The sequence below is a fragment of the Natator depressus genome, chromosome 1, assembly GCF_965152275.1.
Source record: "Natator depressus isolate rNatDep1 chromosome 1, rNatDep2.hap1, whole genome shotgun sequence".
Classification (NCBI taxonomy): Eukaryota; Metazoa; Chordata; order Testudines; family Cheloniidae; genus Natator; species Natator depressus.
Genome location: NC_134234.1, coordinates 193,502,870 through 193,647,048, shown reverse-complemented (window position 1 = coordinate 193,647,048; position 144,179 = coordinate 193,502,870). Strand labels below are relative to the sequence as shown.

At 42.5% G+C, this 144,179-nt stretch overlaps 1 protein-coding gene across 1 annotated transcript; it reads left to right on the top strand.

The window, feature by feature from the left end:
* The first annotated feature begins 24,172 nt into the window (after positions 1 to 24,172).
* On the top strand, positions 24,173 to 129,446 carry ZPLD1 (zona pellucida like domain containing 1). Its single transcript, XM_074947179.1, has 11 exons — positions 24,173 to 24,279; positions 95,979 to 96,092; positions 109,962 to 110,182; positions 113,917 to 114,098; positions 114,784 to 114,856; positions 118,367 to 118,464; positions 122,010 to 122,090; positions 123,638 to 123,809; positions 124,783 to 124,891; positions 127,872 to 127,901; positions 129,266 to 129,446. The coding sequence occupies exons 1-11, from the start codon at positions 24,213 to 24,215 to the stop codon at positions 129,439 to 129,441; spliced, it is 1,323 nt and encodes a 440-aa protein (XP_074803280.1). The 5' UTR covers positions 24,173 to 24,212; the 3' UTR covers positions 129,442 to 129,446.
* Positions 129,447 to 144,179: the final 14,733 nt, after the last annotated feature.

The window sequence follows — 144,179 nt, the reverse complement described above, 5'->3', positions numbered from 1 at the left end:
GCAATCTGCAGACTGTCAAACTGATGCAGTTGAATCCATGTACCCTAGATGGCAGCAGAACCGTGCTACATTGCTCAGTTGGAAGAGAAGACTGTCACATTACACAACTAGAACTAAAGTTTTGTCAACATTACTGCAGTTTACAGGGTGGTGTTTTTCTCAATGCTTATACAAATCTGCCTGAGACTGCAAACTGCACCTAAATTCTTGGCAACATTTTTAGTTAGTTAGACTGAAGACAAATAATCATCATTTTGGGCATTTAAAACATGACTGTGAATCCCTAATTGGAGTTTGCATGTTTCTGAGCCATTTCAGCACTTATGTATGTGAAAATCTATGTTGCTAATGAAGATACTAGACCAAAATGTACATTTATTTACTTAATCTATTATACAGGAATAGGGTAGCACTTCTGCGTTGTTGCTGGTGCAGCACTACCTTCAGAGCTGGGCGCCTGGCCAACAGCCGCTGCTCTCCATCTGCCCAGCTCTGAAGGCAGTGCAGAAGTGAGGGTGGCAATACCGTGACCCCCACTAAAACGAACTTGCGCCCCCTCCCCCCCTCACAATTCTCTTTTGGATCAGGACTCCCAATTTGAGAAATACTGGTCTCCCCCTGTGTAGTATAGGGTAAAAGCGCACAAAAGACCAGATTTCACGGAGGGAGACCAGATTTCACGGTCCGTGACGTGTTTTTCATGGTCGTGAATTTGGTAGGGCCCTATACATAACTTCCTGAATATATGTAGCTGAATGCAGTAATCTTGCAGGGTCTTCAGAAAAGATGCCAGTATTCCAGTTGTATGTTTAGAGCGGTGTTTCTAATATCACTTTCCACAATCAGCGTGCCAAAGTGAGCAAGAAAGCAGTGTTCTGTGAAACTTGTTTGTTTGGCAGAGGAACGATGAAACACAGATCAGACAACCTGCTTGTGGCAATGTACCCTTCCTAAATCATGGCTGTCCTGGCTGCTAGCATGAAAGTGAACTAAAAGTAAGGAGCTTGTGACCATGAACATAATTGTTAGTGCATAGAACCATTTTTTCTTCCTCCTCACCAACACTTTTGCTGATCGTTGGTGTAGGAGATACTGTGCTCCTATGGGAATGGGCTGAACTTGGATATGAACGTCTGGGCACTGCTGGAGACTCTTAGGCTATGGCTACACTACGAAATTAGGTAGAATTTATAGAAGTTGGTTTTTTAGAAATCGTTTTTATATAGTCGATTGTGTGTGTCCCCACACAAAATGCTCTAAGAGCATTAAGTGCATTAACCCGGTGGAGTGCTTCCACAGTACCGAGGCTAACATCGACTTCCGGAGCATTGCACTGTGGGTAGCCATCCCACAGTTCCTGCAGTCTCCACCGCCCATTGGAATTCTGGGTTGAGATCCCAAAGCCTGATGGGGCAAAAAACATTGTCGCGGGTGGTTCTGGGTACATGTTGTCAGGTCCCACTCTCTCCCTGCCTCTCTCCGTGAAAGCAATGGCAGACAATCGTTTCGTGCCTTTTTTCCTGAGTTACCTGTGCAAACGCCATACCACGGCAAGCATGGAGCCTGCTCAGCTCACTGTCACCGTATGTCTCCTGGGTGCTGGCAGACGCAGTACTGCATTGCTACACAGCAGCAGCAACCCATTGCCTTCTGGCAGCAGACGGTGCAATAGGACTGGTAGCTGTCATTGTCATGTCCGAGGTGCTCCTGGCCGCCTCCATAAGGTCGGTCAGGAGCGCCTGGGCAGACATGGGCACAGGGACTAAATTAGGAGTGACTCAACCAGGTCATTCTCTTTAGTCCTGCAGGCAGTCCTATTGTACCATTTTATGGTGAGCAGGCAGGAGATGAGGATGGCTAGCAGTCCTATTGCACCATCTTCTGCCAAGGAGCCAGGAGATGTGGATGGCTTGCAGTCCTACTGCACTGTCTGCTGCCAGCCAAAGATGTAAAAGATAGATGGAGTGGATCAAAACAAGAAATAGACCAGATTTGTTTTGTATTCATTTTCTCCCTCCTCCCTCCATGAAATCAATGGCCGACAATCGTTTTGGTGAGGTCTGTCAGGGGCACCTTGAAAACTTTAATGGAGATTCAGTCCTGCTTGAAATACCAGAGGGAGGGATAGCTTAGTGGGTTGAGCATTGGCCTGCTAAACCCTGGGTTTTGAGTTCAATCCTTGAGGGGGCCATTCTGTGTGATGGTTGTTTTTGTTTCTCCTTGATGTAAAGCCACCCCCTTTGTTGATTTTAATTCCCTGTAAGCCAACCCTGTAAGCCATGTCATCAGTCACCCCTCCCTCCGTCAGAGCAACGGCAAACAATCGTTCCGCGCCTTTTTTCTGTGCAGACGCCATACCACGGCAAGCATGGAGCCAGCTCAGATCACTTTGGCAATTAGGAGCACATTAAACACCACGCGCATTATCCAGCAGTGTATGCAGCACCAGAATCCGGCAAAGCAAAATCGGGCGAGTAGGTGATGTCAACGCACTGACAAGAGTGTTGAGGACATGGACACAGACTTCTTTCAATGCATGGGCCCTGGCAATGTGGGCATCATGGTACTAATGGGGCTGGTTCATGTGGTGGAATGCAGATTCTGGGCCTGGGAAACAAGCACAGACTGGTGGGACCGCATAGTGTTGCAGGTCTGGGATGATTCCCAGTGGCTGCGAAACTTTCATATGCATAAGGGCACTTTCATGGAACTTTGTGACTTGCTTTCCCCTGCCCGGAGGTGCAAGACTACCAAGATGAGAGCAGCCCTCACAGTTGAGAAGCGAGTGGCAATAGGCCTGTGGAAGCTTGCAACACCAGACAGCTACCGCTCAGTCAGGAATCAATTTGGAGTGGGAAAATCTACTGTGGGGGCTGCTGTGATGCAAGTAGCCAACGCAATCAAAGATCTGCTGATAACAAGGGTAGTGCCCCCGGGAAATGTGCAGGTCATAGTGGATGGCTTTGCTGCAATGGGATTTCCTAACTGTGATGGGGCCATAGACGGAACCCATATCCCTATCTTGGCACCGGAGCACCAAGCCGGTGAGTACATAAACCGCAAGGGGCACTTTTCAATAGTGCTGCAAGCACTGGTGGATCACAAGGGACATTTCACCAACATCAACGTGGGATGGCCGGGAAAGGTACATGACGCTCGCATCTTCAGGAACTCTGGTCTGTTTCAAAAGCTGCAGGAAGGGACTTTATTCGCAGACCAGAAAATAACCGTTGGGGATGTTGAAATGCCTATAGTTATCCTTGGGGACCCAGCCTACCCCTTAATGGCATGTCTCATGAAGCCGTACACAGGCAGCCTGGACAGTAGTCAGAAGCTGTTCAACTACAGGCTGAGCAAGTGCAGAATGGTGGTAGAATGTGCATTTGGACGTTTAAAAGCGTGCTGGTGCAGTTTACTGACTCGGTTAGACCTCAGTGAAACCAATATTCCCACTATTATTACTGCTTGTTGTGCACTCCACAAGATCTGTGAGAGTAAGGGGGAGACGTTTATGTTGGGGCGGGTTGGGAGGTTGAGGCAAATTGCCTGGCTGCTGGTTATGCGCAGCCAGACATCAGGGCAATTAGAAGAGCACAGGAGGGTGCAGTGCGCATCAGAGAAGCTTTGAAAACCAGTTTCATGACTGGCCAGGCTATGGTGTGAAAGTTCTGTTTGTTTCTCCTTGATGAAACCCCCCGCCCCTTGGTTCACTCTACTTCCCTGTAAGCTAACCACCCTCCCCTCCTCCCTTCGATCACCACTTGCAGAGGCAATAAAGTCATTGTTGCTTCACATTCATGCAGTCTTTATTAATTCATCACACAAATAGGGGGATAACTGCCAAGGTAGCCTGGGAGGGGTGGTGGAGGAGGGAAGGACAAGGCCACACAGCACTTTAAAACTTTAAAACTTATTGAATGCCAGCCTTCTGTTGCTTGGGCAATCCTCTGTGGTGGAGTAGTTGGGTGGCCGGAGGCCCCCCCACCGCGTTCTTGGGTATCTGGGTGAGGAGGCTATGGAACTTGGGGAGGAGGGCGGTTGGTTACACAGGGATTGTAGTGGCGGTCTGTGCTCCAGCTGCCTTTCCTGCAGCTCAACCATATGCTGGAACATATTAGTTTGATCCTCCAGCAGCCTCAGCATTGAATCCTGCCTCCTCTCATCATGCTGTCGCCACCTTTCAGCTTCAGCCCGCCACTTACTCTCTTCAGCCCGCCACCTCTCCTCCCAGTCATTTTGTGCTTTCCTGCACTCTGACATTGTCTGCCTCCATGCATTCATCTGTGCTCTGTCAGTATGGGAGGACAGCATGAGCTTAGAGAACATTTAATCGCGAATGAGTTTTTTTTCACCTTCTAATCTTCACTAGCCTCTGGGAAGGACAAGATCCTGTGATCCTTGAAACACATGCAGCTGCTGGAGGAAAAAAAAGAGACAGTGGTATTTAAAAAGACACATTTTATAGAACAATGGGTACACTCTTTCACGGTAAACCTTGCTGTTAACATTACATACACAGCACATGTGCTTTCGTTCCAAGGTCGCATTTTGCCTCCCCCCACCACGGTGGCTAGCCCCTCCCCTCGCCCTCCTCCCCGTGGCTAACAGCGGGGAACATTTCTGTTCAGCCACAGGCAAACAGTCCAGCAGGAATGGCCACCTCTGAATGTCCCCTTAAGAAAAGCACCCTATTTCAACCAAGTGACCATGAATGATATCACTCTCCTGAGGATAACACAGAGAGATAAAGAACGGATGTTGTTTGAACGCCAGCAAACATACACTGCAATGCTTTGTTCTACAGTGATTCCCGAGTACGTGCTACTGGCCTGGAGTGGTAAAGTGTCCTACCATGGTGGACGGAATAAGGCTGCCCTCCCCAGAAAACTTTTGCAAAGGCTTTGGGAGTACATCCAGGAGAGCCGCGAATGCCAGGGCAAATTAATCATTAAACATGCTTGCTTTTAAACCATGTATACTATTTTAAAAGGTACACTCACCAGAGGTCCCTTCTCCGCCTGCTGGGTCCAGGAGGCAGCCTTGGGTGGGTTTGGGGGGTACTGCCTCCAGGTCCAGGGTGAGAAACAGTTCCTGGCTGTCAGGGAAAACCGGTTTCTCTGCTTGCTTGCTGTGAGCTATCTACAACCTCCTCCTCCTCCTCCTCATCATCTTCCTCGTCCCCAAAACCTGCTTCCATGTTGCCTCCATCTCCATTAAAGGAGTCAAACAACATGGCTGAGGTAGTGGTGGCTGAACCCCCTAAAATGGCATGCAGCTCATCATAGAAGCGGCATGTTTTGGGGCTCTGACCCAGAGCGGCCATTTGCCTCTCTGGTTTTCTGGTAGGCTTGCCTCAGCTCCTTCAGTTTCACGCAGCACTGCTTCGGGTCCCTGTTATGGCCTCTGTCCTTCATGCCCTGGGAGATTTTGACAAATGTTTTGGCATTTCGAAAACTGGAAAGTAGTTCTGATAGCACGGATTCCTCTCCCCATACAGCGATCAGATCCCGTACCTCCCGTTCGGTCCATGCTGGAGCTCTTTTGCGATTGTGGGACTCCATCATGGTCACCTCTGCTGATGAGCTCTGCACTCACCTGCAGCTTGCCACACTGGCCAAAGAGGAAATGAAATTCAAAAGTTCGTGGGCCTTTTCCTGTCTACCTGGCCAGTGCGTCTGAGTTGAGAGTGCTGTCCAGAGCGGTCACAATGGAGCACTCTGGAATAGCTCCTGGAGCCCAAGAAAAGGGCTTCATCGTGTGGACAGGTGCAGGGTTAAATCGATTTAATGCTGCTAAATTTGACCTCAACTCCTAGTGTAGACCAGGGCTTAGGTTGGCTCTTTGTGACTGAGACCTGGTCCATACTGGATTTTATTGGTAGATCATATTCTCGTCAATGGTTCTGTGAACTTGATTGGGCAGTGGAGATTGGGCACTGTTACTTCAAACCTATAAGCAAAAATTCAGGCAGAAAGGGCACTGGGAAGGAGATAATGTTAGTAATGTTACTCAAATAATGTTGCTTGCTCAGGGTTAAAAGAAAGTTACTTTCCTTGATCTTTACCATTCTGACATGACAGAATAATTCCTATACTGAGTGTAGGTCATGAGAGAAGGAGCAGAAATATCATGTAGTCCTGCTGTTCTGCTACTCGAACAATCAAGGAGATTAGCATTTTGTTTATAAACTGTCTTTAAATCTTTCCCCCTTTATGTTCTCTTCTACAGAATCACAGTGGAAGATTTATTTTTATTTAATGCACATCCATAGTGGCACGATCCATCTCAGCCTGGCAACCACAAGGAGCTTTATGTGCATTTGTCTGCTGCAGCTTACTAAATCTCTTCCATTCTGAAGAGCTGTGAATACTGCCAGAGGGCAGTGCTCTTGCCAATATTTATTTGCACTGGCTTTCTCATGGCACATTTGCCTTTCGTGCACATTCGTGAGAATAAAAATTCACTCACCGGAGTGCTCAGGGGAAAATGGTCAGATCCTCCCCTGTTGATGTCAATGGAAGTGCTGAAATGGATGTCAATGGAAGTTGAGAGCACCAGAAAAGTGAGTTAGCAGTTTTTGCTCAATGAGATATTTGTTTGCTGTATATTCCCAGCTTGAGTAAAGACTTTAGAATTTGGGCCCATTAGTTGGATGAAAATCCATAAGCAAATTAGTCCTGTGGATGGTGGTGTGTTTCTACACTGTATCGGCATCTATAGTATAATTTGTATTTATGTATCACTTAGGGGTCCATTTACTAAAGAAAATGAAACAAGTGGGCGACATGTAACCACAAGTTAACATTTTAGCTTAAAGGTAGGTGACTGGGAAAATGATTAATGCACAAAATAATCAGTGAAGACTCTGACAATCGAGGTAGACTTCATAAAAGGCTATGGGATGCTCACTGAGTGTGCCTGGTGCAGAGCCAGTCGGCTCCAGCAGCACTGATGTGTAGATGGCACTATCATTTTTACTGTTCTGATGAAGTGCCACTAGGTGGCAGTGCAATCCAAGAAATGTAAGGAGCCTGGCACTGCGGTTTTTCATGACCGGTTGTCTAAGAACTCATCATGGCTATTTCAAAGGTGCTGAACTTCTTGAATGTGACAGGTAGATTTAAGAAAACACACCACATCAATGGGCCTTCATCACTTGAGATGACAGAGCGTTGATGCCAGATAACTGGGTTTCAAGGCATGTCCCCAGATTACCTAGGAACCCTTGAAAGAGTTTCCTAGATAGAGATTAGATCATAAGACAAAAAATCTGTCCGCCGCTGCAGCAGCATCATCTTTGAAAAGACTGCTTTCCAGGGGTAAATTGGAGAAATAAAGTTAAGTAGAGTTGGGAGGCCGTTGCATTTAATCCGTTATCAAAGATCTAATCCATCCCTAGGTCTTCCAGTGGGTGAGAGCTTGCACTTTGGATCCTGATGTCTTCTGTACTCTTAGGATTTTATGCTGCTGCTCTTCTAATCCTTTTATAATGCACCCATCTTTCTTATGTGTTCAGAGTTCTGTGACCAGAACAGTAATTTTGTTACCCACAACACTGAAGAGTCATTGCTATAGAAAAATGTGAAATTTGTCAGTCATTCTGAGACACACTGGTCAGGGTCAAAGTGTGTTGTTACCCTCTGTGCTCTACATACATTATATATATACACACACACACAAAGTACTGTATATACTTAAAACTTCAGGGAAAGTTTAGGCCATCAGACTGTAATCTCCTGAACTGGAATTTGGTCAGAAGGGCAACTACCCAATCTCTTATGATGGGTGTTAAGAGATTCTTTGTGGCTCCTCCAGCAGCCCGTGCTGGTGCATCAGCTCATTACTGACTCAGAGGGAAGAATTCAACCCACTGGATCAAACGGCTTTTCCTGAAGCACGTATCATTGTTTACGTGTTGCGTGCTGACAGTCTGATCGATGCAGTCTAGGACAGATGCTTTTCACATTTTTACCCCATGCTATCTTCTAAGTCCCATTTTCAGTGGGAGTTAGGCACCTAACCGGCTTAGGCACTTTTGAAAGTCCCACTAAGTGCACAGCTACATCTCTGGGTGCCTAAAAACCTTATAGAATCTGGCCCTTAGTTGCTCATGAGGCTAAATCCCTTTTGAAAATGAATCTTAAGTTCCTAAATTACTGAGGGGCTTTTGAAAATTGAACCAGTTGTTGCTGACACAAGGAATTTACCATCTGTATTAATGGTCTCCCATTCAAATACTCACTCTGCCTGAGCCTGCTTAGTTTATGAACTAAGACTGGATCAAGCATAAGGTGCTATGACTCTAGGCCAGCATTTCTCAAATGCGGCCACTGGGGTCGCATGTGGCCACAGGCCTCCTGAATGGTGATTGGGGATAAGGGAAAGCATCAGCCCCTCTCCCTCCCTTCCTCTTGCTCCAGGATGCATCACCCTGCACTGCCTCTGGAGACAGGTGGGGCACACTGCTGAAGAAGCAAGCGGAGTTCTCTACCCATGGGCTGGGGTAGGGGGGGCACAGTGGGGCTCAGGCTTACACCCTGGGATGGTTGGGTAGCTGACTCTGTTAGCAGGACTTAGGGAGCCTGGCTGCGCAGACCAGGGCTCAAGCCATGGGGCTTCGGGCGCCAACACCGGCTCCAGCTGTAACGTTTCAGGTGTTGACCCCCGGCTCTGGCCACATGGCCCCAGCCCACGGGGCTTCAGGCTTCAACCCCAGGCCATGCTGTGGTAGGCTCTGATCCCTGGCTCTGGCTGTGTGTGGCACCAACCCGTGGCCACACGTTCTGACCCCCAGCCCTGGTCATTGACCCCCCCCCCCAGCCCTGGTCGCTGACCCCAGACACTAGCCCTGGACACCAATCTCTAGCCCTGGCTGTGTGGCAGCAGGTGCCAAACCTGGGCACCGGTGAGTGCTTGTCCCAGGCACCAATCCCTGGCAGCGGCCACTGGCTCCTGGCCCCCGCCCCAGCTGTGGATCCCCAGCCCTGATTGCTAACCCCTAGCTCTGGCTGTGCATCAGTGGGCCCCTTGGTGCAGATCCGGCAGGCTCAGACCCCCAGCTGCGTGGTGGCGGGCTCTGACCCCAAGCTGCCGACCCCTAACTCCGGCTGTGCGGCAGCGGCTGTTGGCCCCAGGTGCCGGCCTCCGAGTCCCTGTTGTGGTTGCCAGCCTGGGCTCTGGGGGGTGCTGGCCCCGGGTGCCAATCCCCGGCCCTGGCCATGCAGCAGCAGGTGCTGACCTGGGGTTTAGCAGGTATTGGCCCTGGGCACTGAGCCACAGCCCCGGCTCTGGCTGTGCAGGTCCTGGCCCTGACTTGGGCTGCGCAGCACCTGCCCCGGCTCTGACCCCCAGCCACACAGCTGCTGATCCCCGGCTCCGGCCGCAGGACTCCCCACCCACCCCCATCACTTCTGGTCCCTACTGCCTGCTCTGGCCCTGCATCCACCCCCCCACATTGCCCGGCTGGACCCTGCTGCTTCCTGGCCCTGCATCCAGGCCCCCATCACACCTGGGCCCTGCTGATTTCCCCTCCAACCCCCCCATCCAGGGCTTCATTTTTCCTGGGGCTTGCTGTGAAAAGTTTATATTAACAAACATGCAAATATCACTTATCACAGCATTATTTTTATTACTGAGTCTGCAAAAAAAAAAACCTACATAAATAAAATACAACGATTTATTTATTTTTCCTTAAGTTAATAAAGTATTTTAGGGAAAAGTGACAGTGTGGCCACCAGCAAGAGTTGGTAGCCGCACTCTGAGGCTACCAAAAAAATTGTTTTGCGAACCCCTGCTCTAGGCAAATGGGGTGACACAAGGGGCACTTTAATTCTCTCCCTTTCCTTCCCGGGCCTCTCTCCACAATACTCCCAGTTCCTGAGAGGTGCAGAAGGAAGGACTGAGGTTGTCCTGACCTTTCTGCATGGTTGTACTGTGTTTTGCTTCTGTGGAACTGGATAGATGGCATGAAGTTTACACTGAGATTCTGAAGGGAAATGATGGGTTTGGTTGTGTGATAAACCAGATGCAAACTGCTAAGCTATTACTCACAGCCTGTGAGTTTTTCACCTCTGTCCCTGGTTCTCTGGGAATGAAAGGAAATGTTTTGCTATTTGTATAGCTGGAAATGAATTTAACATGAATAATAATGATCTCATTAAGGTCTGACAAACCTGTTTTTTACCTGGGGTGGTTTGCATTTCCATAGATAAATTGAATATTAGCCTTTGAGTATGTACAAACTTGTAGATAATTATAAATCAGGATTAGTCAGAGGAGGTGAAAAATGAGGGTCAGACACAAGCCACTCAGGGTCAGGCACAATGTCTTTGCTGTCACACAAGCTGGTCAATCAGGTTTCGGATATTTTGGACTCTGAGTCCTTCTTAAACACAGCCAGATTTTAATAAGGCAATGGTAATTTCTGTAACCTATTTTAGCCAGAAGAATATACTCATCACCCTCCTAACTTTCTGAAAACTTGACCAAAGTGTCTAGAAATGGATTTAGGAGCTCATACTTCTGACTTAGTCCTTGGGCTTGGCGGGGGGGGGGGGGGGGGGGAATCTTCCCCTTACTCTAAAATGTACAGGGTGTATGTGTACTTCTAGGGCTGTGTCCACTTGGGATTTACTTGGAGGTAGTTGTAATTTGGTGTATCCCTCCATTTTAACCTTGTGTGCCTCCAGCTATCTTGCCTCCTGGCAGATATTTTATGTGGATGGTGGACAACTGGATTCAACTCAACCCACATAAAGTGGAGATAATATTCATGGACTGAGAAAAATGTTTCAAGGAACATATTAGTAGTGAGGATCCATGCATCCATACTCAGGGAGTAAGACACAGGTTCATGAGAGAGGTCCAGAATTTAGGAGTTGCTTTGGATTGCTCTCTGATCATGGAAGCCTATGTTGTGACAATGATCCTGAATGGCTGTTCTCTCCAACTTCTCTGGAAAGCATTCTCTTCTTTCTCCAGCATGGAGAAAATAAATAAATCGTTGTATTTTATTTATGTAGGTTTTTTTTTTTTGCAGACTCAGTAATAAAAATAATGCTGTGATAAGTGATATTTGCATGTTTGTTAATATAAACTTTTCACAGCAAGCCCCAGGAAAAATGAAGCCCTGGATGGGGGGGTTGGAGGGGAAATCAGCGGGGGCCTGGATGCAGGGCCAGGAAGCAGCAGGGTCCAGCCGGGCAATGTGGGGGGGTGGATGCAGGGCCAGGGCAGGCAGTAGGGACCAGAAGTGATGGGGGTGGGGGTCACTGTTATGCCAATCCAACATGTAGCTACTAGGAGAGGGTTCATGTGTAGACCTGAGTCAACAGAAGCTAGGAACACAGAGTGCTTCCTATGTGATTCTGTGTCCTTCATTTCTACATAGCAAAGTCAGTAGCTCTGTGATTCTGTTTATCCTTGTAAAGCATTCAGATATTATAGTGATGGATGAAGTATAATTACCTAGGTAGAAGCCCCTCTTCCAGTCCAAGACCTCTGCCATTCATATTGCTTTCTGGCATATTGTGAGCTCTACTGTTGATTCATATTTTTCTTAGGAACCTAACAGCTGTATATCGGACTGGTCTTCAACCTTCTTAACAGGTCTGAGTTAGAGTCTAAGTGAAATTACTTTAGTAGGTGGTCGTTTCCCTTTTCAAAACTACCTATAACCATTCATTTAGTAAAACTCCAAAGAGTGGAAACGTCTCTTTTGTCTTAGGGAAGTTAAACAGCACAAGAGATCTGTGTATACCAATAGTACATGTGTTTTGTGCACACACAGCTCTCATTCATATTTCATTTTTAAATGTATTTTATTTATCTTTTATTACAAGCTTGCAACATAGTTATGTCTTGATCTCTCACTATGAAATTCAAACAGACCTAATGAATTTTTTGAGTAAGGGGGAAAAAAAAGGTGCTTTTAATCAGAGAAGTCTATAAATATAACCAGAAAAGGGAAGAAATATTTCAATGGGGAATTATTTGAATACACAAATACTGCCCAGGAGAGCCAGAACTCTTCATTTCCCTGGGTAGTTAAAGTCAAGGGGTTGTGAATTAGAGCCTAGCGTGGCTGGAGTAAGATTTATGTTTTATGTGGTGATCTCATAGACTTTGGCAGGGTTGTTGACGTATCTATTGTATAGCTGAGTGTAATGGAGTGAACCAGGCACAAAGTAAATCTGGGACAGTTACTTTTTAAAAAAGTACAGGAGGGTATGACCAGATATCTTAGGCACTTTAAAAAATTTTTTTTAAATAAACATTAGAGGTTCCAAATCCAATGAAACGCACTCAGTCTGTGATTAAAATAGGGTCCAGGAAGAGAGTACACTAGGTTGTCTGCTGTATGGAAGTTAACAGGCTGTAGTGCACATTCGAAGTGAAGTGGAGTACACAGTAAGAACACTGAGCACTATGTAAGTGCTCTTTCATCAGTAAACCATACAGAATTTTACAAAGATTGGTAAGTGTCCCTGTCTCCATTTTATGGATGGGTTAACTGAGGTGCAAAGTGATAATTTCCTGTCCCATAAAAGAGCCAGGGATAGAACTCAGATCTTGCATCCCAGTCCAGTGCTCTGTCCTAGTGGACTAGGTTATCCTCAAATAACATTTTAAAATGGAATTTATCAGAAGCTGTTTTTCTTTTAACTACATGGAGGAACAAATAGTGGTCTAATTTCTCAGTAAAATATAATGCCAGATGTTAGGGTTCAGCTTCTGTTCAGGGTGCACATGTGGCTTTGAGATACCTTTGCACTTCCTTGATCCTGGGGTGAGAAGGGGTTTTGAATAGGTCCCTTGGAATAATGCAGAACAGCTTGGCTGCTCTGTTGTTCTGGCTGCCTCCAGCCCCAATGGCCCTCTGACAGCCAGACATCACTGGGACATAGGGATGCCCTGGCCAAACCCTTTTCCTCAGCTGCTCCACTTGTGCTGGCTGCAAGGAGGTGGGTGAGCTCCAGTTGGGACCAATTCTGCCCCCTGCCCCAGGAGCTCATGCAAAGGGGGTGGGTGAGATTCCCCCTGCCCCCTCCTCTAGTATCTATGATGCAGTGATGACAGGCTCAATCCAGTACAGTTTGAAGGAGCAGACCCCTGATTTCCTTGAAATGATTTTTTGACAGGAAAAACAATAGATGGCAGGTGTATTCCCTCACTGTGGCACCAGGGAATGTGTTGACGATAGCTGCTGGCAGAGGACAAAAGTGCTCTGCTCATTCCCAAATACAAGCCGGGTGGTTTTTCTGCTTCACGTGGCAGAGTGGAAAGCCTGCCCAAATGAGGGCCAAAGCCCCGTAAGCAGGAGTGAAAGTGCCAGTGCCCAGATCCCAGAAGGCCATTTTCATTCCTGCACCTCTTCTGGGGTTGGTGCAGGGATGGAGGGCATCAGGCTGCTTGCGCCTCTTATGTCATTGTCTGGGTCTCAAGGCACAGGCTAGGGCAGCCCCAGTGATTCTATAATGGAGTCTCCTGCTGCCAGCCCCTGGATGAGGATTGTGGCAGTGGGGGATCGTCAGGGTGCAGATCTGCTCAAGCTCCAACACTTCTTTCTTTGATTTCCTCTGCGGTGCCCCATCCTCAAACACCACCTGTGCCAGGCAGAATGGACCAGGAATGGGGAGGGAGGGAGCTGTGGTAGCAGAGGGATAAATTCCACCCTCTTTCCCCCTCCCTTCCAGTGGGTTTGCAGAAGCCTTTATGGGGAACATATGCTTGGGGACTTGCAGTTTTTGGGAGGACCTGTCCCAGGCCAGGGTGGGCAGAGGGAGGACTGTGAGGGATCGGCAGGGCAGAGTCAAGGGACAATTGCTCTGTATAGGATGCTCCAATGGGTGGATGTCCCATTGGTCAAACCAGTATTTGTTCCCTCTGTGCACCTGCTATCCCACTCACAGTGGGGAGCAGGACACAGGTCTGGCAGGAGAACTAATGGCAACATGGCTCCTACAGAGGTTGTGATTTAGGAGGACAGATCTTATTGCAGATGCTCTAATTGCTTTGCAAATCTGCTGCAACACCAGGCTTCCAAGGCTATATCTCCTTGCTCCTTTTGTGAGGCTCAAAGTCCACTCACCAGAGGGAATCATTCCCCAGAAACCCCATGAATTCATTCTCTTTCCCCTCTGTTGTGAGCATTTCCATGTAAGGGGGGGCACATTTAGTGGAAAATAACTAATTGTGGTTAGTTACTTACATGTTAGAATTTATTAGACGTTACCTGCTGATATTGGCCCTTATGATACAAATGAAATGAAGCCTGGACATAAAAGCAGTAAGGAAAGATATTTGCTTTTCATAGCTTGTCTGGAGTTCACAAGCCTTGTGGTGTTTACAGCTGTGCATGCTTATGAGTTATGAGAGGATGATTATTAGGCACTAAAGGCATTTCATGGCAGTGATATAGCTTTCAATAACTCCAGCACAGCCAAAGTTCCCTGCAAATAAAGAAAAAGTTGAGTCCAATGAATTTACTTTTTATTATTTGAAAATTGCTACTGCAATTGTTATAAATGCTTGGGAAGCAAGAGTAGAACATTATTAGAAACTTGTCCCTTGGGGCATATCTTATACAGTATTGCTAGCAGAATGGGGCGAGAGAAGCACTCGCATGAAAACAGCAAGGTCTGAAAAATACCGTTATAAGTAACATGCTACTAAAACTACAAACAAGTGCCCCTTCAGTGCTCTAGGAAATGAATGGCATTTCACCTAGCCAAGGATTTCTTTAAGCCCCTGCAAAATGTTGTCCTTGCAATGCCTTCTTCCTATAATAGATCACAAAGCATTAGGGAAAAAGTAGCCTACAGCTGCCATTCATATGTTAAATATACGCATGGAAAACTATAACTTTTAGTTAACGTCCAAAATTTCTAAAACACTATGTTGAACGGTGAATAGACATTTCCGGTTTTGATCGATCTCTAATATTTATGCAAATGAGAGAGTCTCTTAGTTTAGGTCCTGATTCAGCAAGATACTTGAGCACATTCCTAGCATTAAGCACATGAATAGTCCCCCTGCAGTCAGCTGTTTTGAAGTCAGTCACTTTATTCATGTGCATAAAGTTAGGGACTTGCATAAGTGCCTTGTTGAATTGGGACTTTAGCAAATAAATCCAACAGAAAATAATTGTTTACAGGAACCTGTTCCTACTGGAGCCAATTTGCAAAACTTCCATTGGAGTCAATGGAAACAGCTTTGGGTTCTGTTCAAAGAACAGGAGGACTTGTGGAACCTTAGAGACTAACAAATTTATTTGAGCATAAGCTTTCGTGAGCTACAGCTCACTTCATCGGATGCATTCAGTGGAAAATACAGTGGGGAGATTTATATACATAGAGAACATGAAACAATAGCTCATGAAAGCTTATGCTCAAATAAATTTGTTAGTCTCTAAGGTGCCACTAGTACTCCTGTTCTTTTTGCGAATACAGACTAACACGGCTGCTACTCTGAAACCTGGGTTCTGTGAAGTTATGCGCTCAATTTTTTGTTCTGAGCTCAGTAGTAAAGAGTTTATTTCATATCAACAGTATAATCCAATTATGAGCAGGTATGACTGGACACTTAAAATCCTAGGAAAATGTACTTTGGTACTTTTGGTGTGTAAGTTCAGGAACCAGCGGAATGGTGACATGATCAAATTGTTTTTAATGAGGGTGATATTGTGTGTCCTGGAATAAGCTACACCAACGATTCTTAACCTTTTCCGTACTGTAACCCCCATATTAAGGGGTGGGGGGAATCTCTCCTTCCTTCCATCTAGCTGTAAAGAAAGGGAAGAGGATGTGACTCCTAGGTTTAGTACAGCAGCATGACTAGAATAAAAACTTTGGACCAAATTCTATTTTCCATTGCACAGCTGTAATAAAAAATGGAGCCAGGTGTAATGGCAGGTAAAATTTTTTGTGGAGTCTCCGGTGAATAAGAAACTGAATTTGGATATGGCAGAGTCAGATGCCTGTTTTCATTTCCCCTGACATTCAGAGACAGACATGTATTCACCTGACTTCATAGAAAACAAATTCCTAGCAAATTCCTTGGTTCTGAGATCAAACAAATTTGTTTCCAGCAGAAGTCTACTGTCATGGCCATCTGAGAATTCTTTTTTGGGGGGGCAGGAGGGGTTGCATGAATGAAGGGGATGCAAGAAAGTTGAGCAGGATAAAATGAATGGATGAAGAAAAAGAGAAAGGGGAAATAGAGGAGAAACCTAAGTTTTTTAATTGTTCCTGAAGGATTCTCAGTATCCTCCTAGATTATTTGGCTGTATCTGGTCTAATAACCTCTTATTCCATTGGCTGCCCAGAAGATTGGCTGCTGTTGAAACCTAACCAGTTGCTGCCCAAGGAATTGTCCAGGCAGGATGCTAAGGAACTGTATGCAGCAAGGTAGGAAGGGTCTTAAACACTTTTTTTTTTTTTGAAGTTGTGTTTCTGTCTGGGAGTGTGAGACCTGATCCTTAGGCTTAAAATGCCAGCCAAAGTCTCCAACGTTGGGCTGGATGTTGCACAAGAAAAGGCTTTCTTGAAAAAAGTGTGGTGTTCTCGTATCCAATCCTGATCGGAAATCCCTTGAATGCCCTTTCCTCTTGGAATTTGGCACTCCCAGTTCTAACGGGACAGAAAAAACCAACTATCCACTTACCTGAATGCTTCAGTACCCCAGAAAAGGTTCTCAAAATGGGGGGGTTTGGTGAGATTGTCTGATCTTATCTTTATATGAACCCGTTTGCCACTCTTCACTTATGAGACATCGCGGCAACTTGAGGATGCCTACAGCATTTGTGTCACAACATAACGATTTGTCCTGTGTGGTGAAATGCAAAGAAGTAGAAGTTTTTACCCACTCCCTATTACTAACAGTGGCACGTATGAGTGTTACAGCAAGGATCTGAAATAGATGTTCAAAATCCCTTTAGCATTTAAAGCAAGGGGATGAATCCCCGTAGCAAACCCCTGCAAATTTCAGCATTCAAGGCTGCTTGGATTAAAATTGCAAATTCTATTTGGATCAACCCGAGTGAGTCAAACATACCTGGATTAGGGGAGAGGAGGTTGGAATTGAAACCTTTTTCTCGTGGCTAATGTATATGGATGATATTCTTAATAGTACAATATTTTTTGCTTCCCACTTCCCAGTCCCCTCGCTCCCTTCATATATTTCCATGCATAACTCTCTAAATACAGCAGCTGTGCCATCTGCCTCAAATATTATTCCAGTTCTCACTGTTTTGGGATAAATTTCATAAAGTCTATTGCACATATACACATTTAATTGAACAAGTGAAGCCTCTCCACTTAAGAAAGCTTTGCGAATGACAAGTCGTGTCCAATTTCCATTCAAATGGTTACTCTGGGGCTTTAAAATATGTGTGAATTCATCTAGCTGAGGCAGATAGTATATCTGAGGCAGATGGCTTGGTTCAGCATAGGAAAAAAATGTAAGTGCCTTTTACTATCAATCGTATTTTTCTGGCAAAGGGCTGACATAATAAAGATGTGAGTATTACTGAGAATGCTCTTTAATAATTATTCTACCTTATGTTTTCCCTTAAGAATATGGTTAACTGACTAGGAAAATCTACTCCAAGATTTTATGTTTAACCATAACAAACAGCTTAGGAACACCCCCTCCAGGAAAAGAATGGAGTGCGCGCTGGAAATCAAACACATTCCTCTAACAAAGAGGATCAGCCATAGGTTTTTGTGATGCTCCATATGGAAGTTTTCATATAGCGTGTGACTGTTCTCAGGGTACCAAGGGCTGTGGCTACGTCTGCACGCCACACCACTGGCGGGGGACATGTGATGTATGGGTAGCTACACGGCGCACTGGAACGCAGGCTTTGTCCACTCTGTGGTGCGTAGCTACACATGTCAGTGAGAGGCTCTTGCAGAGGCGAGTGCTGGGGAAAGGCTCTGGCAGGGGGGAGGCAGTGGGGAAAGGATGAGCCTTTCCCCGCAGCTGGCACTTCTCCCTGCAGTGGGGGAAGGGCTCCAGCAGTGGGGAGCTGCCGGAATCTTTTCGGGGGAAAGACTTCAGCAGCATGACCCTGGACTGCTAAAAATAGCTGTGTAGACTGGGAGGCCTGGCTTGGGCAAGCAGAGAGCCATGTAGGGTATGAGCTTGAGCGCATATCTTCACCCTTCAGGTGTGTCTGTGCTCCGCTCTCCTAAGGTGCGCCTCACTGTCTATACTGCCATTTATACCCATGCTGGGGGTGGGGATGTACTTTACACACCGCCAAAAGGTGCACCTTGAGAGTCGGTTGAAGTAGGTTTGCTTGTGCTTAACTGACATCACCAGCCTGAAAATACTTGCAGGGAATGTAGTGTGCTTGATATGGGCTGCATTGTCACCCGCTGCTCTGAGACTCCCATAGGAGCTTCTCCTGCAGGATGGGCTGAACATAGAGGGGTAAACATTGGTTGCCATTGACTTCAGCTGCACTGCTGGACCTGACCCACAAGTGTGAGTAGTATGGGTGGACAGCCTAGTTCTGTCTAAATAAGGACCCCCTCCACAAACTTAGTCCAAGCTCTGAATGTCCAGATCAGAGATCAAATAGGTGATTGTTTATAATTGGATTCTCAAACTATTGCACAGTAAACTGTAAGCAGGCCTGGAGGCTGTTTGGTAGAGATGGGCCCAAACCTAACCCCCGGATCTGCAGACCTAGGGGTTGAATTGAGGAGGGGGGGATGGTAGTGGTATTCTCCAAAGCCACATGGAGAAGATGCCATTCACCGTAGATTTGTTCAGATCTCATGATCTGCGATAACCCCTCGCTTCTATTTTGTGTGCTTTGAGCAGCAATGGAATAATTTGAAACCTAACAATGATCATTTCAGAGTTAACACCCAATTTAGATGAGTAGGAGCCTCTTACGGATATTTTTCAGGGTCTCCATTGCACTCTGTGCCCCCCAACCCTCTCTTCCATTCATACTCTTGCTTGGGAAGCTGAACAAAATTGTACTACTGTAAACATGAAAGCTTAAAGTAATTTCTCCAGGTGCCTCTTTGCCTTCTGTGGGTAGGGCTCTCCTTTCTCTACAGACTTGCCTTGCCTTGGACCCTCTTTGGATTGGGCTTCACTGACTGTCCCAGTAGACAACAAAAATTCACCAATTATGTTGCAGGGTCCAGTCACCTCCCCTCACTTTTTATTAGCCCTTCCATCTCATTCCCTCTCAGACCTCGTGGACCCAAGCACTTTTGCATGTCCAGCTTTTCTAAATAGTCCTTAACCTGTTCTTTCACCACTGAGGGCTGCTCACCTCCTCCCCCATACTGTGCTGCCCAGGACAGCAGTGTGGGAGCTGAAGTTGTCTGTGAAGACCAAGGCAAAAAAAGCTTTTGAGTACTTCAGCTTTTTCCACATCATCTGTCACTAGGTAGCCTCCCCCATTCATTAAGGGTTCCACACTTTCCCTGACCTTTTTCTTGTTGCTAACATACCTGTACAAACCCTTCTTGCTACCATTCGCATCCCTTGCTAGCTGCAACTCCAGTTGTGTTTTGGCCTTCCTGATTACACCCCTGCAGCTTGAGCAATATTTTTATACTCCTCCCTAGTCATCTGACCAAGTTTCCACTTCTTGTGAGTTTCCTTTTTGAGTTTAAGCTCACCAAAGATTTCACTGTTAAGCTAAGCTGGTCACCTGCCATATTTGCTATTTTTTCTGCATATTGGGATGGTTTGTTCCTGTGCCCTCAATAAGGCTTCTTTAAAATACAGCCAGCTTTCCTGGACTCCTTTCCCCCTCATATTAGCCTCCCAGGGGATTCTGCCTGTCAGTTCCCTCGGGGAGTCAAAGTCTGCTTTTCTGAAGTCCAGGGTCCACATTTTGCTACTCTCCTTGCTTCCTTTTGTGAGGATCCTGAACTCAACCATCTCATTCATTTATTTCTGAACATTTAAATTCAAGTTTCATATGGTGTTGTGTGTGTTTTTAAAAACAGGCTTGGTACCTAGCTGAGACTTCGAATGGCAGTTTTCTTTAGCCTGGGACAAGTTTTACTAGTGAGTTATAAACACCAGCAAAAACAAATTTATAATGGAAACACTGACAGATCCTTAACTATAGTAGTGTTGGCAAGTACCACTATAATATTCATATTCCAGCTCAATAATTCTTATTCTAACCATAATAAGCAGATATCGACTTCTGCTGAGTTCAACATCAAGATTTATTGACCCAGGAGGTAAATATTGGCTAAACAAAAGTCAGGGTCAGTGAGTCCCTTAAGGGACTCTTAATCTTGTGTAGACTGGAAAAAAGTCAATATCAGAATTATTACATACTTCTATTATAAAGATTTCTATTACATGAACACACAAAGGAAAAAAGAACTTTACCAAAAAAAAAAAATAGCAGAGCTATTTTCTCTGAGGCCTATGACAATACTGTAAATCAGACTAGCGCAGCCATACATTGAAAAAATACCACGAAAGGAGCTCTGTATTTACCACAATACACTGCATAGCACCAATTATTAAAAAATGGGGTGGGATACGGGAAGAGGGAACTGAAGTTTATATTGCTGGTCTCACTAAGGACTCAGTCCTGCACGGTGCTGAGCAGTCTGGCCCTGACCCAGCAAAGCATTTGCTTAGCTTTAAAAATATGAATAGTCTAAGTCAACGGGACTACCTCTATTCCTTAAGCAAGCCTGTGTTTGCTTACTTTGCAGGGTCAGAGTACTCAGCCCCTTGCAGGATTGCGTTTAAAATGTGGCTGTGTGAACTGGGTTGTGTAATATTCCCATCAAGACCTTCCTAAACATTCCCCTGAAATTGAACCTTTGCTGAGGTTAACTTTTTTCCTTATCTGTTTTCTGAGGCTTCTGCTCTGCTCCTCCAAGTTGGAAGCATTGGCAATCTTCGAAGCCAGCTTGTTCTTGTCTGTTCCTCCTCTAAGTTTTCTGGACTCAACTGCCTGCACCTGCAGTTTGGCATGCTTATCCAAAAAAGACCCAAACTCCCATCCTCTCAAGGTTCATCATTACTATAGCTGTCTGTTGCTCTTTCCACAATATACATAATATGGAGGAACAATATGGGCACAGTGGGATTCAAATAACATTGTTTACTATATGCAACTTGCAAGGCCTAGCTACATAAGTGCACTGTGTCTCTGGCAGAGATCTGGTGGCTTCTGAGCAGAGGTGAAAGTGGGCCGGTACGGTGTACCGGTAAGAAGTGGCTGCTGGTACGGGCCCATATGCAGCCAACGTTAAAGCGCTGCCACGGCAGTGCTTTAACATTGCTGCCCCTTTTGCCCCCTTCCCCCCACCCGTTGGTGGCCCTGCTGGTATGGACCCTACCGGCAGGGCCGCCCACGGGGGTGTGTGTGTAAAAGGGGCAGCTGCCCTGGAGCCCGGCAATTTAAAACAGCCTGGAGCTCCTGGCTGCTGCAGCAGCCAGAGCCCCATGCCCTTTAAATCGCTGCTGGAGCCCCAGGTGGCACGGGACAGGCAGCATGGAAGGCTGGCTGGCGGAGGCTGACCCCCCCAGCCACGCCCCTTCTGCCTCAGACCCTGCCCCTTCTGGGGGCTGGTAAGTCTTTTATGTTACTTTCACCCCTGCTTCTGAGACAACATGAGGGCTACTGAAAGGGCTCACAAACTATTTAACGTTATAGTACTCCCAAATCCTATATACTATAACTACACTAAGCACAAAATGAAGGGAGTTTTCAAATGTGGATTTTTGATTGAATATAATAGGGTAATTCTAAAGTGGAATAAAAGGTCCAGGAAGAATGAAACGTCAGGCCAAATAAAAATAAACCAAAGAATTGACTAAAAAATGTCAATAGACTGTAGACTCTGGCATAGATCTGAATGCTATATAAAATTGCCCTGTAAGACATCCAGGGTGTAGAAGTGGCACACTTATTTTAAATGTAATTTGCTTTTTTTGGTGATGCTTAATGTTGACCTGATACTGCAGTTAGAGAGTTTGCACACGTTGCCTGATATACCATATCATCAACTACTAAGGAATGGAGCTCTGCAAACATCTCAGGTTTCAACAGAGGGCAAGATTTGCTGTTCATTATTCAGGATTTGTTATTTCTCATTTGATGATCTCATGTTTTTCAAGTTTGTCACCCATTTAGGGAACAGCAGTAATATTGTGTGACTTAGGAGACCCGTCAAACAGCTTGGATAGTGAGTAGGGAACAGTCAAAGTAAACAATCTTATAGGCTGAAATTGTCCATATAAATTATTTGGTGAATACTTGCAAATAAAAAAAACATTAGTAGAAAGTAGGATTGGGCCACAAATGACTCTTAAAAAGGAAATAGGTTTCAATTCACCAGACCCATTTATCTGGAACAAATAATTTGACCAGCTGTCGTTATCCTAATGAAGAAAGTATAAAAATAAAAATTCACATTTTGTAGGGCAAAATAAAGCATCTTTTATGCAAATAGCAATACATATACACATTTTTATTTACATAAAAGACTATTTCATTCTGTAAAATATGTGAATTTTAATTGTATAGTACATTAAAAAACGTGGGTATGTTATTTGCATAAGAGATATTTTATATAAAAAAAAAAAAAGCGCGCGCCCACAGAGAACATTTTCATTTTTGCTAAATGTCACACTAACTTATTTTGCTAAGTTTTGTAAATCCTTTATATCACTTAGTTACATTTTAGGCCTACAGTTCATATTTTGTAATATCAGGTTCTAAATCTTTATATTTTGTGTAGCTAAATACTATTTTTTCATTTTTTTTTTCACACTACAGTTGAAGAGCAGGACTGATTGGGATCTGTGCAGAGAGATGGTGTGATGGAGTGTATTCATCCCACACTGGACAAGATGGGGTTAATGCCACATGGTGGGCCAAGGAAGCCAGCCCCCCTCACCCCTGCTAGGCATGCTCCAACTGGAATAACCGTATAAAAGGGAGCAGCTCAGTCTGGGCTGACTGCCGAGGAGGGAGGATGCACCTTACAGGCTCCAGCCCAGGAGCTGGTGATGCCCCAGATTGTGGAAGCCAGAGGCACTGAGACCCCAATGGATGCTCAGGTATCTATGGATGCCTAAGAGAGGTTAGAGCCATCGGGAGTTGGCCCAACCACAGAACCGAGAGTCTCCCGGACCACGGCATCAGGGAAATGATAAGAAGTAGCCCAGGGGAACTAGACCTTGATCTGGTTGTAGAACTGAACTGTAAGTCAGCGTGTTTCGGTTGGATCCCTGCTGGCTCAGTGGTGAACACGTTTGCCACTGCCAGGGCCCTGGGCTGGGATCCGGTGGAGTAGGGAGGGCCCACTTCTCCATCTGGCCACTAGGCCATGCAGCCCTGTGGAGGAAGGCAGGCGTATTGATTCTGGCCATTGGGCAATGTTGTCCTGAAGCTAAGGATAGCCAGTTGGACTCAACTGTGGGGCTATAATACCCTTTCCCCCCGCCCCCAAACCACAGGGTGACAAGGGTGTATTCGCCCATGACAGATGGCAAAAGAGGCCAGATATGTCAAATTCTGTGTTACTGCTGTGCTTCTTCGAAAAAAGAATAGTCCCTGAAAGTACTCCATCTGTGGGGGGAATAAGGGTAAGTTAGCAAGTTATAAAACAGCACGTCAAAAGGTGACAGAGAATTGCACTGGAAGTAGGGGACATTTCAATCCACTCAGCATATATGCAGTTTCCATTTCATGGTGAGTTGAATCAGTAATAAGTATCTAGCAAAGAAAGTGAATTCTTATCTAGAGCATTTTGTTACATAAAAAGTTACCATAAAACCCTACTGATGCATGTATGAACTTATTGGTTTTTTTGCCATCTCTGGTTTATATTAAACAAGAATGACACTTCCGTATAAAAGTGTGAATAATCCATTATTATGAAGGCTAGGTGAAGGGCCTCATCCAAAGGCCTCTGGTTGGTGAGAGTCTTTCCATTGACTTCAGTGTTTTTTGGATTAGGTTCTATACGAATTTGCCCTGGATATAACAATTGACGCAGATCCCATTTATTGTAATGGAGATTGCAAATACTTGGACTATCAGTAAGAGACAGGCTACAGTCACCAGAGCTGGGTGGTCTGGTCAACACATGATGGGTATGAGCATGGGAGGGTAAGTGGAGGAGTGCTAATATAACTTTCAAAAACTTTGTTTTTGCAGGGCACTTTGAAATGGCTTGTTTTCATTCTCAGCTGGAATGAAAACACATGTTGAAATGGCCGAATATCTCATGGAATGGGAATTCCGAGTTTTGAATATCTCTAGTAAGTAGATCAACCTTCTTTATACTATTTATTTTGTATACCTCTGTAATATCCCCTCTTAATCCTCTGCTCTTTAAACTAAACTGTTTTCATCTTTTCAGTCTCTCCTTATGTCAAAATTCTGTCTCAAGCACTCACCACCCAGGGATAAGTGAGTATGATCATACATAGAGAGGTAAAATGTCTCTCCTACTCCTAAATCTCTTTAGCCCTGTGCGCTCCTTTCATCTGTAGGACCTTCCCAGAATGCAGTGCTGTACACACGTACTATGCAGGATTCAAGGAGCAGTGATAGTTCCCCCCCCCCCCCAAGTATGTGTTAGAAATAATTAGACACACAAGGTGGGTGAGATAACATCTTCTATTGGGCCATCTTCTGTGAACCTCAAGAAAGGTTCAGTGTAAGCTCAAAAGCTTGTGTCTCTCGCCAAAGAATTTGGTCCAATAAAAGATATTCCCTCACCCATCTTGAATCTTTAATATCCTGGGACCACCACAGTTTCCACCACACTGCATAGAAATAATTAGAGCTGGTTAGAAAATGGAAAATGTTTTTGTGTGTATGAACTTTTTTTTTATATAGAGTAACTAGAGCTAGGTGAAAATGTCTGATTTGTAATTTTGACCAACATTTTTGTCAAAAATTTTGAATTTTGAAAGTCAAAATTTTTGCAATCAGCTATAGATTTGGTTAAAGATCCTCAAAATTCTAAATTGGAATGTATTTTTTGTTGAAATTTCAACAACAAAAAAAAGAGATGAAATTTGTGTGGGAAATTTTCACTGTAATGGTAACTGGTTTATCAGCCAGCTGTTAAGAGTAACTTCTCTGCATAATGCTTAGGGAAAACATGCTAGAAATCTGCTAACAACAACCATGTCAATTCATGGTGGCTGTTACCAGAGCATGGTTAAGAAGTCCTTCAAGTTCTGATGGCTTTTGGAGACCACCTAACTTTCCCTAATTAATATAAGGCCTTATTTTTCCCTTCAGAGGGATAAGTAACTCCTGTTTGTTTAAATAAGAATTATTTGTATCCTGGGGAGAAATAGGGCTCTGGGGGAAAAGCAACTGGTACTGAGATCCTCTCTGCTGAAAAATTCACTCTTGTTCTTTATGTGCTAAAGGATTGGGAAATATAGTATAAGCGACTAGAAGCTATTGAAAAGTGGACCTTCTGTAAAGGTTTTCTAAGCAGGAAAGTCTATCTAGAGGGACTACACTTAGCATTATATAATGTGAGACCTTTCTAGTGTGATGCATTGTACAAATTATGCTCTGTTGATCTGTCATGAAAATACACATTTTATTAAAATCATCAGCAGCAGCCCAGCCAGACTCATGTTTCCCTTTCACTGTGGATTGGTAATGCATTTTGTTCGAATGCTTGTTGCGAAATCTAGGTTTCTTTGCTGTAAACACAAATGATACCAAGATCAGAATAACCCAGCAAAAGGGAGGAAATGGCTTCTCTCAGACCTTGAGGTTTCAGTGTAAACTGTCCATTTGTCTCTGTAGCTGCTGGCGGAAATTTTTGTTGCTGTTAGTATTAAACAAATGTTCAATTTCCAGGTACACAGCAATGGAGCTAAAAAACCTTGCAACCAGGATGACCATGTGAATCAGACACATGGCATTGGACTAACAAATCCACACACCACGCTTCACATTAATTAGCTTTCTACCCTGTTGAGTTTTCTTTTATAAGGTGCATACTGTCTATTCAGACTAAAGAACAGATATTACACCATATGTTGGAAACGCATCAGAAAAGTTCAGAAGATGTTAGGCTAGACAGTATCCATGTTTCATCCTGGGTTTGCAGCATATTGGTAGTGCCCACAAGGACTGTCTAAGCAGTCTCTCAACCCTTTTCTTTATTACTTTGGATTGGCCCATCTCTTTTGTACATTACACTGAACAGTCTATATTAGGGTTTCATTCAGTTTCATTTTTTTGGAGACTCCATTCTTTTCTCTCTTTCTTCTTTTAAAACCTTCTCACTGTAGCTTTTGTAGATTTGGCGTATGAAAAAAAGCTGTGGCTGTATTGGGGGATATAGCTCAGTGGTAGGGCACATGCTTTGCTTGTATGAGGTCCCAGGTTCAGTCCCTGGCATCTCCAGGAGATTGTTTGGGCTTCTCCGAGGGTGAGATACATGGATCTCCCCACAGGCAGGCTTTGGGGGTTGGCGGCTGCTGCCTAGCCCTGCTGGGATTCTAGCTGCTGGAACTCCATGAGTGTCTGATGCTCATGGGAGCAGCTGCTTGCCCCGACACATGGGGTGACTTCCCATGCCCATGTGTCTCATGCACACTATTGGGGTGCCTTAGGAACTGCCCTGCCCAACTCCCCATATGTGGTGCCAGCCCTGCTTCCCCCTTGTCTCGAGGCAGGAGGAGCTTGCCTGCCCCGGACAGGTGTGGTGGGAGCGTGGTGAGCTCATGGGCTGCCCCTTTCCAGGGTGCTGACAGCCCTTGCAGACCCCTCAGGTCCCCCCACGCCCGGCTGGGGCTGCCATCTATGGGTCCAGGAAGGTGAAGCGAGGCTATGCCCAGGTTACCCCACTCACTCGCTCACTCACTCAAAGGCCTGCTCTGGTGCTTGGCATATGGGTGTGAAGAGCCCAATGAGTGTGTCTGGCACACAGCAGGTTCCCACTGGGGCTGAGCTGGCATCGTGGGGGGAAAAACATTTCCTGTGCCTGACGGTCATTTGCAGGAGGCTGTAATTAATCCCTACACGCACATGATGTCATCCCAGAGCCGGGTCTGTGGAGTCTTTCTTGCACCTGAGGGGGGACTCACCCTGTTTTCTGACATTGCAAGTTCAGATGGAGCTACTCAGAGTTCTGGGAAAGTGGGCTAACCCAGAGAAGTTATGAATTCACTACTGTTCATCACAGCTGTCCAGACCTATATGGGTGCAACTTCTCTTGGGCCAAGGCTAAAAAAACTTCATAAAGTGAGGTGACCTTGCATATGTCCTACCCCAATCCTGCTGGAGCATGATGCTGAAGAGAGACTGAAATAGAGAAGTACCTTTTTCGCCAATATCTGAAATAGAAGTCCAAGAAAGATATTTCTTCAAATCATCAGGAATCATAAGTGACTTCATGAAACAAGCAAGAGGGGCATGCCTTCTAATGGAGGATAGACAACAGTACCCAGTCACTCGGACCAAACAGTCAGGGAATGGCTCTGTTGTGGACTACATCACATCTAGTTCTTTGATATCCTACAGTCAACATGGGAGCAGTGAGTAGCTGGGTCTTTGACTCTGGTTGCCTTGGCTTAATGCACTGAGTTGAAGAGGAATGAAGGGGAAAAGTCAGGGAGGCAAATCCAAACCAATTTCACCTTCAAGGTGGAAATCAGTGTGTGATCTCAAATGTTTCCAGACTCAGACCTCCCCTGACAGCTCTGTGAGGGGGAAAAAAATATCCATTCTAATTAATCCCCCTTTTTGGAGAGGCCTAGGTGTGCGGAAACTTGCAATGCAATGTGGTGGAATCTTCCTCCACTTTTATCTAATGCTTGTTTCAGTGTCTGCACAAAATGCTCTGCTGATCCATTTGTTGCTGGGTGGAGTTAGCTGGCTTAGTATGTTTCATTTAATTTTGCCACAGAATGTCTATCTGAAAATCCTCCGAATTAAACTGCAGACCATTATCTGAAATGAGCTGCTTGGGTAACCCATAGGTGGCAAACATATTGCAAAGCACTTCATTTGCTTTACAGGAGAGGTTGGTGTCAAGTGCACCACCTCTGGCAATTGAGAACAAGCATCAAGCACTCCTGGGGGCGGGAGGGGGAAAGTGAATGTAAAGTCAGTCTGCATCCTTTACCAGCTCTTCATAGCCTACTTCCATGAGTGACATGGTGCCACTTCTGGCATGTTTTAATGGCTGAGGCAGGAGTCACACTGGATACTTTCCACTTTCATATCTTGATCTGAAGCCAGAGCAAAAAATAACTTCTGGACACCCCTTTCATTTTTACTCCTCCTTGGTGCTGCTCATGTAATTCCACTCACATCCTTTTTTGTCAACTGTGTAGTATTATTGCTCAGACTCCATAGCAAACAATGTTCTCCATAGATAAGTCCAGTTTCCTGAAATAGTAAGGGCTAAGGGGCTCTTCTTTTATGTGATTTGGCCATCCCAAAAGCGTACAGTGCATCACCATAACCAAAATGGGATATTTTCTTGTTTCCAGAGCAATTTTCTTAGGTGTATTAGGGACGTCATCTAGGAAAGAGACTCTATACCCAGAATTTTCCTCTGTTTCCCTGTGTAAAGGGGCAAACTGGGACCATACACTTGCACTAGTGTGTTTTTTGATTATCTATATGTCATACTGGTGGACTTTGATCTTTCTGCCTGTCTCTGCAATCCAGCTGCCGCTAGGGGTGGAACGCTTACCTTTGGGTCCAATATTTTTACCAGAGGTTGATGATCAGTGATGAAGGTAACCTTTTCTCCAAGCAGGTACTTGTGGAATTTAATAACCCATAAAATGCCTAAAACCTTTTTCTATTTGTGAGTAGTTTCTCTCAGCCTTTGACAATGTTCTGGAAGCCAATGCTAGGGTTTTTCACTCCTATCTTTACAAATGTGTGAAATGACAGCTCCAATTTCTATAGGAGAGGCATTACAGGTTGTTATGGGAAGCTCTACATTAAAATGTATCAATAGACTGGCGCACGGCTCATTTCATTTTTTTTTCTTCCTCCGAAACCTTATTTTCCTTTTCTGTCCAAACTCACTTGATATTTTTAGATAACAGGACAGACTTTGATTCCAGATTTATCAACATTAAATCTATCCAGTCTTCCATAGTAGTTTAATATGACCAGAAACAATATAAAGTCGGAGTATTCTGTGGTAGTGGTGCATTCTCAAGGGCTTTTTAACTTCTCTTTTACTGGGTGTACCTCTTCTGCAATTATACAATGACCCAACTAAGTATATTGAGTGTATGTGTGTGGGTGGGGGGGAAGCTCATTATCTCAACATTAAAACCATATTTTTAGAACCTCCTGTAGGTTTTTAAAATGCTCCTCTGATTTCCTCTGTTATTAATGTCATCAAAATAACAGACACCACCAATTATCCCCTGCATTACCCAATTCATTATTCTTTGAAGCACAGCAGCTGTGCTGACTACCCCATAGGGTAATCTTTTATACCTAAATAACTCCTTATGTGTGTTCACTGTCAGATTTTTTTGAAATCTGGCTCCAAAGCCACCTGCTGGAAGGCTTGGGACAAATGTAGTTTGGTAAACTTCAGTCCACTTGCTAGTTCTGCAAATAGATCTTGTGGTTTAGGAATTGGATTTGGTTCATTTCCAGCTTGGGATTTATGGTGACTTCATAGATCCCACAAATGCTTGTTCTGTCATTGCCCTTGGGCATGCACACAATTGGTACAGTCCATTCATCTAACTCAGAAATGAAATTATACCCTTATTTGCAATTCATCCAGTTGCTTTTTTCACAGGCTCCTTCAGAGCATATGGCACAGGTCTAGGCTTCAGGAATTTAGGCTTTGTCAGACACAACCAGCCTCACAGTTATTCCTCTTTCCAAACCCATGTCTGTACTGCACACAGCTTTGTATTTTTCAGGTTCCCCCATTCTGTCTGGCATACAGAGAACCACAATCCAATCCAGTTTGTATTGCCAGTTTGTGCCCATCACTGGGGACCCATTTCCTTCGCTCACAATTAACTCCTAATGGTGAACAGATACCTTTATAATTTACAGTGACGGGAGACTGCCTAACACAGCTATCTGCCCCTAATTGTAATGCTGTAAAATCACATTAGTTTCTCTTGATCTTACCCAGGAAATGTTTTTTGTAACACCCCCCCCCCCCCCCCGATCAGACATGACAATGGAAGCAAATATAGGAATGACCAATATCACATTTACCTTTATGTTAACATAATACAGGGGATGATATGTCTGTCCATTTCCCACCACATATAGTTCTGTGAAATAATATAGTTCATGCATGCTTTCATCCAGGGGAGAACCTGCTTCTGAGCCAGACTTCTCCACAGTCACACAAATAGGACAATGGCTGGCTCCTATTTATAGGCATGTATGGCTTCCTTTTGACGTTATCCTTTGTTGTACCCTGGTGCAGCCTGGAAAGCCTGGAGGCATGACTCCTCTGAAATCACTCTTTGCTCTGCAGCTCATTAAGGAAACACTGCTCCTGCTTGTGTGATGTCCCTAAACAATAGAAACAGGGCTCCTTCTGTTTTGTTTGGATCTTGTGAGAGATGCCAACTAGTGGTGGTGGTTTCTACCCCTTGTGGAGGCCTTTCTTTTCAGGCCTGGCATGATGATGCATGTTTATTTTCAAATTTTGATTGTTTTTTTTTGTAGTGTCTGGAGTGCCCTCTGGTGGCATTTCCTTCTTATACACAATATATAACAGCCTCTCACTTCATTCAAGGGGTTTTATGTCAACAACAAATTGATCTGAGAGCCTCTTTCAGAAAATTCCCAAAACAAATAGCAGACAGCTTGTGTGGGGTTTTTTTGCCCAGAGTTGCCAAAAATTCAGAGATATTTTCTCTTTAAGTTTCTTAGATGAAGCTTATCATTCTGTTATAAAAATTTGTGGTAGGCACATAATGTTTCTTTAGAATCTGTTATGTCTTTATTCTGCAGCTTATCAGGTTCTTGTGGAAAACGGAGTCTTTAAGCTCTATCAATGTTGATTTCCCCACCAAAGTTAGAAAAACCACCCTCTGTTTATCAGTATCTTCTATAGCATTTCCATAAAAATACTGCTCAAATCTGAGTATATGTTGCAAAATATTCCTCTTTGTCATTAAATTGGAAACTGTTCATACTGCCATATGTAGCTATGTTATTTTTCCTCTCTCTCTCTTTTTTTTTTTTTAAATTATCCCTTCCTCATTGACAGTTTTTTCTGTTATGTTCACTGTGTACGCACAATGAAGTTAGATAAAAACAAAATGCTCTTGCTGGAAGGTTGCAGTGTAACACTATTTTGATTTTTAGAACCCAGAATCCTAACCCACAAGTACAAAAAACAGAGACCAAGCAGGCTACTCCATAAGGGAGAGTGGCACAGCTCACCCCAACTTGCTCAAGGCTGGCTCTTTGCAGACTGACTGCTGAATTCAGGCCACACAGCTCCCTACAGAGCCCCCATAGTCTTCAAGCAGTACCAGGAAAACCACCTACCACTTGAAATGATAGTTTTTGTGAATTTAACACAGTTTTCCATATACCACCCCCTTTATGATTACCGAGTCTAGATTTTGTGGGGCTCTGTTTTTTGTTTTCCATGTTTTGCTCTGGTGAGGGAGGTGCAGGCATGTAGGTCCTGTCCCAGCTTCTGCTAAATCCCATCCTGCTGTCTGTCCCAGAAGCCGTCTCCATGCCTAAGCCGCCCTGTTGTGTGGTCGTTCTCCGTTCTTTCTAATTTCCTAGAGACCTATGTGGTCTCCCCATGATCCTCCCGCTCCAGGGTTGGCTCCTGACCTGTCCAGTCCAAATGCTTTCACTATCATGCTGAAGTGCTGCTGCTGTGCTAAGGCTCCTAGTGCCTTGTTGTATGTGAGAGCTAGGGCAGGGATGAGTATAAGTGATGTACTGATGTCTGCCTTAACCTACAGCCTGCCTGAAGCAGAGGCAGGAAGCTGTTTGACACCACACTCGCCAGACTCCCTGCTGGCAACTCCAAGCCCTGAAAAATCCTGTCAGGCCCCCTTCCAATTCTGAGATGACTTAAATAATTTGAAATGTGTTTAGTTCTTTTTCTTTGCCTTCTGGGTGTCTTGAGCCTGTAGGCTGCATTCAGCTCACATGTTTGAGCTTTTCTCTGCAACCGTGAAGGCTAAGAAAGTGAAGGCTGAAATTCTCCTTAGTCCAGGAGCTGGGGCTTTAAGAAGAACAATATTTTAGCTAGCTCTCCAGGGGTGGGAGACAGACTTCAAAATGGTCGATTTTCTGTGTTGTCCTTTAAGTATCCGTAATAGGACTGTGCTGTTGGTAGGCTGAAGGGCAATGGGGTTGTGTGATGGAGTGTGGGCCCAACACCAACTATGATCGAGTTAACGAGGGCCTGAGAGTCTGGTTAGGTCACCTGAGAGAAGGAGGAGCAGGGTTAACTGAGAATGAAGCCCAGCTGGGGAAGGGCTGGGACAGCACTATAAAACCAGGCAGCTGAGAGTAGAAGGGGGCTGCCGAGGAAGGAGTCTGTAGTGGCTACCTGGGAGGTCTCTAGAGAACCAGGAGGAAGTGGGGGAGGGAGAGAATCCTGCCCTGCAGTAAAGAGCCTAGTAAGGAGTTACGTAGCCACAGGGAGTAGAGTAGGCTTTAGGGGTGAACCCATCAGAGAGGCTGAGTAGGAAGGAGCCCAGGGAAACTGTGACTGAGGACCTGGATTGCTAGTTGTAAGGTCCATGGGCTGGCACCTGGTACATCAGGAGGGCCCTAGTTCTCCTGCCAGCCCCTGGTATAGTGGCACAGAGCTCTGTGCCAGGACCGAACACTGTCTGGAGAAGGCATTTGGTTAGTGGTCCTGTTGGACTTTCGAACCCTGGAAGGGGTGAACTAAATGGTGACCTTGTCAGAGGCCCAAGTTACCAGAAGACAAATTATTGCAGAGTGAGCAATGAACAGCATCTGATGCAGCGAGGATTAATTCCCAGATGTAGACACAAGAAGGTGCACTAGTGGTGAGTAGCAACCCTGTGACAGGGTGTCTGACATATATGAACTGTGCTGTGGATCATCTGCCCCATATTTCTTTGTTGTAATTTGCACTGTGCTTTTGAGAGCCAGGGGGAAATATGTGCAGGTGACTGGGAAGGAGAGGTGTGAAGGTTTCTGACAAGAGACCCATTACTGGCAATGTTGCCAGTACCAGTGATGCCAGGGTCAAAAATGCTTTGCTTGTGTATTTTAAGAACAGGGCACTTTGGCTTATTGCTTTTTAGCAGGATATGTGCTTTTAAACAAAAGAATGATACCTTAGCCATTCACTGGTTGTTTGTCTTACTGCTGGTATCTGTGCTGCTGTTTGAATCTTTATCTTGTGCCCCTGCTGTGTTGCTTTTGTGCGCTGGATTCCTCCCTTTCCTTCTTTACCTGAACATGTGGAGTTGTGAGTTCCAGACTGACTCGTGAGCCAGGCTTTATTTTGATTTGCTTCTTGCTGGTCAAGGAATCTTGTTTTAAACCCATCGATTCACCCCCATTGCTATACTGAATGCTAGCAACTTTATTAACCACACTTCAGCAAGCATGCACTACCCACAAACAACAAGATATAATTTAACCTTGAAGGTCTTCCAGACACAAGTCCAAGGTTTGTGTTGTGCCTGGCAAAGCTCTCCTTGTGCTGTGGAATAGGGGCTAGGACATTGCAAGGGAAGTGAAATGTTCTCCAGTACAGGGCACTAGACAGGAGGTGGTATAGTTTGCCAGAACTGCCTCTCTATTGGGGGGAACAATTTCTGTTGCATTTGCTGGTCCTTCTCTGTGCTCTGATTCTCTGTGTAAAACAAAACAAAAAAAACACACACCCCCATCTCCAACCTCTGTCCCCTCTCCCCTGCCCCGCTATGGCTCCTCTCTTTCCATCTCTGTGGCCCAATGCTGCTGCAGCTTCTGCCACATGGAGGTGTCTGACATGCACTGACCGTGCTGTGGGTCATCTGACTTAGAGTCACTCTGTTATCTGTAATTTTGCACTGTATTTGTGAGAGCCAGGGGTAGGGTGATCAGATAGCAAGTATGAAAAATCAGGACAGGGGTGGGGAGTAATAGGCGCCTATATAAGAAAAAAAACAACCCAAATATCAGGACTGTCCCTATAAAATCGGGACATCTGGTCACCCTAGCCAGGGGGAAATGTTTGCTGGTGACTGGGAAGGAGAGGTATGGAAGTTTCTGGCACAAGACCCATTTCTGGCAATGTTGCCAGCAGTAATGCCAGGGTCAGAAATGCTTAGCTCATGTATTCTGAGTACAGGGTATTGTACCTTATTGCTTTTTAGCAGGATATGTGCGGTTAAACAAACGATGCCTTATCTATTCCCTGGTTGTTTGTCTTCCTGTTGGTAAATGTGCTGTTCGACCTTTGTTCGACCTTTGCTGTGCTGCTTTTGCGGTCTGGCTTTGATGCTTTACATCAGGGGTTCTCAAACTGAGGGTCAGGACCCCTCCGGGGGTCACAAGATTATTACATGGGGAGGTTGTGAGCTGTCGGCCTCCACCGCAAACCCCGCTTTTCCTCCAGCATTTATAATGGTGTTAAATATATAAAAAATGTGGTGTTTTTAATTTATAAGGGGGGTCGCACTCAGAGGCTTGCTGTGTGAAAGGGGTCACCAGTACAAAAGTTTGAGAACCACTGCTTTACACGAATGTGGGAACTTGTGAATTGCAGACTGTCTCATGAGCCAGGCTTTATGCTGATTTGCTTCTTGCTGGTCATGAAGCCTTGTTTTTAAAAGCAAGGATGCACCTCCATTGCTATACTGATCACTAGCACCTTTATTAACCACACTAAAGGGAACTTCAACAAGCATGCACCACAAGCAACAAGGTTAAACTGTAACCTTGAAGGCCTTCCAGACGCATGTCTGAGGTTTGTGTCCTGCTTGGCAAAGCTCTCCTTGTGCTGGGGAGTAAGGGGTTAGTTCTTCAGTACTGGGCACAAGACAGGAGGTGGGTGTGGTTTGCCATTGCTGAAGTGTCTCCATTTATTATTGGGGTCGGGAAGGAATTTTCCTCCAGGGCAGATTGGAAGAGGCCCTGGAGGTTTTTTGCCTTCCTCTGTAGCATGGGGCACGGGTCACTTGCTGGAGGATTCTCTGCTCCTTGAAGTCTTTAAACTATGATTTGAGGACTTCAATAGCACAGATATAGGTGTGAGGGTTTTTTTGTAGGGGTGGTGGGTGAAATTCTGTGGCCTGCGTTGTGCAGGAGGTCAGACTAGATGATCATAATGGTCCCTTCTGACCTAAATATCTATGAATCTATGAACAGTTTCTTTTGCATTTGCTGGTCCTTTTCTGTGCTCTGATTCACCTGTAGACAACATCTGTTGCCCCTCTCTGTCCCACTCTTTCTCCTGCCGTCTCCTCTCTCCATCTCTGTGGCCCAGTGCTGCTGCTGTTGCTACATGTTGGAGGGTCACTTTTTGTGCCTTTCTGGGATTCACTCATCAGTGAGTCCAACAGAACCTCCTTGGTCTTCCTTGTTCTTGACATCAGACCTGTCTTGCTGTGCAGATGTCAATGACTGTCCGATTGGCTCTTCTGTGGCTGCTGTCCAAAGAGAAGATGAGTTAGTAACCAGAGTGAACAAGGCAGTGACGGCAACCCAACCTTTCCTGGCCCAGCCACAACAGGAGAAATAGTTTTAGCAGCCTCAATCTAGGGCACCATGAGGTTGATAGGAATCTTCAAACTGCCACTTCTGTGAGTGGGAAACATAATGCCCCCCAGATGCTCTGAGTGGCCCAGTTTCTTATGCACCATCAGCCTAGGTTTGGAGAACACACTTCTGGTGTTCTCATGTGCTGTAGAGCCCCACACATGTAATAGATCCACAGAGAGCTGCGAGGGCCTCTGCATCTTTGTGCACCACTAAGCCCACTACTAACGGACACCAGTGCTGGCCTCTGTACAACTAATGGTGTTCTGGAGATGAAGTGGTGACCTCCAGACGCCAGGGAACCCCTGCCCTTCATGCACCGTTGCTCAGAACATGAAGGAAAGCCATTGCTGGCCTACATAACTTCAGTGCTCTCTTCTACTTACCTGATCTCCCCCTTGCCCCTGACTCTTCCTACCTAAACCAGGAGGTTGAGACAGAATTTGAAATTGTCCCCCTTGAAACACTTCCGTTTGCAGCTACCTGGGAACTTGCCTATTGCTCAGTGAAACTAAAGGGTCAGAAGTCAGTGAATGCCAAGTTAAGGTTGAAAGATCAACTTTATCTCTGCCCCTTTGTGCTTATGTTACAGACAGATTTTATTTAAAGGCAATAGTATACTAGTGTCTCATGATGTAGGGCACCAGAAGTTACAAGCTAGGATAGAAGCTTTCACATGGTGAGTTCCAGCATCCCCCCACATACTCAGCAAATTGGGCCAATTGTCTGATCTTCTGCTTGTCACATCTAGGCCTCTCCATAAGAGAAGATAAACTGGGAGGGTTGGCCAGTTCAGGGGGGCAGGGAGCTGTATTTGTTCCTGCTATGCAAAGGTCCCCAGGGTAGGATTGAGCCTGGAAGCATTTGAGATCACATGCTGACTTCCACCTTAAAGGTGGAATTGGTTTGGATTTGCCTCTCTTCCTCTTTACTCCTCTTCAGTTCAGTGTATTAAACCAAGGTGCCCTTAGAGACACAGAGTTAGCTTCCCCCCTCATGATCTGGACATCACAGGGCTAGATCTTTTGGAAGTGTCCAGTGGAGCCACTCCCTAGTCACTTGCTCTGAGGGACCAGGCACTGCTGTCTATCCTCCAGAAGGGGGTTTGCCCTGTTCTCCCCGACCCCTTACGGTCAACCTGTTAGTACAGATTAGACCGCTGCCGAAGGATGAACCCTGCTGTCAAATTTCAGCAACTAATCATGAAAATGGGAGAGTTTACAAGCACCAAGTTAGCAAATAATTTCAGTTTTAAAATTTGTAAAGAAATGCAGAAACAACCCTCCCTCTCAGTTCACATATTGTAGCAAAAAAGTTTCTACATGTCCAGTAGACCCCAATGCTTTTATATCTGTTATATCACCAGCTCAGTACATCAGGCTGTCACTCATTCATTGATATTGGGAAGTTATTTTGCCTTAGCACTGCTGAGGTCATTGTTAGTTTTGCATTAAAATGTGCTCATGGTTCAGCAGAATTTGTAGTTAAATTTGGCAGGTTCACTTTGGTGCACGTATATTCCATTCTGGTTAAAATGTTATAAAATACTCTATAGACAAACACTGTCTATGTACAATTGATATTCTAGGAATGAACACATGAGGAGCCACGATGTGGCCAAAACACAGGTCCCAGCGTCAGGTAATTTTTTGAAAAATGGGTACTGAGAAAAGTGACACAATCCAGTGGAAAACTGCCAAAGGGTGATATTTAAACTTGTATAATTCTCCCTGCATCAACTCATTTTTCATCAAACTGCCATGAAAAATTCAAATGGTGCTCAAAGTTTATATTGTGTGTCTTCGTTTCTCCAATTTCAGTTATCCTTTTACAAAACAGAGGTTTAAAGCTCCTGTTAATCTGAGTTTGGCAACACAACCTTAACTATTATGTAGTACCCATGGCACCAAAATATTTTCTGTGGCTAAATCAGACCAATGAAAATGGGAGAAAATAACCTCTTGCTATACCCTGTTATATAATGTTTAAAAATACTTGTGGCTTAACTAGCATTTGTGGATAGTCTATTTCAGTAAATAAGTACATAAATAAACTATAGAGACATCACGCTTTGTCTGCAATGTACCTTTCTACCCTCTTGGTAGTCCTGTTAATGCAGTTACAATGTGTATCAATTTCATTTTTATTCCTTTCATCAGATGCTGTCCCTGCCTGTGTGACTTCCTCTGTAAATGGGATGGTGGGAAACCTGGGCAGTTTCTTAACTTTGTTCTCTGCAGGCAAGTTTGACTGAGGGAATGTAGCACCAGGGTTTCCACTAGGAACAATTTGTTTCCTGGTTTCTTTATACGTTTCCTGGAATGAGAAGGTAGCACTGTTTCCTTAAATCTGTAGAGCGAGCCAGGCAAGGGGGCAGGATGAGGAAGGGAGGCAGAGGTTCTGAAATGAAGCGGATTTGGGGATAACACTATTTTCCTTATTCTAACAAAGTTCCTTTTTCAGTGGTTAGACGAAAGTGACTCTTTGTGGATTTCTTTACCATTTGCATTATGACAATATTTCTCTCTAATATTAAATGGGTGTATATTTTTAGTAAGTTCAAGTCAGGTTATAGATAATAGATAAATAAACCAAGCTGCCATTCCAGATATTTATTATAGTGGTGTGTATCTCAGGAGTCAGAAAATGATCCTCAGCGACTTCACTTGACCACAAAGCTGCATCATGACACCGTAAGAGTTATTACCATTGTATCAGGTTAAAGCAGTTCTGCCACTTTGGGCATTAATCTTGGCTGGTCTCACAAACTAAGCATGGCTCGCTGGGTCAACACTTGAATAGGAGAGCTTCAGGGAAGATATGTGCTGCAGGAAGAAGTCTTGGTGATTCAGTAAGTAGCACATTTCCCACTAAGTGAGACTTAAAAATGTGGGCTGGTCACGCACACAAATTGCACTGGTTTAGCTATTCAGCAATGGGGATATGTAACGGCAGTACATGTAGACACAACTGAGCTGGCTTTACTCTAGCTAGGGTGTACCAATATAGTGAAGCTGCTGCAGCCTGGATTTCAAGCACAGGCTAGTTGCCAGAATAAGTACCCAGGCCCCTGGGCAGGCTTGTACAGCCTGTGATTAATCCTGTGCTGCTGTGGCTTCACTGCTCTTGGTACTAGCACTAGCTAGCGTGAGTTTGCCTGCTCATGCTGTGCACTCAGCCTCCAGCTGCAGAGTGGACATACCCTAAGGATCATAGAATCATAGAATATCAGGGTTGGAAGGGACCTCAGGAGGTCATCTAGTCCAACCCCCTGCTCAAAGCAGGACCAATCTCCAATTAAATCACCCCAGCCAGGGCTTTGTCAAGCTGGGCCTTAAAACCTCTAAGGAAGGAGATTCCACCACCTCCCTAGGTAACGCATTCCAGTGTTTCACCACCCTCCTAGTGAAAAAGTTTTTCCTAATATCCAACCTAAATCTCCCCCACTGCAACTTGAGACCATTACTCCTCGTTCTGTCATCTGCTACCACTGAGAACAGGCTAGAGCCATTCTCTTTGGAACCCCCTTTCAGGTAGTTGAAAGCAGCTATCAAATCCCCCCTCATTCTTCTCTTCCGTAGACTAAACATCCCCAGTTCCCTCAGCCTCTCCTCATAACTCATGTGTTCCAGTCCCCTAATCATTTTTGTTGCCCTCCGCTGGACTCTTTCCAATTTTTCCACATCCTTCTTGTAGTGTGGGGCCCAAAACTGGACACAGTACTCCAGATGAGGCCTCACCAGTGTTGAATAGAGGGGAACGATCACGTCCCTCGATCTGCTGGCAATGCCCCTACTTATACAGCCCAAAATGCCATTGGCCTTCTTGGCAACAAGGGCACACTGTTACTCATATTCAGCTTCTGGTCCACTGTAACCCCTAGGTCCTTTTCTGCAAAACTGGTGCCGAGCCATTCGGTCCCTAGTCTGTAGCGGTGCATTGGATTCTTCCATCCTAAGTGCAGGACTCTGCAGTTGTCCTTGTTGAACTTCATCAGATTTCTTTTGGCCCAATCCTCCAATTTGTCTAGGTCCTTCTGTATCCTATCCCTACCCTCCAGCATATTTACCTCTCCTCCCAGTTTAGTGTCATCTGCAAACTTGCTGAGGGTGCAATCCACACCATCTTCCAGATCATTTATGAAGATATTGAACAAAACCGGCCCCAGGACCGACCCTTGGGGCACTCCACTTGATACCAGCTGCCAACGAGGCATGGAGCCATTGATCACTACCCGTTGAGCCCGACAATCTAGCCAGCTTTCTATCCACCTTATAGTCCATTCATCCAGCCCATACTTCTTTAACTTGCTGGCAAGAATACTGTGGGAGACCATGTCAAAAGCTTTGCTAAAGTCAAGGAACAACACGTCCACTGCTTTCCCTTCATCCACAGAGCCAGTTATCTCGATGTAACATTGAACCTAAACCAGTACAAGTTTGTGTGTGGACACTTACATTGGTTTAAACCTGGCTTGCACTTGTTTCGCTTGGCTCTGTTAAATAAGAGGAAATGCCCTGTTAATATAACAGGGGCAAGCTAAACTGATATAATAGTGTTTACACACAATGTTGCCAAACTTAGCTGAATTGGTGCACCTTCACACTTTCAGTTAAACTGGTGCAACTGAGTGTAGGCCAGAGTTAAGTCTCTGCATTGTAGTGCTAAGGGTGCTCTGCTGCGGGACCTTCCATCTTTCACATGAGCCATGACACTGAGACACTGACCATTCATTCCTAGTCGTTGAAGATTCCACAACTGTTTTGGCTCAGATTGGGGTGTTAGGAGAATGTGATGTGACAATGTGTGTCAAATTTCAGTTTGGGTGACTAGATTCTACTTCCCCGAATTTCCCACTGTAACTTCAATACCTGTATGGTTATGTCAGATTGCAGTGTGCTGTTAGAGAGCACTCGCATGCTACTCTAGAAATGGCTGCATTTTAATGGTGGATGAAATGATTCCAACACAACATAAGAAAAGGAGTACTTGTGGCACTTTAGAGACTAACAAATTTATTTGAGCATAAGCTTTCGTGAGGTACAGCTCACTTCATGCATCCGATGAAGTGAGCTGTAGCTCACGAAAGCTTATGCTCAAATAAATTTGTTAGTCTCTAAAGTGCCACAAGTACTCCTTTTCTTTTTGCGAATACAGACTAACACGGCTGCTACTCTGAAACCCAAAAGAATATATTAATTGAAAAGAACTTTGGTGCTTTTCTGCCAAAAAGGCACACTATAAATGTAAAACTAATAATAAAAGTAATGAGATGGAGATACTAGAGGTGTCTGAACCACTAAGGTAGCTAGAATCTGTTCTGTTTTTTCCCCTCTGTGCCTGACTATTCTCACCCATTTCCCCCCCCTGCCAGCACCTCCATGTTATACTGATAGGCTAAACACTGTTGTTACCCTTTTAATGCTGACCTGTAAAACTGTTGCTATTCCATCCTTGTGCCTCCCCAGGAAAGGCTACCAAATGGTGTGATGGTTTTGTGACGTGTGGGAACTGTGAATAAGGATTGATCTTGAACTCACCCAGCTGCATGTTGAACTCTAATTCTAAACCACTTTTGTTTTGTTTCCCAGTAAATACTTTGGTTCTGTTTCATTGCTGTGTTTTCACCTTGGATATTATGTTTCCATTCTGTATTAGGCTTCCCTTGCATCTCTTGTGGCTAGGTGAGGAATTACATTGCAGACTTCAATTAAGTTGCTGTCTGTCCTAGCAATAAGTCTGCATGTTGGAGTTTAACGGGCTGCAGTGTTCAGCTTATCTACATATTAGAGCTGCGTACAACTTGTTGGCTTCATACTTTAGAGTTACAACAACCTATAATTTCACCCTTGTGTTTCACTTAAATAACAAAATATGATTAAGGGGTTTTTTTTTGTTGTTTTTTTGTTTTTTGGGGAGGCAGGCCTGTTTTTGATGGAAGATTCCCTGGATAGAGGCATGGTCAGGATCTAATTCTAAATCACAGTACCTTCATTTAGATGCAGATTGAAGAATATGAAGCTAACTTGGATGTGTTTAAAAACCGTTCGTGCCACTGTTCAATCGTAAGACTGCATTAAAGTTCAGTCAGCAATAAGACTTGCGAAGTTCCATATGGTCAATATAGGAGTGTCTCTGCATTCCAACCAGTGGAAATAATTTATTTTGACTTTCAAAAGGCTTTTAATATGCTCATTTACAAAAGACTGCTAAGGGATCTTGGGTAACCATTGTGTGTGAAGAAGAGCCCTGTTGTGCATTGAAAATTGGTTTTGATATAGGAAACAAAGACTGGGAATAAACTGCTAATTCTCAGTGTGGAAGAAGATTAATAGTAGGGCATGCCAGCCAGGAACATGAAAGGGACGGGGAAATCAGTGATATAGCTTTAAAGAGTCAATCGCCTACTTCTAACGTTCTATTCACAAAAATGAAGTGAATTTAAGACCCATTTACTGCAGCTTATTTTTGTTTCTCTAATTAAGGCTGAAAGTTAAAAGCAACAGTCTCTTGCATCTGTACCAAGGCCATGGGGATGGGAACGGAGGGCTCTAGGTTTGTAGAAGAGGAAGTAAAAGACTAAGAGGTTTCAGAGTAAGAGTGATCTAGTGAATAACCAGGGGCCTGTGAGCCAGAGAACGCTTGGGTTCTGTTCTGAGTTTTTTCCACTGGCTTATACAAAAATTTCAGCGTGTAAGTAAATCTTTGTAGGATTGGTCCCATGCTGTGTAATTTTGTCCAAGTCACTTAAAGGGACAGCGTCAGGTTAATTTGTTAATTTTATATATTTCTTTAAATACAGATTTCTGTACCAATCTAATTAGTAACGCCTAAAATTATTACTATTGGCAAAAATTTAAATACCTACTTATTTTTTCTCCATTTTTATGATGTATATTTTACTAATGTACTCAAACCTGGTCTCTGTGCTGAAGAACTTACCCAAAAATACAATCAAAATCTGTTTGCCTACTTTGCAATCAAAGGGGTGTTTGTAGCAGCTGTAGACATACCCGAGATAGCTTTGATCTAGCTCAGTGGTTCAAAAACTGTGGATTGGACCCCAAAGTGAGTAACAACCCCATTTTAATGGGATTGTCAGAGCTGGCATTAGTCTTATTGGGGTGCAGGGCTGAAGCCCTTGGGCTTTGGCCCTCTCTGCCCGGGATGGCGGGGTTTAGATGGGCTCAGACTTTGGTCCCTCCTCCCCCTCCTGGGGTCATGCAGTAATTTTTATTGTCAGAAGGGTGTTAGGATATAGATATTCAGGCCTGTCTGTAAAGGCCTGTACTCTAAGAATTTAGATGTATTCTTATCACTTGCCTAGTTATAGAGATATAAAAGAAAGACAGTGATTTTGATTCTGCCGGTGTAAAGGGCCTTCTCTTACTGTGACAGTCTGAGGCCCTGTTCTTAGGCTAAGGCCTTTGGCTAAGCAGCAGAGGCAGCCACAAGCTGGGAAGTGAACGGTCACATCCTTACATTCCAAACTAGTCACATTGAAAGAAGGTGCTACTGGGCTGTTAGGAATACAGTCCTGTCCTGATAGTGCCTATCACCTCCAGAGAAAGGGAAGTGCCTAGAAAATGTAAAAGGAAACTTAGTTTGATAGCATCCTGTCTGGCAAGAACTCACTTATCAATAGCTGGGATGTGAAATCCTCACTTCTGTATTGTTTTGTCATTATAGTTCCCACTTTGCTATTAGAAAAGGAGTACTTGTGGCACCTTAGAGACTAACCAATTTATTTGAGCATAAGCTTTCGTGAGCTCACGAAAGCTTATGCTCAAATAAATTGGTTAGTCTCTAAGTTGCCACAAGTACTCCTTTTCTTTTTGCGAATACAGACTAACACGGCTGTTACTCTGAAACCTGCCACTTTGCTTTTGTTTGTCTGTATAATCTCTGTCTGGTTCTGTGATTGTTTCTGTCTGCTGTATAATTAATTTTGCTGGGTGTAAACTAAGGTGGTGGGATATAATTGGTTATATAATCATGTTACAATATGTTAGGATTGGTTAGTTAGAAAATGATTGGTTAAGGTATAGCTAAGCAGAACTCAAGTTTTACTATATAGTCTGCAGTCAATCAGGAAGTGAGTGGGTGTGTGCGTGGGGGAAATGGGAACAGGGAATGGGGGTGGGGAAATTGGAATCATGTTTGGCTAAGGGCAGGAATGGGAACAGGGTAAGAGCTGGTGGTGTCAGAGCTGGGAAGGGGGACACCAAGGAAGGAAACTGGAATCATGCTTGCTGGAAGTTCCCCCGATAAACATCGAATTGTTTGCACCTTTGGACTTTGGGTATTGTTGCTCTCTGTTCATGCGAGAAGGACCAGGGAAGTAAGCGGGTGAAGGAATAAGCCCCCTAACAAAGGGGGTCACAGTGCAATGAAGTTTGAAAACCCCTGTAGCACTGAAGCCACAGCAGTCTGAACCATAGTGCAGGCTAGCAGTCCAAGTAAGTACCCAGGGTGCCCGGGCAGGCTTGTACAGCCTGCATTGAAGCTTGTGCTGCTGCACATTCACTGCGATTTGGTACCTGTGCTACCGAGATTAAAGCCAGCTCAGGTATGTCTACGTGTGGTGCAATCATGTCTCTGACTGCAGTGTAGACATACCCCAAGGCTACATCTACAGGGTGAGCTTAGGGGGCTACTCGCATACTCGTGTTACTCAGATGGGAGGTAGTGCGAGTATAAAGAACAGTGGAGCTGCAGTGGCAAGGGCTTAGCCATGCTAAGTACATATTTGGGGTTCAGGTGTGTGTGCACCCTGTATGGCTACACTGCCCCATTGCTGCCACTGCTCGTGCTAACACGGCTACGTTACTATTTATACTCACGCTAGTTCCCATGGAGCTAGCGCAAGTCTGTGTATGCGAGCTGGGTATCACCCCCCCCCCTCCAGTCGTACTGTATTAGTTAGCCTGGGCAATAAAAATGAGCTATTGTTTATAGTCCATTTCTAATATTCCTGGTTCTAGTAAATTAGCAGGATGCTGGAATGTTTGGATTTCATGCGTGTGTTTGTGGGGGAAGGGGAGGAATCTTATTCATTTCTGATCAAGTTAGATTGAATAAGAGTCCTTATAAAATTAAATGCTAGGCCTAAATTGACCTTTATATGAATCCTTTATATGAAACTCTATTTACTATGTTTCAATTTCCTCATTTGTAAATTGGCTATAATAATATTAGACCTGAACAAATAATTCACAATGAATGATTTTTCCTTTTTCTGCTTGCAGAATATCCACAAACAACTCTTGATGTATTTGTTACTCAGTAAATATTGTTATATTTATGAAATGATCATGAGGACAATTCTGTGAGTATTTATTTTTTATGTGCTATTTGAGCAGTATTGATTAGGAGTGATAAATTACAGGATATTCATTCTGTTCCTTAGCTGGCTGAGTCCATAGCCTATATAATTTTATATAAGAACCTTTGCATGAGTGTGAGAGAGACTTGTTTTTGGCAAACACTCAAGCATGTAACTCTGAAATTGTCATTTTTTTGCAAGGATTTGTGCCAGTAACAATCAACGACATGAATATTTGTGAAAAGCAAACACAAAAGAAATGAGCATGGTCAAAGCAATTCATGTAAACATTGGCAGACCTTTATTGTTAAACAGTATTCACCTGTCGCTGTGATACTTCCCTAACTCAAATGGATGTTGTGTTGGTTAAAGTTCATAAGGTGCTTCATAGATATGCTACACCTCATCAAGTGTTTATTTGGAAATGGCAATTTTAATAAATTCCTCTGAATATAGCCAGCCACTCAGTTTGTTCTGATGATGGACTGATTCTAACCTGGTATTTTATTGGTTGATTGTGTCATGATATCCCTGCTGGAAAAGATGTGGGTGGAGTTCTGAGAGGGGCCTTATTATTTATCTGTTTCATCAGTTTAGCATATCCATTGTTACTTTTCTGACTCACAATAGTGACTAGTCTATACATGGGGGGGAATCCAGCCTTACGCTGGATTTACATTTTAAAGTTTGGCATGAAAGGGACCAACAGTTATATGATGCTGCTTTGTGAGAGAATGAAAATAGGGCTGTCGCTCCTAAGTTCCTATTGATATAGATAACACAGTGAGGTAAAGTAGTGCCATCCCTACTCATTTTACTTGAGGAGTCTTATTGACGCCAACAGAACAATTTTTTTGAAAGCGAGCAGGATCTGGCCCTTAATGTGACGACTGCTGTCGGGCTCATATCCCAATTAAGACCAAAAGATGACAAGGGCTAAAAGTGTGAGTCTCCATAGTGTGTTCAAGTTAGCTCCTCGATTTTTAGCCTCTGTGGATCATGCATATGAGGAGGGTGTGTAATACACATGAACAGTGGGTTCCAATGACACAGAAGTTAGAGATAGAAGATCTTTATTAGATCATTGTCCAGCCCCATGCATGCAGGAAATAGGCCACTGAAAGATGTATGAGAAATTAAACCAACACTACAACGCTGGCATCGCAACATGGGGAGTAGATGGCCAGCCCTCTGTGGAGAAAGAGGTGGTTAGGGACTATTTAGAAAAGCTGGACGTGCACAAGTCCATGGGGCTGGACGAGTTGCATCCGAGAGTGCTAAAGGAGTTGGCGGATGTGATTGCAGAGCCATTGGCCATTATCTTTGAAAACTTGTGGCGAAGGGGGGAAGTCCCAGATGACTGGAAAAAGGCTAATGTAGTGCCAATCTTTAAAAAAGGGAAGAAGGAGGATCCTGGGAACTACAGGCCAGTCAGCCTCTCCTCAGTCCCCGGAAAAATCATGGAGCAGGTCCTCAAGGAATCAATCCTGAAGCACTTACACGAGAGGAAAGTGATCAGGAACAGTCAGCATGGATTCACCAAGGGAAGGTCATGCCTGACTAATCTAATCGCCTTCTATGATGAGATTACTGATTCTGTGGATGAAGGGAAAGCAGTGGATGTATTGTTTCTTGATGTTAGCAAAGCTTTTGACACGGTCTCCCACAGTATTCTTGTCAGCAAGTTAAAGAAGTATGGGCTGGATGAATGTACTATAAGGTGGGTAGAAAGTTGGCTAGATTGTCGGGCTCAACGGGTAGTGATCAATGGCTCCATGTCTAGTTGGCAGCCGGTGTCAAGTGGAGTGCCCCAGGGGTCGGTCCTGGGGCCGGTTTTGTTCAATATCTTCATAAATGATCTGGAGGATGGTGTGGATTGCACTCTTAGCAAATTTGCGGATGATACTAAACTGGGAGGAGTGGTAGATACGTTCGAGGGCAGGGATAGGATACAGAGGGACCTAGACAAATTGGAGGATTGGGCCAAAAGAAACCTGATGAGGTTCAATAAGGATAAGTGCAGGGTCCTGCACTTAGGACGGAAGAACCCAATGCACAGCTACAGACTAGGGACCGAATGGCTAGGCAGCAGTTCTGCGGAAAAGGACCTAGGGGTTACAGTGGACGAGAAGCTGGATATGAGTCAGCAGTGTGCCCTTGTTGCCAAGAAGGCCAATGGCATTTTGGGATGTATAAGTAGGGGCATAGCGAGCAGATCGAGGGACGTGATCGTTCCCCTCTATTCGACATTGGTGAGGCCTCATCTGGAGTACTGTGTCCAGTTTTGGGCCCCACACTACAAGAAGGATGTGGATAAATTGGAGAGAGTCCAGCGAAGGGCAACAAAAATGATTAGGGGTTTGGAACACATGACTTATGAGGAGAGGCTGAGGGAACTGGGATTGTTTAGTCTGCAGAAGAGAAGAATGAGGGGGGATTTGATAGCTGCTTTCAACTACCTGAGAGGTGGTTCCAAAGAGGATGGTTCTAGACTATTCTCAGTGGTAGAAGATGACAGGACAAGGAGTAATGGTCTCAAGTTGCAGTGGGGGAGGTTTAGGTTGGATATTAGGAAAAACTTGGAGTGTGGTGAAACACTGGAATGCGTTACCTAGGGAGGTGGTAGAATCTCCTTCCTTAGAAGTTTTTAAGGTCAGGCTTGACAAAGCCCTGGCTGGGATGATTTAATTGGGGATTGGTCCTGCTTTGAGCAGGGGGTTGGACTAGATGACCTCCGGAGGTCCCTTCCAACCCTGATATTCTATGATTCTATGATACATATGCTCTCAAGTCAAAGGTGCTGAGTTTCAGCTTCATCTCTGCATGTCTTCATTATGGTGGTTCTAAGTCAGATCCCTTCTGCTGTTGTCCCTTATTTTTCAGTTCAGTTGTATGTGGGTAAAAGATCTTGAGCTACAGTGGCTGAGCTGATATTAAAGTCATCTAAGAGGCTGCCTGATCTATATATAAAGCTGATACAGGTCAAAATTCAAAGCTCCATCTTCTTTCTGAGGCAATAATCTACACAACCGAGCAGTCTGTGACTGCATTAACTCACTGCGATTTTTGACAGAAGAGACCTTGTTTGCACAAATCCCTTTGAATACTGATGGGAGTGTGATTACAGCTTTAACAAAAGGGAAAGCTGAATACAAATTTGGGAGGGCCAGACAGTGTTTGGTATCGCTTAGTGTTTTCATCCAAATTCTAAATCTTATTCATCCAGATGACTCTGATCTTCATATCAGTGCTCCAAAGGAAAAGAACAGAGGAGCAAAACAGCTTTTGGACTGAAGAACTGATTTTGTTATCATGTTACCAATGCACTCCATTTGGGATATTGTTCAAGGGCAGGATCAGTGCTGGGCTTTTGTTAGAGACCTTATGTTTAGAATACACTCGCTCTCCTGAGAGTTAATCCAATGGAAAAATGTTAAATTCAGGTCAGAAGATACAGAAGGTAGGATTTTGCTCAGCACGTTGAATTTTGCTGGCAGAGTAACTCTGCCTTAAGCTTAACACTAGCCTGATTCTTTTGAAAGCTTTCAAACTTAATAGCTAGATTCTATTTTCCAGTGTCAGGTTTTGTTCCTGAAACAAATTGGCAATTAGCCACCGACCAAGGGAACAAAGGGGGTTTATTCCAAGTAAATGCAATCATCATGCCTTGTCTTGGTATTTTTGTTTTCTTATGAGAGTAAAAATATCAGGTGTGTATTTTTAGCTGAAGAAATTGAACAGAACTGAGTATTATATTTAGGGTAGCTATTCTTTTCTTCTTGGTGTTCAGCTGCACTACCCGTGCTATAGCCCTAATATCACTGCTTCAGGTGTAGCAGTTTCAAAATGTAAAGGGACAAATGGTTGTAGTTGGCCTCTGCACGATGGGGACAGGGAGAAGGCACAAGGGTCCCCTCCCCATTTTGTGCCCCTTTGCATAGACTGGCCAACATCCCCCTGGAGAGCACAGTCACTGCTCCCTGCAAGTACTCTTCTGGGTACCTATTGTCTGAAAGGGGGCTTGGGTGAAGTCAGAGCCATGGCTTTGCCTCCTGTCCCTGTCCAGGTATGGAATATGGAATGGCTCCCTCCTCTCTAAGAGCTATATTAGAGCAATAGAATGTGCTCCTCCACTGTCCCCAGAAAGAACTCAGTCTGCCACAGGGAGAATTCTCCCGGGGGGCTTCAGCCTACCTGTACCCTACTCCAGCACTGTAGAGGAGTGTGTTGCCCAATGGTAATGTAGCATTCAGACCTCAGATTAGAGAGGAACCCTTCTAGAGGCATTAGGTTCTGCAGTGAGCTGAACAAACTGGAATCCTAGTGAATTCAATGGGATTTGAGGGCACTGGGGATCAAACCAGTAACAAAGTGGTACTTCTTTCCACTCTGAGCCCCTCAAACTCATCACTGTTCTGTATTGAAGCTAGCTCAGAAATACTTGAGTTTTTAAAATAGTGCTTAAATGAATCTCCTGTCAGATCAGAATCTTGTGAGGGGCGAGACCACCTACTGCACGTTCTATTGGGAATGCCCATGTCAAACATGAGGTTAGGGCAAAGTTCCATTTCGGTGCAGTACTTCAGTGGCAATTTTAGCGGTTTATATTCTGCATGCTATGTCACCGTATTTGAGATCTGTGTTAATGGCAAGACTTGCTGGAAATGATGCTAGTGGGTCACAGCTTATATTTGGGAACCATTGTGTTCTGCTTTTGCTGTCCATTTTCTGGCAGACTAGCATCTAATGTCATATAAGGCTGTGATTATTATTTTTTTCCCCAATGGAGCCTAATGGAGTGAAGTGCTCAACTCCCAGTGAAATTCAGTGGGATTTGGAAACATCTCCTGTAGGCGCCTTTGAAAAAAATCACAGCCTTAGGCCTTGTGTAGGTGGGGAAATTTACTGGCAGAACCTACACAATTATATTTGTTTCAGAGAAGCAGCCGTGTTAGTCTGTATCCGCAAAAAGAGCAGGAGTACTTGTGGCACCTTAGAGACTAACAAATTTATTTGAGCATAAGCTTTCTTGAGCTACATTTATATTTCATGAGCAATTATTTGTATAATTCCCTGTGTGGACACTGAGATTTAGAGGACCCTTTTTTGATGTATCTCATCTCTTTGGAAGTGGTTTAAGCTAAACCAAGCCATTTTGTGGCCACATGCCTACTTCTAGAAATAATTTGGTAACTCCGAAAGAATATTCAGTATATTGCGAATACCCTTTTGTACATTCCTTCATCCAAGGAGGATTTTTCTTTATCTTGCAAGATTCAAGCACACATCCTTGTTTTAATACTAGCATGGAAAAAAGTCATTAAATAGCTCTGCAAAGAAAATATACTGTAACTTGCATTGCTAGTTTATTCTTTTCTCAATACCTAATGCTTCTGAAGTGAGTAGAGGTCATCAGTTTGAACCATCCAAAAGAAGTCGTCGTAAATCAGTGTTCCTCATCAATAACACAGAATGCCTAGGAAAACTCCCCACCACCCTTCCTAGAATCCAGAAGTATTTTGTTTCTGAAAGTGGACACCATCCTAGGTAGCAGAGAAGGAAACCAAGTAAATAGTAGAATTCTCTTAGTCATTCAAAGTGGATCACTTCTGCTGGACAGATTGTACCTCTGTGCATCCATGTTTTCTATATGGCTGTTCCACCAATCCGTATGGTAGTGTTAGAACAAGACACCTACAGAATCAGATACAAGCTGGTGGAAGAGTATGGCTACCTGTTCCAATGTATATTATTTTTATGAGCGATGATAGACATTTTGATAGACTGATGCAGTTCTGCTTCCTTTGTCTTCATCTGATCCTGCAATTCCTTTCCATGTGTAGAGATCCGGTTTTGCTCCAGTAGGAATGCTGCACATGGCAGGCATGGACATTATATGAACAGAGCAGTGGGTCAGATAGAGTGGTTATGCATAGCATTTAATAGGTGGTGTCCGTTTAGATGGGAATCATTGGATGATATTTTCTTTGTGATGAAATCTGTGACTAAACAGAAGGCTAGATGGAGAGTTCCCTGGCAGGCTCCTGCAACAGGAGCTATGTCACCACAGGAGCAGCTCTGGAAAGAAATTATGATTCAGATACCTCTCAGCTGGAACTCTTGATTGCTGTATGGAAGGGAAGTATGCTGCATTTATCCATCAGCAGAGCCAATAGTATTTCTCCTCCCCGACCCCCAGCTCTCTGCTGCATAAAGCCTGCTTTGTATACCACAGAGATGAGTGTAGTCTGGATGGGTGGATGGATATGTAAAGTTGAAGTGGTAAAGCCCTGGCACAGCCTGCTCGTTGGCTCCTCTCTGCTCTCATTGCACCTCTCTCTGCTCACCTTGCTCGTTCAGAAGAATATTGGGCACACAGTCTCACTTTTCCTTCTCCCCAGACTTGGGATCCTAGTGAGCCCTGTGTTGCTGAGCTCCTGGCTGGGCCAGGCCTTACATCCTGTAATGGGTGGTAGTCACCTCTTTAGCACCTCCTGCTGCTGTGTGCAGTACTGCAGGCCTTTTCCTGCACCTGGAGCCCCCTGTGGGTTATTGGCTTGCTTTGCAGCTCTTCAGTGGCTTAGCACTCTGGCCAGGTTACACAGTCAAAAATCCCTTTCAGGATAGCAGAGAGACCAGTAAAAACCCTGTCTGTCTGCCCTCACCAGGGCCTTCAGCCCTAGCTCTGGGGCCTTTTAATCCAGACCTTCACTTGGGTTACTAAAGGAGCCTCACCCCCTTCTAAAGGCTTAGGCTGCTTTGCCAGTGGGGGAACCCAGGCCCACACACTACTCCAGGCTCCAACCCACGGTCGCTATTAAGAGCAGCTGCATACTGCTCCCTTCAGTTAGTTGCTGCTACTTCCCTGGGCTTCTTCCCACCTGCCCCCTTTATTGTCACCCCATAACTTAGGTTAAAGTCCTCTCTCTCTCCCATTTTAAGCAAATGCAGCCAGTTGAGCCCGTGTGGCCAGAGCAGAGCCCCTTTCCTCTCTCCTCTGGTCCCTGCCAGGAACTGCCCTGCTAAGACCCGGCAGCTGCTCTTATGTGAACCTTCTGGGCTGTAAGTAGCTGCTTCCTTGCAGTCTCTCAAGACAGGCCAGGAGGAACCACCTTCACCACTCCTTTCTTGGGTGGTGTAGAAGGACTGGGGGGGTCTGCTGATCGGAGTCACAAAGGCCAGGTACAGCCCTTCACACCCTCCCCTTGCTCTCTGGTGTGGTCACGGAGGAATCAGTCATCATGGAAGCCAAATATTAAATTCTTGTTTGCTACTGTTAGGTTGGCAGATAATCTGGATGCAGGTGTTGGCTAATGTTGAAATATAGCCATAATAGCCACAATAAACAGGCTTATAATATCCCATAGTGTATCTCCATCACAGGGTAGACTTCTCCTACCCTCCAGGTTCTGCTGCCTAGCCTGTGCTCGTGGTCTCCTAATCACAAACACACACAAGCTGTTTCTCTTTGACCATGTGGGCATTTATTCTTCATTTACAAAGCAAAACAGAATGTAGCCCAGGCACAAACAGCAGGAGAAGAATTAGGGTCTGGCTACTCTAAAGAGCTTACAGTGGCGCAACTCCCTCTAGTGTAGCTGCTCTAAGAGGACTGGGAGAGAGAGCTCTCCCTTAATTACTTCAGTGTATGTCAATGTAGTGCTTAAGTCGGCATAAGTTATGTCACTCGGGGCCAGCTAATTCACATGCCTGAGCTGCAGTATAGCCAGAGCCTCCCACACAGCTTTCTCTCCTCTCCTAGGCTTACCATCTGAGCTCCCCTTTCTTTCCCGTCCCTCCCAACTAGATATCCTCCTAATTACTGCCACCAAACATCAGTAATCCTTAACAGGAATGGGTTACTTGCTTCAATGAAGCCTGCAGCCTTCCTGGCGCTGCAGCAAACTCAGTGACCAGGATGCTACAGGTAGCGCCCTGTCACTATCTCACTATATGTAGTCTTGTCATCCAAATATCTTCCTTACGACAACGATGAAACAACTTAAGACTATGCATAGAAATTATTGCTCTTATCAGTTATGATAAAATTATTCATTTGTTGTCAATATTTCATTGTCCAAATGCATCACTAAAATGATTGTGTAGTCAATTAAATCTTAGTTGCTCTTTGGAATCTTGTTGTGCTTCTTTTTCTTTTGCAGATAGCCAGACGTCCCTAACTAAGCGTTTGTTGAGGTTCTTATTCTCAATTATCTTAATGCCATGGGAATATTTTAGTACAGGTATTGATGGAACTCAAGAGATTACCTATTGTGCTGGTAGTTCATACTTTGCTCAGTACTGTACTTCAATAGAGTAAGTTGGAGTTGGACACTGAAGTCATGTTGTAGTTGGCTTTGATATTACCAAAAAGGTTCCACCAGCCATGTACCAGCCCCTAGTGAGTACCTGGCTGAGATCTTCTCCTCACTATACAATCACATGAACAAATTAGAAATCTCTGACTAAGTCATAAACTTCCAGGGGGACAAATACCGCACTCAACTCTTGCCTGCCTGAGCTACCTTGTCTAAGGTTTCTTTCAACAACAGACTGGGATCCATTTAAGACTGAACAATTCATTTGTCATACCATGCAATACATCTCTTGGCTTCTGATTACTGGTTTGATGGTGCTCATTCTTTTGCAAGGGACCTGCTCCTCTTTAAAAGTTCAAAGTTGTTGTCTTTCACTAGGGTCTACTGACCATTGTTTAGAGGTGCTGAGCGTATCCTGACTTCTGAAAAATCAGGCCAGATTCTTCTGCTCTAACATAACAAGCCAAATTAAAAAAAAACCCTCCAGTTCCAGAACGAAATCCAAATACTGGATTTTGAATATGCTTTAATAGTGCTCGTGGCACTTCTTGGATGGTTGACAGCACTTGCTCTTGAGGTTCATCCTTCACAATGATCTTTGGATTTTGCCACTGGCTAAGTAACATACCCTGTTCTAACATATTACTCAGACCCAAAATCTGTCCGTACGTAAGTGAGTACAGCTCTTATTAACTTTAATGCAGTCAGTCCCGTGTACCCAAGGCAGAATTTCTCTCTCAATTAGCATGCCACAGCTTTTTCCAATTCTCTTCCCAGCAGAGCATATTTATATCAAGCGAGGCATCCAGAAGTTCCAGGCATTGCTTGTAGTGGCTGAAAGTGATGAGAATCAATATTTAGCTTGCCTGGGGAGATGGCTGTTGTCTGTAGGCAGAACATAATCTGTGATTAATGTCTTTTTCTTTGTACAGAGATCAGGAAGACTTGAACATGTGGAGATGTTAAAAACAGGTTAGATGAAGTGCTTAAGAACAGTATATATTCAGCAAAAGCAGCAGTCCTGCCTCAATGGACTGGAGGGGACAAATGACCTACTGTATCTCGAATACAGGATGCATGATTTTTTTTTTTTTAGTGAAATATTGTATAGTCAAGCAGAGATGCTGTTGTACTCATGTCTGTTTCAGAGCAGTATATTTAGAAAGGAGTGGGGATGGGGCATATTTTCTAAAACTGGATTTCATGCAGACTTGGTCTTGAATTTTATTTTGTTTCATCCCCAATTCAACAAAGTGCTTAAGCACATGCTTAAATCCCATTGATTTCAAGTAAGGGCAAATCCTCAGCCAAGTTCCCAGCCTGAGTGCAGATTATATACAGGCAATGGGAGGTAAATAATCGTTGTCCCTTCCCTTTGTCCCCAGGTTACAGAGCAGATGCTGCTGCAGCCTCGAAGATGCAATAGTTCTGTGGTCCTTATGCATTCCCTTCAGATGTGTTTGGGAGTGTGAGGTACAGGAGAGGGAGGGTCTTCATACAAGTACATTCTCTTGGCCTGCCCTTGCCTTGGTGCTGCCCTGGAGGAACGAGTTCCATGCTGAGCAAGAGGTGTGTACTCCTCCTGCAGCTAGCCATATCCTGCCTTATTGCACAGAAGAATCTCACCAGTTCTGGCCCTTTGTGGGATTTTCCCCTTGGAGCAAAGTTTTCCTTTTTGATTTTCCTGGTGTATCTTGAACTCTCCCTCTTCTTGCACTGATTATTTGTGGGAGATATGGGACTACATTAGTAGGGAAAGCAGAATACTGTATTAGTCAAGAGTCACTCTTGTGTGGCTGTGAGAGGAGAACTTTGCCCTTGATTTGCAAACATCTTTCACAAATCAAACTGCTATACGACATCAGGGGGAAGCCCTGGAAAAACTGGGCTTAGCTGTTTAGTGTATTTTGCTGCAGGGAGGGAAGAAGGTAATTTGTAGCTCCATGGACTGTACTGTGGTAGAATTCAGCTTGCAAGCAGTAAACCACTGAGCACCCTGGTGACAGGCCATAGTATTTCACTACCTCAGCCTCCCTTGTTGCCCAACTCACAGGCAAACAATATTGGTTTCAGCCCCTAAGGGAAAAGGAAAAAACTACGATTAGTAGTGAAAATGTAATAGCAGCATTCACACCTTGTGACAGAAAGTTAAGCCTAAGGGCGTTATTGATCACAGAAAAGCCTTGTCCTTTCTGGCTGGCTTTGTAGCACTGCTGTCAGTTCTCTGTGCCAGAATACAATTTCATCAATCTCAGTGGCTGTGCCTGTTGCCCTGGAGGGAGGAAAGGTACCATAATATATTTTTAAAAAAACCCATCAGAGGAGTATGACGAACCTCCTACTGAGAGTGCATTGTTTGCAAATTGGCATATTGAAATGTACTTGAGCCCATTCCGTGCTTTGTTTCCTTGAATACGTTTTTGTTGATTTAGGAAAGTAATTTTCTTGGTGTGGGCATTTGTTTAGTGTTTCATTAATAGCTGTGCACTATACATTACTAAATTCCAATCCTGTTTAGTAATGTATCTCACTTGGAATATGAATCTTCTGTTCAGTGCACCTCCGTGTGTGCATGTTTTGTTTTGATTTTCACAACAAAAAATACATTAAAAGAACACTAAGGCTGTGAAATAAGTGAAATGGAAAGGTAGCGATAAGGATGAAACCTGCACACAATGCAGAACTCCATGATAAAGCTACACTACTGTAACGCTCTCTTGAGCTAGCCACTGAAGGGTTAATTTCCTTGTTTGTTTCTCAACTTTAATGGCTATGTGAACTGGGGAGGGCAGGGGAAATCTGTCCTTTATCATTTTTTCTGTTGAAACACCTGTAACTAATACCCCCATGAAACAATGCATGTAAATGGTTGCTGGCCAGGCACAGAATAAATGTTGAAGTGCTCTGTGAATTTCTCCATGTAAATTTTTACTTGATTGTTGTGTATTTCCATAATTAGTGTAATTCTATCTAATTACACAATTTGTGTATGTATGTTAATCTCACATTTACAACTGTTTTATAATTATAAAAATCATTACGGAAGACAAATCTTTATTGGGCATAACCTTTTTGTATATTTAAATATGTGGTGCATATACCATGTACACAGGGCTTGAATGGCAACATCTCAGACATTTGAAAATGTGGTTACTTTAGTACAAGGGTTTCAAACTTGAAATAATGGCACAGGGTAAATTGATGTAATTTACCCATCCCAGAGATAATGCTGTGCATGCCACCTGCATCCTTGTATTTGTTGTCCTAGTGAACTTTGGAAATCCTATTTGATTAAGCTGGGACAGGTCATCTGTGTTTTCTTTATCAGGTTCCCGCTGTAAGATGCTTCAGCTTAGTAAAACACAGGTCTTTTCATCCTGATGTTATGGGGCAGGGGGTAGTGAATGACATGGAGTTTGAAGTTAGGCATAACTCTGAAAACTAGTTTTTGGGTTCACAAAAATAACGTTGATATTTTTCCCTTGTAATCTATAATCATGGGTGTCACAGTTCAAGGCAACTGCACCTGTATTCCCCCTCTATGGAACAGCAAGGGCATCCGGCTCCACTGGCTGTTGTCTCTGTTTGGTGGAGACCCATGTCTCTCTCCCTTTTGATGAGGTATTTCCAGGCTGAACAGTTTCCTGGCCTCACTGTGTTGTTCTCAGCAAGAGGCTCTGCCTAAGCAGACCCGCTTACTTTCTTCTCCGAGACTAACAGAGAAATTGCTCGCCGTTATAAGTTACGCACACAGCACTTCCTATAAAAGCCTGTTGTATTCCTAAGGTACAAGCACTACAGAGAAAACATGAAAAACAATGAAAGGACCGACATGCAGGCTAATCAGCTTACCAGGGATCACTCCAACCCTAACATGGGCTCTGACAGGAGCAGTCCTTTAATACCGCACCCATGTGGGATTCCCTGTGGCTTCAATTTCATCACAAATTCAGCTCAGAACAAGCACCCAGTCTTATGGGACATCAGTAGGCCCAGTCCTTTCCACCATTGCATAAGGATTGGGGCTCTTGTGGACTACAGGTCCTGTCTCTTTTACTGGATCAGGAAGAAGGCCTTGCATCTGTTTAAAATCCAGGCTATTTATTTATTTTTTTGTCTGTTGGTCCCTGGAGGACCCAGTTGTAACTAATATATTAAGCCATCCCCTGAAGAGGTGTGCAAAAGGCTAATAACTAGAGGAATTGCTTTAGCATCCCCTTCCTACGAGAGAAGTTATGTATGTACCATTCCACAATAACACAAATACAACTGCATTTTTAACACAATGGACCACAAAGGTGTTAACCTAATTCAATAAGGTTTAACTTAATACAGCAAAGTTTTTTTTATCTTAATTCCGTAAAGTTTGTCCAGGATATTGTCAGTCTGTCACAATGGGAACAAATTAAACGTGTTTTTTTTTTAAAAAGGATATGCTTGCTAAAGGGAAATCGATTTCATACTTCTGAGCTAAACAAACATCCTAATCTTTAGGCTGCCACAAATAGATGTTTTATAATATGGTACAAGTATTTATTTTTCATTAGACTTCCCTCTCCTCTCAGCTCCTTACTCCATATTTGCTCTGGATTTATCTGTCTTCTATATCTGTGTCTTGAGTCTCATCTTCTCAGTAGAATGTCAAACTATCGATGTTTGAGTGAGTGAGTTTGACATTAGTGAGCTTTCCCATTTCTAGCAGATACCATTTTTGTCTTCGATTTCTTTTTCACTCTCACTAGTGTAACTGTCAGCCACTTTCGTATAACATTCATTTTATCAGTTGGTGTAATTCATTATTGTGGTTTACATGGTAAATTAAAATACTTTACCCTGATAAATGCATTCATAATATTCCCCATTGCCATTGGATTTTGTGGCAAAACCAAAATATACAGAGAGATGTTATCAGTTGATCCTGTATGTCTTCAAAAGGGAGATCACATATCATAAGATGTGCTATTGTAAAATTCAACAGATGGGTAGTACCATAAACTCTAATTAATCTTCATTACACTAACTGTGGTCTTGATGAAATCTAAAAGTCTGTCCTCCTGCTTTGTATTAAATTGTGTATTTAATTTTGTCTCCCACTTAATCCCAAGTGAAATTTTTCAATGTGAAGTTACTCCCATGCAAAAAAGAATACCCAAGAACAAATGTGGTTGTGTTGAGCACCAATATTTTCTCCACGATGCACTTTCTTAGCTGTTGTTCCAAGAGATTAGTTTTTTTTTTAATATGGCACTATTACTTATTTTGTCTTGCAAATGATTAATGAATAAATATCTTGTCTGCATTAATCTAATTTTTAAAATGTTATCCTGATCATTGGCATGTGTTTGTACTAACAGTCAGAGAGGTGAGGCTGGGTGTTTGGTGACATCAACTGTCATTTAAAGATTATATGCATTTATGGTTGTCTTCTTGTATGTACTCATGGTCTCTAACACCCATACTCTGTTTGTAGTGTAGATATCCATGTACTAAACTGCTGAGCTACATGATAAAGGACATGGATCTATGCACTTTGACTCTAACATTCCAACCCTCTGAGCAGCTTCAAACAGCTGCCATTTAAAAAACAAAGTCAAAGTCCCGTAGAAACAATTCCTCCTTATTCTTCTCTGCCTTCCAAATGTAAAATCTCCACCACTCCCAGATTTACTCTTGTGCCCAGTTGACAATATTGAGTCCTGTGCCAGTGACACGGTTGAAGATCAGGTATAGAAGAATTATTTTTAAATTTTTCAAAAGTAAGTTTTCTTTGATTTGTTAGAATTTTTCCCCTCCTTGTGAATCCTGCACATGCTACCCAGTAGAGTTGTAAACTATTATTCACTGAAAATAAAATAAAAAATTGAATGAAGCTTTATGAATTCACTTCACCCCTGCGATTGATCCCCTTTTCTGGGGGTATCTTGTGAATATTTCTAGCAAATAGGTTTGCTGGCAGGAATGCTTGGCAAAACAGTGAGTTTTAATTGAATACTGCAGAGTACTGGCAAAAATCAAATTTAGAACTTCGTAAGTGTGAATATTTATCTTAGAAACCTGATTCTGGGATTTCAGGTTTTTCAGTCACTGGCGGGGGAGGTTGTCCCAAAAACCTGAAACAAGAAAAACAAATGTCTTGACTGGGGGGGGGGCATTCAGTACTTACTATTGGTTAAAATTACTGGAATTTCAGATTCATATATTTCTAAGGCCAAAAGAGACCATTCTGATCATGCAGTCTGACTTCCTGCATCACACAGACCATAAAACTTCATGCAGCAATTCCTGCATCAAGTGCATAACTTCTGGTTGAACTAGAGCATCTCTCTTAGGACCTCCAGTCTTGACCTAAACATTCCACGTGATTGAGAATCTGCCATGTCTCTTGGTCTGTTTTACAGAGAGAATTTTACCTTGGGACAAAAATCTAAAAGGAGACAGCCTAAAAGAAAGGCAGTTTCCGTAACCACAGGGGGAACCAAAAGTTACAGGTCATTTTGGATATTTGTGTTAGTGAATTGAAGCTTTCTGCTCCACAGCCCCTTAGCCCTTTTTTTAGCTAGTCCTGCAGTGTGTCTAGTGAATGTGGTCCCGCTGCTATAGAATGATGACTTCACAGCGGCAGGAGGCAGGTGGGGAGGGGTGACGAGGGAGTATTCCGTTTGAAGATAAAGATCTTGAATAATTAACCAACATGGCAAGACAAATGCTGTTAAAATCATGGCAGAGAGCTCACAGTAGATACGCTTTAAAAGTTTTCACCAGTTTAAAAATTCCTTTTTGAAATAATGACAAGCAGAGAGATTTCTGAATATTAAACCATCCAGCTCTGGAAATCAAAACACTTTACAATTAAAGTAACATTCTTTTTTAACTTAAAACTGGAAAAAGAAAACATTAATCACAATCTAAAAGTGATCAATTTAAATATCTGCCTGCTGAGAGGAGTAAGCAGTTTAATTTTGGGAGCCTGCATGCTTCTGCTTTATTCTCAATCAGCAGTGAGTTGTGCTCATAAATCTTCCATGCATCAATGGCAGATTATTCACCCTAGGGCTAAATAGTACACTCCCTTCAATCCACACTCAGAATTTTCATTGACCTTAATGGGGGTGGAATGATGCCTGGTATGAATGGTAATAGGAAATCACGTTAAATTCTTGGTTACCAGCCTTGATGCAGGGCTGCTGGAAGGTAAATTGATGTCTTGGGCAACAAGTTAGGTGGCAGCTACCATCTCCTACCACCCCTTCTTCGAGGGGAGTCAGTCCTTAGGTCTTTACTTCCTAACAGCCTCTTCATGGGTAGCCTAGTGTCTCAGCTTCATCTACTGGTTCTGACAAGATCCCCTCCTCCAGGGGAGCAGTAGAACTTGGACAGTTACATGAACATTTGTTGCATAAGAAACACTTACCGTTATAGTAGAGTACACAGATCTAGCCTGTTCATGGATCGGAGATACTCTGTGCCTCTTTGTCGTCAAGGAAGTTGATACTTAAGAGCACAAGCTAATATAGCTTTAGCTTAATACATACCTCAGAACTCCGGGTCCTGTCCTGTCCTGTTCTCTCCCCCCCCCCCCACACTTTTTTGAGATATCAGTATCTATTTAGGGTGGATTGTGGTTTAAAGCTTGTTTCTCAATATTCTCTGTAGTAAAAGTCCCCTGTGTAGGTCTGCAATGTTTCAGAGCATATAAAACATTTTAATTACTCTCTTTTTGATGGACCATAATTATACATGTATATAAACAAAACACAGCTGTTTCTTAATCACGTGTACAATGTCAATGATCTCTCTGTGACACACCAGGATACAATCCAGACTAATGAGCAGTTGTGTGAAACCTGCCCTGCAACCATGGATGCCTTACACTGCCTTGAGGAAGTAGGTCTCACCTGGTCTGCTCAAACAGCCTTCTAGCATGTGAGAGAGAGAGAGAGAGACTGCAGCCTGCCAGCCACACTTGGGTTATACTGTGGCTTTCACTAACCTTGGTTATACTGCAGGGTGACCCCAATACACTCCCAGTCTCAGATGTCCCCCAGAAATGTATGTCCTTTACTGCCCAGTGCTCTCCTGGACAGTACAAAATATTTTAAGTTCATTCTTCCTTAAAGGGAATAATATGCCACTTTATTTCAAATGATTATTTAGGCACTTTAATTTAAACACACTGGATTAGATAAAATGGTAAAACAGGTTTATTAACTCCAGAGATTTTAAATGCATACACACAATGAGGCCTCAAAGTCAGAAATGGTTACAAAAAAATAAAGATAAGACATTGACTAATACCTTACTTCACAAACTATATCAGATTCAAGCAAAGTTTCTCACCTCATGCTTTCAGCAGTCTTACTGACCAAACTCTGTAGGTCAGGACCCCTCCCCCATAGTCCAACAAATACTTCCTTTGTCGCTTCAGGTACAGTGAATGCAATGGTCAGGAAGAGAGACAGGGAGGGTGCCTTGGGGTGTTTGTCCCTCCTTTTTATAGTTTGTCCCTCTTTTGCAAACACTTCTGCAAACCAGCAGGAGAGTGGGGTGGGAGGAGGTATTGTTTCATGGTCTCTGTGTATATAATGTCTTCTGCAGTTTCCACAGTATGCATCCGATGAAGTGAGCTATAGCTCACGAAAGCTCATGCTCAAATAAATTGGTTAGTCTCTAAGGTGCCACAAGTACTCCTTTTCTTTTTACGAATACAGACTAACACGGCTGTTACTCTGAAACTTGTTTCAAACAATGGCTTATGCCAAAATTTCCTTCATTTTTTTAAAAAAACCCAATCAAAAACCATTTAAAATGGTCAAAATCAAAATAAAATGTCTTGATTTTTTTTTTTGTTTAAATGAAACTTTTGTTTGGCCCCACAACCTCCCCGCCCCCCGGAATTGCCAGTGAACTGAAAACTGTTATTCACACAGCTCCAATCTGGAGCAAGGGAGTAGGGCTGCCATGCAGCTCCTTATGCCCTCTTGTCCAGCCAATGGGAATATATTGCCACTTCAGTGCCAGTTGCACAATGAGTTGAAGCCATAGGATCTGTATAAAGGGGAATCCATTGGCCCCTCCTGGACTTGCCTCCAACACGCTCTCCTGCAGAGCCTGTGTGAAACTGGTGCAGAGAGACCTTTTTCACCTATGATGTCTCTGCACAGGGCTTAGAAGCTGCATGTAGCTACAGCTGAATTTGACCTTTGGACTATTCATTCAGGACAAAAGATGACAAAATGTAGTGCAAATATAAAACACTTTGATTTAGTAAAGTCACAAAATCATTCTCTACCCTAACCAGTTGCAGAGACCAATCTGTTACTGACAGCAATATCTCTGCCAGAGTTACAAAGAGGAAATGAATTCCTCAGCTTAGAGCTCTCCGGCGTGGGGACCATTGCTTCGGAGTTTGTTTGCACAGTCGAGTACAGGGGTTCTCAAACTGGGGACCCCTCAGGGGGTCACGAGGTTATTACATAGTGGGTCGTGAGCATTCAGCCTCCACCCCAACCCCCACTTTGCCTCCAGCATTTATAATGGTGTTAAATATATAAAAAAAGTGTTTTTAATTTATTAGGGGGGTTGCACTCAGAGGCTTGCTATGTGAAAGGGGTCACCAGTACAAAAGTTTGAGAACCACTGCCCTACGGGTATGCATACCCTGGTTGAGAACCACTGGTCTAGTACAAGGGGCCCCTGATCCTCCTCGGAGGTTAATTAGGTATTGCCCCAATTGAAATTAATAAACAATAATTTCTACAGAATATCCATTGAGTGAGGAAGAGCTGGTTGGAAGGCATGAGATGCACTGTCCTGAGGTTGGGGGTTCCACGACCACCACTCCCAAGAGAAGGAGGCGGGTGGTGGTGTTTGGGGACTCTCTCCTCCGGGGGACTGAGTCATCTGTCTGCCGCCCTGACCAGGAAAACCGAGAAGTCTGCTGCTTGCCAGGGGCTAAAATTCGCGATGTGACGGAGAGACTGCCGAGACTCATCAAGCCCTCGGATCGCTACCCCTTCCTGCTTCTCCACGTGGGCACCAATGATACTGCCAAGAATGACCCTGAGCGGATCACTGCGGACTATGTGGCTCTGGGAAGAAGGATAAAGGAGTTTGAGGCACAAGTGGTGTTCTCGTCAATCCTCCCCGTGGAAGGAAAAGGCCTGGGTAGGGACGGTCGAATCGTGGAAGTCAACGAATGGCTACGCAGGTGGTGTTGGAGAGAAGGCTTTGGATTCTTTGACCATGGGATGGTGTTCCATGAAGGAGGAGTGCTGGGCAGAGACGGGCTCCACCTTACGAAGAGAGGGAAGAGCATCTTTGCGAGCAGCCTGGCTAACCTAGTGAGGAGGGCTTTAAACTAGGTTCACCGGGGGAAGGAGACCAAAGCCCTGAGGTAAGTGGGAAAGCGGGATACCGGGAGGAAGCACAGGCAGGAACGTCTGTGAGGGGAGGGCTCCTGCCTCATACTGAGAATGAGGGGCGATCAGCAGGTTATCTCAAGTGCTTATATACAAATGCACAAAGCCTTGGAAACAAGCAGGGAGAACTGGAGGTCCTGGTGATGTCGAGGAATTATGACGTGATTGGAATAACAGAGACTTGGTGGGATAACTCACATGACTGGAGTACTGTCATGGATGGTTATAAACTGTTCAGGAAGGACAGACAGGGCAGAAAAGGCGGGGGAGTAGCACTGTATGTAAGGGAGCAGTATGACTGCTCAGAGTTCCTGTACGAAACTGCAGAAAAACCTGAGTGTCTCTGGATTAAGTTTAGAAGTGTGAGCAACAAGAGTGATGTAGTGGTGGGAGTCTGCTATAGACCACCGGACCAGGGGGATGAGGTGGATGAAGCTTTCTTCTGGCAACTCGCAGAAGCTACTAGATCGCACGCCCTGGTTCTCATGGGTGACTTTAATTTTCCTGATATCTGCTGGGAGAGCAATACAGCGGTGCATAGACAATCCAGGAAGTTTTTGGAAAATGTAGGGGACAATTTCCTGGTGCAAGTGCTAGAGGAGCCAACTAGGGGGGGAGCTTTTCTTGACCTGCTGCTCACAAACCGGGAAGAATTAGTGGGGGAAGCAAAAGTGGATGGGAATCTGGGAGGCAGTGACCATGAGTTGGTTGAGTTCAGGATCCTGACACAGGGAAGAAAGGTAAGCAGCAGGATACGGACCCTGGACTTCAGGAAAGAAGACTTCGACTCCCTCAGGGAACGGATGGGTAGGATCCCCTGGGGGACTAACATGAAGGTGAAAGGAGTCCAGGAGAGCTGGCTGTATTTCAAGGAATCCCTGTTGAGGTTACAGGGACAAACCATCCCGATGTGTCGAAAGAATAGTAAATATGGCAGGCAACCAGCTTGGCTTAACGGTGAAATCCTAGCGGATCTTAAACATAAAAAAGAAGCTTACAAGAAGTGGAAGGTTGGACATATGACCAGGGAAGAGTATAAAAATATTGCTTGGGCATGTAGGAATGAAATCAGGAGGGCCAAATTGCACCTGGAGCTGCAGCTAGCAAGAGATGTCAAGAGTAACAAGAAGGGTTTCTTCAGGTATGTTGGCAACAAGAAGAAAGCCAAGGAAAGTGTGGGCCCCTTACTGAATGAGGGAGGCAACCTAGTGACAGAGGATGTGGAAAAAGCTAATGTGCTCAATGCTTTTTTTGCCTCTGTCTTCATTAACAAGGTCAGCTCCCAGACTGCTGCGCTGGGCATCACAACATGGGGAGTAGATGGCCAGCCCTCTGTGGAGAAAGAGGTGGTTAGGGGCTATTTAGAAAAGCTGGACGTGCACAAGTCCATGGGGCCGGACGCGTTGCATCCGAGAGTGCTAAAGGAATTGGCGGCTGTGATTGCAGAGCCATTGGTCATTATCTTTGAAAACTCGTGGCGAACGGGGGAAGTCCCAGATGACTGGAAAAAGGCTAATGTAGTGCCCATCTTTAAAAAAGGGAAGAAGGAGGATCCTGGGAACTACAGGTCAGTCAGCCTCACCTCAGTCCCCGGAAAAATCATGGAGCAGGTCCTCAAGGAATCAATCCTGAAGCACTTACATGAGAGGAAAGTGATCAGGAACAGTCAGCATGGATTCACCAAGGGAAGGTCATGCCTGACTAATCTAATTGCCTTCTATGATGAGATTACTGGTTCTGTGGATGAAGGGAAAGCAGTGGATGTATTGTTTCTTGACTTTAGCAAAGCTTTTGACACGGTCTCCCACAGTATTCTTGTCAGTAAGTTTAAAGAAGTATGGGCTGGATGAATGCACTATAAGGTGGGTAGAAAGTTGGCTAGATTGTCGGGCTCAACGGGTAGTGATCAATGGCTCCATGTCTAGTTGGCAGCCGGTGTCAAGTGGAGTGCCCCAGGGGTCGGTCCTGGGGCCGGTTGTGTTCAATATCTTCATAAATGATCTGGAGGATGGTGTGGATTGCACTCTCAGCAAATTTGCGGATGATACTAAACTGGGAGGAGTGGTAGATACGCTGGAGGGCAGAGATAGGATACAGAGGGACCTAGACAAATTGGAGGATTGGGCCAAAAGAAACCTGATGAGGTTCAATAAGGATAAGTGCAGGGTCCTGCACTTAGGACGGAAGAACCCAATGCACAGCTACAGACTAGGGACCGAATGGCTAGGCAGCAGTTCTGCAGAAAAGGACCTAGGGGTTACAGTGGACGAGAAGCTGGATATGAGTCAGCAGTGTGCCCTTGTTGCCAAGAAGGCCAATGGCATTTTGGGATGTATAAGTAGGGGCATAGCGAGCAGATCGAGGGACGTGATCGTTCCCCTCTATTCGACATTGGTGAGGCCTCATCTGGAGTACTGTGTCCAGTTTTGGGCCCCACACTACAAGAAGGATGTGGATAAATTGGAGAGAGTCCAGCGAAGGGCAACAAAAATGATTAGGGGTCTGGAACACGTGACCTCTGAGGAGAGGCTGAGGGAACTGGGATTGTTTAGTCTGCAGAAGAGAAGAATGAGGGGGGATTTGATAGCTGCTTTCAACTACCTGAGAGGTGGTTCCAGAGAGGATGGTTCTAGACTATTCTCAGTGGTAGAGGATGACAGGACAAGGAGTAATGGTCTCAAGTTGCAGTGGGGGAGGTTTAGGTTGGATATTAGGAAAAACTTTTTCACTAGGAGGGTGATGACACATTGGAATGCGTTACCTAGGGAGGTGGTAGAATCTCCTTCCTTAGAAGTTTTTAAGGTCAGGCTTGACAAAGCCCTGGCTGGGATGATTTAGTCGGGGATTGGTCCTGCTTTGAGCAGGGGGTTGGACTAGATGACCTCCTGAGGTCCCTTCCAACCCTGATATTCTATGATTCTATGAAGAGGACCAAGAACTAACTACAGGACTCCAAGAACTGAGTACACATGACACAGTTCATACAAGTCATGAAATTGTGCCTAAGGATTAAAAAAAAATCACGTTGGGACTTTTACCCATAATGCTGTCCAGTTAGAGAGGGCTCTACAGACTGCCAGTAAAATAATGGTAGCCTGTCGTTCTAGTGCTGTTTAGTCAGTGTATTATTAACGCTGTGCATGTGACACAAAACGTTATAGTATTATACAGAATTTCTCCATGATACTTAATGTTACAGTTTGAAGAAACAAAGTGAAGTTAATTTTTTTTGGAAGTTATCTTTACTGTTTTAGAATGAGTAATAGAGCTGTATGTGTGTGTGTGTGTAGCACAATTTACAACATGTTCTTGAGTATTGCTCTTCCGGCTTTGAGTCTTTCTTTGTATGTATGTGCTTCAGCCTGCAGTTTCTCCCCAAGAAAGATGCTATTGGATAGTAAAGGTGTAAATTAAATGGAGATATTTGCTTCCTTGGCGCTTCTTGCTTACTCCATGTCTCCTGGCTGTAAAAGTGAATATCTTTTATTTCCCGCACACTGCTCAACTTCATATTTGATTTCATGGCCTCTGTTCCAAATCTGAGCATAATAGACTGGCAGTGATGGGCTGGAGCCGGTTCTCTGAGCTGATTTCGCAGCCTTCTCTGCCTGCCACTAAATCAGTCCTGCACAGATTACTTATCCCTGAAGCTCATCAGAAATATTTCTGGAGTGCAGTTTTTATTTGCTTTCAGAATGGACTGGATTGCACCAGATAGCATCTTTTCAAAAGCTTTCCCTGGGGCAGAAACCCCCTGGGTCTTTTGCAATAATTTCATACTCTCTCCCTTTCACTGCATATTCCAAACAATGTGATATATTTTCAGTATACTCTGTGGGTTAGATACTCAGCAGCACCAGAGTTCTTGTGCGTGCAGATGATGGAGGAGGAGCTAGGAGGAAGGTGACTGTAAGACACCCTGGCACTCTCCCAAGCCTCAGGACAGTTGGATGCAGAGTCAGACCCTGACATAATTTACAAGTACTGTAACTTTAAAGTTGTTCTATATTCTGCCTGTAAAAGCCCCCCAAGGGCTGCTATGCCATTTCGGGATTGCGGGAGTGCAATATGGCCAGGTCCCTCCTGCTGCTGGCTGTTCCCTTCTATGCATGGGGTGGGGCCACTCAGTGGTGACATTGAGCTTACGATGTCAGTTCTACACCTGCAGAGGAGTCCACTGAATGGTTCAGGCTGAGGCAAACTTTTTTGTGTAGGAACCCCTTTCTTTCCTTACCTCCTTCATGTAGATGTAGGGCCAAATTGTGCCCAACTTCTCAGAGTTTGCAAAGAGGGGTGGGCTCAAGGAACCCACTGTGCTGCACTCATTGTCATGGCATTGGAGGATACACAAAATGTGGTAACCTTTTTGAAAAGCACCCAAGTGACTTAGGAACCTATTTTAAGACGTGATTTAGGGAGTTAGGCCCAAGTTGTTTTTGAAAATGAGATTTAGGATCCTAAGTCACTTATGCACTTCTGATAATTTTACCCAAGGAGACTAATGGCCATCAAATAGGGTTTCTTTCCAAACCTCTGCACTGGGTGAAATTACATGCAAGTTAATGTTGTTGGTTGGTTGTTTGTGGTCATGGACCAGGATCAAATTGTGCTATGTGCTGTACAAACACAGAACAAAATGAAAATCTCAGCCCCATAGCACTAGCAATCGAAGAGTTGTGTTCTAAGGGCGTTGCCAGCACTCACGATTTGCTTGCTAGTCTTGCAATAAATATGTGGTGTTTTCCCAGGAGCTGAAGCTTTAAGGAAGGCTGCTATTATTACATGCAACTCTGAGCTTTTTTTTATGGTAAATAAAAAGAGCCCTGGGTTTATTATTCCGTAAATCTCACCATTTTTAAGCCAATCTCATAATTTTTGTGGCTTGACTCATGAACTGTTGGCAATGCTCTGAAAGGTGCAAATTAGACTTATGGGCCAGAGAATCTGCCCCACCATGTGGTTGACACTAATGCTCAGGGACTCCTGTTTCCTTTCAGACCACGTCCAGACTTGCATTCCAGAATCTCCAGCCCCATGCTAATGTCTGTCCCTCTAGGAACATGATCCTCTTTCTTCAGCTCCACTCCTCATACTATACCCCAAACAACACTTAGTGCTTTCTCTGCGTCTCATAATTTCTGATCCGTTCCAGTTAGGCAACTAGCATATCAACTAATTCTATGCTCACCGCTGCTTGTTTTCTTTTCACAGTTAGTTTTAAAATTGCTGTTTGCTATGCTGCACTAAGTAGAATCACTGGTTCTGCTGTTGGGTCAAATGGGAGTATTTGCAGATTCGTTTAAATGAAACTTTATGCTCTGAAATGCTATCACATTTTTTTAGTGCATCCAAGTTGTCTCATCTAATCACCAGTCTCAAAAGTGTACTTAGGCTTCAGTGGTTCTTAATAAATCTAGCACTATAACATACGATGCCCAGAAATTGGTTCATGTCTTACTATATATAGAGCTAAGTCCTTCAGCTTCATTAATTTCTTTTTCTTTCATAGATTCTGGAGAAACATCCTTAGTGGATAATGCATGTCCATTGGAACCCCCCCCCCCACCTCATGAATTTAGTTTTCTTTAAGAATTCAGTTCTGATTTTAAAAAATCAGATACTTCACTTGAGGCTGTATTGTGTTTTTTCTCTCCCCACCCCCCCCGGCCCCTTTCTTTATATTGGTCCAGAATATCACTACTAAAATTAAATGCATTTGCTACAGATTGTATCACATCTCTGATTACATCTTGGACAAATTCTACTGCAGAGGAAAATCAAAATGATTTAGGAAGGAAAGATAGTGTGTAGGACTGGGATTTAGGAGGTTGGAGTTCAGTTCTCAGTTCTGCCACAGACTCCTTGTGTGATTTTTGAGCAGGTCGCTTTGTCCCTTGGTGGCTCAGTTCATCGCCTGTGAAATGTAGAGAATGTATAGTTTCTCTCACTCTTAGTCTGTTTTGTCCATTTAGACTGCAAGCTCTTAGGGGAAGGGACTCTCTCTTACTATATGTTTGTATAGCATCCATCTAGGACAATGTGGCCCAGATCTAGGCTGGAGTTGCTTCACTCTTGTCTGTTTTGTCCATTTCGACTGCAAGCTCTTAGAGGAAGGGACTCTCTCTTACTATATGTTTGTATAGTATCTATCTAGGACAATGTGGCCCAGATCTAGGCTGGAGTTGCTTCAGGATTTCCTAATACAAATAAGCCCAATATGAACAGATTCAGTAAATACTGAGCTGGAGTCCATTTCTGGTTCTAATTCATGACCATCTTTGAGATGCAACTTAGAAAATATTTAGTTTCCATTTACCATCTATAAACTCTCATTCATTGTATTTGTAGAGGTGGGGGAACACTGTGCAAAATTGTTCATAACATTTATTCAGATATGTCAATTCATGGGCTTCGCATACACACCTGACCATAACATGACCTTTTAAAGATATTTTCTTGCAGTTGTGATAAAAGAAGATAGGCAGAGGGTTAAAAGGAGAAAATAGGAGTAGGCAGTGTCTTTTAAAAGACAAGACTATTTTTAAATGGTTTGGAAAATTTGAGTTGTGCATATGTGACTCCCCTGTACCCCATGTTCACCCCTGTTGTATGGTTATGAAATATTTTGTGCAAAGTGTGCCTTGTGAGGTATCATTTGAAAAGCCATAATCTGCTGAATATGCCTATCCTGTTGAAATGTGTGTAACATGACACTGCGTGTCAAATTATGAGAGTTTGTTATATGATTGCTACTGAAATATGCTGTAACACCCTCAGCCCACTTTCTCAAAGGCAAAGGCACATTGGCATGGCAGCTAGGTGCTAAAAGGCCATTACCTGCTTAATCGGAGATTCACCAGCAGGGGAGTTGTAAACAAGAAATTTACAGTTCATCTAAAGCGGGGATCAGCAACCTTTGGCACGTGGCCTGTCAGGGAAAGCTGCTGGTGGGCTGGGCCGGTTTGTTTACTTGCAGCGTCTGCAGGTTTGGCCGATCGCAGCTCCCACTGGCTACGGTTCGCCATTCCAGGCTAATGGAGGCTGCGGGAAGTGGTGTGGACCAAGGGATGTGCTGGCTACATCTTCCTGCAGCCCCCATTGGCCCGTGGGAGCTGCGATTGGCCAAAGCCGTAGACGCTGCAGGTAAAACAACCGTCCTGGCCCGCCAGTGGATTTCCCTGATGTGCCAAAGGTTTCTGATCCCTGATCTAAAGGATGGTTTGGAGCTCACATACGCCATGGACTAATTGTCTGCACCCCAGCGGGGAGACAGGGGGAGGGCTAATCCTCAGAGAGGAGAAGGATATAAAAATAAGAGACAGTGCCACCACATTACCTCTCCTCCCCCATCACAACTCATGGCAGCAAGATTGCTTGAAAGACAATAGGAGCATCATTGGACTGGGAGGAGTGATACTAGTTGGAAGGCTTTCCAGTTGGTATGGACTGCTGAAAGTTTTTGGGTGAGAGACCTTTGTCTTCAAATCTTATTTAGCTTGGTAAAGTTTAGGAATTAGGTTGTCTTATCTTTTTGTTTCTTTTATAACCAATTGTTATTTTATGCCTTAGAATCACTTAATCTACATTTCTCTAGTTAATAAACTCATTTTATTGCTTTCGCTAAACCAGTGTGTTTTGGTTGAAGCATTTGGGAAATCTCTACTCAGGTTAACAAAGGCTGGTACATCATCATTTCCCTTGATGAAATGATAGACTATTAATGTGCTTGCATTGTTCAGTAGTGTGCTGGACAGTACAAGATGCACATTTCTCGGGGTGCAAGGCTGAGACTAAGAATTTGCAGGTGTCACCCTATGTGTAGCTTGAGTGGCTGAGAGAACATTCATGTAACTTTATGTGCTAACGGCTGAGTGTGAGCAGAGCCTGGAGAGGCTGCTTTCCACTAAGCAGCGTAAAAGGCACACTGGGCCCTGGTGGATGTCACAACACCTTGTTAGATGATGTAACTGTGTGATGGTATTTAGTGTTCCCCTCAAACTCCATGCTGTCTTTCCTCCTACTGTTTGTTATGCTCACTTGTCATGTCCTAAACTAGACTTTAAGTTCTTCAGAGCAGTAATTGTCTCCTTATGTGATTGTGCTGCACCTAATATGCATTGATCCTGAATGGCTTTTGGATGCTACGGGCATGCAACAATGAATAGCAGTATTAATTATTGCTGGTCCTAAGTCCACTGTGAAGTCAAAACTGGTTTGACCTAAACGTAAAATGCGTCTTCTTGCATGATGGATAATAAGAACAAAGGGCCTGATCGTGATGTCGCTTACCATATACTGATGTAAATCAAGTGTAATACCACTGAAATCTAGTTTAAAACTGTATAAGATCAGAATACAGCTCAATATCTGCTCACTATCATGATGATCATCAGTCATCAATACCATGATGTATTTGAGTAAGCTCCCTTACCATGTTTTCTTTGGATACCCTTACATTTCCTTCCTAATATTAAAATCCCCTTCTTTAGTGGTGGTTCTTGCTGGACTCCTCTGTGCTTTGTCCTGCTAGGACATATTTTAGAAAAGTGATTCCTTATCCCCATAGGAGACACTGTTTTTCTAAAGGTTGAACATTTGGTCTGTCGGAGATATACACTGCCTCTTCCACAGGAGAGATTCAGGAAGTTCCAGCCCAGAATAACCACTAGCCAAGTGGATAGGACACTCACCAGGGATGTGGGATATCTTGATTCAAGTCGCTACTCCAGAATGGGGATTTGAATATGAGTCCTCTCATCACATGTGTTAAAATACCCAAAACAACACAATTTTTATTTGCCAAAAATTCAGAAAATTTTTGGCTGCAGTTTGTCCTAACCCGAACTGAATGTTTTTTTGTTTGTTTGTTTTTTTCAATTTTTCGGAACTGCCAGAAAACTGAAAAATCAATTATTCTAACAGCTATTGAAATTGTAATTTTTGTTTTTTTGCTTCAGGGTCTACCTTGCTAAAATGTTTATCACTTCTCAGTCTGATCGTAATGTTGTATGCTGTCTCCTTTTTCTCTTGCAGTTCCAGTTTTAAGTCTTTCATGTTCTGTTTCTTGTAGGACAAACGTGTGTGTTTGTTCAATGCATTTTTACATTGGCTGTATGTTTCTATATCATTTAATGGCTTGCTTGCATATATATCCTAAATTTGTCTTGCTAAATGCAATAGGACATCCTCCCCCCGCCCCCACTCCAGCTCAAGTGATCTGCACTCAAGTGGTGTAATTCTGCAAATATATTTTTAAAAAAATCTTAACTTTTTTTATTCCACATGAAGGAATACCATGTATTCCCACTGAGTCTGTGCTCTCAGATGAAGAGTGTGATCTTACTATTTCTGAGATGTAACTGAGTATACTGTCTTAACTATCTTGTTAATGAGAACATATATAGGGAATTGATAGGATATTTTTATAAGGGACGTAAACCTGGAATGTTTCAGGGCACAAGCCAACCACTACCTGATAGTGGTTAGGAAAAAACCTTCCCTCTAAAGGAAGATTATTCCATAATTTTCCTCCATGGAGCTGCTTACACCTTCGTCTCAAACTGCCGTTACAGGCCACTGTCTGACACAGTGGACTAGCTGGACCACGGCTCTGATCCCTTGGAGCAACAATTATGTTGCTAATCAGACTTCACATAGCTTTTCAACTAGGCAATAATTTTATTTTCTTGGGACCTTTCCCTTTTTTTAGTTCAATTTCAGTTTTAGTTTCTTTTGGTTGCTGTTGTCAAGTTGTCCTGAAAAGAAGTGATGAGGTCAGACAGCTTGTTACATTAACAGAAACATTTATTTAGTACGTCTTGTTCAGGTGGAGCACATAGATCTGCTCTATCCATGGATAGTATTAATCCTTTGCAGATCTTTCTAGTCAACCAAAATTGAAGCATTTGACTGACATCTTGCTTAGGCAGAATGCTGATATATCTTAAGCCTGCAGAGATGACTCCCCAGCTCAGGGTTAAGGCACTTTGAGGAAATGTTAGTTTTGACTCCATTTGGTAAGGTTGCAGTCAGACTTTCATTACAAGCCTTCTTTTAACGGGCTCCCTTAAGGACTTGTAGGTAGGGTGACCAAATATCCTGATTAATATCAGGACCATCCCGATATTAGGGGCTTTGTCTTGTATAGGCACCTATTCCCCCCTCTCCCCCCATTATCCTCCCCCGTCCTGATTTTTCACACTTGTTATCTGGCCACCGTACTTGCAGGTAAATTTACCAAATGGGCTATGAATTCACTGGAAAAGAGGTGGTTTTTTACCTTAAGAGAGCTAACTTGGGATAGCTTTCTCAATGCGGTATAGTAATAGAGACAAGGGACAGGTAGTATTTATGTCATTGTAGCTAGTTGAGGTAAACTCCGTGACTGAAGTAAAAACCACCTGTATCCCCTAGGATTTTGTATCCAGACAGCTATCTCCAGATGAAAACACACCTTTTCTGCAGCAAATACATGATGATAATCATTGGCTCCCTCTCACTAAAGAATTGACAGTGTTAACTTGGGTTACTTAAGTATGATGGAGGTACTTTAATGTTAAGCAGCAACCTTAACTTCAGCTCAACAACGTATTTCCTCTCTCATAAACAGACGACTTCAGTTCCCAATGCTTTCACTACAGCTTCTTTAATCAGCACTACATTCATTTTAAAGTAAAAAACCTCCTCCCCATGCCCAAATTAAACGTGCCGCATTTGGAAGGTGTGGCACTGAGGTGCAGAGAGATTCTGTGGCGTGCCCTGAGTCGCAGTGAGTCAGCGCTGGAGCTGGGAGTACAACCCAAAATCTCCTGGCTCACTGTCTCGCGCCTGAAGCCCAAGACTACCCTTCTTCTTGGCTGTCGCTACTCAGTGTCTTTTTAATCTGTCCAGGTGCTTATGTGTCTGCACAGCACCACGCTCTGACCATGGCTGATCTCTCGCTGTTATATCGAGCCCGGAAACCTCATACATGGAATGTGGTTTCTGAGCAGTTTTCTTGATTAAAGCCCTTGAATGAATAAATGATGAAGTGGACTTAACAGCTAGGGAAGAAATGGCTCAGATAGAGCTGTCGGTCTAGAGTGGATATGTTTCCAACATTGTTTTTGGTTTTTATGGATTATTTAAATGAAGTCACTCTAATCACAATGGCTCATAATGTTTTCATTTTGTATAACAGCATTTACTTTGGTCTTCTTGTTACTGTACTCAGCACGCTCTTATGATATCTACCCGACACCATCTTTCTCTAATGTACAGGCAAATGAGAATTGTAAGCCTTTATTTCCTCCCCATTTCATCTGGAAACAAAGATGAAATTCAAGCCTTGAAGTGTTTTTAATTCTTTTATTTGTTTTCTTCCCCCTCCCCTTCCCCCATGCAATAGCAGGGCAAACTTCCCTCATGCTGTCCCACCAATGTGTTTTGATCTTGTCCTGCTTGCAGCATTTCTGAGATATTCTCACAGCGTGATGACAAAGAACTGTGACGAGGAAAATCATGAGTGTGGTCATGCAGGGCAACTCAAAGGGGCTAATTATGTCGCACTGATTTATGGGCACATCTGTAAAGGGCTGTGTAGCGGGGTGGTCACCCGCTCCTGCCTGGAAGGGCTTAAAACAGCCCTGGGGCAGGGGAAAAGCTGGGAGGCAGCCTCAGAAGTGGGGCCAGTGAAGCCAGGAGCAGAAGGACTCGCTCTCTAGCTTGTGGAGAGGGAGGGACCTGGCTGCTGGGAGCATACCAAGGTACCTTAGGTGGAGGAGGGCTGGGGGAAGGCCAGAGGAGCTGGGGAGCTCGGGAAACCCCCGAGGCTGCAGGGATAGTGGAAGGCCAAATAGGTACTGGGGTTGCAGAGGGCAGCCCAAGGGGTAGACAGAGTCAGCAGGTCCAAACACCCCTTACCTATGAAGAGTGGCACTTACACTGCAGTCAGCCCCAGGGAACGGGGGCTAGGTGATGACTGGCCGTGGCCATAGACTGAGGCGAGGTGGGGGTAGAGGGTTGGAGGTTTCCCGGGGAGGGGAGACCCAGATCTGTGCAGGGTACTGCAGGTGGCAGCACCCCGGCATGAAAGGGGGCACCGGGGTCCTAGACGGACTCGGGGCCCAGCGGCAAGTGGGACACCGGCCTGCAGAGGGCGCACTGGAGGCTGGAACACTAATTCCCTGGACGACCAGCAGGAGGCGCTGCAGGGGTGAGTCTTGCACCGTTACAGGCTGGAAACAAGGATGCTAAGCAAGGGATGCTTGAAAGAAAGGAGAAAGCGGCTTCTTCACTAGTGGCGTAGTGGTGTGTTTAAAAAAAGGAAAAAGAAAAGGATAGGGTAAACTAAGCTTTTTGGTGTTCCAGGCTGGGCAGAGGTATGTTAGGCATTTAAGGGTAGGCAGAGCCGCCCTTATTTTGAATTGGGTTTAGGCGAGGATGACATCAGCACTAAAACTCAGAAGTGACATTAAAATGCATATTTCATCACTTAATTTCACATGCAAAGTGACCACACTGCATGAATTTAATGCTTTTGAGAGTTTTATAAATAAATACATTGAGTAAATGCAATATTTCCCATTTACTATGTTCACCCTCAACTATACTACTGCTCTTCACTAGAGTGGATTTTGTTGTCTAGTAACAGGTACCAGTGTACTTATTTATGATTTCTTTAAATGGTCCCTAAAACATGCTAGGATTTTTAGAGGATGACAGAAAAAAAGTCCCTGCCCTAAGAGCTTGTGGTCTGAATTTCAGACACAATACAGTGAATGAGAGCAACGGGGATTGTGGTGGGCATGGGATGTAGACGGAAAAGGTGTACAAAGCTTAGGCTATGCAGTTACTTGATATGCACAATGGATCGTTCTAGGGAGAACTAAATAGGCAGATACCTTTACCACAGCCATAGCCAGTATTTCCCTCAACAGCTCTCCTAACAACACTTGCTGGCATGCAATGATGAGGCCCTTGCCTCCCACCAACCACCAAAACATGTAATCCCTAGCCCATTGCTCCCCTAGTGTCTGGTGAAGCTAAATGATGGCTGACTCCTGCATAGGTGTGACAAAGGTGGATGGGAGAGAAGGAACTGCATAGTTTGGCCTAAAGATCAGAAAGAAAAGACTCTTTCAGGAAGACGTAGGGGTAAAACAAATGAAAGTGCTGATATACTTTAAAATACTACAGTGAATTTCCAAAATTTTAAAAAATCTAGTGCCCTTAGTTATTTTTCCCTATAGAAGATAAATGGCTCCGAAAGAAAAACATTTTTGATTGAATTTTGGCAGTAAACAAACACAAATCATGTCCCGCCCTGCAGTCAGCCAGAACATGGGATGAGCACAGCTTTAAAAAAAAAAAGAAAAAGAAAGAAAAGGTAGGTGGGGGTGTGTGTACCTTTAGAGCATAAAGAAATGAGACAATGGAGTAGCAGACAGCTGGTACCAAACAGCCGGATTCACAGGAAAGGGCAAGCCCTCAGCAGATGAGGTGAAAACACTAGAAGGCCCAAAAGTGACAGCACAGCATTTTAGTGCTTACTTTGCAGTTTCAAACCACAAATAAAATCTCTACAAGGACAAAATGGCAAAGGGGAAAATGTGACTCTTAGCGTCATGGGTTTAGAATGTCGTCTCCAACACAGAAAGGGGAGAGGAATGGAGAGGCTGGGAAACGCTATGTGGTTCACCTTGAGGAGATCCCAGGAAATGTGTTGGAGGCTATGGAGTGGAAAGAACAACAATTTCTCAGACCCTGTGGGGAATCCCCACATGGTGGGAGATAGGCTCCTGTGATATGGTTGTGGCCTCTCTCTTCCCTCTGCTGACATGACTTCATCAGAAGGTATATTGGAGGACTGTCTGCTTGCCAAGACCTGAAAGAAAGAATATACCCATGTGCTTAATTTGCTAAAGTGAAGTAGTAGCTGGTTTGTTTTTCCCCCTGCAGTAGCCAAGTTCTGAGTTGAATAATAATCTCTCAGTATTGTACTGAAATTGGCCTGGTTGGTTTGCAGATTTTAAAGTATCCAAAGGTGTCTGTTACGTTCATCACAAGTAATAGCATTAGAGGCCCTTTCAGTGGCTAAAACACCAGATATAGTTGATTTGGTGATGACCTTGCTGTTTCTTAGGCAAATGCTTTTTGTTGTGCAGCTGTAACATTTTCAGGCTGATGAAATGGCAACAGAAAACACACAGGGAAATTGGTCACCCTGCCAAAGACAGCTGGGCATAGTTCCCTCTTCACAACTACTTTGCCTTTGGGACTGTGCTGCACTTCTGGCTCCTGATTGGGTGTGGGAGTCGGGAACAGACCAGGGACCGGTTCTTGTATTGTGTTGTCACTAAATCTCTAGGTCAGTCCTATGTTCTCATTTTGATAGCTGTGTTGAGGTGTCAGCTTTTCATTTGTTTCAAGGGTTCTTTAGGTCCAGTGGGTGATTTTTTTTTTAACCTATCGCAAAAAAAACCTTCGAAATACCACTGTATGCAATATTAGTACAGTGCTGCATTCAGTGCCTTGTACAGATGTTGGAGTCCATTTTGGCGCATGGCTTGCGGTGCTTGGAGGCAAGGGGGTGCTCCAGTTATACCATGGGCTTGAGAATATTCTTAGCCCAGTGAAATTGGTGCGCTCTTGGCACATGATGATTTGGGAGCTCATTATCTCTTTTGAAAAACCCATTTTCCAGCCTACTGATTAAGGTTATGAGAGCCTACTTTCAATATGCCTCCTGCTCAGTTTTTAATTCCCTGGCTGACAGTAAAGAAAATTCTAACCAACTGTCAGGACGGTTTATATTATTCTTTTGTCTGGATGGCACATTGATCCAGTTGAACATGCCTTCTTGAAAAATGAGTTCGTCTAAAATCCAGCTTGCAAAGGGGAGGTATAAAGGTACATAGAGTTTTCCTCTCACTGGGGACCTTTCTGTTGTTCTGTATTTTGGTACAGAGTATAACTTAGAGTTCTAATCTAAAGATCAAGCCTCTTGCATGGGAGAAGCTGAATTTTCTGCTTTATTGTGCTTAATAGGGTATTCCCTGATTGATTGATTGTACCTGGGCATGTTACGATTTTATGAATGTGAACTTCCCTGTTAAGATTGTTTTAGTAACTAACATGACTACATTCCAAGACCCTCATTCAATTTTCACTCCGTGTTTACTCAGTATTTACCTAGGAAAGTTTCAGAGAAGCGGGTTGAAATCTGAGTAAATACTGAGGGGGATTGTCCATATGGGAAAATTTTACCAGTTAGACTATGAATATTAGTATAACTCTTATGGACCATGTTCTAGAATAAGAGTGTTTTTCTTCAATTCAGCTTAAACCCCTTTTGTATGTCAGAACATAAGCTAAACCTAAGAGGGCTTATACCAGAATAAGGGTGTTCATATGGGGTGTTCTATGATATGACTGTAGGGTATGAATTTAAAGCTCTATCTTATGCCAGGATATCTTTCCAATGTAGACAAGCACTAGATTGTGCAACTGTTACTTGCATGGTGATCGCTGATTCATGCAAGTAATCCACTTATTTCTGTTCTATTCAGTTCTCATAACACCCATCACTGTAGCATCTGGGACGGTGCGTGTGTAACTTCTCACCGGTGTGAGTAAGGATTGAATATCTGAGTAAACGCTGAATAAAGGTATCAGGATTTGTTCCCCAAATAATGGAAAATGCAGGCGTATTTCTTTGCAATGCAAGCTGAACTACCCACATTTTTCAACCAAATCATTATTGCTTCACTCACTCTACATTCTAAAAACGAACAGACTCGCAGTCCTTGAGATAATCTTTCAGCAACTTAACGCTAAACTCCAGAAAAGCACTTAGGGCCATCACAGAGAGGCTATTTTACTCTTTCTCAGAAATATACGATTTACTATTCAGCACTTGCAGGTGTGTAGGGAACTATCTGAATGGGAGAATCTGTCCACTCCTCTAAGTACTTAATGGGTCGCTTATTACTTCTTGCCAAAGAGAGGCTGGTGATGCGGGTGCTTTGTTGAAGTAGCCAATGGCAGAGGGAGGGGGAATGGCACTACTGTAAAGCAACAGAGAACTAGCTTAATGTCACTTTCCAGAATTAAAAGGCCCCCCTCTACCCAACCTCCTGAAATTCTTATAGGCCTCCATAGAGGAAGAAAAATGCACTGAGTTAATGAAAGATGTAAATATAACACAATTAACAGGGAGAGGGTGTAGGACAATGGTTAGAGTAGGGGTTGGGAATTGTCTCTATTAGTAATCAGGACTCTTGTTTGATTAATAACTGAAGGATGGATTGTTTAGTGTTAACCTCATTTCAGTAATGTGGGTCTACATTTGTACGGTATAATTTTGTTTGTAGGACTAAATGTGATGGCAAATGGTTTGTTGGAAATTAATTTTAAAAAAAATCAGATGATCCCAAAGCAAAACACTAGGTGTCAATATCCCTGAACTGTGAGGAAATGCAGATCCAGATCTGTATTTCGCAGCTGGCCCTTATTCCTATAATGGGCCAGATCAAAAGCCTGGATCCTTCCAAATGAGCTGAAGGTGATATCTGAGTTGCGATCCAAACTTGGAGATCCATTGCTTTAAAATACAATAAAGAGAATATTTTAAAATGAAGAGGAATTTTCACACAAGAAATTCACTGCTCTGCTGTTCCAAAGCACACTTATCTAGTCACTGCAAGGTATTTGTATAATCAGGGAAAAACTGGGAGTAGCCTGTTGCAGAAACACTCTCACAGATTTTAGTTTCAGTTAGCAATTGGTGACTATGTTCCCTTCACATCAAATTTGTCTTGCAAAAAGTAACAGCATTCTAACCCTACGGTGGATGGGGGAATTCAGACAAGGAAAAATATGTAACAGGTCATTGGTGACTGTCTTGTTTTAGCTATACACATCACTGGTGCTTAATGCGTAATAAATAGTGAGAGTTATGGCAGTGATGTATTTGGCTAAATATTTGATATTTAGAAAAGAAAAGCAGGTTATTTTAGAGCTTGATTATTATTATTATCATTATTACTATTATTATTATTTATTTATTTGCATCTACAATTCTGAAAGCCACTTTTTTTAAAAAAAAGTTAGAATAAAATTTTACCTGCTGAGAAACCTTGGTTTAAAAAAAAAAATCCTCTTGGACCAAATCCTGAAGCTTTTACTCAAACAAAACTGCAAGACGTGTTTAGTTTGAGACTGGACTGTGTGAGAATTTTAACATTTGTCTCATTATGATCAAGCTATATTTTCCACTGAGCTGAGCAATCCTTTCGACCATACTTTTCCTTTCCTTCTACCTCAGCATAGCTCTTTGGCTGCCAAGGCCAAAAGGTGCATCATTGCTGGCTTGCTTTTAAAACCTCTTTCAAAAAAATCCACATGAAGAATCACCCCACCAAATAGTAAAGGAGAAAGCTTGAAATAAGGTAGGATTTATTTGCTGACCATGTATAAAGTTTTCTAAACTATCCGTTTTGAGCATCAGCAGTTCTGATTTCAAAGAATGTACAAAAATGAGTGGTGAGATAGGAAAAGGTCTGTGTGGAATGGAAGAAATTTGAGTTTGTAATGAGTAAAGCATGTTGGAATTGTAATGAGGTACGTTTGAGAGCCAGAACAAGTAAATGTATTTTTTGTTTTCTCTTTTGATATATGATATATGCATAGCACTGTGCACTTATATTTTCTTGCGAGAATGACTGTTTGAAATTTTGCTATAGAAAGTGCAAAAAACATTGAATATTTTACACAGCAAAATCATTTCTCTACAAATGAATAGCATAAAGTCAAAGAATTAAATGTCTAGCAAGCTCATGCTTTGTGGAAGACAGTCAGTCACTTGCTATGACCCTTAAAGATGCAGATTCTTCAAAAGAATGAAGATAATCTAGTTTTTGTTTTATTTTTCCACATTAATGAGTAAAGGGGATTCCTATTCTTTAAATGTAAAGGGTAGGTAAATAAAATGTGTTTAGCAGTAAAATTACTGAATGCCATTATTTATAGAGACCTGGATAATGGATCCTTTTGTTTTTATGGGTGCATGCAGTATGACCTTTAGATTGTACCTAGTACAACTCAATATTGAAGTGCCCATTTCTAAGAAGTAATAAGATTTGTTAATTGCTTTCTATAAATAACCAGATGAGTTAATTACCATTGGAACAAGTTTTTTTCCCCCCTCTGCTATCTAATGTTAATGGATTTAAGGCTAACTTGTGGCCACTCCAATGATGACTGGAAAAGTGAGTGGGGAGAGCACAGGGAGCCAGGCCTACCACCAATGGAAGTGGTAGCTGTAATTTTGATAGTAGGGGATAGAGAGAGAGGTGAATTGTTTGTGCTGTTGGTAGTGTTAATGACCTATAGAGGAGTATGTCTTACCAGCAGGAAGGTCCCAAGTCTTCATAGCTGTACAGTGAAGAGCACTGGGGTAGACTGTCTGGGTCTCTTCTCACTTACGCTGATCTAACTACTGACTTCAGTGGAGTTACTTCTGGTTTAGCTCAGTGTGTGAGAATAATCTGGCCTCATTGTGCCTTTCAAAGACATAATATTATACCTCTTCTGTACAGGTCAGGCTTTGAGGACCTGTCATGCAGTTCATAGCACCTCATACGTAATGGAATTATTTGCTTTGTATTGAAATGGAAAAGTGAAACTACATAGCTGAATCTGGCCCAGGATTTCACTGTATTCCTAAACAAAGGAAAACAGCCCAAACATCGTTGGAGGTCTCTGTGAAGCTGTACTTGCTGTCAGCGGTAATGGAGAGAAACTGCAAGCAGTGTTGTAAGATGATTTTATGTTTTTAATCATCTCATTTCAAAACCAGAAAGCAATTTTTTTATAGTAATGGTTTGTTTTTTTTTTTTAAATCAGGAGATTGGCATATTGGAAATCTGTTACAGGGTAGATGATGCTGTAAACACTCTTGTCTGTGAGACTGAAATATTCAATCATAGATTTGCTTGATGCAGAAAGTTAACTTGTCTAAACTTTAGTAGGAAGTAAGAGATGAGAAACTCCTTCTTGCTATGTTTGTCTTCGTTTTGTATTAGGCCAAACCTGGGCTCTTTCGTGTAGGCCATACCACACTGCTGATGGCATGGAATGGACTTTATATAAGAACATAACAGCCATACTGGGTCAAACCAAAGGTCCATCTAGCCCAGTAGCCAGTCTTTCGACAGTGGCCAATGCCAGATGCTCCAGAGGGAATGAACAGAACAGGTAATCACCAAGGGATCCATCCCCTGTTGCCCATTCCCAGCTTCTGGCAAACAGAGGCTAGGGTCAGCATCCCTGCCCATCCTAGCGAATAGCCATTGATGGACCTATCCTCCATGAACTTACCTAGTTCTTTTTTGAACCCTGTTCAAAACTTTAGTTTTTACTGAGTCCTTACCTAACCAAACTCCTATTAATATTAATGACAGGTTTCAGAGTAGCAGCAGTGTTAGTCTGTATTCACAAAAAGAAAAGGAGTACTTGTGGCACCTTAGAGACTAACAAATTTATTTGAGCATTTTGTTAATTTTGGGGGGAAAGATGTCAAGGTTCCTTCCCCACTCTGAACACTAGGGTACAGATGTGGGGACCTGCATGAAAACCTCCTAAGCTTACTTTTACCAGCTTAGGTTAAAACTTCCCCAAGGTACAAACTGTTTTACCTTTTGCCCTTGGACTTTCGCTGCCACCACCAAATGTCCAACCGGTATATTATTAGGAAAGAGTACGTTTGGAAACATCTTCCCCCCCCCAAAAATCCTCCCAAAAGTTACCCCCCCCCTTCCTGGGGAAGGTTTGATAAAAATCCTCACCAATTAGCATAGGTGACCACAGACCCAAACCCTTGGATCTTAAGAACAACGAAAAAGCATTCAGACTCTTAAAAGAAGAATTTTAATAGAAGAAAAAGTAAAAAGAATCACCTCTGTAAAATCAGGATGGTAAATACCTTACAGGGTAATCAGATTCAAAACATAGAGAATCCTCCCTCTAGGCAAAACCTTAAGTTACAAAAAGACACAAAAACAGGAATATCCATTCCATTCAGCACAGCTTATTTTTCTCAGCCTGAATCAGTCCTAAATGCAGTAATGGCAGAAACAGGACTTTGCTCTGTTTAAAAAAAAACAAACCAACCAAAAACCAACCCACCACCCATAAAAATTTGAGCAATTTGTTAATCTCTAAGGTGCCATTAATATTAATGGAAGGAATTAGCCTGAATAAGGGTCAGGAATTTGCCTGGGTAAAGACTCTCCTAGTGTTTGGTCTATAATAATAAATCAGATCCTGTAGTCTTTACTTGGTCAAAACTCCCGTTGAAGTCAATGAATTTTGCCTGTTTAAGAAATGAGGAAGGCAAGATATGGTTCTCTATGCTTACTGTGAATCAGTAAGGGCCAGATTCTGCCTCTCTCTTATGTGGGTGCACAGTGTTGGATGACTCAGGGATTGCTTCCTCCAAATTCCTTTGGAGGTGCACAATGCGCTGATGGAGAACAGGACTTTGGCTTCCCTCCACACTGACCAATTGAGCTGGCTGGCTGTGCGGGGGTGGAGGAATCTGTACCTCAAAAAGGGGCATGGTAGCGTGCACACAGCCTCTGCCTTGGGGAGAGTACTTCTTGCTGTTCCTTCTGGAGCACTGTGGCTAGGCACTGCTTCTTACTATGGACTGTACTTACATGGCATAACTGAGTCCTTGCTATTTAAGGGGCAGTGTGATTGCTTATTTCTGCTATTTGTCATTAAACACTGGTGGTATCAGAATGATAATCATGAGCAGGACATAAATGCATAACCTCAGCACAGCATGGCTTCTGCCATTACTGCATTTAGCAGATGACTGCTGCAAAAAAAAATGCAAACTACGTAGGCTTGTAAACCTACACAGTACTTTGATGCTTAGAGTGGTATCCTAAATGCAGTAATGGCAGAAACAGGGCTTTGCTCTGTTTAAAAAAACCAAACCAATCAAAAACCAACCCACCACCCATAAAAACCCCACCTCACTCCAACATTCCCTATGGTGCCAAAAACTGTAGGTTACCATTTCCTTACCCAATGAGTAATAATAGTTTATAGGTACGGACTGTTCCAACTAAAACCAAAGCAGGGAGAAACCCCCTCTGCCCAAGGTGCTTTTTAAAAAAAGTAGAATTCCAGAACTACAGAAGTAGATGTTATGAGGCAGGTTCAGTTTCTAGCAGCTTGATCTTTGCCTTTGTGCGCAGTTGGCTTTGTGTGCATTGATGTCTTGTTGGTAATTATAGTTCTGATGACACTCTGTATTCATGATGACACTCCATATCAGTTTCATCGCAACATGAAATGTTGCTTTTTTTTAATGAGTTTAACCCAGAATTGAAAAGGCTAGACATTTCTCACAATGGGACATGGATAACCTTGCAGATTAGCTACTGATCCTATCTCAGTGCTTGTCTCTCACTCTTTCTCTCTTTTTAGGCAGACAAGGGTTTCCCTCAACAAGCTGACGACAGAATAATTTTTCCAGGTTGATTGCTCACCCCACATGGACCTCTTGAGATATTTGTACAGAAGAAAAATGGAGATCAAAACCCAGGGAAATAAAGAGAGAGAGAGAGAGAGAGAAATTCAGGGTTGAAAACAGCTACCATAAAGAACCTGCTCCGGTTTCAGTCTGGTGATGAACAGACTTGTTAAGAATTCTAAGACCTGTCAAATTTTCCCATCCTAAATCCAGGCATATTTTTAAAAGAATTTTCATAATGAGTGTCTCTTTTCCCCCATCTGAAGGGTCGGAGTATTTTCTGAAAAAGTTCTGCAGGGCAGAGAAGTCAAACACTTATTCACATCCAGCAGTACAGGATAGATGGAGTACAGTTGACTTCACAGCTACAGGGGATTTGGTAAGTGCCCATCATGTAAGCCACCTAAAACTTTCTAGAATATTAGCATTTTGGGTTTTTTTTTAAAAGACTGCATTCTTTGTTTGTTTATCATTTTATCACCTGTTAGGCAAGGCTGACCTCATTGGGAACTCGAGCGATGGAGGAGGGGGCATTACATTAGGAGCTGACTATGAAAAAAGGGAAACAAATGTAAACATTTGCCAGTGTCAGAGTCTGAAAAGAAACATTAATTTTTCAATTTGGATTTTATTTGATAAGATCCAGTCCAGACCCATATTATTGTTTTGATGTGAGAAGGGCATCAAGGGTCCTCTCAGCAATTCCCTTTCAACCTTGAGGTTACCGCTGCAAGTCAAACACAGTCAAACCCTCTCAACATGATTCCATCAAGGAAACAATCTTATCTGACTTGCAGTGTCAGTCTGCCAGTTCCCACACTCCTTGCATTGATAGAGACAAACCGACCGCTTTGATAGGCGAGATTTCTTATCAGGATCAGACTGCAATTGAACATCAGTTCACTGATTGGAAGTGACATCTTGAATTACAAAGATGACTGGATATACTAATTGTACTAGCGTTGTTTCTTAAAATAATAATGACACTATATTCTTGACCAAGAAATAGCTGGAATTTGAAATAGTCTCTGTTAAACTGATTAACAGATAGAGGTCAAGCTGACATGGTTATTGTAAATGTTACATGCACTGTGAGAAGTACCGTTACCCTAGTCTGAGGACAACAAAAGATTGTCTAGAGGCCCTGTTTTTTTACTTCTCTTGATCAAAGAATATTTTATCAGTGCATGACATACTTTATTGTTTTCATTCAATTAGATCTTGAGCAGTATCCTTCCTCTCACTCTAGAGGCTGATTCTAATGGGACTTCAAACCTTGTTATGAATCCAGTCTGTTTATGAAAGGGACTCAAAACAAGGTGAAAGAAATGTCCGTAAATTAATTATTTTTCCATTTCAACATTGAACCCATTTCTTTTTCATTTTTAAATAAAAACCTGGCAATATTGTGTATGTACTCTGACTGAAAAGGTTTTAGGAAACTTATGGTATTATGTGTTTTCTCAAAATGAAATATTGGAAGCAAAAACTGTGAAACCTGTAGGGATTAGATAAAGTTGTAGTATATTGCAGCAAAATTTTTCAAGTAGTTTCTTAAAACCAGGAGAGCTAAAGTGATTCTGATATAATAAACTATTGCTAGTTTGGTGCAGAGAAGTCTTGTTTTAATGGTGACATGGCTGCAGTATCATCTATTTGCTAGTGATATCAAACTGTTATTTACTAAAGATTTATATTTATATGGCTCTCTCCAAAAGTGTAAAAGAGTCACTAAAATAGAACAGTATTCATTTAGATATTTATTTACTTGTGTGACTAGATGACTCTGGGGACAGGCATTAAAATATGGAGCATTTCACTGCTAGATCGCTGGTTTGAATCCAGCCCAGGGTTAGAGGCAACTAAAGGTCATTAGCATCTGATGCCTTTTTTGGTGGTCTCTGTAAAATGCTTTGATAGTCCTTGTAAATTCCCAGGAGGACGGAAGCCAACATCATGATCAGTAGTCTAAGAAGACAGTCAGTTGACTCAAACATGCATTTACAATGAACTACTTCTTACCCCTACCCCTACCCCTGTTCAGCATAGGATTGAGGAATGTTGTTGGGCCTGCATGGGGAATTCTGCGCAACTACGGACTGGGCTGTGCACAGAGGACTTTAGTAATTTTGTCTGCAATCTGTCCCCTTTTGAAAATTTACTCACAGCTGAAAAGATCTTGGGCTGATTCTGATCGTATACTGGTGTAAATCAGGAACAACTCCAGTGAAGTCAATTGAGTAAAACCAATGTAAACTGGCATGAGAGAAATCTGAATCAGACCTTTTATCCCTCTCAGTAGTGAATATATTTTTAAAAGTAAGAAATACTGTTTATTTTACAAACATTCTGCTATTATTTCACACATTACAAATTCTTCTGGAATACACAATCTGTAGTTAGTGCTCATAAAAACTGTAGGCTGTTTTGGGTAGTCATTTTTAAAAAATGATCAGCTTCATTCACTTCTTTATGAATTAACAGCATACTTGTTTATAGAGTATATTTATTACATGTGCTGCCTGATCCCCTAGTCCCTAGGCAGGTGAAACTCCCACTGAGCTCAGCTGGAGTTCTATATATGTAAGGATTTCAAGATGAGGTGCCAGGGATTCATACACTATTATTGATCTTAAAACAAATCTTTGCTGATTCCAACAGGAGTTATTCATAGGTTTACAGGCATTACATGGCTTTATTATCCACTCAGAAACCACATCTAACTCTTGTTGGCGTCAATGTGATGAAGGTCAGTCTGAGATGCATAATTCAGATGCATATCTAGATTTTGAACATCTTCCTATTCAACAGTGCTTAGAGCTGGTATTTTGGTTTGACTTGTTAAAGAGATGGGCACCATTTGTACTTAAAACTACATCTGGGTTTGGATTTTAGTTGCCAGCACAGATTTCAGGTCTGGGGTTGAAACCTTCTCTAAACTACCCCCAATCCCAAACTTCAGTTTAGTTTGGCCTCCTCTTGAAATTTGATGGTTTTGTATTTTTTTAGAACTTACATACAGCATGGTTTGAATATAGTTGTAACATGATGTCCATTTCTCTGTCTCACTCCTGTGTTTTTCCTGCTTAAAAATAAGTTATTGGACAGAGATTGGCAAATAAACCAGAATATTGCAAACTTTTGCTTTAGGTTGTTTTACTCCAAAACAAACTATTTTGTTGTTTTCAAAGGGCCAGATCCTGATGTCACTCAGGCTTTCATCCTGCAAACAGAAAGTGTTTGATAGTTCAGGGTCTTAGTAGTTATTCCATCTTTATTCAGGCAGAGCATCCATTTGATTTCAGTGGGGGTTGATTAAGGGCTCAGGATTTTGGCTGAAGATGAGTAACAAAGCTGAGTTAAGAATGAAATTAATGTCAGATTTATGTGTTGACTCATACTCAGAACTGCAAGTATACAAGGATGATGCTGGGATCAAATATTTGATGTTCAGTGCAAGAATTATGCCTCACTATGGACACTCCTGCATATTCTACGTATGATCTTTGTTGCATCATCTGTATGTTCTCCTTACCCTTTTGTCAATATAATGGAATGACCCAATAACTGAGGGTGGGGAGGGGTGTCAGAGAGAAATGAAACTAGCAAAGAAGCAGATCTTAATTTACCTTTTAAAAAATGAATATTTCTTTTTCCCTTTTGTAAAATCCCCCAGCACATGAATGCATTGATCTTCAACATAACTGATTTCCTTTATTCCCATTTAAACATTGTTTAACAACCAATTAAAACTTAATTATGTGCTGAATGCCCCGAAAAGGCTGGCTAGTGGGCACATTCACCACATATTTGTGGGCTTAACTCTGTTTCCAGTTTAGCATTGCAATTCACCATTCAGGGATTGCTGATCTGCAGAATTTCTCTCTGCACTTCTGTGGGATATTTCTGTTTTGCTTGATTTCAGAATTAGATCTTCACAGTATGGTTTGAAACTAGAGAAATCTAAATCTGAAAAGGAAAATAATTCTTTGTTCTTCTAAGTCTCTGGATTGCTCTCGCAGAATGATTGTTCTGTCCACCAGTAAACCTTATAGTTGAAGCACATCCTACAGCTTCTTCATCTCTCAGGTGGAAGTATGACATAACTTCCCTAAGAAGCTATCTAAAAACATATGCTTTTAATTATTGATATATCTATATTAAAAAAAATTTTTTAAGACCAGAATCCTGTTGTATCTGTGTCAGCGCACAGTCAACCTGTGGAACTCCTTGCCTGAGGAGGTTGTGAAGGCTAGGACTATAACAGGGTTTAAAGGAGAACTGGATAAATTCATGGAGGTTAAGTCCATTAATGGCTATTAGCCAGGATGGGTAAAGAATGTTGTCCCTAGCCTCTGTTTGTCAGAGGGTGGAGATGGATGGCAGGAGAGAGATCACTTGATCATTACCTGTTAGGTTCACTTCCTCTGGGGCACCTGGCATTGGCCACTGTCTGTAGACAGGAAAGTGGGCTGGATGGACCTTGGGTCTGACCCAGTATGGCCATTCTTATGTTCTTAGAAGACACAAGGATTCAATGCATTGATGAGAAACAAGGGAAGACTTAGTACTAAAGACACGGGCAGGATGATGATAGTGTCTGATCGTCTAGTTAAAGTGGGATATGTTGCAGGAGAGAGTTGGCCTGGTAACAGGAGGAAGTTGGCCCATATTTAAAATGGCTACTGCCATCCATGTGGTGCTGCCCATTTTAATTGGTATTTGTATTTATTTTTCCACTCATATTCACTGGAATATGAATACGGGCAAAATGACCATGTAGACATATGGAGTGAATAGGACTGGAAGAATTGTTCCATAATTACAACTCAAGATATTTCACCATGTCCATCACCGATACAGACTCTAGGTTTGAAATCAGATTCCATATTTTCTTGAATAAAAGTGGTGATTTCTGTATGCTGTGGTTTGTAGAGTCATATTATACGTTGTTCAGTAGCATTCAGACAGCTAGTAGGCATGTGTGAAAATTCTTGCAAACTTCAAATGTTCTGTAATTTTGATCATGGATTTTTCATGTCTGAAAATTTGTGTTGGAAAAGTTTTCTTTCTTATTAATTCTTTAAAAAAACCCACACCTTTGAGTCATTCAATGAGGGAGCATAAACAGTATCATGTGAGTTTGCTGACCTGTCAGACACTGTGAATAATGATAGAGTTCTCTCATAAATTATTTGGTGAATACTTAAAAATAATAAATATATTCATGGAAATCAGGATTGGCTCACAAATGAATTGTGATCAAAATATAGGGCTAAATTAGTAACAAATCTTGTTTGTAATGAAAATCCAGCCAGCCCTACCAAAGAATCATGTCAGATCTTGATTTCAAGATGGAAGGATGGGAGCGGAAGAAAATAAGTATGATAGACACAGAGCTTATCAGTCAGATGCAGAAGACCAGAGAGAGGGGCTCGAGCTGGATAATCCACAGACAATTACTTTGCCACAAACATCAAGTTATAGATTGATTTAAACAAAATGCTTTTGTATTCAATCACAAATAATACATTTAATTCTGGACATTTGTGAAGATTTTCTGGCACGGCAAAACTTGGGAAAGCAGGGTTAAGGTTCCAAAAAATGGTGATAATGATGTTAGTGGGAGGTTGTTGTCACCATGATCTGTTTCTTTATGATGCAAAGTGTAGAACAGTCAGAACTGTCTCTGTGCTGTGCATATAAAGAACCAACTGATTCAGTAAAGATCTCTGCTAGCTGTTTCTATATTGTGAAAATTTATTGTGTCATTAAATAGGGCCCTTAATTTGTAGGACCATTTACATTTTGAATTGATTATTGTTTGTTTGAAAAAACTGAATAAACTGCAGTTTACAAAATGAGTTAATTAACCTGGCTTGATAGGTCTTTTTAAATCTCTGACTGTCCCTTTGTCCATGTCCTTTCTATTAATGCTTGAGATATTAATCAAGTGAACTTCTGTGGGTGTTAATGGAAATCTTGTACACAAATTTCACCTCTGCCCCGAAATCCATAGGGAAAATAGAGCCTTTCAAAGTAGAAAATAGCATACTTAGTACGAGGGAGGGGGTAGGGGGAAAATCATTTGGAAGTGAAATTTTTATTAAACGGTTTAGAAAAATATTTTTGTGTGTTTGGGCCACCTTTTCAGTTTGCTTCACAAAGCCAAAACATTTGTGTTTTTTATAATCATTTGAACATTAAAGATTACTTGAGAAAACCCTCAGCAGAGACACCAATGGGAAAAGAGGACTTAGAAAAATAAATGAGAACTCAGCATGTGTCAGTCAAAATTAGATCAGGTTTTTCAGCTAAGGATTTCATAGCCATTAAGGATCATATTTGCCTTATGGCATATGTCAGCATCTTTAGAGTCCTAAAACTTCAAACTGTCTTTTTGAGAACTAACTATATTTCTTTCCTAGGCTAAGCAGCATTTTCAGGAATGCGCTGTGTGTGTTTTTCTTTTTCAAAATAGGCTCAAAGGACTTCACAGAGTATAGTTAAAAAAAATAGCAAAATTATGTATACCGTGATTATTTGCTCATTTTTTTTCTTGTTTAAATAGAAAAAAATATATTTTCTGTACCTTGAATCTAAATACTGAAACTAGACTTAACTCTCTCTCTCTATCTCAGACAGACAGACACACATACACACACACAATCCGTCGTGACTTGATTACAGTGTATAAATATCTTCACTAGGAGAAAATACAGGATACTAAAAGGCTTTTTAATCTAGCAGAAAGAGGCATTATGAGATCTAATGGCTGGAAATTAGTCAGACAAATTAGAAATCAGGCACACGTTTTTAATTGTGGGGGTGATTAACCACTGGAACAAACTACCAAGGAAAAGTGATGGATTCTCTATCTCTTGAAGTTTTTCTAGAAGATATGCTTTAGTCAAACGCACATTACTTAAAACAGGAGTAACTGGATGAAATTCTGTGGCCTGTGTAATTCAGGAGGTCAGACTAATGATCTAATGGTTGCTTCTGGCCTTAAAAATCTATGAATCCATATCTATATAAAATTCAGCAAATAGTCCAGGTAAAATGATGAGGTTGATAATTATAATAGTCTGGCCATACGAGGTTATATAGGTATATAATTTTACACAGACTGTTTGCTGCTGGTGTTGGTCCATTCACCAACAGGATGGTCACTAGCACTTTTGTGCTGGAGTATTGCAATGAGTACTATGTGTTTTAACAGGCGGTGGACATGTGATGGGGAGACTTGGCTGTAGATGTGCCACTGTGGGAGGCTTGCCCTGGCTAGTGGTCCCACCAAACATAGTTGTTAATCCAAAATATGGTATACTAAACTTGAGCCAGTGGTTGCAGAGGCTGTTCTATTCTGTTTTGCACAGGTTTTTAATACTGCACTCATCACTGTATTATCTGCCATAAGGTCTACCCCATCTAATGTTGTATATAAATAATATTTCCTTAGATGTGGAATAAGCAACATAACTACTGAAGATTCAATTGATTCTGTGTGTCAGCTTATACAAGTTAGGAATGTGTGCTACTTTTTTATACCTCCTTGGAGAAGAAATCCTAAACCTCAATGGAAAATTACCAAAATCCCACCTTTAAGTTGTTCTTCTAAAAATAAGATGGGTAACATGAAGCTATTGAAATTTTTTTACCCAATTTTTTTGAAAAACATAAGTTGAACAAAAAACTAGTCAGGCCCCCAGATCAGATTGCCTGGGCATGAATATGAAATGAAGGGTCCACTAGAGTATATTATACCTATAACAATCTGAGTCTGTCTGTCTTTAACATGCTAGTCAGAAATATACAGTAGAATCCTGCCAGTGCCTGTTCCTGCCCCTATGAAATCTGTTGGAGTTGTCATTGACTTTCATGGTAGCAAGCTGAGTGCTAGAGATCATGGTGTAGAATGTCTGAGTACTGTCTTTGTGATTTAATATGCTTCACTTCAAGGCTCTCTAATTCTGCCTTTCTACTGCAGATAAGTCTGCAGTTCCCAGGCCAAATCTTGAGGTTCTTCTTCAGTATTTACTCAGGATCCAATTGTACTCTCCTTACCCATGTATGGAAGGGACAATCCATGCATGAATCTCACCTCCACTAAATGGAAAGGGTGTGGGCTGCCTCTGCCCCCCCATACCTCCACCTTGTCCTGCACTCCTTAAAAGATGACTCATGAGTCTGGTGCTCCATGAAAATCTCAGAGATGCATGTTACCCCTTAGCTCCTCACGCTGAAGGGTTGGTAGGGGTGGGAAGATAAGAAGCAATTGAGCACTCTGCCCTTAGTCAGACAGACTTACATGGAAGTCCAGTGAGTAAGGAGTAACTAAAAACTGAGTAGGCTTGTTAGATTCTGGCCTACTCAAGAGGTTACTGGAGAAGAAGTGCTGCAAAAAATGTTATTTATTTGGGTCCATTTCTTCTGTTTTTCTCCTCTCCTGCTAAGACAAATAAAACATCAGCAGCTGAGGTTAGGTTAAATATTCAAAACTTTAGAATTGACAGTAAAATCTGTTTTCCATTGAAACTGGAAAGGTTACTGTTATTCAGTGTTTTCCTTAGCTGCTTTTCAGATCAGGGATTTTGATAGTAAGAAAACCAGTGTAGCAGCTAGAGAGGTAAAGCCAGATGGGTGTAAATCCAGTGTCATTCACTGAGATCACAATGTAACTGGATCAGAATCTGGCCCAAATAGAGCAGAATAATTGCAACTTCGTCCATCCAGTTCTGTAAAAGGAGAGGCGCCAGGATGTTTTACTGCAGGAGAGATGTCATTTTCCTGAGTGAAAAATATGGTTCTTACAAAATAAAAATACAGATTGTATGTGAAAGAGCATTTCCAGCAGTGGGAAACAGAGGGTGAGGAGGAGAAAGTGAGAGAGTGCAAGTAAAGATTTTTGCAGCAACTCATGTAGCCAGCCATTTTCTTTCATAGCTTTTTCAACTCTTCTTGTCAACATTCACTGACAATAGGGTCTAATGAATGAAATAAGAAAGCCAAAATGTGCTCTTATTAACAATGCTTGAAATAAAATGGGATTGAACTTTTGTGACCGAGCAAATGTTGGCCCAGAAGCTGCACAATTGCTGTAAGACAAGCCTCTTTTGGATGGACCAATCAAAAATCTAGTTTGATTATAAAATACCATGTTTAATAAGAACCGACTATGTACGGTATTCCATTTTTTACTCCGTGCTTGTTCAAGCAAAACTGCACAGAAATTAATGGGTCAAATTTCTCCCGATTACACTCATGTAACTCCCTTGACTGTGCTGGGATTGCAAAAGTGTAAATGAGAGCAGAATTTGGTTCAACATTGTATATGCTCCAGCTTGCTTAAATTTTACTTGGAGGGGAGGAGGAGTTTTTGTGTGCCGGGAATGTACCATATGAGGCTCTCGCTGCATGAGCCTTTTAAAAGGCTCATGTTTTGTTGGCTCTGTGGGCCCCATCCAAACCCCAGTGGAGCTTTTCCGTTAATGTCAGTGCGCTTTGGATCAAACCTTGTGCAGGCACTAAAGATCCATTGGTACTTTTGCGAGAGAAAAGGGTTTAACCTAATGTCACTGGCTAGAACTTTTCCCTCACCCTGCAATTGTCAACTCCTCTGCGCTATGGCTGCCGTTTGCCATGCTAGAATGGCTGCATTTCAGTCATGTTGTATTTATACAGTTTGTGAAGGACTTTGAGATTATTTGGGATGAAAGACTGATGATAGTAATCTGAGTAATGTATCACTAGTACCAGCATTATAGAAACCCAAACTTCGGAATTTACCACCTCTTAGAATTTCACAGCATCTACTGTCTGGAAACATATGGAGTATCTTAAGAGCTACATTAGGGTGCAAAGTTATTTCCTAAAATAGAAAAAGTTCTATGTCTTTTAAATTCTGCAAGTTGTAGATCTTTTGTCAAACATTTTTGACATTTTGATAAAGCAAACATTCTTCCTGATTGGCCTATGTTATATATCTATTGCATATACACTATATCTTGAGGGTTTTCCCTCAGTCAAGGTATGCTCTGATATGTCCTTTTGTTCTGATTTCGGAGGCTGGTTGCCAAATTTCATTAAATTTTCCGTTTCTATGCAAACTCTCTAGTAAAGGCCAATGCAACTGCAGGCATGCTTCCAAGGCAGAATTTGGTGATAAGATATAAAAAGACAGATTTATTTCAGCACCTTAAACTTGAGAAGTAACTTACATACATTTAGCTGTATTGTTTTCAATGGTTTACTGAAGCAAAACTGTTGTTCTATCAGATCTATCTAATTTGGCAATAGCTCTCCTTAAGTATCTGAAATTAAAAGAACAAAAATACTCTCTGTATGCAACAGTTAAATGCTCTGTTAAATCTGTAATATACTTTTGAAGCCTTTATTTCTTAGCTGTTTTAGGAGCTTTTTTCAAACCTTGTTGGACTTTGTTCTTGCCCATAGGATATAGGTCAACTCCCTAGAAATCAATAGGCATTACTCATATCCAGCAGTCGGAGAAATGGGACCCCCTACCTGCGGTGTATTGTCAATTTGGTTTGTGAGCCTTGTCCCTGATTCCTGAGTTGAAAACCTGAGTGGCTACAGAATCGTTTAATTGTTGCATTAAGGCTCTTTAATGCAATAAACAGATGCATGCAATAACTTCATAATGTCTTGCTAGGTTTTGCAATGGAACGAATATGGTTACTGCTCCTCCTGACAATTCAGGTGCTTTCGGTGACTGCACAGTTCAATGGATATAACTGTGAGGCCAACCTACATAGCAGGTTTCCTGGTAAGTGTTAATGGGCTTTTTAGAATGGGCTCTTTATTATGATTTCCAGTGATTATTACTTTTAAGTACAAAGCTTTAATCTGTAAAAAGTCTAGAAACAGACTTTCACATTAAGGAATATTAGCTGTCTAAGTGACAATGAAACTCCTCTGGAGTTGCATGTTATGCCAACATTAATGAGGAAAAGGCCAAATTCAGCTCTGGTACAGGTAGGTGTAATTACATTGACATCATTGGGGTTTAACCCATTTATGCCCTTATATTGTATCCAGAAAGTTCACCAGAGTTAATGTTGCTGGAATGATTGCTCCCAAATTTAAAAGAATTGGCCACTTGGTATAAAAACTGGGTGCAGCTGACTTTGTAGACATTTTTAACTGGAATTTTTTACTTTTTACAGTTTTTACTCTGGTAGCATAATATGGTCGTTTAGTCTCCCCTTATGACAATACATGTAAAAAATTCTAATATTGAGGAAGCTTAAATTAGGGCTGGCACAGAGTTTTGCTATTGATTTCAGGATCAGGCCCTTAATAACTAGACACATGAGCGAGCCAGTATAGATAAATATAAAGAAAAGATGTACACTAATGTTTACACAAGAAGGCTGTAATTACACAGGGAACTCTGGAGACATCAAAAATAATGAAAGCAGACCTTGTGGGATATATTTACATAAATCAGAGCCGGAAATGAAACTATATTCTTAGTAACATGTATATTGGGTTATGTGGCTGAAATAATGTACTCTGTCTCTTGCCTCACTCTCCCTTCTTTGCTTCTTGACTGCTAAAAAAGGAAGCCAGTGTATAAGGGCTGATATCCTGCTCTGTGCTTCGACTAGTAATTGAATCAAACAATATAGCACGGAACTCTTAGCACAGCACTATGCTGTAACACTTCTCAAATACTTTTTGCAATTATAGCTTGGATTTGCTAGCAGGATTCAGTTGTTGTTGTCCAAATTATGAGCCAGCAGCAATCTACAATATGTAGTATTACTATTTTTTCCATACTGCCAACAGTGTGCTAGGTGCCTGTGGGGAGGTTTAAAGACAATAGGTTTGATTCTCTTCTCACTTAAACTGGTATAAATCATGGGTAACTCTGCTGAAGTTAAGGGAGTTACTCATGGTGCGAAAGGAGAATCAAATGCATTGGAGCTACCCTAAAGAGTTTACCATCTAAATACACCTACAGGGAGAGCTTGCATCCATAACAAAATTTAACTCTTGTCATTACTGACATTGCTAGAGTTGTGCAGCTGTTCACTGGATTTTTTTTTTTTTTTTACCAGTACCATTCAAGGCTCCTTGCTTCTAAGGGTTAATGAGGAGACCAGCATGTTGTTTGTAAATAGTGGCCTGAATTAGAATACATTAAGAGTACAGCTTGAAACTTACTCCAGGTTTACTCTAAGGGCTGGTCTACATTTATAGCTCTGCAGCTGCAGCTCTTTAGTGAAGACTATCTATGCCGTCAGCAGAGCTTCTCCCATGAACTTAGGTACACCACCTCTCCAAGAGGCAGTAGCTATGTTGATGGGAGAAGCCCTCCTGTTGAGGAAGCACTGTCTATGCTGGAGGTTAGGTTGATATAACTACGTTACTCAGGGGCATGGAAAATCCACACCCCTGGGTGACGTAGTTATATAGACAAAAATTGGTAGTGTCGACCAAGCTTAAGAGTGGGTAATTCTCCTCAGACAATCAGAACATGTGGCTGCCTGATTCAGCAGCAGCATAAAGTGGACTCTCGTTCTACCTATCTGTCTCCTTTCTGGTGTATGTGGGCGCGGGGAGGGGGGAGAGGAGGGAAGAGGGTGTGTCTGGCAAAGACAGGGACATGGCCTGACGTAATGTAACTTACAAATATCATTCATGTCAAGAACAAATCGTGTCAAACCACCCTGATAGCTTTCTTTGACAGGGTAACAAGCCTTGGAGATAGGGGGGAAGCAGTAGATGTAATATATCTTGACTTTAATAAGGCTTTTGATACTGTCTTGCATTACCTTCTTTTCCTCATAAACAAACTAGGGAAATACAACCTAGGTGGAGCTACTATAAGGTGGGTGCAGAACTGGTTGGAAAATTGTTCCCAGAGAGTAGTTATCAGTGGTTCACAGTCATGCTAGAAGGGCATAATGAGTGGGGTCCCACAGGGATCAGTTCTGGGTCTGGTTCTGTTCATATCTTCATCAATGATTTAGATAGTGGCATACAGAGTACACTTAAAGTTTGTGGATGATACCAAGCTGGGAGGGGTTGCAAGTGCTTTGGAGGATAGGATTAAAATTCAAAATGATCTGGACAAACTGGAGAAATGCTCTGAAGTAAATAAGATGAAATTCAATAAGGACAAATGCAAAGTACTCCACTTAGGAAGGAACAATCAGTTGCACACACAGAAAATGGGAAATGACTGCCTAGGAAGGAGTACTGCAGAAAGGGATCTGGGGGTCATAGTGGATCACAAGCAAAATATGAGTCAATAGTGTAACACTGTTGCAAAAAAAGCAAATATAATTCTGGGAAGTATTAGCAGGAGTGTTGTAAGCAAGACACGAGAAGTAATTCTTCCACTCTACTCCAGCTGAGGCCTAATCAGTGTGGAGTATTGTATCCAGTTCTGGGTGCCACATTTCAGGAAAGATGTGAACAAATTGCAGAAAGTCCAGAGAAGGGCAACAAAAATGATTAAAGGTCTAGAAAACATGACCTATGATGGAAGATTGAAAAAACTGGGTTTGTTTAGTTTGGAGAAGAGAAGACTGAGAGGGGACATAACAGTTTTCAAGTACATAAAAAGTTGTTACAAGGGGAAGTGAGAGAAATTATTCTTCTTAACCTCTGAGGATAGGACAAGAAGCAATGGGCTTAAATTGCAGCAAGGGCGGTTTAGGTTGGACATTAGGAAAAAATTCCTAACTGTCAGGGTGATTAAGCACTCGAATAAATTGCCTAGGAAAGTTGTGGAATCTCCATCATTGGGGATTTTTAAGAGCAGGTTGAACAAACACCTGTCTGGGATGGTCTAAGTAATACTTAGTCCTGCCATGAGTGCAAGGGCCTGGACTAGATGACCTCTCAAGATCGCTTCCAGTTCTATGATTCTATGTATTGGCAAGTTTTTTTAAAAAAAAAAAAATTAAAGTAAAATATTCCTATGGTTTAGGAGTTACCCCCTGCAGCTGGGGTAACTGTGCTCACACTGCCAGTATGACTGTATGCTATGAGAAGGTTATCTTGGGGAAGGCAATTTTGTCCCTGATGTTGAGCCCGCTGAAACATAGATGTGTGTTTTTGATAAAATTAGAGCTCATTCTACAGATAAGCATAATTTACACTCTGTGCATAATCGAGGAGAAGAGAGGAAAGTAGCTCCAAGCCAACTTTCTGTGCCCCTGTTCCTGGCCATCTTGGAGCCAGAACAACTGAGCTAGCCACTGCACCAGCTGGTATGCCCCCTATACAGTGGAGGGAAGAGAATGAGTGGCATAGAGCCAGTTTATACCATCTTTATTCCAGATGACAATTCCCCTGTGGCAGAGGGATCTTTGGCTGTCCATTCAGGCAAGGTTTGATTGGGGTTACACTGCCATAAAACCAAAGTGAAGCAGTGGAGAATCATGCCCTGTGTGTCTCAGGCCCATCTTTAATGATTATACATGGAAGTCTGTTTCAGGCTTCTTAAATTAACCTTTTAACAATGTTTCCTCTCAGTGTGTGACAAAGTGTTAGGATAATTCTTTCCATTACATATGCATCGAGAGGTGTATATTTGCTACTTGATACTCATGAACTACTCAAGCTACTTGTATTAGTTTATTGTGTGCATCTAGAGGACAGCTTTAAAGTGTGGTTCCACTCTGAAAAGGTCTCTGTAGCAGTGGCCCTGTTGGATGTTATGTCTATGGTCTCAATGATTCCAGATAAAATGTGTTCAGTTTACCAGTAAAAAGATGCTTTTTTTCTACTGCCATTCTCAAAACTAACCCCAGGATGTGAGTCAAGCTGAGTTATTGGTGGTGGTGCACAAAGCCCTGCATGCTGGATCAGAGGGAGATCCCCCCCCAGAGCACATTTCGCTAGCAGGCAGGTGCATGAGTTCACAGGTGGGTTCACAGTCATGTCCATGAACCCCACAAAGCAGAACTACATCAGCTTCACTGCATAACATATGTCTGCTCTGTGTGTGTATTCACAGTGTAACAGGGTGGACTAGGCTCAGACACCTCAGGGTCCTGCCACACCCATCCCGAGAAAGGGGCAGTGGAGCTAAGTCCTCCAAGTCACCTAGAGAGACTGCAGGAAGGAACCAATCAGGAGGGGAAATTGCAAGGGGCTAGCCAATCAGAGGGTTTTCAGGCTAGTATAAAAGGAGCTGCAGAGCACACCTGAGTCAGGTCCTTGCTGGAGCCAGAGGAGTGCGGGGCTGTTCCTGGCTGGCCAAAGGGAATTGCAGCACCACAGACAGCTCAGTGCTGCCAGGGACCAGGGGAGTTCTGTCTGGAGAACTACTAGTAATAGTCTCTGTGCCATGATCTACCATTGTCCTTTTCTCTCATGCCTCTTTGCCTTGAGAACTTATCTTAGTCCTAGCCTCTTTCAATCAGGACTCTCTTTCTCTCCCCCAGGCTTCTGTCTGGAGAGCCTGTACCCGGTCTTTGCCGTGATCTCTCAGGGTTTACTCTCCCAGGTATTTCTTACCTGGAAAGCATGTCTGCAGTCTCTGACTCACTTTCTTCTCCTGGATTTCAGGGTCTCTGTATGCTGATCCTCTAGCTGCATCACATAATCATATACTGTGTTGAGCAATTGCTGTTTTTCATCTTTGATGAACCAGAGATCTTTGGTCATCTGCTCATTCTTGAACGTGAGATCCTCCTGCTCTCTTTCGGCTGCCTCAAGTTGTTTCACCAGGTCATTATCTCTTAGGAGGGAGCTCACGGAGCCTGTCTGTGCTACTCCCCTCCCTATCCGAGTGTCCTGTTCTATACCCCTGCCCTTCTTTCACCTTTCCCCATTGGAGTGATTCTGTCTGGGCCTCTGTGCTAGTTAGCACAGTGGTTATTTCAATCTGAGTTCCAGAGCTCCATCTGTGTTCCCACTGTAGCCCTCTGGGTTCTCTCCGTTTGGGCCTGGGCCAATGCTTCCTGCAAAGCCAAGCATTGGTCCCTCTGCCCCTGGGCTTCCACCTGTGCCCGGGCCAAGTCCTGCTCTACCTAGACCTTCTGGCTAATGATTTTTCCCTCAGGAGATGTTGGCTGCACTCAACTTTTGTTGGCACTTCCTCAGTGGGTCCCTCACATCTGGGGCATTCTGATCTCGCCTTCAGGCTCTTTTCTGGGATCTCCTTACCTGGATCCCAGCCCTTCTGCTTTCCTTCCCAGCTGAGCTTGGACCCTCTAGGTCCTGGGTTGCTGTCCAGGTCTTTTCCACATGAGGGCTGAGTAACTCCCCAGTCTCTTCCCAAAATCGTGGGTCATGGCAGGTCCTTGACCACACCAGCACAGTTGAGCTCTCCGGCCCTGTATCTCCAGACCAACTTCTGCTGTGGGATAGACTTGGGTCTCCCGATTGTACACAGGAGACATGTATTGGGAGGTGCCAGTCCAGGCCAGTTGCCCTCACATGGTGATCCCCCACAAAAGTATACCCACACCCTGAGCCTACCAGACCCTTAACTATGGTGCCTTCGAGCCTGACTGTCACAACCCATGGTGGGAACACTCTGATCTTTGGAGTATACTCCCACAGATTGGTCCCACTGTAACAAGTTTAGTCACACTCCATACTGGGCACTTCCTTTTAATATGCCTGCACTGACCACACCTGTAGCACACTATTGGGTCTCCTAGCTCCTTCCCACTAGTACTTCCTATAGGCTGCAGGGCTTCCTGGACCCCTTGCTGTTGCAGTGTACCTCCTAACTCTAGAAGCCCTGGGGCTTTTCCCCCCAGGCAAGCTTCCCTGGGCCACCCCCTGGTGAACACCTCTCAGTTCACCGAGGAACTTGGGCTGTTCCTCTTCTTTGGCCTCAAAGTAAACCTCAGCTTGCTTGACTGCTTCCCCCATGGAGGCCAGCTTGAAATGCCTTACCCAGCTTAAAATGCCCCTCCTGGTAGGACCTTCAGGAATTGCTCAAGGACCACCTGATCCAGTAGCTTCTCCACTGAGCTGGTCTCTTGACAAAGCCAGCCCAACTCCAGGTCCTGTAACTTCTAGGCCACTACCCATGGCTGTTCTCCTTGAAGGAATGATTCTGTCCAGAACTTGTGCCAGTATGCCTTCGGAGTCATCCCCAGCCAATCTAAAATGGCTGCCTTCATCACTGGGTAGGAACTCACCTGCTCATCACTTACCACTCAGTAAGCTGCTTGTGCCTCACCCATCAGGAATGGTGCTATGTTGGCCAACAGTGGCCTCTTCCAATCCTGCTGCCTTGCCACCCACTTAAAGGTTCAGAGGAAGGCCTCAGGGTCATTGTCCAGTCCAAGCTTTGCCAGGCCCAGTGCCAGTGGACCACCCAGTTCCATCACCATCTGGGTTTCCAGCTGTGGCATGACCCAGCTGCCTCTGTATCCACTCCTGCTGGCTGGAGTGGATCTCCTGCAATCACTGCTGTGCTGCAAACTAAGCTTCCTGTTTTAGCAGTTTCTCCATCAATTGCATCAGCAGAGCCTGGGTCCACTTCTGCTGTATAGCAGACCCCTGCTGCTGCTGGCCTGCCATCCACAGACAAATCACCTCTTCCATAATCATGCCCCTTGTTGATCAGGGGTTGGTCTGAAAGATCACCACTTCTGATACCAAATATAATGGCATGGCACCCACCTCTCAAGAGCACCCTTTCTGGTCAGGTGTGTCTGCAGTCTTTAAACAGTCCCAGCCTTGATATCAAGCCATACCCCCAGAGCTTCCTCCCTGGAGGCAATGGTTTTGCCCTCTGTGGGTCCTTCTGGCCTCAGGTCGCCACTGGGCCATTAAGTAGTTCAGATCCCCTTCTGGGAGTTTATCGTTGTTCAATTGTAGGCCACTTCCCCAGTGGCCTATGGTGCGGGGGGAACCTGGGCCCATCCACTACTCTGGATCCCAGCCCAGGCACCTTGAGAATAGCAGCCAGGTGCCACTCTGTCTCTTTAACAAAACTGCTTTCAGTTCCCTGGGCCATTTCCCCGCAGCCCCAGCCTTCACCGATGCTTCACCCTTACCTCAGGTCTCTTATATGTTCAGCCTCTGGAGCCATCCAGGAGCTCTTCCTCACTCCCCTGGTCCCTGCCAGCCCTAAGCTATCTGTAGTGCTGCAGTTCCTTTTGGCCAGCCAGGAGCAACCTCTGCACTTCTCTGGCTCCAGAAAGGATCTGACTGTGGTCTGCATTACAGCTTCTTTTACACTAACCTGAAACCCTCTGCTTGGATAACCCCTTGCAACTTCCCCTCCTGATTGGCTGCTTTCTTCACAGTCTCTCTGGGTAGCTTGGAGGACTTAGCTCCTGGGATGGGTTTGGTAGGACCCTGAGGCCTCCAGCAGAGGGCCTCTGGGCCTTGTCCACCCATCACACTGTGAATACACATACAAAGCAGATATATGTTATGCAGTGAAGCTCATGTAGTTCTGCTTTGTGGGGTTCATGGACATCGCTGTGAGCCCACCTGTGAGCTCATACACCTGCCTGCTGGGGAGATGTGCTCTGTGGGAACTCCCTCTGTTCCAGCATGTAGGACTTTGGCACAGCTTATGGGCTTGACATGGGTATGGATCACAGAGCCTCTGGCTTGCTTCTTCTCAGATGAGGTGAGTAGGGGGAATGGATGTGCAACCACGACTCGTGCAATGATGAAGGTGTGACAGCAGTCCTCGAGCCTGAGTATGGTAGAGATTACTTCTGGATCGCCCCATTCTGCATTTGTTCCACATGCAGAATTTCCCTTGATGTTTCTTGCTTGAAATTCCCCATTGGCAAGTGCAGAATTTCCAGCTGAGAACTGCACTGCAGATTCCAAATGAGGTTTTTTTTTCTCGGAAAGTTGTTTTGCACAAAAATAATGAAAAAAGTTTGGCAAATATATGCAAGTTTGGCTTAGCTGCATGTGTAAACAAAGGAAATAAAATCTCCCTAAAGCAAACATCAGAAAAGCAGCAGCAGCCTATCCATTTTTCATTTGATTATATTTTTATCATTTATTGCTGGGGTGGCATCTTGAACACCTGTGGCGTTGCATAAATAATCTCACACAATTTTGATTTATGCTGTTTGAAGGCTGATTCCAAGCTAAGGCTTGAACTAGTCTGTTGGATAGAAGAAAAAGTATTATTCTGATGAACTGAAAATCCTATACCTTAATATTTAAAGACTAGAACTTTGTAGCACAGACTAAGTTTTGCTGGAATAGTTCTGTCCGCTTGAAATGGGAAAAAAAATAATCGCTTCCTTTAGCTGAGATAACTATGCTGGAAAAACCACCAGTGTAGACCCAACTATTTTTAAAAATCAAGGTTGATTTTTCAAATTATACTTTCAAGGATGCTTTATTTACATGAAAATGACATTGTTCTTTGGTAACCCTAGAAAAGTTAGCATTGAAATGGGGGACTGAAAATCATGTACCCATTGAAGTCTTCAGCGTCATCTTCATCTAGGGCACCACTGCTAGATATGTTGTTATATGTTGTCATAGATATGTTGCTAGATCCTTGTCCATGCTGCACTTGGATGTATTCCTACAAGGGAGGCTGCTCTCCAAACATTTTCAGGGTAGTGTGCATCTGGTCTTTGCACATGAGCATTTAAGTAGCTGAAGGATTGATTCATGAGGGCAAGGTATTTGACACATGGCTGGTGTGATCAGTTCATCCTCCAAGACCTATCCATGCCCAATAGGAGAGGGTAGTTTTGGATGCACTCGTTCATCCTACAGCCATTCCATTGCTTGATAATCCGCCCTCTTGATAGCAAATGCAAGAGGGCATTGATAAATGCACAGTTTGTTGGTGGCAATTTTTCTTTGTTTGTCTGCTTCTTGGAAAATATTCACTGATTATAGCTCTGCAAGTGTCACAATGTTGATCTTCAGACGGTAAACATTGCAGATAAATGCCTTGAGTGCATTTATGAACTCATCAGTGACTGCTTCAGCTGTCCTTGCTCTGAAAGTGCTTGGAAGAGTCTTCAGAGGCTGAATCAAATGCCTTCTGGTAAGATAATTTGGTCTTTCCAACCAACCTGCCAGAAAGGTCACATCCTGAAAGGGCATGGAAACCTAGCAGTGTGTCAGCTTTTAATGGTCTAAGTGATAGGAAAACATCTTTGAGGGATATACAGTGATTCTGTACCCCAGCAGCCTGCACAAAACCAGAATCTTGTGGAAGTTTTGGGTAGAGTCTTACAAAGTGCACTAGAACATCTGTGTCTTGTGCAAAAATCCAGAGTTTAGTAGCACCTCTCTCTCTGGCACTGATTGCAGGCAAGATAATTTTAGTGTCAGCCTCCTCATGGGAATGAAGAAGAAGAAATTCCACTGAACAGTGCAGGGCAGCAGCTTCATTATGCCATGTAATGGTGAAATTCTTTAAGCAATTCTTCACAATCTGGAGCATTTTTCCTGCCAGATATGTGCTTAACTCATCCTTCATGTGAGTATGGGACAGTAGCTTCTCCATTGTGACATTGGAGATGTTGGTGGAGTCAAACATTTTATATTGCCCAGGCGTAATACCATGGAGTCTCTTCTTTCTGGTAATATTTTTTTAATTGATTCCTCTGCATACATGTCAAATAAGAGGTAGACATCATCATAGGTCCAGTATTTTCTCCGTAGCCTCATAATGAAGTGATCAGCCAACTCTCAGCAAGTGTTAACAGTTTCTGGTTTGTTGAGAGCTTCTACCTCAGCTGTGTCATCTAGACTGCTACACTGAAAGGCCTCTGCTGGCATAAAGTACTGGTCATGTTGTCGGTAGATGCTGGTTTAGGAAGACGATGCAAGAAGTGCATGTTTGCTGTTCACCTAGGAAAACATGCATTGAATTTCTGTCGCATTCAAACGTCAATTTGGTACCATTTTACCAAGTATAATTTGGTACTTGACCTATGTTAGACTTCGGGAAACATCACAATGAGATCTTGACATGACCAGGAGACGAGCAAACAATGACCTGTCTGCGGTCAGCTCTGTAATAGTCCCTGTCACCATCATTCTGAATGTCGTCTTTGCATTAGAACACAGCTTTAGGCTGTTCTTCTTGATTCTGTAGATTTTTATGAATCAAATGACACCTCCCTTACCTTTTTGTCATTAACTTGCCCACGGAATTACATGTGCTCCCAGACTAAACAGCTGTCTTTGGGTTTAAAGCACAGTTGCCAACTTTCATGAGTAAATAAGCACTCCGACTTTCAAAGTAAGCCAGATATCATGCTAATCCCATTTCAAAACAAGCCAACCCCTAAGAACCCCAACACTCTGTGAATAGATCCCCCCCTCCAGTGTGCAGTCTGGCACTGTGGTGGGCCTGCTGTGCACCCCGACTCTCTTCCCCCTTATCCCTGCTTGCCCCCCCTTTCCCTTGCTTGCCGGGAGCTGATCAAAAAAAAAAAAAAAAAAAAAAAAAAAAAGAAGCAACAAGCTACAACAAGCAGCAAGCTACAAGCCAAACAAGCTACAAGTCAAAAACTAGCCAACAAGGAACTCACAAGCCAATTAAGCCAAAAACAAGCCCAATTTCTGCATTTTTTCCCCCAGGTTTGGCATGTCTGGTTGAAAGCTCAAATTTTTACTTCAGATTCTCTCTCTCCCTCTCTCCCTCCCTCCTCAGAAATGACCAGAGAGCAGTAGACCTCAAAAACCATCTTGGTGAAAACTTTGTCAAAACAGATAATCTCTTCAAAATGTTCCGGCTTTGTCAAAACCAGATATTTTGATTAAATTTTATGGCATCAGAAGTGTTCCAACTAGCTTCCTTAGTCTACTTTTCATTCAGTCTGTTCTAAGGCAAACTCTTGGCAGCATATGGAAGTGTGCCTGGACAAAACTGAGCTAAGGATCTCCGTGGATGTGGGTCATACTGTCCTGAATCTATATCTATGCATATATATATATATGCCCACCAGTACCACAGTATCTAAGCACTTTGCAGTCTTAACTGTATTGATCCAACCAACACTCCTGTGAGGAAAGACAGTGCTAATATCTCCATTTTACAGCTGGGAACTGAGGCACAGAGAGATTAAGTGACTTGCCCAAGGTCACATAGGAAGTCTGTGACAGAGCAGGGTCTTGAATGCAGGTCTCCCAAGTCCCAGGCTAGCACCATTGGACCATCATTCCTCTCTGCTACTGTTTGAAAAACACAAAGGAGATGCATTTTGCAGTGGAAGTATGAAAAATTTGTAAATTAAGCTTACACATGTAAATTACTAGTGTTCAGTGTCATAAATTCAGTAGAAACTAGCCTGAATTAAAGCATTCAGGGAGGGGAAGTAGAGGTCTTTGCCTCTGGATTCAGATTCATCTCTAACATCTGTACTCTGTTTTTTGAGTTGCAGAATGGGCAGATTATACAGGAGTAACCCTAGGTACAGTGACAGGGAAGAACTCGGTATTGGGAAAGGCCAGATTGTTATAATATAATCCAGAGGTAATAAAAATATAATTTACAGAGCTAGGGCACTGCTCCTCTTAAAGTCCATGAGAGTTCTGAAAATGACTTTAAAGGTAAAGTAAAAAGCACACTTCAAAAGTTGGTAGGAGTGAGGGTGGATACTTTTATTTTACATTTACATTTGGCTGCTGGCAACACTGCAGCATAACCTTAATGGCAAGTTCCTGTTGCTATGCCCTCTTTTCCTGCTGCCCCCTCCTCCTTAACATATAACTGGAGTGAGTGACTTGCTACCCATATCTACTGACGGCAAAGGGCCTGATTCTTCTCATACCTTTGTAAATTGGGGAGTAATTCCATGGAAGTCAACAGAATTGCATACGCTTATATGTGAGGAAAATCCCAGCCCACCTCAGCCCAGCTCCTCCTACTTGCCTCCTACACCCATTTCTGCCCAGTGCTTAATGTCTGATGTGTAGAGCAGGACCGCGTTTGGCCTGTTATGTACTGTATTTGATTATTTTTTCTTTAATGCCACCATTTAAGGCTGCATGTAGTGTTGACGTAGCTTGTTGGCCCCAGGATATTAGACACCCACCTTGTCTCATGGTTAAAGCTATCCACATGAAATTGCCTGGGCTTCTGTTGCATGGGGAAGAGCCAGTGTGTTGCAATGGAGAGTCATTTCCTTCTGCTGTGACAAATGCAGCACAACAATTTATTCGAGCAGTTGTAATGGGATAGTATTGACTGAAGTTGTTCTGCCATTTTCGTTAGCACTAAATCCTGAAGCAAATGCAATAAACTAGTTGTTGTTTAAAGGAGTAATGCCTGCATTTAACATGCAGAAAAATGTCTCTTTGTCGAGCATTGAAAAAAATGTTTAATAGTGTGCAGTCAGGAATGAGTCTGAAGGCAAAAGCTATATTATCTTGCACTGAAGCTAAACATAACTATCACTTGTTCCTCTAGCCCAGAGGTTCTCAAACTGGGGGTTGGGACCCCTCAGGGGGTTGCGAGGCTATTACATTGCGAGCTGTCACCCTCCACCCCAAGCCCTGCTTTGCCTCCAGCATTTATAATGGTGTTAAATATGTAAAAAAGTGTTTTTAATTTATAAGGGGGGGCACACTCAGAGGCTTGCTATGTGAAAGGGGTCACCAGTACAAAAGTTTGAGAACTACTGCTCTAGCCTGTTGTGATGTGTACAATTCTTTCACTGAAGATCACAAGAGTCTTCAGGACTTTCAAACACAAGGCCATTCTTCATCTAAAAATCTTTGGAACAGAAAGATGTGACTAGCTCTAATTGCCATTTTCTAGGTGTTTTGTATTCAAGATGTTACAATTTGCAGTATGGTACATCTCCAACATACTTCACTTTATTGATCACTATCTCTCACAAGCCAACTGATTTGTATTAATGCTAACACTGAGTGTTCTTAAAAAGGAAATCTTCAGAACAGTCGTAATGAATTAATCTTATAAACTATTGATTGCACTTCAGTCCTTTAACTGTCCTGTTTGAGCCTGTACTTGGCACACGAAGTGGACTCTATCCTGCCTCAGATTAACACACTCAGCTTCTGTGAGAGTTGTACAGTTGCAATGGAGGGCAGAATTCAGCCCCCTGAATTTCTATTGAAATCAGTGGGAATTACAAATGTATTCATACAGTGCCTAGAACAGTGGTGTCCTGGTCCATAATAAATAAGGGCTTCAGGATCAGGCCCTATACATTTAACCCTTTGCCCATTTGTATCCCTTGGCATTCTCTCAGTTTGTCAATGAGCTTATGATTTATTTACTGGTGAGATTTTGGGTAATCACTTAAATTCCATGAAAAGAAAAGGAGTAGTTGTGGCACCTTAGAGACTAACCAATTTATTTGAGCATAAGCTTTCGTGAGCTACAGCTCAGCTTATACTCAAATAAATTGGTTAGTCTCTAAGGTGCCACAAGTACTCCTTTTCTTTTTGCGAATACAGACTAACACGGCTGTTACTCTAAATTCCATGGTAGATTATATGCCAAATATTTTAGTTCTGATTCTTCATCAGCCTAGTTAAAGAACAGATTAGTGAGGTTTTTACTTGATAACACAATACGGATCAAACCCTCTGACAATAGTATGAAGAGTGATATGATAGATCTGTAGAATATAACCAGACTAACTGATGTAGGAGTCATCCTAGCATTCCTATATAGTTGTCAAATGAAATCCCAGTTCTTACATTTGCTTTTCCTGTATTTTCCTTACAGCTGAACGAGATATCAGTATCTACTGTGGAGTACAGGCAATTACTATGAAGATTAATTTTTGCACAGTTCTTTTTTCTGGTTATTCTGAAACAGATTTGGCCCTGAATGGGAAACATGGGGACGCTCACTGCAAGGGGTTTATAAATAACAACACCTTTCCAGCAGTGGTCATCTTCATCATCAATCTCAGCACTTTGGAGTCCTGTGGAAGCACTCTTGTGGTAAGGCAAAATCACTGTCAGATTGTATAATAGGTAATAGTGCCTGGAATAGAGTGTGGGGGGTGCACCAGCATTGTATCCTATACAAAAATCTCTGAAACAGTCTTATACACTTAGTAAAAATTTGCTTTTTGAAAGAAATGAATAGCTCATCAATCTGAGTGCCAATAAGAAGCCAAGGATATAGGATATAGTGGTAGACAACAACTTTATTCTTATAGAGCTAGTTGGGAATTTTCCTTCAAAAGGATTTTTCACTGGAAAATGCAGTTTCTGCAAAATCAAAACTTTCTACAGGAATAGTTCAATTTTGTGGAAGTTTTCCAAATTTCCATCTGGAAAAATGAAACAAATATTTTATTTGGGGTTGATTTTTCATGGGAGTTGTAGTTCAAGCTCCCTGACTGAACTAAATTTCCCATGGTGCAACACAATCTGCCCTCTGACTGAGTGGCATGATGCATCATGGAAGTAATGTGTCTGCAGGCTCATCATGGGAGATGTAATCTGGCCAGGAATCCTGACTCCGAGTGGAGAATGGAGACATCAGGTATCTGAACTACAGCTCCCATGAGGCAATGCACCACCATAGGGAAATGCTGTATAATACTGAATTGACCTGAAACAAATGCTTTGCCATTTCTGAATCAAATATTTTCAGAACGTCTCAGTTTCAATATTTGAATTTTTCATCCGATTTCAGGACAAAAATAAACATTGAAACATCGGAATTTCCCACAGGAAGGAAATTCAGATTCTCACTCAGCTCTAATTCTTATTTAATATACTGCGAGTGTATGTACCACAACTGCTGCTGGATGGTGTAAGACCTGCTCAAATGTCTGATTTATGTTGCGCTGTAGTGGTTGGTCAGCAGAAGGATGGAAGCCTTAATAGTGTTAACAACCAGTTGAGATTCTCTTTTAGCGGAAGAGGTAAATACTTGTGTTTCTAGAGCCAATCATCTTAGACTTGATATGCTATGCAGCATAAATGACAGCTGTGATATCTGGCTGTGTGCAGACAGCCACAGATGAGTTATACTCAGGTTGTCACTTAAGGCAAGATTCTGGTACCTTTTTTGCAGAGCTGTAATTTAATTAACTTTAATGGAGTTACTCCTGATTTATACCAGCGTGAATGAGAGCAGAATTAGGCTCTCCGTCTTCTAAATTGTCGTATCCAACAATGCCTCAATCTGTGGGGCAAGCCCAGATTTTAGACTTGAATTTCCTTCTACCCCTTAAGAATTGTTGTTCAACTTTTCACTATAGGTTGGATTGCTGCAGTATGCTTTCAGATGTAAGGTGGGGATTTCCGACACACACAGGGATGGTCTGGGTCACTGAAGCCTCCAAAATCTGCATTAAGTAATTTACAAAGAATAACAACTTACAATATTTTGCAAGATTGCCATTTATAGCCAGAGTTGATAATGACACTTCAACTTAAGTACTCCTAGCATTTTTTGTTATATGTTCCTGTTTTCAGTTGCTGATAACTTTGCCAAAGTGTTCAGACTGAAACTTTCTATGTGCATTCTCTGTCTCAAGCTGAATTTTCTTTTTAAAGGTTCAGCAAAAATAGTTCAGTTTTTTCCAAGGGTAAGGTTAGGAAAAATGGGTAGTGTTGCCAATGCTACCCCCCAACCCCAAACTGTGTGGCTTTCTTATGTTTTAAAAAGAGCTCTACCACCTCCATGGTTTTGAGCAAAGCCTTGAAATTTGGCCGACAGCTCTAAGGTCAGAAAGATGTCTTTTGCTGTTCCCATGAAAATTACCCAAATTGGGCAAAATTATAAGCCTCTGAAAATTGCCATTTTGACATGTTCATAGAGCTTGTTAGAAATTTGCTGTTAAAATCTTTGAACATTCTGCCTGCTCTGTGCAGGCTACCATTCTCTTTGGAGCTCCCTATATAGCAAATTCTCTGAATATGCACTCATGCCCCGCAGGGCTCCCTATGTGTATCCAGAGAGTGCAAAGATAAAGCAACAGCTTGCGGGGAAACAATAGCATCCCTTATGGTTTAGGTATGCTGGGCTGAGAGTCAAGAGGAGACCATGAATACTGATCTCAGCTGTTCCATTCACAGGTGTTAATATACCCCACGTTTCAGAGCCCTTATTGCTAAGCAAGACTCATACCTCTCTGCTTCATGAGGGAGGCAGGCATCCTTCATGTTACAAATGGTGTAACTGAGAGGCTGTACTGCTGGAAAGGCTGGGAATAGAACACAGAACTCTAACGTAGCAGACTCCATTCACATCCTCTTAACCACTCCAGCTTTCAGAATTAACGTGCCACATTTTTGTGCTAGGCTGTACTGTCTGTAATGTCTAGACTTCTCTCTCCTCCAGAGCCAGGAATGTGGATTCCTAACATTTTTCTGCTGTCTAGCAAATGGCTATATACACCAATGGCAAAATGTACGGGGAATAACAGCCTACTATTGCAACCAGGTTTTCCGTTAGTTCAAGAAATCAAGTTGTGCTATAAATCTAAAGGTCCTGGGTTCAAACCCTGATGAACTACCCAGGTGTGCCGAGGGCAGCGTGGTTTGATGAATTCCTGGTTTTTTCCCCCAGTTTTTATTTTTTAAAAATGTAGGAGATTACATACAAAAACTACATCAAAACAATGCAAAATCAAGCTACGATTAGGAAACGCCAGAGTTAATCTCGTGCAAACTCAATGTGACCCTGTTGTGTACATGCATTATAAGATACTCTTAATTACATATTCAGTTCTTAATTACTATTTTCTCCACATGACCATTAATTCACATAGTACATGGGATATATGGTGAATGAATCAGTGGGTTGCAGGAAGAGAAAGAATGTTCAGTTGTGTTTTGAAGGTGTTGGATGGGGACCCAGGAGAGCTGGGAATTATTTCTGTGTCAACTACATACTTATGTGATGTTGAGCAAATCAGTCATAATTCAGACATGCAACGGGGCTGAATTAAGGTTACACAGGCAACTTTAATTGTGGCATTGTCTAAATATTGAGTACTTGGATTTTCAGCATTGGCATTCTTTTAACTTAGTTTTTGTGTGAGTAATTTATCATACTTAGATATGCATCTCCATACAGACAGATACAAGCATTGACCAGAAATTCAATTGTTTGACTTGAAATTGCTTTAGTGTCTCATTAATATCACTTTAAAAATACTCTAACTCTCCCATTTCCATCATCTATTATGTGATTTGGAAACCTTCACAAACAAACATACCAGTAGTGGCCACGCATCACTTCAGTGAGTGGGATTCTGTGTAAAATAACTTCATTTTCAAGTATTAAAAGCTCCACTATTTTGTTACCTTTCAAACCAAATAGAACTGCTTCTTCAGTCCCCTCCTCCCCCCAGTGATCCATGGGAATTCATCAGGAATGTTCAGAGAAAATGCCCACCTGAAAAATTATTCACGGGACCTCAGGACATTCCAGATCTGTGTTTAGGCTCTACGGCCATATTTTGCATTCAGTCAGACCGCTGTAATCCCAATTGACTACTGGCTGTGCAGGTGAAATAGAAAACAGAATCTGATTTAGTAAGCCCAATTCGTCTCTGGTGTACTGAATGAAGTTACACCATGGATGAATTGGACTCGAAGTGTCAGAATTTTTCAATGTGTTTGTATTTCTCTCTCTCTCTCTCTCTCTCTCTCTCTCTTTTTTAATGTGCTTAACCTTGTGGTAATGTCTGTTTTCATACCTTCCTCAATAGGTATCCTCAGGTCCAGGCATCAATGCATATGGGAATGTATCAGTGGTACAGATAGGTAATGTTTCAGGCTACATAGATACGCCAGATCCACCAACAATCATCAGCTACTTACCAGGGCTTCTGTACAAATTTAGCTGTAGCTATCCATTGGAATACTTGGTCAACAATACACAATTGGCTTCGTAAGTATGCTTTTCATTCATTCATATATATTTATATGTATAAGGGTGAGGGTGTCTGTCTACATGCATCTGCACAACCCAACATTTATCTCCATAAAAATTGTGGTCTTGTACTGATGGTGAAAAAAGTAAAACCAAGATTGTGGGAAGAAGTGGCAGGGAGAAAGGGGAGACTGAAGAAAGAAGAAAAGTTTACTAGGGGATCTATATAATACAATGATTTACCAAAACTACTGTAGTTTGTTGCCTGACTAGTGTAAAAATTTGCCTTCTAAATGCATGTGTTTTTATGACAAAATAGTAGCTGCATACACATTTTAAATTTCCCATGCAATATAATTTTTTTGTGTAGGGTAATCAATGAATGTGTAGTGCAAGGAAACACATTTTCCAGGAGCCGACACACTATATCATGGAGAACTGGTTCTTTTATGCCATTTTGCCTTTCTGCTAATTATTTGCCTGATTCATGTTTTTAATAGCCTCCATTACTTCCAGTATAGTTAAGGTCCTGTCATTGTCTCCACTATAAATTCCTATTTTCAGAGGTTTCTAACACAAACCTTAAAAAAATCACTCCTTATGATGTATCTCAAGAACTGATTTTGAGTAAAGAAGCACTGAAATATGAAAACGCAAACAAACAAAACCCTTAAACAGTTTCTGGTTTCTAAATCTGTTTTAGGTCATCAGCTGCTATTTCTGTAAGAGAGAACAATGGGACATTTATCAGCACTCTGAGTTTGCTGCTTTACAATGTAAGTATAAAATTAGTAAACAAATTATATGTAATATTCTCTGAATTACATGGCTGCAGCTCTCTTTGACAGAGCAGAATTAGGCTCCTTATATGTTCATTATGTTCTATTTTCCCCGGAAGGGAAGCAGGCCTTTCAGACCGTTGTCATTCATCTAATTGTTACCTTGTGCTTGTCCTCTTTTTTAATTTATTTTTTTTAAATGCACCTGTTGTCTCTCTTCTTAGTCTCTGCCCTGAATGACCTACCATCTCTCCTTTTATTCTGCATTTGTACAGCGCCTAGCACAATGGGATCCTGATCAACAATTAGGGCTTCCAGACCCTTGGGCAGTACAAATTATAATAGGTGATGCATTAGAATTCATATATATTGCATATTGTACCTGCATATTATATTTATTCTAAATATGATCTTATAACAATATTGATATGTTAAATTTCTCACAAACTTATGTAGAGTCCAAGCCTTGTCCAAGTGTGTTGACCATTTTAAATAGGAGTGAAGTATGCAGGATTTACCCCCAATCTACACATCCATACAGATGCTTATTGCATGTACTTTGGAGACTTCATGGGTTAATATTTTTAATAACAGCGTTTGGCTGCTGACACTTCTCTCATACTTTTTCAGATAATTGGGTTTGAATACACATCACTGTATAAACTTTTATTATGTAAATCTGGACAACGACAGTAAAACGTAAAAAATGTGCATACGTCTATTTATAACAGCTACATTCATTCCTGAAATAATTTTTGTTGATTAAAATTTTTATTCATACATTTTAAATACCTGATTTAAATATCAATTTTTCAATCTATCAAGCAACGTTTTTGTAAATTATGAATCTGATTTTTTTGGCTTTATTATTCATGCCATCGGGATGCTGAGTTATAATTCATGCAACTGATTTAAAAGTCAATGCTTTTTTCTTGGAATATAATGAGCTATAAATATTGTAACAGGACATTTTCCAAAGGCATTTTTTTTAAAATTCACGTTTGTAAGTTTGTCATTTGGTAGAGCAGAGTTCTTAAAAACAGATTAAAATGAAGATTATATTTCTCCCATTTTTAAATAAATATGTAGTAAAAAGGAGAGAGAGCCAAATTCCTCAAAACTACATGAATTGTATAGTGGATAGGAAGAGCCATTCACCGTTTCTGCAGTGAGAGAAGAATAAAATTAATATCATGCCGGAATATGCCCTTGAATGAAGTGCCCAAGTTTAAAGGGCCTGATCCTGCCCAACTGAAGTCAGTAAGGTCAGATCCAAGGCATTCAAGTGATTAAGAATGAAGTCATTGGTGTTTGACTTTGAGTTTTGATCTTGTGAGATGCTCCTAGAAGAAATACTGCAATTCACAGAAGCATGAAAAAGCAACCAAACACAAAGTATTAAGATAATCTTAGTAATTGTAACTATTTTTAGGAACTTGTACATAGATGAGCTATATAGTATATTTTGCTCCTGATATTAAAGACAACATTTACAAATGCAGACCCCAAAAATAGACATTTAAAGCCGTATTTAAGTACATAAGAGTCCTGCTTGTCAAAGGTGTTGTGCATTTGTAGCACCCAAAGACTCTGTGGCTGTGAAAATCAAATCACTTTTTTAGGTGCCCAGAAGGATTTAGGTGCCTAAGTTCAGACACCTATGTTTGAACACTTTAGACAGGCTGTTTGTTTTTTGTCACTTATTTCTCTGATGTTTAAAATTGTTATCCTTAATTCCCCCTTCTCTCCCCCCTGACTTGTTGATGTTTTCATTTGTTCTGTTGTGCTACTTCGTGCCTTTGCCGTGTGTGAATCCATCTGCAAAATTTATGAACGCAAGCACAAAACTAACCATTATGGAAAAGACGTAAAGAGACTAATAGGGATTAAGGCTTGGATTTTCAAAGGAGCCTAAGTGATTTAGATACCCATGTATAAATCCTTGGGGGTGACTGCCGCATGTGTAGCTCAGATACTGAGTTAGCTTTGCTCTAATTAGTTTGCTAAAAATAGCACTGTTGTCATGGCAGCACAGGCCGTGCCACAGGCTAGCTGCCCACGTACAATCCCTTCTTCGTTCCTGGGTAAAAACTCAGGCAACTAGCCCATGCCATGGTCTGTGCTGCTGCAGATATATTTAACAAGATAGCTTGATCAAATTTAGCCACACATGTTGCAGTCGCCCCTCACAATTGCAGTACAAAACCTGTCTTTAGACTCCTTTGAAATTCTCAGCCTAAACCAATAGCGATCTGTAGAAATTACTCCAAAAATCTGTAGGACATAATAAGAGTGAGAGCTTTTCTACAGATTCTCTTAGCCAACATACAAATTTAACAGAGAAGTACACCCCACTATCAAATTCTACCGCTTAGCTTAGAAGTTCTGTAGCCAGTTTTCTCTCATTCTCTTTAATATTCGAAAGGACACTTCCGTAGGAGTGAAGTATGTAGAAAGTTTACAAATTCTGTTTTTCATTCCTTTAGAAAAATCATATGCTTTGCGCATTTAATTTAATATTTTCCAAACTTTCTGATGTCTGCTACACCGTTCTGGTTTTATTGCGACACAGCTTGTGCAAGGCAGGACTTTTTGAAAATGTGGACTGAATCTTGGGTGTCCTCATCTCCCACTAGAGGCCTTTCTCCCGTATGCTGAACCTCCCCCACCACTCCCATCTTTCTACTGCTCATCTGCAATATATTAAATGATGTCTGGTCCCCCCCCCCCCCAAGTGGGTCTTGTATTGCTGAATTATGTCTGTGTGAACAAGTTCCTAATTCAGCTCCTGGAAACCTTGGCTGGTAGGCCCTCTTTGTGAATTTAGCAGCATACACAGAGCACCGGGGTACATCCACCAAGTGTCTTTGATTGTTTATACTCCAGGTACATCACAACATAGTGGGAGATATGCTCCCTTGCTGCTCCCTGGCTCAGCTATTTACGCAGTTTGATTTCTTCTCAGGAGTACCCAGTTGGTGAGCTAATCACCTCATTAGCTCATCAGGTTCTGGACAGGTGCAAGTGATCCCTTCTATCCTTCCAAATCCAAATTACCGAAGTCCCTTCCACTCTACCTATACCCGGTGCCATGGGTATTCTAAGTGACCAGGGTGCTGGCTTCCAAAGAGCTCAGTTTATAACTGCTAACAGCACCCTGTCACAGTCTGACACTCCATATTCATTTTACAACATTGTACAAGCTGTGATTTTCTCTCTCTCTCTGTACACACACTTACACTAGTTTGGTAATGGAGCTTTTGAAAGGAGGTAATTTTTTAAATACAATCTTTGTTTGTTACCTAACACTTTTAACATGTCATTTCCCACTAAAGCTGCATTGTGGAGAGCAAAACATCTGTCCTAATTGTCTGAGGGCAAACCTTGAACTTTGCGAAACTTGATAGCACTGCTGTTTCCACTAAACCAACTGACCAAAAAAGCTTCTGTGTTGCAAGGTGTTGGTATTGCCATTGTGTTACAGCAACTGTGTGTGTGTTTTTCCAGGACTCAACCTACAGCCAGCTGCTGGTTATCCCCAGTATAGGTTTACCTTTGAAAACAAAAATATATGCAGCAGTGCGAGCAACCAACCTAGATGGCAGGTACAGTAAAAGATATTGTTTCTTCCCGTTCTAATTTTTGCAGCTCTTGAGCAGCATCAATCACCATGTAAATATATAATTATATATGGCTTTTTTTTTTTGACCATCTTTTATGGGGCTTGGTAGAATTTGATTTTTTTTTAAAATAATTTTGATGGATAACTGATTATTTTCAAGCATTGCTTTTTATTAATTTAAATTTTTACAGGTGTGGAAAACTATGGGAGTGTCCAACAATAGGAGAATCAATTATGTAATAACAGTACACATTGAGATTCAAAAAGTTAAATATTTATAACTGTTAAAATACAAACTGTGAACATTGCGTCAAAATATACAAAGTAAATATCCTTACGTTGAACTCTAATAAGTTCTGCCATTTTCTTACCTTTTCTACCTGTACATTTTGAGTATTATCGATGGAAATATTTTTTTTTGTAGGTTTGTGTCTGTAAGGTGAAATCCATGTTTACTGATAAAAATCTAATACTTCCAAGCCTATTTACAAGTAATGAAATGGCTAAGCTGTGTGAATCACTTCCCTCTGTTGGATGGAATCAGAATCTGTTTTGTTATGTGTCACAGGCCCTTTATTGGTAATCATCAACAAAGATTCTTCTTGAGCTCAAGGGAGCTATTGTAAGAGGAGGAAAGAAAGGAAACAAAAGTGTAGGAATAAATGGTCAGTTTCCATAATGGAGAGAGGTAAATGGTGGTGTCCCCCAGGGGTCTGTTCTGGGACCAGTCCTATTCAACATATTCATAAATGGTCTGGAAAAAGGGGTAAACAGTGAGTGACAAAATTTTCAGATGATACAAAACTAGTCAAGATGGACTGCGAAGAGTTACAAAAGGATCTCACAAAAGTGGGTGACTAGGCAACAAAATGGCAGATGAAATTCAATGTTGATAAATGCAAAGTAATACTCATTGGAAAACATAGTCCCAACAACACATACATACAAAATGATGGGGTCTAAATTAGCTGTTACCCACTGAAGAAAGAGATCTTTGAGTCATTGTGGATAGTTCTCTGAAAACATCCAGTCAATATGCAGTGGCAGTCAAAAAAGCAAACAGAATGTTGGGAATCACTAGGAAAGGGATAGACAGACAATATCATAGTGCCACTATATAAATCCATCATATGCCCATATCTTGAATACTGTGTGCAGGTGTGCTCGTCATATTTCAAAAAAGATATATTGGAATTGGAAAAGGTACAGAAAAGGGCAACAAAAATGATTAGGGGTATGGAACAGCTCCTATATGAGGAGAGATTAATAAGACTGGGACTTTTCAGTTAGGAAAAGAGACAACTAAGGGGGGATATGATACAGGTCTATAAAATTATGACTGGTGTGGAGAAAGTAAATAAGGAAGTGTTATTTACTCCTTCTCATAATACGAGAACTAGGGGCCACCCAATGAAATTAATAGGCAGCCGGTTTAAAACAAACAAAAGGAAGTATTTCTTCTCACAATGCACAGTCAACCTCTCAAACTCTTTGCGATGTTGTGAAGGCCGAGACTATAGCAGGGCTCAAAAAAGACCTAGATAAGTTCCTGGAGGATAGGTCCATCATTGGCTATTAGCCAGGATGGGCAGGGATGCAAAACCATGCTCTGAAGTGTCCCTAGCCTCTGTTTACCGGAAACTGGGAATGAGCGACAGGGGACAGATCACTTGATTGCCTGTTCTGTTCATTCCCTCTGAAGCACCTAGCATTGGCCACAGTCAGAAGACAGGATACTGGGCTAGATGGACTATTGGTCTGACCCAGTATGGCCATCTTTAAAAAAGGGAAGAAGGAGGATCCTGGGAACTACAGGCCAGTCAGCCTCACCTCAGTCCCTGGAAAAATCATGGAGCAGGTCCTCAAGGAATCAATTCTGAAGCACTTAGAGGAGAGGAAAGTGATCAGGAACAGTCAGCATGGATTCACCAAGGGCAAGTCATGCCTGACTAATCTAATTGCCTTCTATGACGAGATAACTGGTTCTGTGGATGAAGGGAAAGCAGTGGACGTGTTCTTCCTTGACTTTAGCAAAGCTTTTGACACTGTCTCCCACAGTATTCTTGCCAGCAAGTTAAAGAAGTATGCCCATACATTCATGGACTATAAGGTGGATAGAAAGCTGGCTAGATTGTCGGGCTCAACGGGTAGTGATCAATGGCTCCATGTCTAGTTGGCAGCCGGTATCAAGTGGAGTGTCCCAAGGGTCGGTCCTCGGGCTGGTTTTGTTCAATATCTTCATAAATGATCTGGAGGATGGTGTGGATTGCACCCTCAGCAAGTTTGCAGATGACACTAAACTGGGAGGAGAGGTAGATACGCTGGAGGGTAGGATAGGATATAGAGGGACCTAGAGAAATTGGAGGATTGGGGCAAAAGAAATCTGATGAAGTTCAACAAGGACAAGTGCAGAGTCCTGCACTTAGGACAGAAGAATCCCATGCACCGCTACAGACTAGGGACCGAATGGCTCGGCACCAGTTCTGCAGAAAAGGACCTAGGGGTTACAGTGGACAAGAAGTTGGATATGTGTGCCCTTGTTGCCAAGAAGGCCAATGGCATTTTGGGGTGTATAAGTAGGGGCATTGCCAGCAGATCGAGGGACGTGATTGTTCCCCTCTATTCAACATTGGTGAGACCTCATCTGGAGCACTGTGTCCAGTTTTGGGCCCCACACTACAAGAAGGATGTGGAAAAATTGGAAAGAGTCCAGCGGAGGGCAACAAAAATGATTAGGGGACTGGAACACATGACTTATGAGGAGAGGCTGAGGGAACTGAGGATGTTTAGTCTACGGAAAAGAAGAATGAGGGGGGATTTGATAGCTGCTTTCAACTACCTGAAAGGGGGTTCCAAAGAGGATGGCTCTAGACTGTTCTCAGTGGTAACAGATGACAGAACAAGGCATAATGGTCTCAAGTTGCAGTGGGGGGAGATTTAGGTTGGATATTAGGAAAAACTTTTTCACTAGGTGGGTGGTGAAACACTGGAATGCGTTACCGAGGGAGGTGGTGGAATCTCCTTCCTTAGAAGTTTTTAAGTTCAAAGCCCTGGCAGGGATGATTTAACTGGGATCGGTCCTGCTTTGAGCAGGGGGTTGGACTAGATGACCTCCTGATGTCCCTTCCAACCCTGATATTCTATGATTCTATGATGTGAATCCTGTGCAATGCCGCCATGAAATTCTTAGTGGAGATGATGTGCAACAAAGTGATACCCATTGAAGTGCTATATGGTCACTAATTTGTAACAGCTTCTTTACTGTGGAACAGATGGGAGTAAAACCATGTTGGTTAAATTGTATCATTCATACACTGCACAGTCATTGTGCAGTAATGTAAGTAATGCAGAAAAATAAAAACTATTATACTGCCATAGAATGGTCTTAGTGAGAATGCAGGGATTCTATACATGGCTCGTAATTGTACATAACTGTGTAGCTTCAGTTCATCAGCTAGTACTATCAACTTGTACCTCGGTTTTTTTTTTAAATCTTTTTCCTTGACAATTATCTTGCTCCTCATGCAGATGGAATGTTTTGATGGACTATTGTTACACCACTCCATCTGGTAATCCCAATGATGAGCTTCGATACGATCTCTTCTTTAGGTAGGTACTTTGCAAATCCAGCATTTGTATGTAAATGCCCTCCTTTTAAGACCGCAATTATGAGCCTCTGTATGATAGCGTGATGCTACATTTCTTGACAGGCATGAGGTTTTTCAGGAAGGTCCAATGTCTATGCTCTTAAATAATTTATTAGTCATTAATCTAGCTATTTGTGGACATAAATATTGGGTAAGTGTGCACAGGCATGAAAATTGCATGCACCAATGTAGGTGTAGAAATAGGCATTTTGCATGCACATACTAGGGGCCCTCTACTCAAATTTCAATGGGTATGTATTTGTTAACATTTATTTTAATGCAAGCGAGAGGATGCCCTGTGGGTAGATGATAACCATCTAACATGTCTAAGGTGCTAATTCAGGAAAGTGCTGAAGCACAAGCTTAGGTGCTGTCCTGAGTGGGAATGGCTTCCTGAATCGGGACCTTAAAGGCTAGCAAAGAGCAGCGTGGTGTCTCAGCAACACCACAGATTGAATCATATCAGTGGCTCTTGATGGAGCTGCTACCTTCATTCAGAGGTGCTTATCTATATAAATGAGCTTACCTGATAACTTTTTGTTTCAGGTCTCATAATTATTTGGAGATTTGAATTTAAATGGAACCTGGAGCTGAGCTCCCTTGGATTTGGTTTTGATGTAGCAAAATATACAATTCAGTGCCACTTTAAAGAAGTGTGTGTGGTGTGTGTGTGTGTGTGTGTGTGAGTGTGTGTGAGAGAGAGAGAGAGAGAGACACACACACACCCTTTGTGGGCTTCTTCAATAGTGGCTCTCCTTCTTGCTATAGCCCTCCTTTCAGCAGCCACCACCAGTTGCCTTCTTTCTTGTCCTAGGACTCTTCTTTTCATCCCCCACCAGCAGGCCCATCTCCTGGTCACCTGATCCTTGTCAGGTGACTGGACTTATTACTTCCACTTAGGGAGGCAGGCCACATCTGGCACAGGTTCAGCTGAGCTCTGAACCCTCTTAAAGGGCCAGGTCCATTTGTGACAGGGTGCCCTTATACATACAATGTCAAGCAGACTTGATTTCCAATTGTCAGTATTGTTGGGTCCCTATCTGCATTCGCTGAGAATGCAAAACCAATGGGACAAAATTGTGCTCTGGCATAATTCCCACTAATGTCAACGGGTGTAAACACTGCAGGATCAGGGCTAGTTATCTCACATCCTGTGTGTTCCAGTCTAAGACAAGTGTATCACCTAAAGAAAATATTGGAAATGTGGCATTCTTGAACACAGATCCTTTTTAGTGTTCGTAAGAGTAATTCTGACTCTGTGCCTTTTGTCCATTGTCATTCTCTGCCTGCCTGTGCATCTGAGCAGTGCTCACTGCCATGCCATCTCAGACCTTGACGTACTATAGCACACTTGAGACTCTCGTAGCTGCCCATTTTGGACATCATTGCACTGTCTTGTTTTGCACAGAGCTTAAGCATTGATCTTTTTACTTATAGTCCCTTATTCTCAGGGGCTAAAAATCAGAGGTACACATGGTCATCCCAGTTTTAATCTTTTATACCAATTAGCTGCGACAAGGACCCACAGACAACTGTAATTGAGAATGGCAAGAGTCAGATGGGCCGGTTTTCCTTTGAGGTGTTCCGCTTTGTGAAGCACAAGAACCAGAAGATGTCTACAGTCTTCCTCCATTGTGTGACAAAGCTGTGCAGAACGGATGATTGCCCCTTTCTTGCACCAGTAAGTTTTGGGGGGGAGCTCTGTCAATAATCTTTATGAATCTGTGCTGTGCCAGAGGCAGAACTGTGGGACCATTCTACACCTGTAATTTGCAGATGGATAGGGGAGGTGGAGGGCATCTGTGCAGATGAAGAAAGCATCTAGAGTTTGAACTTGTCGTTTGTTTCTAGAGAATGTGAATGCAACAAATGAAGAGTGGCATTTCAAAGTCATCACCATTGTGTGACGTAACACTGGGAACTGTAAAGCTGAGGGGGAATTGGGCTTGGCATAAGGAGTGTTCACCTTTAGGTCTCTGGGTCAAATCATGCCTCGGATGATAGAGACCAAAGGTGACCACTGTCAGAAAGCCATTCAGATAGTTTATGAAAAATGAGCTGGTGGTCTTAGTATAGCTCCTAGAAAGCTCAAGGATAGAGAATGAGTTTGAGCCTTAGACTGACCTACCCACTCATTTCTAGATGTGATCCCACAAGACAAAGTTGAAGAACATTCATAGGGTGTTACACTATCACTTCCCCCTGCTGTACCTATTTAGTGGGAAGAGCATATGAGTCTTTAATACCCCTTGCCTAGCAGCAGAGCTGGTCAGAAATATTCTGATGGAACATTCTTCCATCAGAAAATGCCATTTTGTTGAAACTCAAACTTCCTGTGGGAACATGTCTATTTTGATGAAATTTTATTTCAGGAAATTAATTACTGAAAAGTTTATTATACTGTAATATGGATATCGTACATGAGCTCAATGCAGTTCCATAAATGAAATGAGGCAAAATACAACTGGAAGCCAATCATTTACAACATGCACTCTTAGGAGATATTGCATCTCTTTTTATTGCAAAGTAATTGAATACATACAAGAAATAAAGTTGTAGTATCACTTTTTAAAAGAGCTGGCATTAAATATGGAAGCACAGGAAGGCAATAATTCTACTCCACTCTGAAACTGTGATTTTGATTAATTTCTCAGATTTGCAGTAACAGAGAAAGAAGAGATGCTGTTAAGAGAACAACTTGGAGCCCTCAGAGCACCTCTGGAAATGCTGTAATCTCTGCTGGCCCCATCATTACAAGGAGCGGTAGGAATTCTCAAACATTTCTGTATATTGCAGGAATTTAAAAACAATGCTTTGCTGTTTGAGAGTTTGCAGTGACTCAGCTAAAAAACCCAGCTAACTTATTTGGGTCTATTCCTACGGCTAAACTTTCATGTAAAAGTTCTGAGCCAATTGTTTTGGTCATATATGCATTCAAAACACCCAGTGAAGTCATTGTGGGTTATGTGCATGTGTCTGAGGCTGCCATAAACACCTAAACTCAATAGGCTAAATTCTCATTGCCCATACAGATGCAGCTTCCATTGAAGATAACGGAAGGTGCACCCATCTAACTAAGAAAAAAATTAGCCTGATTCATTTTGCTTAAAATCAGAGCTCAAGATGGGAAAGCCACAAAATGGAAAAAATTGTTTAGAAGCTAATCAATACCCACTTTAACATTGACTACTCCTTCTCTTGCCTGGCTCTTCCACTTCCATCTTAGGGTATATCTACACTGCCAGAAATGGTGTGTTCTTAAGTAGGGTTAGCTCACTTGATTTAAATTAGCAGTGAAGACACAGCAACTTAGCTCTTAACTCACTTTAAAAGTTTGAATTAAAGCCTATAGGGCTGCTAACCTAAGTTAAAACACAAATGGCTGTGCATTCACTGCTATTTTAACCCAATTTAGATAGGACGAGTAAAGAACACACCATTTTTTGCAGTGTAGATGTAACTTTAATGACATTAACTGTGACTTGTGTTGGTAATATACTTTTTGCTCAGCTTTCAGCTGTAAATAGAGCCTGAGGCAAACAGTTCAGGTTTTCAGTTTAAAGACAGTTGCCCAGATTCTGTTCTCACTTAAACTGGTTCCTATCCAGAGTATAATTCCACTGATTTCTGTTCTCCCAGAATTTTAAAGTGTTTCAAATACATCTTCGAATTTCTGAGAAGCATTCATTTTGTGAATACCTGTGCTAACTAGTAAAGATAAAATATTTTGAGCCAAATTCTGCTGTTGGATGCATGTAAGTAACTGTCATTGGGTCAGTGGTTTCAATGGAGTCGATCTAGACTGAAACCAATGAAACTGAGAGCAGAATGTAATCCCATAGAGAGAAAAGAATTATTAGGACTTTAGGACTAATTTGTCTCTGTTTGCTGTGTAGTGGTGGATGCATGGATATGCAAGAGGAGAAATTTGCCCATAGAGAATTGGGAATGTATTCAGTTTTTTGTAGGTGCTTGGTTAGAAAGGGGTTTTTTTGTTTTTTGTTTTTTAAGTAGAATTGGATGAATAATGCCAAAAAATTCTGCACATATTTGAAGTAGATAAGGCGTTTACTTCGGCCATGCTCATGGCCCTTTTGAGTTCACTTTTCATGAATGTTCAGTTACTTTAAAAATATCTGGGGAAAACTAATTTCAGAGTTGCAAACATGAGGAAACTGAATTTTCAGATTTGCAGTTATTTTGCACCACACATGATCATTCAATCAGGGAACAGAAACAAGACCACAGGATTTATTTGAGCAGTCATAAGCAATACAGCTCAAATTTCAAATATTTGGGATCAATCTACATAGGTTTACAAAAATAGAAAAATATTAATCAATTGCCTTTGGATATTGAATACATTCAAGTAAACCACAGAATGTTCATGGATATTCCATGAGCAGAAGAGGTGGCTAAATTCTTTAAATACATGATTGTTGAAAATTCTTTGCTTAGCTCTAGTTTAGCCATGAATAGATATGAAAAGGGGAAATAATCATTTTGCAATTGTCATCTATTTCAGAAATGGAATTCAAACATTTTATGGAATATATAGAGGACCATTTTACTTTTATTTCTGGCTTTTAGGTTGCACAGGTAGGAAAGATAGTTGGGTATATGAAGCACTGGACTATGACTGAGGAGGCCTGCATTCAGTTCCTGACTGCCACAAGTTTCCAGTGTGACTTTGGACAACTCATTTAATCTACCTTGTGCCTCAGTTCCCCTTTTGTGAAATGTGCAGAAGGGTACTTCCCTACCTTGAGGCTAAAATCTATTAATGATTGTAGGGCTGTCAGGTATTATGGTTATGAGGAGCCTATAGAAACCTAGATAGATACATAGGATTGCTGCTGCTTGTGACTGTCTGTCTCGTGTATGTTTTAAGCTATTTTAACACTGTGCTCTTTCACAGAGGCCTTGCACTTGTTTGTTTATCTATAATAAATCATTTTAGACAAAATACGTGCTTTCTCTCTGTGTACAGAAACAAAATAGTTATCTACTTCTGAAGGCAAAAGTGTTTAAAAGAAAAAAGAATGGAAGCCATTGTATATCCTAGTTAAAAATAAATACAAGTCAGGACCTTGAAATAAATGTACTTTTGAGCTGTGATTGAGGCTTACAAACAGAAAAGCAAAACCAAACAAAGATAAGATATTTAGTTTCAGGACCGACAATGAGGAGTAAGTGAAAATTAGGGGAAAAACATAAACTTATCCCTAAAAACATAAACTCATCCCTCTGTGCTCCTGTCAAGAAAAAAGTGTGTGTGGAGGAGAAGTTTTCTAATGCTTTCTAGTCACAGATTTCCTTAATGAAATGAAGATAAAGTACCCCCACCATCGCAGAGATCCTTCCCCCTAATACAGCACATGGTGAGAAGAAGTAGTTCCTGCTACATTGTTTTGGATCATATTTTTATGAAATGGGACAGAAGAGAATTAGCAACACGTTCAGATAACTGGACCTTGATAAAGATTTTTTTTTTTGGCAGAGTAATAAGTGGTGCATTAGACCAATATCCTCGCAGTATAAATTAGGAAGCTTCTTATAGTTAATGTTCCTAGCCTGACTTGATCAGAGACATTGATTGTGACAAGCCACCATTGCCAACACAGTTGCTGAGTTTTAGGATAGTCCTAGCTTTATTTTTGTCTGGTTTTAGTGGGAGTGAAGAGAGGATGCAGATATTGATATCTGTAAAATATAATAGCTCCATTTTTATATTTTTATACAGATGAGACACCAACCAACAATTCACAGCTAGGTAAGTTAATCGGAATAAGAGAAACACAAAAGAGGGGTGTTACAGGAGTGCTACACTAATGGGTGGGTAAACCATTTGGATTCAGCTATGTGTTGAAGTTTTCCTTATTACCAGTAATGTAAAAGGAGAAAATATGAATGTGTTCTAAAGAAAGCAATTGATAAATCTGGAATGCTCCGTTAGGTTCATGTGCCCAACAGTTTAACAAATTCCAATCTCTACTATGGAACTAAAATTACAGATCAAATGCAACCCTATTTATGCTGCTATGGCACATTAGGAAACAGTGCAACTGCCAGAAGCCAAATGGCAGGTTTAAGCAATAAAGTCATTTCCTACTACAGATGAATTGAACCACAAAATGGTCATTATGGTGCAGCCTAGCCTGGCAGGCTTCACAGCTCAAAAAGGTAAAAATCCTGTTTCAGCTCCTGTAGTCCCTGACCTTTGTCCTGGATGTAACCATAGGAACCACACAAATGGTCTGTGGTAAGGCAGATGGGAATGCGTGACAGGAGATGGATCACTTGAGGATTACCTGTTCTGTTCATTCCCTCTCGGGCACCTGGCATTGGCCGCTGTCAGAAGACAGGATACTGGGCTAGATGGACCTTTGGTCTGACCCAGTATGGCCATTCTTATGTTACAGAGCCCAATGCTTCTGCTCCGGTGGTTGAGGAAGTAGGCTGTGTGGAAAAAATATGGGCTAGTATGGGGGGAGGAGGTCTGCAGATTGTCAGAGTGCTCCTCCTCCTGATCACCTGGAATTCTGTTGGGTGGAGAAATACATCTGTAGTGCATTCCTGGTTTCTCGGTTACTGTTGTCTGGCTGATCACTCTTTGTCAATATTTACTAGGGACCCATGTAACAAAATTCAGCTGCTATCCCTCCTGAAGTCTAAGGCAACTGGGAAAGAACCCCCCCTAGTTCTCCCTTCCTCCAACCTCCCCTAGTTCCCCCCTTCCTCTCCCTTCCTCCAACATTTGAATGGTGGGGACTCCAGAAGCATGTTAAAGTCCTTCCTCCATAATAAAATCATGTAAAACAGAAACCTGGCATTAAATAGAAAGATTTAGGGTTCCTGTCAGCTGACATCCTGCACACCTGAGTATGGAGTTCAGATCATCTTATGCGTTAAATATTGTCCTCTTGTCTTACACCCACACCCATCATGGTGAATGTGCGTGTGAAGGAGCTATGCTCCTGCAGCCACTCCCTAAATACATTAGATAGACTTAATGTGCAGTTCAGTATCAGCCTGTTAACTGTAATTTTTGTATATAAAGGCATTGTGGCAGGAAGACCCAGCTCTGCAGAGAGAGATTCTGATGAGACCTTTCTGTGCCTTTTTTTTCCCTTGCAGCTCATCCAAATGGACCTCCTTTCCAGCTGAACTCAGTCACCAGTGCACTGATTTCAGGAATAGTCATTCTAGGGATTATGAGCGTTTTCTTTTTTGTATGTTCCCTCACCCTCCTGCGCAGGAAATGGCCCAGCAGCTCAGTTTTGGGTGGCATACGAAACCCAGTTTTCAACTAAAAGGAACAATTAATTTGCACTTGTTCTGGGGGTGGGGGGTTGCCTTCGTTGTCCATGAAATATACTTATGTTATAAATTTACCAAGGCAACATTCTGCCAGTATCAAACTTCAGCTAGTCTTATTTGTAGTGTTGTAGACTTTATTGTATAGCTAAACAGTCATAGTGATGGCAAGAATCCTACGTAATTCTTCTCATTTGTGTTTGTGATCAGACTATTGAACATTTTGCCTGTGGGTGTACTGACAATAAAATTGGTGTCCTACTGTCCTACTGTGAACTCGGGTCTTAAAATTTAAAGATGCTTAAGATAAAACACCTTTAAATACACCATTATTAAACCAGACCTGGCCAACTTGCCACATTCACATTTAACTACCACCTTTGATAAAGACTGCCTCTACTTTTACCTTTTTTGTGTATTTTCCTACTTTATTGTGGGACCTTATCGAGCAAATTATTGTAGCTCAGAACCTACATTTTTATTTTCTATCTGGATTAAAAATAACTGCAGAAAGAATCAAAATAAGTGGACGGTGATTATCATTCATTTGGAAATGGGGTCATATGACACAGTGGGCAGAAGTCTGCTCTGTCTTCTAATTCCATTGAATTCAGTGGGATTGCACACAGCGTAAGGAGAGTCAAAATTTGGCATGGTATCTGTCTGTCAAATTGTTTAGTGCTGAAAATTCAAAGCCGTTTCCTGGGTACAATCCTGTCGTTCACTCAGACAAAAAACTCTCACAGGGAAGTCTTTGACAACTTTAACAGGAGCTTGCCTGCATCATCAGTTGTTCAGTTTTTGCTAAGCCTTACTTAAATGCAATCAGCACTGCTATTGCCTTGAGTTAAACTCTGCTGTCATGGACATCCTAGGGTGGAAAGAGTTTATTCCTTTATTTCTAAAACAAAACAACCCTCCCACTCCCAAACAACAAGAAAAACCCCAACACTTTTCCAGCCAAAATGATGTTTTAGGGCCAAACTCTGCAGTTTGAGCAAAAACTCCACTGAAGTAATTTGAAAGGACCAATTCTGTCATATCAGTTGCACAGTTCAAAAAATAAGGTGGTCTTTCCACCCAGAGCTTTCCACAGAGTGATGCTTCCTTTTGGCTGTTTTCCCCATGAGCTAGACTTCCTCCCTGTTTGGGGAAAATCCTTGCAAGAACAGGCCACATGCCTTACCAGACTCTCAGCTCCAGCTAATCTGATAAACCTCAGATCATCTGAATTAAGTGTGAATTATCATGTGTCCCTTTCAATAGGTGTCTATGAATAGTAATTTAGGTACATCTATCCAGGAATCTGGAAGAGGATATTGGTACTGATGACAAGCGTGGCAGTGGTAGATACAGTAGATATATTAATTTGATTGCTAAACAGTTAGTTAGGATTTGAGTCTAGTCTCAGTAAGTAAACTCTTAACTTCATTTACCATGTACTGTACATATTGGCTCAGCAGCACCTCATTGTTATTTATCACTTTTTCCTGTATTAATCATGTGTGTGCTTTCTGTGATGCGACAGAAGTGGTTAATGTTCAGGGGTCTCTGAATCTCAAGACGAAATGCAAATACAGACATGTCATATCACTCTTCTCTGATCTAGACAATGCTGTATAAAGGCCTGTTCAGAAATTATCCAGCCTGTTGTAGTGTAGGGTCTTTAACAACAACACTGTGCATGTTTTCCTCCAGTCTTAATACCTCAGAAACAATTTTTTGCACTTCAGGGGTTAGGTCTGATGACATGTAAAACATGATTGTTTAATAGAATAAACTGAAAAATATCAGAAGAAATATTTGTCTGAATGTCTTTCTTAGAGGCAACATGTAGGAGGGGACATAGTGGGGGTCAAATGTTCCCACAGATTGGCCTGCTGGGAGTGGGAGAGAGAAGGGCTCTATCCTTTCCCTGCTCCTCCCCCGTGGCATGCTCTGCTTCTGTCCCTGGCAGCCGAGCCTGGGCAGGGAGAGGGCCACCGCTGCCTCCCCGCCAGGCTCTCTCAGGCAGAAGCGGCTTCGTCTCATTCCCTGCCCGGCTGCCAGGGAGAGCGGCCGAACATGCAGGGAGGAGGCACAGGGAGAGAAGACTGGAACCCCTGCTGCAGTTAATGTGGGTGGGGAGAGCGCGGTGGCCCAGGATGGGCACAGGGCTGTGAGGTCACTGGGCATAGGAGGCACGTGAGCGATCACATGTCCTCCCCTTTAGATTGTTCCCCTCCAATATGGGGAGGCACCAATCGGCTATGGTTATTGTCTTGATTCTGTTTCAAATTAAAATACTTAATCCTACAGAGGTGAAAATTGGGATCACATGTTTAATCTAAGTAAATTTCTTATATTGTGACTAGAGCTGGGTGAAATGTTTTTTTTATTTTATTTTATTTTTTTTGGCTGAATAGTTTATTTGCCTAAAAATGGGAATTGTTCATGAATTCTCATCAATTCAGCTAATAATTTCTGCGGAAAAGTGGAGGGGGAGGGGGGGATGCAAAAAAAAGTCAAAATGTGCATTTTGATATGTTAAAAATTAAATATTTTTACTTTTTGTTTTGAAATTTAGCTAGATTTCATTAAAGAAAAGTGGTTAAAAACCATCTCAGAATGAAACATTTAGTTTTGGGCAGAATTAAATGTTTTGTTCAACCCCAAAATTTTTTTGTGTGGGTTGTTTTTGTTTTCGTAAGAAAAACAGAAACATTGTTTCAGGGCAACCTGAAATGATTTTTTTCAGATACTTTGGTTTGGCCACTAAATCAAAAAAACATTTTACTGGCTGAGCTCTAACTATGACTTAATCTAAACAAACATCAGATAGTCATAGTGAATCTAAGGGGAGTAGGGAGAAACTGGAGATTTGCAGGAAATGAGTGAGATTCAGATTTCAAGGCTTATCATGATTCATAGATTTATTTTTTTAAGGCCAGAAGAAACCACTGTGATAGTTTAATCAGACTTCCTATAATGTAGGCCATAGGACTTCCATGAATTAATTCCTGCCTCAAATCTAATAGCTGGGGTTGAAGAAGAACATCTCATCTAGAAAAGATCCAGTCTTCATTTAAAGATTTGCAGAGATGGAGAATCCACCACATCCAATGGTAAATTGTTCCAATGGTTAATTACCCTCACTGTGGAAAAAATTGTACCTTTTTTCTAGTGTGAATTTGTTTTGTTTCAATTTTCAGCCACATGTTACACCTTTGTCTGGTAGACTGAAGAGCTTTCTATTATCAGATTTCTGTTCCCCATGTAGGTTTTTATAGACTGTGATCAAGTCACCCTTTAATCTTTTCTCTTTGATAAACTAAACAGATTGAGCTTCTTGAGTCTTTCACCATAAGGCATGTTTCCAGTCCATTAAGCATTCTCTTATGATTCAGGTAACACCACTGAAAAACAGTAGTCATTGTTATTGGGGGTTGGGGGGGGGATTCTAAGCATAACCCGTGATCAGTTCAATAAGTTTGTTATATCTTTGAGTCCATCTCAGCTCTTGGAAGGGACAGTACCGTAAGGGAATTGTTGTAAATAGACATAAATTATAATAGTTAACAAGGAACCACCCACTGGTCTGCTGGCAGCTTGGGTATTGTGCTGCTGCTATAGTACAACAAAGTTCCATGTAAAAAGTATTCTGCTTAGTAGATGACAAGTTAATTAAAATGTCCAATATCAGGTTTACCGCCCCCCTCCCCCAAACTATTGCCCCATGTTATATGTTCTGCTATGTGAGTGAAAAATGCATTATGTTCTAATGACTGCACCATGCATGTCAGTGGGGACGTGATCAAGGTACCAGGCTGGGAGTCAAATCTGGGTTCTGTTATTGCAGGTCCTATTGATTGGCAAGGCACTTAACTGCTTTGTGCCTCAGTTTCCTGATCTGTCAAATGGGATAATCCCTACCCCACTTGTGAAGCACTTTGCGATCTACAGGTGACAAGTGATATATAACAATGCAAAACTATTATTGTCATGTATTGATCTGGCATTGGATGTATGTTTATTTATTTATTTTGCATACCATCGCATGGGAGCACACTTGTCCACTTCTTGGGAGCGCACTTGTCCATTGGAGATAAAAATAACCAGAAGAGGTAAGTCTTATTAACGCACATTTTGTTGATCGCATCCTCCTGTACTAATGCTAGATATAGCTTATGGAAGCAATGTCCTTAAAATATGTATGACCTTTATGCATGTAATGTCATGAGAGCACCAAGCAGAGGTATCAGTAACCTTAGTGGAAGTACATCAGATATGTACAGCATGGTACACAATAACACAGATCCTGTAAAGCAAGCCTTTAAAGTTAGTTTCCCTCACTTGCCATTATTCCAAGTATTTGACATATTTTTCAAAAACAATGGGAATTAACATAGGATCAGATAATCACTCTTGTTCTTCCTCGTACAGTAGAGTAGAATTTGGGTTCCCAGTCTGGGGGATTTTGCCTATGATAGTTCAGTTCGAGGTTGGGGCTTGCCCACATCACTGAATAGGCCTGGGATTTAGCCTCCAAAGAGCTACTAGAGCCATTTGTATTGAGCTTCAATAATTCCTGGCCTTTCCTAGTTTCCCCAGTCTCTGTTCTAGGAGTGGGTCAGTCTGTGGTGGGGAAGCCAAAGTGACCCATGGAGCATTAGCTTGAGCCAGGATGCCTCCTATGTTTCATTGAGGGAGTGGAGGAGAGTTCATGCCAGTTAGAATGGCGTTATGTTGGTCTGCCTGAAGGTAATATTAGTGACATAGAATGGAGAGAGATTACCAGGAACTGGGATGTCAGCAAAGTAGGGCCGGTAGAAATTAGAAAGCACTATAAGGTCATCTGATTGTATGACTTTTTTGGGTGTGACATCTTAGCCTCGTCACACATAATGGGGTTCTCCTGCGTTTTAAGTGAAAATAATAGACCAGAAGAATGTTTAGCTGTGCTAATAAAACTGGTTGTATAAAGAATGCACATGATATTTCTGTAGACCCACAGGGTAACTCCAGCTATTAAAATACTCCTGGTCAACCTAAATGTAGCTTACAAGCTTGTGATCTTAAAAAGCTTAAAAAGTCAGTGAATCAATTGATTGGTGGTTGGTAGAATAACCATAGAAGATTCTGAGGGTTGCTCTAGATCCAAAGGAACTTAATAAAGCTATAGAGAGTTGTGAGTACTTTTGGCTCCCTACTTTGGAAGAAATAAATAGCATAACCAGCTGGAGTTAATACATCCTAGCTGCTAATGTATTTCAGTTGATTTTGGCAAATAGTCCCTGGATCAGGGTATATCACAGTTCCCGCTCGGTTTGGCAGACAATGTTTCTGATGGCTGCCTTTCGTATCTCTAGTGTACTGGAGTATTCCACAAGCGGGTACGATAGATACTGAAATGATTAGAAGATGTTCTAGCCTATAAGAGGGCAAACAGGGTAGAGGAGCACAATATTAAACTAAGGAAAGTTCTCAGTGTTGCGTGCAAATCATTCTGCAGATTCCTGCCACTCCTTATGTAAGTGACTCTTGAAATCTTTCCAAGTGCCTTCGGAGCAGAGGTGATAAATTTTGTTGGGAGAAGACAGATCTACAAATGTATGCGACTAAATTTCCCCAGTTACATACACTGGTATTCATGGGGTCATGCTCTTTATTTGTATGAGTGCTATTTGTGAAAATGTGTGTGAATCCAATACCTTCTGTGCTGACTTTGTGCTGTAAGTGGACTATTCCCCAGTCAGCAATGAAATCTTGTACACTCCAGTACGAGTTAAAAAAAAAAGATGCTATTTATATGATTAGGAGAAACTCTCCACAAATTGAACAGCTCATGAAACCATATTGGATGAATGTTATTCATCTGAGCCATATGGTGGATGCTTATGAATAGGGCTCGATCAGCACACAGCTACGGATTTACAGCTGCAGAGGACCTATGGATCCTAGGCACAGGTTGAAATGCTTGTGGTATACTTTAGGGCTGCCTGGTGTGATGTGTGAACTGCTTTGTGATAAATTAGGATGAAGCTTTTCTTTAGCAGCCCCTGGCCTAGGGCATTTTACATAAACCACCTTCTGATTTAATGGAAAACCTACATCCACTCTTCTCCTGTCTCCCTCTGCAAACACACAGCCCAGCTCTGGATGCATTCTTTATTTCCCCCCAATGCCCTATCATGGGGCTGAAGACAGATTGCTTCAGAGCTGGCAGAGTAGAAGAATTTGGGACAGAGGTGGTGTGGGAGAAGGTCAGTCACTGAATCCTGGACCTAATAGTCAGTGCTATTTAAAATGGATCTCACAGTCTGATTTGGTGAGTGCTTTTTCCTCAGCACATAAGAGAATTTCTTTTTATCTCATGTCTCTTCATTCAAAACCAAAATGTTGTTCCTATGCTTGTTGTCATGTTGTCAGGCTCATAATTCTTAGCAGGCAGTAACATTTGTTTGCACGGTCCTGCTTCAAGAGCAGACAGAAGTTTTCTGTGAAGTCATCAAGCGCTGAATTGAGGAGGAATTTGTCTAATTACACAGCTGGGTGGTTCAGTGAGCTGGATTCATCAGTGTGATAATAGGTAGTTCTGGACAATAGTTAACATTCATAGTGGCAACTCATCGTTTCTGGGCCAGGGAAAGAGAGTGACTCTGGACTCTATAGCTTGCTGGTTCATTAGGGCACTCACTGGAAGGGGGGAAACCCCTGCTCCATTGACTACTTAATTATTCCTAAAAAGTGGAACAGCTTCAACAGGAGAGAGTGAGAGAACCCCACCCCAGAATGCCCCATACCTCAGTGATTAAGGCCCTTACTAAAGAAGTGAGAGACCCAAGTTCAGATCCACACCAGGCAGAGGGGGGAATTGAGCACGGGTCTCCCACATCCTAACCGCTTGGCTAAAAGTTATGAGGGTGGTGGCGGCAGCACGTCGTCTGCCTCCAACTGTTTTGTGACTCTAGCCCTTTAAAAATGCCACCCAAAATATTTTGGGTTGAATAGCGTCTTTTGTTTGCCTCAAAATGGATTTTTTCGGTTTGCCAATTTTTTTTTATTCTCAATTTTCAGATGTGGGTTGATCCAAACCAATTTGTTTTGGAACAGCCAGAGCACCAAAAAATCAGTTGTGTCCAGCTCTAACTCCGCACTTGTGGGAATGCATCTAAACTACTCAAATATGGGTATATAAACCTAAGGGGAAATCACTGAACGATAACCTCTCTGGGTGTCTGTGTTCTCTGACTTAAAGGAAATACACAGCCGATCAGTGAGAAGAATGGAATAAAAGACCATGGGATTGGGTTGTGAGACAGCATGATACATTTGGTATAAACTGCCTCAGGAACTGTAGAAAAAAGATCCGACACTCTGGATTGCGGGGGAAGAGATTCAGCTGGGCATCTGGGTTACAAAGGTTAATGCCCTGTCACATTAACAGGAGCCACTATCCTTCGACTTCAGTGGTTGCTGGAACAGCTGATAAATTATAATGCAACTCCATGTCCACTCTTGGGCTTCAGCTTCTTGAAGCGGTTTGTGGCTGGGATGAGGTAGAGCAGGTTGGTCTGTATCAGGGAGGCCAGCCTCACATGGCGGCTTCAGCAGGCTCAGAAGAGTGCAAAGGTGAAATCTAAGCAGCCTGCCCTGGGTGCAGATCAGATATGCCTCATTGTTTTTGCAGCATTTTAAAAACCACAGGAAACTATGGGAAAACTGATTATCAATATTTGTAGAGAATGGTATTGGTATATTGATTGGTTAATCACCTAATGCTGCTGGGGCTGGGAGCCTTTAATTAAGTTAAGCTTGTTAAATGAAGACAAGTGTATATTTCCACCTGTCCAAACTTGTGGTTGCAGCCTCATTCAGAAAGATTTTTATCGTGGATAATGTTCTAGGGCAAGTAGAAAACAACCCAATAGCATAGAACTGTCTTAATAATAGCTTTGGCTATAGTTTAACCCTCTGAGAACATAAACATTGCTTTCGCTTGAGATAGGGGCATGAACTCTACAATAATACTTTGCATTTGCTTAGCACTTTTCATAAGGGGATCTTAAAATGTGTCATAAATTCCTGAAGCTTCACCTGTGTGAGTGATATACAATGACTACCATTAAAAAGGGAACATTTGCCAACAGTTACCAAACAGTAGTATCAGTGAGATAATACAGTATTCCTAATAGACTCTGAAATAAGTGGTATGACAACTGCTGGTAAATGTTGACTTTTTATTACAGGTAGGACCTGGTAGGGCTGCTTTTGCTTTTGCCAGACTTTATTTGCGCTAAAATTTCCGTGCTGGGCTGCTGCTTCACAGTGTTGTTTTTTTGGTTTCAACTAAAACAGTTTAACCATTTCTGAGAATAAGATTAGGGAAAATACATTGTTTTGTCCATATTAGAAAGATTCTTACTGTTTTGTTGAGAAGCTCTAGCGCTTCTATGCGCTGGAGAAAGGTTTGCAATTTGGGAGGGTGGGGACACTGATGCCAGGAATGTGCCTTTTGCCATCCCCATGAAAATTTGCCTCAAAATCGCCATGCTAAAAACCTCAGTGGTTAGGAACAGAGTGAAATGGAGATAGGATTGGAGGGGAGTGGGGGACTGGAGCAGAGTTGGAGGGGTCATGGTTAGGTGCAGAAAGTGAGGAGACCTGAGGTGGGGGAAGGGGTGGAGAAGAGTGGAGGGCTTGGAGGGCAAGAGCCAGGACGCTCGGGAGTGATGGTGGATAAGAGAAGATGGGAAGTGGGGCAGGAGCTAGGATGAGGGCACAGAGGCAGAAGTATCTGTAACCACTAGAGCGAGCTGCCCTTCAGAACTTGGAATTAAACCAAGGAGTCCTGAATCTCTACCTTCCTCTGTTGTCAGCAAACAGCTGTGAAACCCACTGGCAAAATGTATGTCGCATTCCTCATTGCTTATAAAGGATAATAGCCTACTACTGCTACCAGTTGCTCTGTTAGTTCCCATGGCAGAGATTTGTGCTATGTATCTAGAGGTCCTGACTCAGCTGGTAACCAAGGTAGGGGACAATAGTGTTACACATCATAGAAATTCTATTTTTTCTCCATTTTTTTAAATTAGGAAATTACATCTAAAAAACTATCTTAAAAGAATATTGAGTTAGCAATGTCAAGCATTGAAAAGTTGGGGAATGCCACAATTAAGACTGCCTGCACAAAGTTAATTTGGCCATGCTGTGCATTATCATACTCTGTAATTACATGATCAAATACTATTTCTCTACAAGACCCCAGGGATTCTTTCCACAGTGCACAGGATGGATGGTGATCTGAGAAGGAATCAAGGTTTGGTGGAAAAGGAGGCCGTTGTCTGTAGGACCTGTGTCTCATTACTGCACAAGTTCAAAACTGTAGTGAATAAGGCAGGGCATTCGAGGAAGAGAAAGGAGGGTCTCATGGGTAAGACAGTTGAATGCTGCCCTAGAGGACGGGATTCTTTCTCTGCCTCTGCCACAGAGTTTCTCTATGACAGTGAGCTAGTCACCTAAGGTATACTCTTAGACCAAACTGTTCATAGGTGATTACTAAGGGTATATCTACACTGGCAAGTTTCTGTGCCACAAGTTATACCACTTTCATTAAAATGCTGGAATTAAACTGCTGTTGAATGTCCACACTTGTGCTCCTTTTGATGCTGGAGAGCATCCACATTAGCAGCTTTTGCAAGGGCAAAGACAGCAGTGCATTGTGGTAGCTATCCCACTGTGCAATTGGCCACAGGGTGCTTTGGGAAGGGTTTGCAATGCCTCATGGGGCAGGCACAGCATCACATGATGCAGGTTTCCCAATCCCATTGTTCCATGGGCATCCTACTACATTGCCAGCTGCTTTTCAGCTGAAGTGTGTGTGTGTGGGGGGGGAGTGTGTGACAGGGAGTGTGTGTGTGTATATGGAGGGGGGAGAGATATTTTGGGGGACAGAGAGGGTGTCAACATGCTGTCTTGTAAGTTCAGACAGTGTCAGGTAGCAACCAGCCCTGAGGCAGGGGGAGGGGGAAACCCTGACATCAGCCCCCCGCCTCCATCCCTGGGTTCTCTGCACAGCAATCTATCTCTCTCGCAAGGGCTGTCAGAAATGGTGCTTTGAAAGGGTGCATGTCTCCAGGGCAACCGAGTTCAAAACAATGAGCAGAGCATTCACTTGAGACATTATGTAGGGTGACTAGATGTCCCGATTTTATAGGAACAGTACTGATATTTGGGGCTTTTTCTTATATAGGCACCTATTACCCCACCTCTCCCATCCCGGAGGCCAGTTACAGCACAGAGAGCAATCAAGTGCCTACACTGGCAACAGAGCGCTGAGCAAATAGCCTTATGACTCTCGTTGAGGTGGTTTTTTTGCAGCACTGCAAATGAGGAGTTTCTGCGCACAAAGTGGCGTGGCAGTGTGTACATGTCTGCAGTTTGAGTGCAAAAAGCTGCTTTACTGTGCAGAAACGTGTCAGTGTAGATGAGCCCTAATTGTTTGTCTCTCATTATCTGATGCCCAATGTTAGACAGCTGGCGTCCGATTTGTAAAAGTGCTGAGCAGTCACAGCTGCAACTGAAATAATTTGGGACCTGTCCTTTGAACATATAAAGTTATCTGGAAAATCAAGGCCTAGGTGTTTCAGATTGGTACATTGCCTCTCAGCTGTTCTGTTTGGGGCTCGTTTCACATAAAACCCCAGTGTCTTCAATGGCATTACTCTGATCTTATACCTTTGTAAAATCAGAATCTGGGCCTTTTATAGTTAAGAAACTAAGGCAAACAAAGTTCAAAAGGCAACCCCCCATTCCCCCTCCACACCTTCAGCTGTTTATTCTTATGATTTCAACAGGATTGCTCTGGTGCTAGAGCGGTTGAATATGATCCTCATTGCTTTGTGAGTTTTTCTCAAGAAGAAATCATGAGGAAGAGTCCTACTTCAGACGACTTCTTGCTGCTGTGACTGACTCTGTTAATTGTGCCTCCAGGTGTGCCAGGGACAGACAATAATCTCTCTTAATGAGGATATGCAAACTACATGTTTTTTTCACTGCCTGCAGCTTGATAGGACAAAGCAACTGAGCTGGATCCTTGCTGCCATTTGTACGGCATAAACCCAGCCCCCCCTGTGAGGCATATGCCTGCGACAATTTCAAGGCAGCGAGCATACAATGCAATAAATGTTAACATCCACGTGTGTTGATTTGATGTGGTGAAAACAGCTCTTCAGTTCAAGCTCCAGTGCACCTCATAAATGGGTCCCTACTTGAATAGTTGATAGAAACACAAAAAAGTGCCTGTTTTATGGAAGAAAATGTGGATTTTTCTGGCATAAATTATATGATTTCTTTTCTTGCTTCTCTCCTTATCTATGTTCCTCCCCTTCCTTTTCTCTGACACTATAGTTTCTTGCCCTTTTACTCCTCTTTCCTTTCTTGTTAGTCTCTTTCTAGTTCTTTTTCAGCACCTCTAAAGCACAATCCTTCTCCCAATCCTTCTCTCAGCTTCTACCTTACCAATAGTAACGAGCAAATAATTAAGAAATCAATTTGCAGACACTTAGAAGATAATGAGGTGATACGTAACAACATGGATTTGTCAAGAACAAATGGTGACAAACCAACCCAATAGCTTTCTTTGACAGGGTAACACGCATGGTGGATACGGGGGAAGCGGTAGATGTGGTATATCCGGACTTCAGTAAGGCTTTTGATACTGTCTTGCATGACCTTCTCATAAACAAACTTGTGAAATACAACCTAGATGGAGCTACTATAAGGTGGTTGCATAACTGGTTGGAAAACCATTCCCAGAGAGTAGTTATCAGTGGATCACAGTCATACTGGAAGGGTGTAATGAGTGGGGTCCTGCAGGGATCAGTTCTGGGTCCAGTTCTGTTCAATATCTTCATTAATGATTTAGATAATAGTATAGAGAGCACACTTATAAAGTTTGTGGATGATACCGAGCCAGGAGGAGTTGCAAGTGCTTTGGAGGATAGGATTAGAATTTAAAATGATCTGGACAAATTGGAGAAATGCTCTGAAGTAAATAGGATGAAATTCGATAAGGACAAATGCAAGGTACTCCAGTTAGGAAGGAACAATCAGTTGCACACATACAAAATGGAAAATGACTGCCTAGGAAGGAGTATTGCAGAAAAGGATCTGGGGGTCATAATGGATCACAAGCTAAATATGAGTAAAAAGTATAACACTGTTGCAAAAAAAAAAAAGCAAACATCATTCTGGGATATATTACCAGAAGTGTTGTAAGCAAGGCATCAGAAGTAATTCTTCTTCTCTACCCCATGCTAATTAGGGCTCAAGTGGAGAACTGTGTCCAGTTCTGGGTGCCACATTTCAAGAAGGATGTGGACAAATTTGGAGAAAGTCCAGAGAAAAGCAACAAAAATGATTAAAGAAAAGGAGTACTTGTGGCACCTTAGAGACTAACCAATTTATTTGAGCATGAGCTTTCGTGAGCTACAGCTCACTTCATCGGATGCATACTGTGGAAATTGCAGAAGACATTACTTCTGCAATTTCCACAGTATGCATCCGATGAAGTGAGCTGTAGCTCACGAAAGCTCATGCTCAAATAAATTGGTTAGTCTCTAAGGTGCCACAAGTACTCCTTTTCTTTTTGTGAATACAGACTAACACGGCTGTTACTCTGAAAAATGATTAAAGGTCTAGAAAACAAGACCTATGAGGGAAGACTGAAAAAATTGGGTTTGTTTAGTCTGGAGAAGAGAAGACTGGGGGGACATAACAGTTTTCAAGTACATAAAAGGTTGGTACAAGGAGGCGGCAGAAAAATTGTTCTCTTTAATTTCTGAGGATAGGACAAAAAGCAATGGACTTAAATTGCAGCAATCTAGGTTTCTGTTGGACATTAAGAAAAACTTCCCAATTGTCAGAGTGGTTAAGCACTGGAATAAATTGTCCAGGCAGGTTGTGGAATCTCTGTCATGGGAGATTTTTAAGAGCAGGTTAGACAAACACCTGTCAGGGATGGTCTAGATAATACTTAGACCTGCCATGAGTGCAGAGGACTGGACTAGATGACTTCTCGAGGTCCCTTCCAGTCCTTCAATTCTATGATTTGTGATCACCAGCTGCTGATGCATATCACAGGGCCAATATTAATAGCACTTCTGGGGCAGTATGTAATGTGTAGAAGGAGGGGAAACATGTGGACAATAGGGAGAATATTCTTAATTTTGTGGGCTTGTGGAAAGTGCTTGATGATGGAGTTTCAGAAAAATCACAGTCAAAATCAGGCCCTGTTTTATCGCTGAGAAACACTGAGTGGGGCTTTCTTTGAAGACTATCAGTTTCCCCCCTAGCTCAGCTGGGATGTCTCTCTCCTTCCCCCCAACTCCAGGAGGTACAGAGTCTCACAGCAATCTTGAGAAATGGTGTGCTTTTGTGTGCACTTAATTGTAATTTGGTGACTTAGTTCATGTGAGCAGCGCCAATGAAATAGGAAGACAGAGTTAGAATGGTGTGAATAACTGATTGTTTTGGTTTAGTGGCTGAATTGAAAAATTTGAAAGACAAATTTCACGTCAAAGAGAATGCTTCTTTTAGTTTTAGAGGGTTTTATACCTTTTTAAAATTAAAATTGAAGTAAAATTTGAAACACTCACTTCAATAAAAAAAGTCAAAATATTTTGTTTTGAAAATGTCAAAATGAAACATGTTGACTTTCAGAAATATTTTTTCTGAAAGAAACAATTTGGCAAATGTGAAATGTTGTAGAATATGCTTTTTCTGGTGAAAAAACTTTGTCTGAAAAATGTCACCTTGTTCTACTCCAGAATATCAACGTATCAAAATGACATGGGAAGAAATCAGATATAAGTGGCCTGCAACACTTATTTTATTAATTCTGTCCTTTCATCTCCAATACTCTGAAACTGCAGAGAAGAGAGAGTTCATTAAAAAGTGACCAAGATTAAAAAGGCAAGGATTTAGTTTCAGGACATAAAGTGAACCTCTTGCAGGGCTGAGGTTCCATATTATTATTTCCATAGTTACAATAGTTGAGGTGAACCTTCAGGCCCCACCGCCAGCACAAACAGAGTCAAGCTGGGGGATGAGTTGACTAGAAACCTGTCAACTGATCTGGATACAACAGTTCTCCCTCCCATCCCTGTGTTGATGGAACATTTAATTTTGTTCATGAACCATGATAAAACCATTCCACTTGTAATGTAGTAGTGGCAGAGCAGTGGAGGGGGCAAGCTATATTTAGCATAGGGTTTTATACTGCTCCCTATCACTATAGTATCTAAGGGTATGAGTACACTGCGGTTAGACACCCGCGGCTGGCCCATGCCAGGTGACTTGGGCTTGGGCTGCGGAGCTGTTTCATTGCAGTATAGACTTCTGGACTCAGACTGGAGCCCAGGCTCTAGGAACCTGCGAGGTGGGAGGGTCCCAGAGCTTGGGCGCCAGCCTGAGCCCAGAAGCCTACATTGCAATTAAAGAGTCCCTTAGCCTGAGCCCTGCAAGCCCGAGTCAGCTGTCATGGACCAACCACGGGTTTTTAATTGCAGTGTAGACATACCCTGGGCTGGAGGTATAGGAGAGAGAGTAGCCAGTTGGGGCCCTTGTCTCACAGGTCTCCTTGACAACAGGTCCTGGCACCTGGCCACCATGTCCTGGACGCTGTTGGACACTAATGTCCACCTCTCTGGGGGCAGCCTATAAAATGCCTGAGCTGGCCGGGGGTGGGAGAGTG

Excerpts from the sequence above, each read along its gene's own strand:
- ZPLD1 (XM_074947179.1), top strand. The coding sequence starts at position 24,213 with ATGAAAACACATGTTGAAATGGCCGAATATCTCATGGAATGGGAATTC. Across the intron at positions 24,280-95,978 it reads CCGAGTTTTGAATATCTCTA|GTTTTGCAATGGAACGAATA; the intron begins GTAAGTAGATCA and ends ATGTCTTGCTAG. Across the intron at positions 123,810-124,782 it reads ATTGCCCCTTTCTTGCACCA|ATTTGCAGTAACAGAGAAAG; the intron begins GTAAGTTTTGGG and ends TTAATTTCTCAG.